This window comes from Taudactylus pleione, unplaced genomic scaffold, assembly GCF_031769625.1.
Source record: "Taudactylus pleione unplaced genomic scaffold, aTauple2 ptg000627l, whole genome shotgun sequence".
In the NCBI taxonomy this organism is placed as follows: Eukaryota; Metazoa; Chordata; class Amphibia; order Anura; family Myobatrachidae; genus Taudactylus; species Taudactylus pleione.
In genome coordinates this window covers 4,587,621-4,731,799 of record NW_028285029.1, presented here as the reverse complement: position 1 = coordinate 4,731,799, position 144,179 = coordinate 4,587,621, and the positions used below count along the sequence as shown (strand labels likewise).

At 38.7% G+C, this 144,179-nt stretch overlaps 1 protein-coding gene across 1 annotated transcript; it reads left to right on the top strand.

Moving 5' to 3' along the window:
• Window positions 1–27,434: 27,434 nt before the first annotated feature.
• LOC148479275 (vomeronasal type-2 receptor 26-like) lies at window positions 27,435–142,451 on the top strand. Its single transcript, XM_088454691.1, has 4 exons — window positions 27,435–27,724; window positions 41,223–41,514; window positions 139,314–139,437; window positions 141,535–142,451. The coding sequence occupies exons 1-4, from the start codon at window positions 27,435–27,437 to the stop codon at window positions 142,449–142,451; spliced, it is 1,623 nt and encodes a 540-aa protein (XP_088310817.1).
• Window positions 142,452–144,179: the final 1,728 nt, after the last annotated feature.

Sequence of the window (144,179 nt, the reverse complement as noted above, 5' to 3'; positions counted from 1 at the left end):
TGGGTGTTAAACTCAACACAAGATCACTGACATCACAAAGACCACCTAATACAAATTTACCCAGCATATATAAATATGCTATGACCAGAAATCTGTGCCAGAGTGTTACCCTCTAACATATGATTGGAGATAAGTGGGTCTGGTTCTCAAAGAATTGGACCCACCCAAACTTCACAATCTGGGCTCGGATCTGAGTCTTGCTCAAGGTTTTCTTGCATGACCCGGATCCTAAAATGAGGCAAAATGTGTCATACTCCAGCTGTTGTATTCTTGTGGGTTTTGGATTCTATAAAGGTCCCAGTGATCAGAGCATTTTTCACTCCAGCTGTAGACAGTGTGCAAAACAGATATGCTCTGTCTGTGCTGCTGTTGTGCAAGGGTGCAGTGTTGTTGAGCTGGGGGGGTCTCTGCTGCTGATGTTCAAGGGTGCAGTGTTGTAGGGCTGGGTGTCTGTGCTGCTGTTTTTCAAGATGCAGTGTTTTCATGCTGGGGATGCAGTAAATAAAGGGGTGCTGCTGTTTTGTCCCATCTATCAAGGGGCTGGGACTGCAGTACATAAAGTGGTGCTGTGCCATCCAGGGCTGCTCTTCCCCAGAGTTTAAAAACAAAAGTTAAATAAAATTATATTTCCAGAAAAAAAAGATCTGTTTTGAATTTTTTATGTGTGTGCTACTGTAGCTTGTAGCTAAGCTATTATTGTTCAGTGACACAGCCAGCTAGACCGCAGTTTATCATCCACATATTTGTGACTGCAGGTGGTCATTTCATACTCCACTGCCATGCAGGGGTGCTTTATTGTCCATAAAGGGATGCTGTGTTGTTCATCAAGGGGCTACTGCTTCATCCAGGGGTGATCTTTCTCAGTGTTTAAAAAAAATAAAATAAATAAAATTAACATTCCACAAAAAATATATATATGTTATTTTTTGTGTGTGCTACTGTAGCTAGTAGCTACAGTGGGCTGTTATTGTTCGATGACACCGCCGGCCAGAACACAGTTTATCATCCACGTATTTGTGACTCTGCAGGTGGTCCATTCATACTCTGCTGCTCCACAGGGGTGTTTTGTTGTCCATAAAGAGGTGCTGTGTTGTTAATCAAGGGACTGCTGCCTCATCTGGTGGTGCTCTTCCTCAGTGTAAATAAAGATTATTGTTTGGTGACACTGCCACTCAGACCACAGAGTACGTTTGTTAATATGGAGGACAATCAAATGAGAGGAGAGCAGGAAACACAAATTACTTGTTCTGCAGCTGCTTCCAGCAGTCATGGTGATGATACAAGGCCCTCAACATCATCTCAAAAGGCCAATGCCCAAGGGCTTAAGTCACGGCATGTAAAATAAAACAAGCAATGTTTTACAGTGTTAAAGAAAAAAAAATGAAAAGCTGAGTTAGCTGCAGATAAATAAAAAAAAACAATATGCCATTTACTACACAAAGTGGCCTTTGCCTTTGCTTATGACTGGTGTTTATGCATCTAATGATGATGAAATCCCTTTACCCTGAAGAAGTGTCAAAAAAATTAAAAGTGCTAGGGCACATGAACCAACTGTGTGCTCAGAAAAGTCACAGATCCCAGAGGAGAGTCCAAGTGTGTACCCTGTTGCTTTGTATGAGCCTGAACTTTCCAATATTGTACTTGAAGAGGATCCTCCTTCCACCAATTGTGTGCCCTCTGCAAATGTGGGGATGAGCAGCACAAGTCATTATGCTAATGTAGAAATTTAGGATGCTGCTGTGGAAATGCACCAGGAGGATGATGAGGATATTTCTGTATTTGGTGCTAATAAGGATGAAACGGATATTAATGATGAGGATGTTGATGCTAAGGATGTTGTTCTTGTAAATCAGGCAACAGTTGTTGCCCATGGGATGAAAAAGCCCACTTTCATGCCGAGGCAAAATACAAAAAAATCCACTTCTTATGTATGGAATTATTTCCAACCAAATCTGGATAACAATTGCCAAGCCATCTGTAGTGTTTGCAAAGCAAGAGTGAGTAGAGGTAAGGATATTAACCATCTAGGAACCTCCTCCCTTTTATGTCACTTGCAGCACATTCATCAAATTCAAAGTGTTTGCAAAATTCTGAAAATTTTGCTAAAAACATAACAATCTGTCCAGCATTACCTAGCTGCTCCTTTCTTTCTGTTAGATACAAGTGCCTGTAATCTCCACCTTCAACACCTACATCATTAACATCCTCAATCATGAATGGAAGTAGTCAAGCTGCATCTAATTTCATAAGCATGACTGACTCCACTCCTATCTGTGATTCCTTAGAAGCATCCATGAGTGCTACTCCTATTGATGCTGCTGCTATGAGCATATCTTCATCCTAGAAGGGGAATAGGAAGAACACTACTTTTAGCAAGTTTAACAAAACAATTGACTGTCAAACAATCCTTTGCAATGGGGAACAATTTTGACAGCAGTCAGCCAATTGCACAGCATATTACTGACACCATAACAGCTATGCTGGTATTAGATGTGCATCCAGTATCTGCCCTTAATGTAGTGGGTCTTAGAAAGTTAATTGAAGTCGATTTTCCCTGCTACCATGTCCCTTCTAGAATCCATTTCAATAGTACTGCAATTCCCAATCTGTACAAGGATATTGAAAAAAAGTAAAATTGTCCTCCAAAATGTGGTTGTAACCACTGTCCACTTAACCACAGATATGTGGACAAGTGGGACAGGGCATATTAAAGATTACAGTACTGTGACAGCCCACTGGATAGGTGTATTGCCTCCAACAGTGCAAAAAGCAACATGAGCAGCATCTAAAAATGCCAGCTCATTCAGAGGAAAGTTACTCTGTGTATCACCAATTTCACTAATAGGCATACCGCTGAGAACCTCTTAGAAAAACTCAGGGAAATCATTGCAAAATGTCTCACCCAACTTGGATCCTCCTCAGGATTTGTAATTTCTGACAATGCCACCAATATTGTGAGAGCATTACATCTGGGCAAATTCCAATACTCCCGTGTTTTGCTCACACAATTAATTTGGTGGTGCAAATTTTTTTTTAAATTACAGGGGCAAGCAGGAGATGCTCTTTGTGGCATGAAATTTTTTGGGACATTTTTGACAATCAGCAACTGCATGTTGAAGATTGCAGCAACAGCAAGTACTGTTGAAGTTTCCCTGCCATCAACTGAAGGTAGAGGTAGTAACTTGGTGGAATTCTACCCTCTGTATGCTTCAGTGGATGCAAGAGCAGCAAAAAACCAGCCAAGGCTACACAATGGCCTATGACATAGGGAAAGGAGCAGTAATGCACCTTAGTCAAGTGCAGTGTAGAATCATTTTTGTTTTTTGCAAGTTCTTGAACCCTTTGAACTTGCCACATGTGAAATTAGTTTAGACACTGCCAGCTTGAGTCAGGTCATTCCCCTAATCAAATATATAATTAGTCCACTGTGCTTGATAATATATATAAGAAAGGAGCATCATGAAATCATTCATACACTGCACAAATTGTCTGTAAACAGTTTTAATAACTAATAAAATAAATTATAATTCATTGACCAGTCAAATAAAGTCACAATAACAACATATAATACATACACAAATATATAGAGAAAGCAACATTACAAATTTTATATTATTAAATACATTTAGCTTAAATAGCAGCACTATATTTAAATAGAAATGATTCAAGGAGGTGGTTCATAAACCATCCAAAAAGATTTTTCATAGTCAAAAAAGTAAAAAAAACAAAAAGGGGGATAGTTTCAAATCATACACATCTGCAGTAGTTGTGATAATAAGTAATATCCAAGTGTATCTAAGTTACACCTCACAGTCACACTTTTACTTAATATAGATTGTAACAAGCTCCATAGAACTCTTTAAAAGTCCAGATAATGTCATTCTCAAGTCTTCAAATACTGCAGGTAGGTGTTAGAAGTATTCCAAGTGGGTCCAATGTTGTCCTCTAACCTGATTTGCTCCACACCATGGGGGCTTTCTCAAAGAGATAAAATAATCTGACTTTTGCAAAAGCAGCTGGATAAACTGAAGGAGGAGCTGAAATGGAGTGATTCCGCTTAGTATGTGTTAAGGCTCAGAGCAAACAGTGGGTGAAAAAGTCCTGCACAGCCTTGAGGGCTGGAGTATCTTGGCTAGATGCGGCTGTATAGTAGTGGTGCGGCCTTTGAGCCACTAGTAGCAACTGGGCTGGTTGAGGCCTGTGGGCCAGTGAGTGGTGATGCAGCCTTTGGGCCAGTCGCAGCCTCTGGGCTGGTTGAGTCCTGATGACCAATAAGATGTGGTGCAGCCTTTGGGCCAGTAAAAGCCCCGGGACTGTTGAAGCCTGTAGGCAAATGAGTTGAGGTGCGGCCTTTGGGCCGGTAGCAGCTCTGGGCTGGTTGAGGTCTGAGGGCAAGTAAGCAGTGGTACGGCCTTTGGGCCAGTAGCAGCCTCTGGGCTGGATGCTGCCTTGATGGAAGAATGACTTGGCCAGTGGGAGGATGCAGAGTTACGTACAGAGGACACTAAGGTGAACTTAGTGCCGCCAGAATGACACCAGTGGTTGTACACAGGGTGCATTCACAGGACACTGATGTGTGCTTAATGCCACTGAGATGACACCAGCAGTATACACCAGGTTGTGTACTCTGATGTGCAGCCTGTGTTGTCAGGTTGAAACAAGATGCTGGGTTGCACACTCAGAATGCTGAATGTGGGCTGTGCTGCATGGATGACACAAACAACAGGTGGAGCAAATGCAGACCATGCCACCTGGATGACACAAGTGACAGATGGAGCAAATGCACACCCTGCCGCCTGGATGACACAAACGACAGCTGGAGCAAATGCAGACAGTGCCACCTAGATAAAACAAATGGCAGGAACAGCAAAGCAGGCTGGGTGCTGGAAACTGAACTGTGAAACAGGAGACCAAAACAACAACCGGAAACACGTGAACACTTGTCCTGCATTCACCCCGAACAGCATTGGCAGCCCAGTAGCTTGTGACATTATGTTGGACTTGTAGATCAAGACTTTCATTTACTTCGCCAGGTTCCAAGGGTCATCAATCTCTTGATATCAGATCACTATATTTTGGTGACCATATTTGATCCTGGGTTTAAGTCATATTCTGTGTCTTTCTTTCCAATGGACACGAATCTAAAGACATTCAAAGAGCTGATGGTGAAACAATTGTCAGCTCAAGTGGCACATGATACAGCAGATTCTCCTCCTTCACTGATGTCCTGTCTACCATTGCAGTGCCTCTATATGCCATGTTAGAATCTGATCTGCCACATTTTAGAGCCCCCCACTACTGTCACTTAGCTTTATCAGCCAGCTAGCTGGATGCAACCTTTTTGCCTAAACTAGATTAAATCAATATTGTAGCTGTGAGGTGGTCAAAATTGACTGGAAATTACTTTAAATAAATGTTAGTGAGGTTAGTAATACAGTGTGAACAAAAACGGTCCAAATAATGTGATTTTAGCTGTTTTTATGACTTTGTACAAAAAAATAAGGATCCAAAACCAAAACAAGCAAATTATGTTTTTTCCAAAACCAAATCCAGATCCAACACACGAAGGAGATACAGATCCACAACTAAAACACTCCGATTGGTGCACATTCCAACATATGATCCATTATTCCTCAACATATGTGTTATGTTCCTGATTTTTTTTTGCTCTCAGACTGTTTCTAAAATAAATCTTTCACCCTCTTCAATTTTTACTTTGCTCATCCTCACATTTCTTCTTGAGATTTGTATTGGCTCTCCATAGTCTAATAGTGTAACAGCCTTGACCTTTTGACCAAAACATCATCAGCACATCACATCTGGAGCCATAGCAGAGGGCATCAACCTGCAAACCCATAGCAGCATAGCCCAAAACTATGTTTGTGTTCATTAGACTCCCTGCATTTTTCTAATTCCAGTGCAAATTCAGGTTAGCATGAGGCATTTTCAAAATTAATGTCACAAATAAGGGTCTTAGCATCCCATACAGATTGAAACACACCTCTGAGACATATACCTCAAATTGTCTGATGCACCTGTGCTGACCTGGTTAGCTAGGCCAATGATATTTTGCTGCACTCTTTTTTTATCCAGTCCCTGGTTTCAACCCAGTGTCTGAACAACGTGTTCCTTCCCAGAATTATTATATGCTTCAGGTCTCACTCCCTATTATCGGTTCTTCAGTGACTTTTATTTGATACTTTGTGGGCTACTCACTGTTCACCATCCTCAGATATCCAGTGCTAGTCTCTATGATCTGCTCCCTGCATTCTACCTGTCACTGTGTGTCACAGTCATCTGCCAGGGCTGCAGCTTCCACACTGCAAACAGAGCTGCTGCTCGATTACCTAGCCAGCATGTGCATCTGTGGCTTATCCCATCTGCTGCTGTGTATCACCACTTATACCATCTCCATGGATCCCACTCTACATCAATGCCACTGGTTGCTACCTTTGGGACAGTGCATGCAAGTTATCTGTACTCTGATAACTTCATGCTCTGTAGTTCACTTTATGTTAAATTGTTGTACTATTGTGCTGACCTTGTATTGTTTCCCTGTGCTGTGTGCTATTAAAATTGGGCTGGTTCTAAGTAGAGTACAGGTTCCAGGGCTAGAGTTTAGTGGGCAGTATAGGCTCTGTACACTGAGGGGTATACAATCGGGAAGCCAGCTGCCTTACTACCGGCTACCTGACTGTCATATCCCGGCGAGGGTGAAGTGCCGGGCATCTAGATGAAGACGCCTGACATTCCCCGATGCCAGGAGACCGGCACCAGGCATCCCGATTGAAGGGATGCCTGGTGCCGGGAACAGACAGCCACGGGGGGGAGGGTTAGGTTTAGGGCACCTGGCGGGACTTAGGGTTAGGCCCCCCCTGGTGGACTTAGATTTAGGCAGCGGGGAAGGGGGGGTTAGGGCTAGGCACTTGGAGGGGGATTAGGGTTAGGCACTTGGGGGGAAGTTAGGGTTAGGCACCTCTATGGAGGGTTAGGGTTAGGGAGTTAGGTTAGTCAATACTTCCCTATCGACGATCGGGATTTCCAGTGCTGTCGGGCTTCCGCTGCTGGGAGCTCTGCTTTGGTCAGCCAGGCGCTGCCAGGAATCGAACCGCTGGCCATTTCATACCGATTCTCAGTAAACTGTATGGTCTATCCTGACTCTCAGTGCCTGAGTTCCTCACTCGATTCCAGTACCAGGTGTGTCAGATCAGTATCAGGGTTTTAGCTTCCTCAAGCTCTATCCTGATTTCATAAGACTCCAGGTCCTGGCCTGAGTTCTCAGTTGCACTCTGATGGTAATACATTGTTTTACATTCAGGAGGTTACCCTTGTCCCTGGGGTGTGTCCTTGGACTTGCTGGCATTCACAGGTCACTAAGCTAGTGGCCACCCAGACTATCTGGACTGTTCACTCAGGTTCCAGTTCTTTATCCATGCACATCACCAGTCAATGGTTCCTACATACAGTAGATACTAGCGTGCCTATTTTCCGGTGTTGACTCATGAGTCAGAGTATCATCAAGCCTCCACATTTCCTTTGCACTTCAGGCCTACCCAAACGTCCCTGGCTTGATCTACAGAATACTAAAACCATAACAATTAGTCTGAATTCTGAAATATTCGTATATATAAATAGGTAATAAGAACATATTTTATTTGCCTTGTGAATTGTATTTTTAACTTTGTCCTTTTACTGTACTCTCATCCTCAAGGTTTGTGTTCATAAGCTGTGTTTAGTATCTTAAATGAATCTTCATTATAATTTTTTTTATAATTTGTACACTGTTTAGGACCATTTTCCTGCTTGCTTATTGGTTGGCTGGCATTATTTTATGCAAGGCACAATATAATATGCTGTTAATACACATAAATGTGTTAATTGGACAGTGTGATACAGTAGTTTACCCCAGTATGTTATCATGTATAGACAGTAATTTAGAGTAGAGCAATAGTAGAAGGAGGATTGAGACTCAGCTTATTCAAACAGTTTTGGGGATTGGATCTATCCTTTTTGGCCTTACATTAGCTTTAACCTGTTAGAACCTAATAAAACATATTGTTTACATCCAGGCTGTAAGTGGCCAATACCATTATTATTAAATTAAATGAAACAAAAAAATAATGCTATATTGTATTTTATGTTTGAAATCAGTTTACTTTGGAACTGTTATATACCCTTCCTGAGTTCAAGTCTTTTAGATTTTGATTATAATGTACTATAAAAATCATGTAATAACTTCTATGTATAGTGGCCCCTTGTGTTGCCTGTGATTGCTTTTTTTGTTATTTTTTACAGTTCTATTTACACTGTTCTATTATTTTCATTCACGACAATGAGTAATTTACACTGCATATAAAGCTCCCACTATCTCTTCAATTACCTACACTCTGAATATTCCATAACACTCCTGTGCAGCTGTCAGTGCTGAGCTTGGACAGAGAGGACAAACACTTTCAAATGCACCTGATTTTCTGTAACAATGGGACTAATTTTTTATTTATTTTCTTTTGGATGTTGGTCCTACGTGTGACACTTTGCAGATCTGCTATACAGAATTCCAGACCTGGAAGTCACCCTGAAACAAATGAATATACATTTAAGCCTAAATACTCTGAGGAAGAAAATATCATTATTGAAGAAATATTTATTCTACATTCAAGGACATGTTTAAGGCGGTATGGAGGGAATATATTCATCTGCATAATGTAAGTATAGTAGACGCTACATAAAATTTACGGGGACATTTAAACAAACAGAGATGGTTTATCACTATTTTGGGCATTTCTCAATATAATAACTGGCAATATTACTCTGTCATGTTACTACAGAATGTCATTGTTTCTTTTTTGTGGTTTTTCACTTGCACAGGGTCCATTTCGATATTTCATATAAATATTAGCTATAAAATATGCATATTTCCAATTTACAGTGATTCTCACAATCGTTAATACTGTGATCAATTCTCATATTTATTAATACTCTGATATATCCTCATATTCATTACTGCTGTGATCTATTTTAATATGTATTAATGCTGTGATATTTTCCTTTCCAGAAAATCTGTTGTTAAAAGATTTCTATTTCACTATAAAATTTCATGCAGATCAGAATAACAATATTTATTTTTATTTAAAGCAAACAATAGAAATATAACATTTTCTGAATAAATGAAACTATTTAGTAAATAATAATCAAATGCAAAAAAGTCATGCTTACATTAATCGGTTACCAATAATCTGATAGTTTTCACAGTGATTAGTGTTGCTGGCTCTTAGTGCTGGATAACCCCTATGACAACTGATCAGGTCACAATCTGTGTGTGGTATAGTTACCCCACTCCCCCGCCCCCGACTCTGAATTTTCTGTTCTATGACCATGATCCTCTGGTTAGGAAATTAGATTTGTAGCAGAAAACAGTAAATGCATCAAATATATCCAATATTGTGAGTGTTCAACAGTCACATTGCTAAACTTGTGTTCTAGGAAACAAAAAGAACCCTTACTCTTTAATACACAGCAGATTAAATGTAATAAAATAAATTAAGGTAAAGTGGGGAGAAATAAGATGTTTAAATGAGTATGTGTGTTTTGATTTTTTATAACTGCTTAATATTATGTTCACTTTAGTTTCCTGCTTTGTCATATGTTCCTGTATAGGTAACGATCACGAACGCCACCTTTTAACTTAATAATTGTACATAATAATATGTCTTAGGGGAAATTACATGTTAAAGCATGTATTATAATCAGGAATCCCACTAACATTTTTTTTCTGATCACTTGTTATTCTATTTTAGGGCTTAGTATAGAGGTGCACGGAAACTGCACACAATTCCGATGTCCACACAGTTGAGTGATTATTGCTATTTTGCGTGGAAAAACAACATCAGCCATAATCATGTGGACTTATATTGGGCAATTGTATGACCCAAATTGGATATAGTTATCAGTTTTGGGGATGGGTTTGTGGTGCGGTGCCCCCCCGGGGTTGGTCTGGCTGGGCTACTCTGGGGTGGCACACTCTAACACTTTATTTAGCAAATTAACACCTTCAAATTATATATTGTTTATCTTAGTATATATATATGCACATGATTTTATATATTATTCTTCTCTTAGCATTTTTATTACACCTTTCTCCTGTATCACATATTTTTTTCTTATTAACACATATTAACACTTTAGTCTTTCAATGGTGTGCTTCCCTGGGATGGCTGGCCTTCACTGGCTTTTTGGGGTTCTGAACCACAGACCAAGTGATAGGGACCTCCAGTATTAGAGACACCATGATATGACCTTGAGGCTTAGCCATATTTTTGCAAAAATATGCAACTGAGATCTCAGAATTATCTACCACTATGTAGTTTTTCAAATCTTATTGTTGATTTCATTCCGAGTGCTAGGGCATTACTTGTTGTTGTTTCAGTGAACACAGCTGTGTTAACAGACTCATAGACTCTTCCACATACTGTAGGCCATGTTCAGAAAGAGAAACTGCACCTACCAATGGGCTGGTGCATGTGTCAATGGTGAACTTGATGTGCACCAATTGTGGATTGTCTAGAACCACTGGTGGTGTTACTGCTTGCATGGGCACTGAGATTGGATGTCTCATGTCTTGAACATTCAAGCACCTGCTAGTAGGGGCATCAAGAGCCACGCTGTGCCTGGGTAAATGGGGCTTTGCCATGTCCCCTTAGCCCCTCAGCCTAACACAAAGGCATAGAGGGGCACAATAAGTGTGATCTCTCTCCTCCACAGGCATCGTATACTGCTGCAGCTGCTAACAGTCACCTTTTGCAACCTAGTACATAGCAGCATGTGCTTGGCTGCTATGAGATAAGAGGATGAGAGGTGGTGCCAGAGCTGGGCACCTGCTGGGCCCCTGCCAGGCCCTTCTAGCAAGCTCAGGCCTGGGTAAATAGTACCCACTCCCCCCCTTCTGGGCACCTTTGCATGCTAGTACACATAGTATTGCACCCACGACTTTGGCAAAAGACACTATACCAGATGGAGCATGATGTGGCCCATAATGAGCAGCAAGAAAGAGTATGTGAGGCTGTTGTATATCCTGCTGAAACATGAGTAAATGATCAATTTACTTCTATCAGTAACAGTAAAGGGGCCTATCCATTAGCAGATGTTTTTCTGAACGATGAAAGACAAAATATATCTATTGTAAATTCCGGTGGCTGTTCTGAAAGATATCTGTCATGTACATGACAGATTTTTGCAAAAGATGAACGATGAACGATATCGCATGACATCATTCAGGGAGTGGATTTTTATCTCTCCAGTGCTTTGTAGCTGCTGTAAATATCGTTCATCATTCGTCGTTCGTCATTTACCGCATATAAAATCTGCCAGATATTTCTAATATCTAGCAGTGATATGTGATAATTGACCAACATGCTGGAGAGACGAAAGATAAAATTTATTGGCCGTGCGAGTGCGCATCTGTCATCGTTCAGGGCCTATCCATTAGCAGATAAATTGAATGACTGAAGGATATATTGTACAGTCATTCAATTTATCTGATAATAGATAGGCCCCTTAACAGGGAATGCCATCATCTCATGAATTACATTAATATTGCACTTTTCTATCTATGTTGTTTTATTTCTCTGGTTCTAATGCTGGGTACACACTTATCGATGTGTACCCAGCACAATGTCATATGCATCGGGTCCTGGTAGGGTTAACAGCATTGGCTAATCCATACACAATATGCACTAGTCAATGCTGGCAGTGGCAGAACAACAGCAGAATGCATCATGGCCCCCACTGAAGATATCGCCCATCAGACCAGCATGCGTGAGTTTACATCATCAGTGACATAACAGGTACACACTGCCATATGTGGGCATATTGCCTAGTGTGTACCCAGCTTTAGAAACAAGTCACATTGACTAAACTTTAATAAAAGTCAGGTGTTATATTTATCTCCTTATTGCATCACTTTAACCCTACAACTTTTTCCTCTATATTGTATGACAAAAACATCAATTGTTAGCTTCACTGATTCTGGACATAATGTGAATGTTTATACATAGAGCATTATATTAATGGGGATGTTGGCGGCATTCCAGCAGTCGGGATGCTAGAAGTCAGAATCCCATGAGCAGTCTGAATTCTGGCTACACAATCCCAACCATTGACATCCCAATGTTAAGTAGTTGGCTTGGGGTTAGGGTAGGAGTTAGGCTGTGGGGAAGATGTTAGGGTTAAACTGTGGGGGACAGAGATTTAGGGATAGGCTGCATGAGTGGAGGGTTAGGGTTACATTGTAGAATAGTTGGGTTAGGGGAAGGTTTAGGGTACTTACATGCTGCTGTTAGTATTCTGACTGCCAGCATTCCAATTGCCAAGATCCTGTACCTAACCCTATTAGTGCTAGAAGAACAGAGAATAATTATTTCTGGCTGATTCTTTTTTTACTGTATGTCAATGTAAGATGAACTTTTAATTTTCTGTATTATGTTTTAAGTGTATTAGTATTATATTAGTATTCTATTTATTATTGTTTTCCAACTAGACTGCCATGTTTTCAAGCAACAGAGAGTGTTGTCCCTGAGTTTTGGTTTTGGTTCTAATTCATTGTCGTTTGGTTTTGGCAAAAACCACCCTCATGTGTTTTGGGTTTGGATCTGTATTTTTTCTAAATATTGATAAAAACTGGCTAAAATCAGGTAATTCTGGCCTTTTTTTCTACAGTAATATTAACCTCACTAACATTAATTTCCTGTCATTTCCAATCAGTCTTGAGTGACCACCTCACAGCTCACAATTTTATTCACCAATAAAGGCTGGCTAAGCTAAGCAACAGAGCAGCAGCACAAACACATGGCAACTGTCCATACTACCCCTTCTCCCTCCTTCCTAATTGGATAAAATGCACCTGTAATATATTTATGAGGTGCACCATAGAGTCACAGTATGATGCAAACTAGCTCAGAGGCCTGCCAAAAGTACAGGTATATGTATAGAAAGTGGTAGGCAGGTAAAAAATAATAATCAATTGATTAATTTAAAAAACTTCTGGCTTTCTATCTTCTTGTTTATATTATCAAGAAATACAAAATGTGGTCCGTAATTCTGTTAATTATTTTGTATTTTGAGAGGCACCACATTATTTCTGGTTACAATTAGTTGCATATTAGAAATATTTTAGAGCAATAACCATTAAAAATGTTTGTCTATGCAAAAAAGGCCAACAACAATGCCCTAAAATAGCCCATAATGAAAAGAAAAGTGGTCCAGTGGCATAGCAACCCTTGGGGCATGGGGTGCAACAGCTATGTGGCCTGACCGCACCACCGGGCCAGCATCAACTGAATCAAAGTGCTTAATTTCTATAATAAAGCAGGGTTTCCAGGATGCTTGTAGAGACTGTCAAGTCACAACTCCCAGCAGCCCTTCACCAGGCCATCACCCCCTGCATTCAGTGTCTCCCCTTCTGAAAGATATACCAATCTGCTAGGAGGGGTGAAGACATCATGCCACCTCCAAGGATCTTCATGCCAAGAAATTTATGCCTGCATTCAGAGATAAACACAATGAGTGAGAGTTATGCCAGCCTGCTGGAAGGGGTGATGATGTCATGCCTCCTGTCAACATTGCCACACCCAGCTGTCTCTCCCTGCATTCAGTGCCACCTGCATATTGTTCTTTCAGCCTACTGGGAGGGGTGATGATGGCTTGCCTTTTCCAAGCAACGACACCCACACTCATCTATCCCTGCATCTACAGCTATCCCACATACTGTATCTGTGCTCAGTAAGTTGGGTGCTAAGTCTGCCTGGCAGGGAGGGAAGAGGTCCTAGGTTTTCCCTGTAAGGTAGGGGTGCAAAGTGTGCCCAGTAAATGAGGGGGTACTTAGTGTGCTCAGTAAGGCGGGGTGCTAAGTGTGCCCAATTAGGGAGATGGGCCTTTATAATTTTAAGTGGCCCACACATTTCTTACTACACTGCAGATTGGCAGAGATCATGAGTTTTTCCAAATTTTGCTGAAGTTACCTCCTTTGCTGAAAACTCACATGGTTCCCTGGATCTGATAACCACTCTGAGTACACACTGGAGGGTGGGCAGCTTAAGTACACCAAAGATATTTTGTACAAGGGTCTTGCTTTTTTTTCCTCACAGTAATCAAAAGGACTGTGCGACATGCTAATTTGTACTTTGTCACTAAAATATTCCTCCACCATTTATTGATGCTCAGTGTGTAAGATTGAATAAAGGTAGAGGTGTCAATAGTTGTGGGAAATTCTTTTAAGCTTGACCAAATTTCAAAATGGTGCTTCACTTTGGTGTAATGAGTTGATTCATCATCCACATCCACACTCATCATTCACACCACAAATGGGTCTATATGAAAAGGTCAGGTCTTTCCTGGCAACAACAATTCATAATTAACTGAAGCAGGAGACATTGTTTTGTCATGTGTCATTTGAACTGATAACTTGCTGGCAACAAGCTCTTTGTATCTATTAAGATCTGTGTCAGTTGGAAAGAAAGATGGCTTAATCTAAGGATTGAGCATGGTTGCCAAAATAGGGTTTGGTACATGATTCCGGCACACCCAAAACCGGCGGTCAGAGTTCTGGTGTCAGAATCTCAATGGTAGAAATCCTGATGCACACAGGTAAGTAATTTAACCATTTATCTAACACTAACCCACCTTTCCAGCAGACTAAACCTAACTCGCCCTTCCTGCAGCTCAACCATAACCACTTACCCTAAACCTTACCCTAACTATTATGCTTAGCATTAGGACTGCAGCCTCTGGGATTCTGTAGCTGGGATTTTGACTCCTGCCAGGATTCTGGCACCAGGATTCCAAGTCCCAGAATTCTGTCTGTTGAGATGCTGATTACATTCAGCCAAAATGATGTCATAGCAAATGGAAAATTTTGACAACCTTTTGGTTGTGGTGAAACACATAAAGAATTTAATCCACAAGTCCAACATAGTAAGCAGAATCACTTCATTCCATTTCCAGTTGCTTTTCAGGTAGGTTTAATAGGGAAAGAGCTGACTCAAGCTTGAAGAGACTGAACTCACTACTTCAAATAGTTTCAATAGTTTCCATAAAACATAGAGTAGTTTCCACTGTGCTGGACTAAGGTTCATACCCCCTCCTTATGTCATGGCTCATTGTGTAGGTTTGGATGGCTTGTTGCTATACCTCCATACACTGAAGCATCTACAGGATGGAATTCCACTTGGTCACTACCTTTTGCATCAGTTGGTAGCATGGTAAATTGAACTGCTCTTGCAGCCACTGCAATATTCTACATGCAGTTTCTGATTGACAAAAATGTCCATAAATTTTTATGGCAAAAGAAAAAATCTCCTGCATATCTCTATAATTTTTTTAAACATTATTTGAACCACCCATTTTATTGTTAGGGCAAAATTAGATGTGCTCAAATTCAACTAAGGACCTCATTCAGAGCCACTCGCAAAAAGCGAGCACTTGCTCTGAATGAGGGCGGGCGCTTTTTTTTTTTAGCCGGCCTCCTGGTTGCTTACTAAGAAACAGATTTGCGAGCGGCCAGGTGATGGTCACGATGGTTGTGACCATCATGACCATAGGGCTTGTGACGAGACTGTTGTGGTAGGGTCTTGCTGCTGCAAGCCCCAGTGAGCTTCCTGCTCTAATAGAGCAGGAAGCTCACTACTGACATCACGAGTGATGTCAGTATAGCCGCCCACAAACAGGAGGCATTCCATCAGGAAATACTCCATTTGTCCAGCCACCCCCCCACTCCACCTACAAAACGGGGCGAGCTGTTGATCAACATCGACAACCGCCCCGTTTGTAGTGAGCACCAGAGCAAGTGAATTTCTCTCTTGCTCTGGGGCTTGCACACACGTGCAGCACGTGTGCAGTGCCCCACCATTGACCTGCTTGTGAGAATAGCTCTTTCAAGCGGGTCTGATTGACGGCCTTTGTTACAATCATTATTTAAAATTACAAATCATGAGGAAAGTCCTTGGTGGGGTTAGTCATTTTGCTATGAAATCTCTAAGTTTTTCTAACAGGTTGAAATTGGTATGCCTCTTAATGAAGCTGGTAATATAGAAAGTAGACTGCCTATGAGTGAGTTGGCATTGTGTTAGATTTTGATGCTGCTAAAGGAGATACACCCACCCAGTTGGCTGTCATATTCATGTAATCTTTTGTTTGATTAGTATTGCTTGTCCACATATCTGTGGTTAAGTGGATAGTGGGTGCAATGGCAGTTTCTAGGTGCAAAAGTGATGCACCAGGTGCTCACTAAAAAGGGGAGTTAAGTGTGGACGTAGGCCACAAGACCAAAAATACAAGTTGGAAGCTGCTCAATCGCTTCAGTAATATCACTCATGTGCATGTAAGGGAGGGGTTAGTCTATACAAGAAACAACAAAAAGTATTCCCCCAGCACTCAGAATGAAATCAGCAATAAGATTTGAAAAACTACATGGTGGTAGATAATTCAGAGATCTCAGTTGCATATATTTGCAAAGATATGGCTAAGCCTCCGGGCCGTGTCACGGCATCTCTGATACCAGAGGTCCCTATCACTTGGTCAGAATCTGGGGTGCAGAACCCCAAAAAAGCCAGCGATAGCCAGCCACCCCCGCGAAGCACACCAGTGAGAGACTAAAGTGTTAGTATAGGATTAAAGGGAAAACTATGTGTTAATAAGTGAAGGTGTAATTAAAAAGCTAAGAAAAATATATATACACACAATTATTACCCAAATTGGATATAGTTATCAGTTTTGGGGATTAGTTTGGGGTGCGGTGCCCCTTGGGGTTCGTGTGGCTGGGCTGCTCTGGTGAGGCACACATTAACACTTTATATAGCACTTTTACACTTTCCAATATATTTTGTGTGTATATATATTTTTCTTAGCTTTTTAATTACACCTTCACTTATTAACACATAGTTTTCCCTTTAATCCTATACTAACAGTCTCTCACTGGTGTGCTTCGCGGGGGTGGCTGGCTATCGCCGGCTTTTTTGGGGTTCTGCACCCCAGATTCTGACCAAGTGATAGGGACCTCCGGTATCAGAGACGCCGTGACGCGGCCCGGAGGCTTAGCCATATCTTTGCAAATATATGCAACTGAGATCTCTGAATTATCTACCACCATGTAGTTTTTCAAATCTTATTGCTGATTTCATTCTGAGTGCTGGGGGAATACTTTTTGTTGTTTCTTGTATAGACTAACCCCTCCCTTACATGCACCTGAGTGATATTACTGAAGCGATTGAGCAGCTTCCAACTTGTATTTCTGTATTGAGAGGCATAGATGGGACCAGCGTTAGGAGGGCGTGCTGGTTCTTGTAGTGCAATTAGGAGGACTTAGGGGTGTCTCCAAGGTAAGCTAGCTCTCAAATCTGGTATATTTGTATGTGCCATTATCATGTGGCCTTATATTGGGCAATTATTACCTAAATTGGATATAGTTATCAGTTTTGGGATGAGTTTGGGGTGCGGTGCCCCTTGGGGTTGGGGTGGCTGGGCTGCTCTGGTGAGGCACACATTAACACTTTATTTAGCACTTTTACACTTTCCATTATAATTTGTGTGTATATATATTTTTCTTAGCTTTTTAATTACACCTTCACTTATTAACACATAGTTTTCCCTTTAATCCTATACTAACACTTTAGTCTCTCACTGGTGTGCTTCACGGGGGTGGCTGGCTATCGCCGGCTTTTTTTGGGTTCTGCTCCCCAGATTCTGACCAAGTGATAGGGACCTCCGGTATTAGAGATGCCGTGATGCGGCCCGGAGGCTTAGCCATATCTTTGCAAATATATGCAACTGAGATCTCTGAATTATCTACCACCATGTAGTTTTTCAAATCTTATTGCTGATTTCATTCAGAGTGCTAGTGGAATACTTTTTGTTGTTTCTTCACAAGACCAAAAAGAAGACATTCCTTATTCTTCTGATACTGAGATAAAGAAATGGAATATGTGGACATATGCTTATGATATGCACACGACAGTCCCTTTTTGTTGGTGATGGTTGTGTATATCCATAAATGAATTTTTTATACAGTGAATATATGTAATACATATACCATGTAAAACTGTGCCTGTATATGGTGATAAGGGTAAGTGAGGATACTAATGATATGGTGTGTTAAACTGGTCCATTTGATATTCTATATGAAATAAGAGGGCTGACACATTGTATAATTAAAATCCAAATACCTTTTTTGGAGTCATAATGCTCCAGGAAATGGATTATGTTAGAATGTAAATAGATTAGGTTTTTTTTTTAAGAGGTATTAGGTAGGGACTGGATAGTGGATTTGCTAAAATATTTAGTATTCCTCAATGCAAGGGGTGAAATTGGTAAGAGTGGAGTACCAGCCTGGGAGTAGGAATCCCTTGCCCTCAATTATAAAGTCAAGTATAGGTCTATAAGAGTCACTATATTAAACTAATGTCTTGGTGAGGCCTCACATTTATGTTCATCCAGTCTTCTTTTCTTCTCTTTCGGTCAGTCAATCCAGACCTTATTCTGGTGTGTACCAACAGCATGCACACCAGCCTGGTCCCCGCTGTGTAAGATGGGACTTGAGTTACTTCCAGCACCGGGATAGAAGGGGTCATGGGGCAGACTGGGTGCTCTACTCCCCCAGGAGTATGGTCCTAAAGAATGCCAGATGGCCTACATGTGTAGGAGTAACTTCACTACACATTATACCCTAACAGGAATTTAAGTCTCCTCTCCATCAGGTTAGTAGAGCATAAAGTCTGACCCAGGACCCCGTCTATCCCAGCATGCGGCATCTTATGATACTGCAACACTGGAACTAACTCAAGTCCCCACTTACACAGTGGAGAATAGGCCAGTGTGCATACTATTGGTGCACACCAGAATAAGGTCCAGATCAACTGACCAAAGGATAAGAAAAGAAGACATTAGTTTAATAAAGTGACTCTTATAGACTATGATTGACTTTTTTATTGGGGACAAGGGACACCTAACCCCAGGCTGGTACTCCACTCTTACCCACTTCACTCCTTGCATTGAGGATTACTAAACATTTTAGCAAATCCAATATTATGTCCCTTTATTATACCTCTTTAATTAAACCCCTATTCTATTTACATTCTCACATAATCTCCTTCCTGGAGCATTGTGACTCCAAAAAAGGTATTTGTATTTTAATTATACAATGTGTCAGCTCTCTTATTTCATATAGAATATCAAATGGACCAGTTTAACACACCGTATCTTTAGTGTCCTCACTTACCCTTATCACCATATACAGGCACAGTTCTACATGGTATATGTCTTACATATAATGACTGTATATAAAAAAAGTAAATTTACTGTTTTACACAACCATCACCAACAAATAGGGACAGTCAGACACAGACCATAAGCATATGTTCACATACGCCATTCCTTTATGCCAAGAACTAGTTTCTTTTTTCTTTCTCTAATGTGTCGCTAATGTCTCAGTACAGGCAAGGAATTGCTGTTCTAGTAAAATATTATTGAGATGGAATTTGGACACAGAACCTCAATTAGCTGTCTAAAAGCACATGCATTTATGGTGGATATTGGATGCAAGTAAAATGCTTGCATAGCCCTGATGGGCAACTGGATGGCTTCTTTCATGTTTGATTCCTCTTGAAAAGGATTGTTTCACTGTCTTCTAGGTCCACTTCTGGGATGAAGAGTCACCCCTGGCAGCGGCATCAACCTCCACAATTCTTCTGGGGAATCCAGGATAGGGGAAGAGTCAGTTTGCTTTTGCAAATTTGATGCAAGGGGACTACCTCCAATTAATAATAAGGAGATGGATAATGAAGGTGTTGGCAGTTGAAATTGCATCTGCTAGGATCTAGCAAAAAGCTAGGAGCTAGCTGATGCTGGACTTATTGTTATTATTTACCAGATGTTTCTAAAACTTGTCATTAGCTTGCTGCAAATGATGTAACAGGGATTAGGTACCTATAGTGTTAACATCCCCATCTGTACTTACTGTGGCTTCACAAATGGTATAGATGGCTTGACAAATGTTGTCAGATTTTGGTACAAATAATTCCACACAAAAAAGAGGGCTTTTTTGGTATTTTGCCAGGCATGAGAATTGCATTATTTTTATCATGGGCAATAACTACTGCCACTGATAACTGACTTACTTTGACACAATAGAATACAAAAGAACAGGTCTTTCCACAAAAAGTAATGTAGGGTATTATATGTAATATTAACAAGTAGGAGAATTTTGTACCTAAAATATGTCAGAATAGGGATATTTTAGTCTATGGATATAGGCAATAAAGTAGTGGTGCTACCTAATGATTTGAGATATATATATATATATATATATATATATATTCAGAAACACAAAAAGGGGAAAGAGAAATCAGTAATAGTGGTGAAGTCATTCTCCAAAAGGTTTATAGCATATAAAATCTTTCTTTATTAGATATGATTAAAATATGAAACTGGTAACAATAAATTGGATAATAAAGTTTCTTATACATATAGTACTTTATCAAAACACAAATGGGTTAATAGCGAGCAAAGTATAAGATAAATGTAAAGAGATTTTTTTTATTGCATAAGAAATGAAATAAAGTGATTAAAACTACTGAACACTGCTGTCTAATGTCTCTAATCTTTATAGATATACTATGTTTATATACAGTAGGTAATCAGATATTAATCACATATAAATAAATGGATTCAGTGATGTGAGTGTAAATGAAATTCCACCACTATTGTTTGGATATAATATAGTGCCAGTAATTATTTCTTAAATATATAGAATATCATATATTACATTCAGGGATTATGGCCCTGATTCAGAGCCGCTCATAAGAGGCCACTTGTTTGTTCCGAGCGATGTTCGCACATCTGCGCATGCGTACAGTTTGTAATACGCATGCGTGAACCAGTCAGTGTGGTCGAAATTCATGTTCTCTCAAAATAGCGAATGCCTGCTAATTTGAGTGACAGGATGAGGCGTTTGTGGGTGGTAACAGGGGAAGGTGATTGAAAACGGGGAGTGGTGATCCGAATGCAGGCATGCCAAGCGGTCTAAATGGGCATTTAATGGGAGTGTATAATTAACAAAGCAGCGTCATCCACCACGTCACTTGGTTGTCTTTTAGCCAGAACTGCTCACATGATGGCGGTAGGAAAATGCTACCACAAGAATAGCGAACAGTTCATACGCCTTTCTCAAAATAGCGGCCGCAGGTTTTGTTTGCTCATTCAGACTTAGAGGCGTCAACAGACCGCAAAGAGCGAGCACTTCATTTAAATAGCCAGCCCCTTTTTCAGAATGACCATCCGCAAATTGCTTTCGGCTCTGAATCAGGCCCTATAATCCTAATGGGATCAATAAAGGTAATATTGCAACTTGTTATAAAATGAATGCTTCCTATGAATATGTCAGTTTGATAGTATTATCGAGAAGTTAGATTGACTTCAATAATTAATCATATGGCAACAAGTTATTAATTAAATACAATTAGAGTGTATGTGCAAAGTTATTCATAAACAACAAGGCTCCTCAATATTATGGGAATAATGATGCCAGATCGCCGATAGGCATTGTTTATGGTCGGAACTGCGATGGTATATGATCGTCTTCAAACCTCTGACATTCATTCTTGATTAATGAAAACATTCTTGGTAAATGCTTTTGCATTTGTTGTTACCAGATTCATGTTTTAAAGTATACCTAATAAAGAAAGATTTTATATGCTATAAACCATTTGTGCACCACTATAACTGATTTATTTTTCACCTTTTTTTGTTTTGTTTCTGATTACTTTGATATATAAATATTGCTTTAATACTTCTGTAGTAGCATCCTCAAATGTTATGTTATCATCTTTTCTTTTCTTATGAAGCTTAAACCCACATTTTCAAAGGTGCAGATATGTTGGAAGAAAACTCTTCTAGAATTAATAGTATCAGAAATGCCAGACTCACACATAACACTATAATCTAAGGTCTCCTTAAAACTCAACCAACTCAACCAAGTAGTCAAAAGCAGATGTGGATGATTTAATAGAAGAGGTGATATCTTCCATAAACATATAATTATTTACTCTCTTGAACCACTGAGAGATAGGAGAGTAGGTTGAGGACCACCAGTAATATGGCACAGTTGCCCTCACCCCATTCATCACATATCAGATCAATAACTTTTTTATGTTAAAATGGATATGACCTATAAATTAAGCAGACAAAACTCAGGCATATAATGAAAGGGGAGACCAATGATCCACATTGGTTGCCACTGACGTGTCCAAAAGAAGTCAGCCAGTACTGGACAGCGCCACCAAATATGGAGAGAAAAACCCAAGACATGGCCACATCTCCAGAATAAAGCAGGTAAATTTGGGAACATCTGACAATTGTGTATATGAAACCTACACTACATAATTACTGTAGAATCTTATATTTAGTGGTACATTTACTAATACTTTGGTCAAGATTGCATACTCAGGTGACTTTGGCCATTTTTTAAAAATCAAAAATTGACTAAAGGGAAACATACTGTAGGTGTGAAATCTTGATTCTCTCTGCAAAACAAGGGTGAAAATACAAATATAAATAAATACACCATTGACCAAACTCACAACTACTTTCCATAGATTGGAAGATAACACATGAATTTACAAAGAATCATGATAACAGGTGTGAAATAAAGAAACTCGGTCTAAAAATAGAAGTTTTAAATAGACCCCTTCCTGAGCAGCATGTTTATTAGAAACATACACAGATTATTGTGATCTGTGTTTGTATTTGCCTGTAAAAAAAAGCATAGAAAACATTAAAGGTAAAAAAAACAGAGTAGGACATCTCCTCAAAAGCATAACCAGCCCGATGTTCTATGAGCCAGTCCTGGTTAAAAAAATATGGGGGACAAAATGTTTAGGGTTCCCCCAACTTTAATGAATCACCACTGGGCTCTGTGAGCAGGTTCTCAATATAAAAATTTGGGAAATTTGCATGTGGCTCCCTGTTTTTTTAAAAGCAACACTGGGCCTCCCTAGCTGGGGTGTAATACTACAGTCATGGGACTCTGGCCAAAGCTTTAACACCCAAACTATACAGCTTAGGCCAGGGATCCCAGGGGAGATATGGTCCCCTAATAAAATACCCCCCCCTCTCCTGAGCACCCGAGGCCTGGGCTGAAGCACAGGGCACTCTTCTGCACTCCTGGATGGTGGGTGCAGGTGTAATTGTCATCATAAATATCTACTATGTTTTTTGCACAGTGGGACTGCAGGTCCCAGCATGCCTACCCTTAGAAATTTGTAGAATTATTAGTGCCATCAGGCAGTTGGCACCTGTACATCCACTGTAAAAAAATAGTATAATAATCACAGGAGACACACACCTTAGAAAGTTGAAGTTTATTACACAACAACACACACACACTAAACTCATCTTGTCCCCGGTGTTCAGTCCCCTTGTCCAGTAGAAATCCAAGATTATCTCTAAAACATGCATAACCTACCTCTTGGCCCTGGTTGTTCCTCTTCTCCTGTAGAGATACCAGCTATACAAAAACAAGTAAACTGAACTATTTTGGGTTGCAACCAAAATACAGGGGACCCCTACACATTTTGTCCCCTTTTTTTTAGAACCTTTGGGTTCAGAGGAAAGAGTTATAATATTCATAATGTAGTATTGTTTTTTGCAGTGGGTCTACAAGCTCTAGCGTGCCTGCCTTTTTGCACTTGTAGAACTTCAAGTGACAGCAGGTGGCTGGCACCATTACCCCCACTGTAATATAATATTAAAAATAAGACAGGACACAAACACGCCATAGAAAGTAAAAGATTATGACATACACTCACACTATACTCACCTTGTCCCCAAAGTCTGGACCTCTTCTCTAGTATCATCCCATTGTATGGATAAAAAAAGTACTCACCTACCACTTGGTGCAGGTTGGTCTTCTACTCCAGTAGTGTCCCAGGCCATATAAAAATGCATTGTCTGGAATAATTACGGACTGAAGAGCTATATGTGTTTACACAAACAGCTCTTCAGTGGCAAGGGAAAGGACCCTCAAGATTTCCTGCAGTTGCCTGGCCACCAATCAGCAGATACTACTATAGTAAGATGCTGCTGATTGGCTGTGAGTGGCCTGGCTGTCAATCAACAGCCAGGCTGTAAAATGGCAAATAAGACACTTGTTTACATCAATATGATGTAAATTCTGTCCAGTGTGTCTGAGGCTCAATGGAAAAGGGAGGATTAAGAACCATACACTATATCAATGCAAGCCGGCTCATTTTTCTTGCAAAGATAAAAAAAGAATGGACACTCATAATGATACTCAGAGTGTAAATTTGAGCCTGATTCAGACTTAGAAATAGAGTAAGATATAGCAAGTAATTGATTATCTTGGTAAAACCATGTTGCATTGCTGGTGGGGCAGATTTAAAATGTGCTGAGAGGTTTAGATTTGCTAGGAGTGTGTCCAAACTGAAATCTAAATAGCAGTGTAAAAATTAAGTTGTCCAGCATTTGTGGGCTACCTGTATAAGCAAACACTATTTACCCTATGTGCAAATAAAATATATGTATTTGCACTCCTTCAACTGCAACATGGTTTGTCCACATGCATAGGTACTTGCTATATCTTGCTCTATTCCCTATTTTGAATTAGGCCTTCAGAGTGGAAATCTTTGTGAGAGATTAAACTCAAAAACTCAAGTTATTAGCAATAAGTATTACCATTAAATGGTAATACTTATGAAACAGTATTTGTAAGCCATACCTTCTTAGCGGGTTGGTATTCAAAACTTAAAGTAGCATAATATTCAGTGTGAAGCATGCTGGCTTTACACTCAATGTTAGCACTGCTTTAAATATTCATCTCCAACCCACCTAGAAGTGGCGGCTTTAAAAACATTGCTTTGTAAAATATAGCACAAGAGATCAAATTGGCCAATGTGATGAAGAACAGAGACAATTCATATATGGGGCTAAGGTTTGTTAAGACAAAAAATAAAACACATTTTGCTCACTCCACCGCTCCTCTCCTTCTATTTCTTTCTCCTCTCCTCTGCTGCACTCAATTTCCATCATTTACTCTCCCCATCAGCAGGAGAGCAGTCCATTTTATTATAATTATTTGGGGGTAATTGTTTAAACAAGTGCAAATGTAGGTACTAAAATGGGGGTTTGTGGGGTATTAGTGAAATGTTGGTGTATTAATATTATGTTGTACTGGTGAGGTATATTAATGTAATGTGGGGTTGGGTACTTTTATTAGGACAATTGTAGGTCTCCATAGGACTAAAAACTTAATGTGATGGCCCATTGTGTGAATTTTTACATTTCTAAACATGATATTTGTTGTAGTTATGTGAATGTTTTTCATTTAATGTTTGGGTTGGTAGGTGGAAATATGCCTGTTTATTTAATGGTGATGCTATTAATTGCTTACCAGGACATTTGAAGGAAAGGGGGTCTAACCATAAAAAAGCAAAGCAATTGCCTAGAAGTAATAAATACTTTTAACTAGAGATGTGTGGTTCGGTTCTACAGAAATCCAAATCCACCCAAATTTTTAAATAACGACAGATCTGAGTCACGGTTCTGATCTTCCCGCTGTTCGGAATTTTAAAGATTTTGGATTGAAATTAAATGATGTTAATTTGTTAATGATGTTAATTTGTTAAATTATGTTAGCTGTTTTTAAAAATGTAAAAAAAAATTCAGGTCCAAATGTAAAACTAAAACATTTCAAGGTTATTTTGCAAAACAAAACACGTAGATGACTCTATATCCATATCCCAAACCAAAGTTAAAAAACAGGGGTAAGCACTTGTCTACTTTTAACTCTAAATACAAATTCATTATTTACAAATGTGCATCATAAGGGTATTTTATGTAGGATTGTTCTACAACAGTAAATGAGGTCATAACGTGCATTTACTAATATTTATCTCACTGTTCTTTTCCTGTGTCTTAAATATATTATTAGAACTATGATTCTGTCTGTGAGGAGATATAAAGAAGAGCACAAATTCAAAAATAGTTTTCAAGCTTTTGAAAATATATTTAATATTATCCACCAAATAATGTGGCTGTGCATTCTGAGCATTGCACTCTGTAGATCGGAAACACAGAAAACAGAGCCTGGATGTCATTTAACCCAAAATCGTCAATTTATATTTGAATATAAATATTCCCAAGAAGGAGATTTTATTATAGGTGGAATATTCACAGTTAATGGCTTTGTTGTACCAAATATATATACATTTGGAAACCAAATACTACTTTGTGCAAGGTAAGTAATATGCTAAAAATGTACATTGTATTTATCAGTCACAGATTGGGATCAAGATCATTGGCCATTACAAGAAGGCTGACAGAAGGATATTTGTCATAACAGGGGTTAAACTTTAAGGCAGTGAGGGGTATCAAAGAGTCAAACAGTGGGCTCTTGCTTTAGACCAGTTATCCAATGGGACAGCAGGTAAGGGGAGAGTATTTCTATAGGGATTGTATATTAGTGACTGTGTCACTTGACTTCATCAAGCCAGATATTGGAAATATGGAATGCAGATTAGGCAGACTACAGCCTTCTGGGTAAGGCTAAGCTGTCTCAGACATAGCTGATTGCTAGACACACAGAGGGCTCTCCTACAGTGAGCACAAATTCAGTGGCTAATTTATGTATATGCAGAAAACAGTATTTAAATGGTCCAACATGCATGCATTTTTCTGACCATCCCCATTACCTCCCCCAAATGCTGACTACCTGTTACTCATTTTGTGAATGAATCCTCTGTGTGAGCGTAATGACAGTACAGTAGCTGCTCATGCCCAGTGCTACTTACACACATCACTCAATCTGCATAAATATCTGTATTGCTTCCACATCTGAATCATGCCCATTGTGTGGAATATGCACCCACAATGTTTTGCAATCCATATTCGCAAAAATGAGATATGTTCCTGTTTTTACAGAATCAGGACCAAAGTGAGATTAGCAGTTTATTCAAACCTACTTTAAAAATATATCACAATAGTCAAACATTCATTGTTACAACAGTAATGAAAGTGGTGGATATTTGTCTACAGTAAGTCAGGTATAAAATATAACAGGAATGACTATTTTGTTTAGACCAAAGTCTACCTGAATGTAACTGGTCAAATTCTTTATCTAATTTCAATTGCTCCTCTATTTTACTTACAGTAAGGAATGTTCCTAAACATAATTATAAAATACTAGCAGTGCCTATCCGTCATTGCTGAGTGATTATTAATTTTATTCAACGACAAGGAGACAGCACCCCAGGTACTCCTGATTGCTCTCCTTGTTTCTGCTTCTCTGTGCACTGTCTGATGTTCCAAGCAAAGTTTTCTGGGTAAGTTTTGGATACAGAAGTCACCCTGGAAAAGCTGGGCAAGTAGATTCCAGAATGGGCAGTGTGCTTGGTTATCAGAACGGCTCATCCCTCCTACCAACAGGTGGGGAATCAGCAGCATCAGTGACCCTGGGAACTCATACTTGGAGGACGGGAAAGATGATGCACACAGGTGGTGGCTGGGTGGATGCAACAGTGGTCCATAAACATCCAGATGGAAGAGGTTGCATGGCTGGTGCCAGGACACAAACAGGCAGAAGATACACTATAAAAGAGGTGAGTTCCAGTCTGCCCCTCCTCTGCCTTCCACGTCACAGAGCACCAGAGCCAGGCAGCACAAACCAGTAATTCAAACTTTTTCCAGAACCTCATGCATCTGGCACCATACAGGTTGTTCAGTGTGATGGGGCTTGTGTTCTGGGCCTTTGCAGAGACTGTCAGCTGGAAGTAGCTAAGCCATATCCTCCACTCATGGGACACTAACTTCTCTCAGGCCATCCTTGTCTGTCCACAGCTGGTCACATTAACATGCAGTTTCACACACCTCCAGCTAGCCATAGCCTGGTCCTGCCCTGAACATGCTAGGCTATGTGTGTTACAGCCAATTGCCTTACCACTGTACCCATGTGGTGTTATGATGTTGCAAGAAGAATCAATTGTTACCCTCCCCTTGTTGTTCTAGGGGAAGCCTTCCACCTAGGCTGCTCAGTGTTACAGCCAGCCAATGAGGAGGTGGGATGGATGGGACCATCTGGCAGCAGAGAGGGGAGGGCAGGAGGCAAATCAATAGCTAACTGGCTGCTGTCTCTCAAAGTAATGTGGGGCCAAGAGGCTCCGTCCCCTAGTTTACACGAGGAGCTGCTGCTGGAAGAAGCCCAGTTAGTAGTTCTGTAATAGCTAGGATTGATGTAGTTGTGTGTGTGTGCATAGTCTATGTTATTTTAAGGATCACAAAGAACATTTCAGTGAAAACACAATAAAAATTTGGTAGTTCTCAAGCTTATCCTGAAAATACATTCAAATGAATGATTTTAGATATACATACTGTATATTTAAAGGGCCTGGTCTTGAACTTATATTAACACTATATAAAAAAGTGGAATCCTCCCATAGGGGAAAATCAGAGCTGGCCCTAGCCATTTGGTGCCCTAGGCATAATTTTGACTGGTGCCCCCTAACAACTTCCCATACCAAGTTGAACTGCCCCTCAGGAAAAAAACAGGTGGCCCTCCTCAGTAGGTGCTGTCGACATTTTACGACCAATCTGTCTTTGCATCAGGACATGTCCTGATGAAAAAACCAATGGGCCATGAAACATCAGCATCAACTATGTGATTTGTGACAATATATCACCTTGTTGCAACTACTGAGGAGTGCCAGCCTGAGGGGCTGTTCAGCTCAGTATAGGAATTTGTTTATTATGCTAGGAGGGCACCCTCGAGATTACCAGTAAATGTATCCAGAGTCCCGGGCTGAATGTATATATACACACATATATATGTATATATACACACATACATATATATATATATATATATATTATACATACACATATTCACACATGTATATGTATATACTCACTCACCCATATTATATACATACTGATGTGCCCATCTATAACGTGGCATCACAGCGCTATCTCTCACGCCACGCATGGCGCACCACACACCACGCCATGAGTCGCGCCACAAAGAAAGTTTATTAGTGAAAAAAGTCATTACATGTAATACAACATTTTTCCCACCAGGTGTCACTTTTCCTAAACTACATAGCGCATGTGTGTGATTTCATTAAGTGTAATATAACATTTTGCAAACCAGGTGTCACTTTCCAATGTACAGTACGGTATGTTCTGTATCACCGGCCGATGATTGTTTGACAGAAGCTTAGACATTAGACTTTACAAACTACAGAACTCTAGTAATGGGTGAAGCGTGTGGCCTAGCGGTCTAATGCCTAGTCTCACTGCTTCTCCCCTCTTCTTGTTCCGTGGGTTCGAGACCTTGAAAATACAGTATTTTTTTTTAATTTATTTTTAAAATCTTCACTTAAAATATTCAGTATTCAATATAGTACATGTGGAGTGCATGTCTACCCAGTGCTTCGGGAGTCAAACAGCGAAACTAGGATTTTTATTATTGTACATACAGTACTGTACCTTAGAACGCAAACTTGCATCAATGCCGGCGCTGACATGAACGTGGACATTATAGTGATTTATTATGACCATCAAGTGGCAATGGGCCCTGTTAAAGAGACTGGTTTGTGTATATCAAACTGACTGCGCGTTTAAACCGCAAAATTGCGTCAATGTCTGCGCATGCCCAGTGGTCGGATTTTAATAACAATGGAATGTGTGCCCCATGTCCAGTGGAGCCAAGCCATACATTAAGTAGTGCTATTTTATGGCGCATGCCCAGTTGTCTGTATTGCTAACAGTACTGTTGAATTTTCACACTAGTGCCATTCTGCACTGTCCGAGACTTACAGTACCGCACAGTATACACAATAGTAAATTCATTACTACATAAGGTGCTACAGTAGTGGACTAACAGCAGTTTGTAGGGCAGATGCAGAGCGCAAACTTGCGTCAATGAAAATGCTGTCCTAGACTTGGAAACATTAGTAATTTAATATGTTTAGTTACTGATAGTTGACTGTGTATAAGAGAGGGGTCTTTATAGTATAAACTGACTCGGCGTTTAAACCGCAAAATTGCGTCAATGTCAGCACAGTTTACGTTGTGGTAACTTATAGCCAGCTCTGATGGGTTACGGTACAAATAGGATCTCTGGTGCGTGCCCAGTGGCGGGGTTGCAATGCTTTGCCAGTGGTGCTGCGCCATATCCATACCCTTGTAGCACTATGGCTATGTACTGTACGCCATGGCGTACAGTATGGAATATCATACTGTACAGTACCGGGTCATGATTCACACACAGTGAAAATGTTTTATTATTATTACACTGACTGTGTAATAATAATATTAAAAATAAAAAGTGTAACCTTGACTGTCTAATAATAATGAAAAGCTTCATTATTAAGCTTCCTGGTTTCGAACCCGGGTTGTACAGACATCTGCAATGTAGAAGTTCGATTTCTTACCTCTATGCTTCAGACGCCTGAGTACTGTACTACATCGTATGGTACTGTAGATGTCACATAAAGTACTGTAGAGGACTAGGAGAGACTTGTGAGCAAGGGCTTAGGTGATCCGTCTTGCTTACACTTCTCTCCTTATGTTCGAGACCTTTATAATTTAATTTATTTTTTTAATGTTCACTATAGTACTGTAGTTCAGTCTTGTTATCCAACCCTTACAAAAATCAAACTATTGTACTGTAGATGTGCCAAGCTAAAGTACTGTAGTTTGTTGCTGTGGCATATTGAGTCTCATAGCACTGCGCATGCACAGTTGTCTGTATTATACGGTACTTACAGTACAACTGTAGTTGTAAGTACAATACGGTAGACATTGTAGTGATTCCCTGACTCTAGGAACTACAGTACAGTAGATGCAGTAGTCTAGGTGGCTAATGCCTAGTCCTACTGCATCTACCATTTTCTTGTCCCGCTGGTTCGAGACCTTTAAAGTACATACTGTATACGGTAATTTTATTTTGTTTTAAATCTTCACTAATACATTATCCAGAAATTCTGGTATTTCTATGCCACAGTACTTTGACCAAAAAGTCTAACCTTGTTAATAAAAAATAAAAAGTGTAACCTTTCAAGCTGGTTTGATAATTTACCATTACACTACAGCCGCCTGCAATACCAAGTTTGCACCTGGCTTGAGTGTTTCCTACAATACTGTACGTCATCGTATCTCTGGCGCATGCCCAGATCTACTGTATACCCATTTAGCGCTTTTTTTTTTTTTTTTACTAAACTCAGTACATTTTATATATTAGGGGGTAAATGTACTAAGATGGTAGTGCTATTAAGTGATGTTGCCCATAGCAACCAATCTGATTCCAGGTACTACTGTTCAGTATCTTCTAGAAGGTGCAACTGTAGATAAATGCTAAGTACAGTAGAATCTGATTGGATGCTATAGGCAACATACAGTACAGTAACCTCTTAAATAGAACTCCCATCTTAGTAAATTTACCCCTACAAGTTTCACTTTTTCCCCCCAATTTTTTTTCTTCTGCCCCCCAAAATGAAAGTGAATTTTTAGTGTGTTCTGACTTTTTTTTAAAAAAATGTTACGCAGTTTACAGTACCTTTAGGGGACATTGAAGGCTTCCCGCAACATTGCACCCCAATTCACCAAATTTTTCCGCCTGCTATTCATACAGTAGGTAAAACTATTTAACATACTGTCTTACTGTACATTGCATTGACTTCTCGCCTACAGTAGGCAGAAAAGCTTTCAAATTGAATACAGCGATAATTACGCATGGCAAAATGACGTAATCTCCGAAACTTTTTTTAGCCAATCCCGTGTTTTTGCTCCAATGGGTGAAAAAGTGCCAACCAATGTTCTCCCAACTGTCATCTCACAGGCTGTGTTTGAAAAATGACAGTTGGGAGCTGATTGACTGACACCTTATCACTTTTTTATCACTTCTCACTGTCTAACACTGCTTAGTACAGTAAATAGACCCCCTTGGAGTGAAAATACCAGATCGCCTAAAAAAAGTAAATAGACTACCCCTAAATTGAAAACGTCCCTCAGTGTATACAGTACTGTATGTCTACTGTACTGTATTCTACTGTAAGTGCCGGGCAGCTGTGAAATCACTGTGATGGGCAACAGGGATACTGTACAGTATATGACTGTGGGCGTCAACCCCCATCGGCCGGCGCGCCCCTGGTGAGTGAAATCCTGGCAAATAATGATGATACACCCCTGCATCTGTGTGTTATTGACTTTTTGTACAGTACCTTTTTAATGACAGATGCACGTGTTGGGTCTCAGGCGCACTTAAAGACTGAATTACATACAGTACAAACACCAATTGTATAAATTATTGACAATTTTTATTTAAGCTACAGTAACATGCTTTACAGAGGGGGGGGGAGCTTGTTTAGCTTTCCACTCCTGTAGTCCTCTACTGTCCCCGGCTTCTTTCTTCTGCCGCTGGCATGTCCTGGAGTTCCAAGCTGGACATGGACATGACTACTGTACAGTACCTACAGTAGGAGGAAAGAGATGACGTGAGAACAGTCCTTCCTCAATGCCGACCAATACGCCCTACTGGACCGAGGACTACACAAAAAGAGTTGGCTTTTAAGTTAAAATCATCACTGTCACTTTTGGCCTCAGATTCAGAGTTTCACCTACAGTATACCAAGTGCAGACTCTACCGTACATCAGAGTGCAAGGTCCACTGTATGCCCTGAAGAAAGGAGGATAGGCAGAGACAAACAGACAGTAAAAGACAGACACACAGGTTCTCACCGGAGATGCTCTTGTTCTTCATCCTGCTTGATCCCACACACCCTGTACTGTAGGAGAGAGAATCCGCTGTGCAGGGCCCTTCCCTGCTCTAACAGTGTCACAGTAATCCACTTCTCCACATTAATATATGCCCTAACTAACCAGACTAACAATTTTATTAATAACTACAGTAATTTGTATTATACTGTAATTAAGCCTGGTGGTGAAATACAGTAAGCAGTGCCCCTATGCCCACAGCCCATAATATAACGATAAAAAAAAAAACACATGAAACAAGACAGTATTTGGGTGCCCCAGATGGAGGTGAACACCAGCTGTCTGAATACAATAACAGAGCACTAACATTACCAAAAATCTTACCTTATCCTGATGTCAAAGGGACCGCCGCTCCAACCATACAGTAGATGTACAGTAGAAGCCTGTCTCTCAATTCACGGTGCACCCACTACTGTACAGTACTGTATGTCTGCAACTATGGATGTGGATGTTGAAGCAGCCACTACTACTGTACTGTATATGAACTAGAGGAACCTGAAAACTTGAAACATCTGCATTACAAATGGCAACATCAAGCGCAGTAGCAGAAAGTGGCAGCTGCAGCACAATCTGTGACAATGTGAATGTGTGTCTTGGAACAGGGGTCAATGTACAGTAAAAGTAGGTGTAAGGAAAAGAGGAAAAGTATGAAGTACAGTACATAAGCTACAGTAAGGGAAAGTTATTGTAGACAAAGAGCTTATAAAATAAATTAGGAGAATACTGTATAATGTAGGGACAGAAAGCACAACCACAATACTGTACATACTGTATGGACACAGTGTACAGTACTTAGCAGTCCCGATCACAAACTGAAAAGAGGAAGTTAAACCCCTCCTCCACATTACAAATTATATACAGTACAGTATAAGCTACATAGCAGTTGCTTGACCGTTTCTTTCGATGACAACTGGTAAGACTCTCTGGAGATGATCAATATAATTGTTACACTGGGCACGTGTCAATACTGTTCTCCAAAACTTCATTATCCCATGCAAAAGTTCCTGTTTAGTTGTTGGTTTCACATCAGACCTGATGAACCTCTTCAACTGGGCCCAGACCATTTCAATGGGATTCATGTCCGGTGACCTACAGGTAAGTAAAAAAAAAATATTCAGTCACAGTACTGTACTTTAGTAAAAAGTGTACTAGAATAATTACTGCTTGGTACTGTACATACTTTTTGGTACAATAAACAGTTAATCCAGTACTATAGGACAATACTCACTCTGGTGGTGTGCGTTCCCACTTTATCCCTCTCTCTTCCATGAATTTTGCTGAAGCCGAATGTTTGGGATCATTATCCTGGAATAATCGATGTCCTGATGGGAAGCATTTTCTCACAAATGGCACCATACAGCAATCTACTATTTTTTTCTTGGAAGAAGGTCTTATCCATGATGCCTAAAGAGATGAGAAATTGTCAGTAACAAGCGTACACTGTACAGGACTGTAAATAATTTTTAGAACAAACATTACTGTACTGCACCTTCAAAAATATAGATTGGTCCTGCACCCGAACGAGATATACCTCCCCATACATGGACTTTTAACAGATGCTTCGGATGTGGTTTAAGTGAGAGATGTGCACGGTGTTGGAAGGACAGTCTTGAGAACCTCTCGAGAGAAACTGAAGTTTCATCTGTGAAAATGACGTCATTAAAATTCTCTCCACTATCTATCCACCGTCGTGCTTGTTCAACTCTCTTTACTTTATTAACATTCCTTATCATGGGATTTATCCTGTGGAATAAAAGCAAGTTTTAGTTTACTGTCATGTAAAATCAGTGCATTATTAATATACAGTATACAGTATATATATTTTACAGTATGTACAGTACCTTGTAGGGCCAAAAGTCCATCCCAGTTCCTTACGCATCCGTTTCATGCTGGAACAGGAGATGTCCAGGTCACATTCTGCTTTTAGAATATGGTTGATTTGTAAAGCTGTACGCTCATCATCCTCACAAGTCAATTTGTGCACAATCTTTTTGACTCTCCTACGCTAGAACACATACAGAGCATATTGCAATTATTGGACAGTTAGTGTTGAAATTGGAACACAATACAGTACCAATCTAGCAACATACAGTATACTGTAATAAAAAAAAGTTGATGTAAAGTACCTACCATGTGCATTTAGAAGGAAATCTATATCTGGTCCGCGTTCTCTCAAATGCATGATAGCGCACAGTCTGTAAACTAACAAGAACACCACACTCTTTCAGCCAGGCATGGATCTGTCGAGTTGTTTTGTGTTCTTTTTTCATGCTTGCAATTATCTTGCTGATGGCTTTGGTGATTTTTGACATGTTTGACGACAAAATCTGTGTAAAGAACAAGAGAAATACGTTACAGTACTATTGCTGAGTATACAGACTGAGTACAGTATACAGTACATAATTTAATGTTCAGTATCTTAAACACAGGGGGGTATTACATTCTTACTGTACATCAGCCGTAACATGTGTACACCGGTATATACTGTACTGTACAGTATAACCAGCTAGTAAATTTCATTTTGCCGGCTCTGTTTAATAAATTATAGTTTTGAGCTAATTAGTGATATATATTTCCCAATTTAATCTCACATCAAGCTTTCATACAGTATGCCCCTAAATACGCAAATATGCATCTACCGTATGAAGGAGACAAACAGGACAATAAACACAGCAATATTGCGACTGAAACTAAAATGGCCGCCGAGCAAAACAAGATGGCGACGGTCACTCTCGGGAGACTATGAGGGGCAGCGGGAGGCTAGGGAACAATCGTTGTGTGTGTGATAGTTACTCCATACACAAATAAGCCTCTACGGGGATGTGTGAAGGACAGGGCATACCGAGGCAGCAGCACGATAAACACAGCAATATTGCCACTGAAACTAAAATGGCCACTGAGCAAAACAAAACGGTACCGTATATGCATTGAAAACTTGCTGCGCAAATCAGCGTCTAACACAGCAAACTGCAAAATGACAGTGAACCTAGCAAGCTCCCATACTTACAGTACCAGCGGGTTGATACTGTAGGAAACACCTGTAGAAGCTCAGGGTACAGCAATGAGCAGCAACAACAGCGACTTACAGTAGAAGTCAGGCAGCATTGCAGGTAGTAGTAGTAGTAGTAGTAGTAGTAGTAGTAGTAGTAGTAGTAGTAGTAGCTCAAGGGTTCGTATTGTTGATACGTGCCGATGAGACTGTCCAAGCAGCAAGTCCGTACAGTTAAGTAGCAGATTCACAGTGTGGATAGCTAGTGCGGTCTGAGACGCTCTTTTATGCTGACTGCTTACAGTAAATGGATTAACGAAGCTTCCTTTATTATGGTAATGTGAGGATCTTTGGTTGCTTTGGGGGAAGGGACCTGATGCACTGTGTATAACTCTCGGCCCACTGGGCATGCGCCAGAAATCCCATTGCAACCCTCCTACTGGGCATGCACCCGCCAGAGATGGAAATGCAACAGCACAGAGTACAATACTGTAGCGACTGCAGGAATACAGCCAACTACGCATGCTCAGTGATAGCATAGCTCTTCATGGCTTATGGCTTGGTGCCACAGATCCCATTGTACCCCATTCCATTTCGAATCCATCGCAGATGGCTGACAGCGACCATAGCGCCAACCGTGTAATACAGAGAGCTCTCTCTCATACAGAAACCACTACTACCGTACTAAGTGTGCAAGGTTGGAGCAGCATCACCAAGGCTGAGACCGCATATGCGTTGTCACATGTTTGCATTTTGCGATTTTAGTCGCACAGTTTGTGATGCAGAGCCCTGTCTCACAATCTAGACAGTAGTTTCACTTGCAGTTTCTGCAGTTATGAAATCACTATTCTGTGGTGCTAAATTGTATGGCACCGTCAGTTTTGAATATTCAGTACAGGCACATTGATAGCGGCAAACTAATTGTCCTAGCAGACGGGGGATGGTGTCCTTGGCAATGGTGACAATTCGTAGCATTTTTCAGGACACTAGGTCAGAGCTGACTGCTTAGTAAATGGATTAACAAAGCTTCCTTTATTATGGTAATGTGAGGCTCTTTGCTTGCTTTGGGGGAAGGGACCTGATGCACTGTGTATGACTCTCGGCCCACTGGGCATGCGCCAGAAATCCCATTGCAACCCTCCTACTGGGCATGCGCCCACCAGAGATGGAAATGCAACAGCATAGAGTACAATACTGTACCAACTGCAGGAATACAGCCAACTGCGCATGCTCAGTGACTGCATAGCGCTACATGGTGTATGGCTTGGCGCCACCGATCCCATTGTACCGCCCTCCATTTCTAATCCATCGCAGAGGGCTGACAGCGACCATAGGGCCAACCGTGTAATACAGAGAGCTCTCTCTCATACAGATCCCACTACTACCGTACTTAGTGTGCAAGGTTGGAGCAGCATCACCAATGTCATAAGTTTGCGATGCAACGCTATTTTGCACTTCAAACGCACAGTCTGCTTTGAACACAGAGCACTCTCTCACAGACGGAAACCACTCTCAGACACAGACCAAGGGACGTAGCCATAGTGAACACGGCTGAGACCACATATGCGTTGTCGCATATTTGCATTTTGCGGTTTTGGTCATACAGTTTGTGATGCAGAGCCCTGTCTCACATTCTAGACAGTAGATTCACTAGCAGTTTCTGCAGTTATGAAATCACTATTCTGTGATGCTAAATTTTACCGCACCGTCAGTTTTGAATATTCAGTACAGGCACATTCATAGCGGCACACTAGTTGTCCTAGCAGACGGGGGACAGTGTCCTTGGCAATGGTGACAATTCGTAGCATTTTTCAGGACACTAGGGCAGAGCTGACTGCTTACAGTAAATGGATTAACAAAGCTTCCTTTATTATGGTAATGTGAGGCTCTTTGCTTGCTTTGGGGGAAGGGACCTGATGCACTGTGTATGACTCTCGGCCCACTGAGCATGAGCCAGAAATCCCATCGCAACCCTCCTACTGGGCATGCGCCCACCAGAGATGGAAATGCAACAGCATAGAGTACAATACTGTACCGACTGCAGGAATACAGCCAACTGCGCATGCTCAATGATAACATAGCGCTGCATGGCGTATGGCTTGGTGCCACCGATCCCATTGTACCCCCCTCCATTTCGAATCCATCGCAGATGGCTGACAGCGACCATAGCGCCAACCGTGCAATACAGAGAGCTCTCTCTCATACAGATCCCACTACTACCGTACTTATTGTGCAAGGTTGGAGCAGCATCACCAATGTCATAAGTTTGCGATGCAATGCTATTTTGCGCTTCAAATGCACAGTCAGCTTTGAACACAGAGCTCTCTCTCACAGATGGAAACCACTCTCAGACACAGTCCACGGAACGTAGCCATAGTGAACTCGGCTGAGACCGCATATGCGTTGTCGCATGTTTGCGTTTTGCGGTTTTGGTTGCACAGTTTGTGATGCAGAGCCCTGTCTCACATTCTAGACAGTAGATTCACTAGCAGTTTCTGCAGTTATGTACATACTGTACGCCATACAGTAGTTTCACTATAGTGTCAATGACAGTGACAAAAAAAAATACGGTACGGTATATTCTTTTCCAGGGATCGAACCCGGGACCATAATTCTACCAAAGTGATCACCTAACCACTCGCCCACACGACAGCTACAGTGAACCACAGAGAGTGGCCTCATCCTTGTGCACTTCTCCTGCTGCTGTTTTTAAATAAAAATTAAAAAAAAATTGTCATATTTTAATGCATCCCATATCAGTGAAAGCTGTGCATGCATCTCATTAATCTACAGTATCGGTTATACCGTGACAACAACCCTGGCAACTTCTCTACTATTCAGTTACAGCTCCATACCATATGTATAATACAGTATGTGCAGTGATTTGCATCCTGTTATAAGATGTTACATATGGTACAGTACTACAGTGTATACTGTATATATATATTATGCGACATTAAAAATACAAGTATGGGTTGTGCGTACATGAAAATGCTGTGAATGTGATATCCACCCAATTTACTTTAAGTTTAACATTATGGCATTCTATACAAGGCATTCAGTACAGTGGAGCACTCGCCACCCAGCGGTTAAGCACTATATTACATGCAATTACAAAAGTGGAGCACTCGCCACCGAGCTGTTAAGCACTGTATTACATGCCGTAGCCACGGTATTCCACAAGTCCATGGCATGACACAGAGGCCTGAACGCCATGCCACAAGTCCATGGCACAACTCACGCCATGCCATGAGCAAAAAAATAGCTGGGCAGATCTGTATGTGTGTGTATGTATATACAGTGTGTATATATATGTATATATATATATATATATATATATATATATATCTCCCAGCAGTGCCCCTAGTAATTGTCCCCCCAACAGGGCCCCCCAAGCAGTCCCTCCTAGTAGTAGTCATCCCTCCAGTAGTGCCCATAGTAGTAGTGGTCCCCCATTCCAGCAATGCCCCTAGTCGTAGTAGTCCACCCCTCCAGCAAAGCCACTAGTTGCCACCCTTTCAAGCAGTGCCCAACAGACACACACATGGGAAAAAAAAAGCCACCTACCTTATTCCCTGCTCCTATGTACACTCCTACGTCCAGCATCCTCCTGCGCCAGCCCACTCTGCATGATGGGAGAGATGTCATGAAGTCTCTCCCATCAGCCACTGTGGGAGCCAGAAGCCTGGCTCAGGCAGTGGTTGCAGCAGCTGATGAGAGTCTTGTCTGACTCTCATCGGCTGCTTAAACAAACACACAGCTGCCGGCGCCGGCGGCTGTGTGTTTGTTCCAGGCAGTGTAGTGCTGCGGACTGCAGTTATGTGCAGTCCACACTACCGCTATGCACCTGGTCCAATGGAAGCAGCTGGGTTGCTAAAATGGAGGCAGAGGCAGAGCCATGTCAGTCACGGCTCTGCTCCGCAATGGCCCATGTGAGCAGTGTATGTGGCTGGGCATGAGCAGCATGCCGTCCCGTGGCCAGCTTGTTTCGTCCTGTAGCCAGAATGAGCATCTGGACAGAAGCTCATTCTGACATGGGCGGCTCAACTGGCCACTGCGCTGCCCGATTGGAGCTGAGCTCCGATCGCGGAAGCAGCAGGGTAGCTTCCTGCTGAATTTTGTTCATTTCCTGCTAAGCCCTGGTCGCTTCTTGCTGAGCTGCCGAAGCTTGGAACAAGGCTTTAACAATGTCCTCCTTTTTGTTCTGGGGTTTAGGTTGGAAGCAGAATCTGGCTTCCCTAATCATATGCAGATGCCACCTCTATGGACTTCAAAAGGACACAACTTTATATCCACACTGTTGAATTGGTGTCTGTCCCTTTAAATTTTACTCAAAAAATGTTGCAATTTCAGTGTGTGATTGTCCACATTCTCCACCAAATGTGACACAATCAGGATAGGGGTCCTTCTCCTGGGGTAGATGGACTCCTTATTTACACACACACAGCAGCCGTAGAAACAAGATACAAGTCAGGGGTTCTCATACAAACTGGTCAGCACCAGTCTTTATTGTGCCAAATGAATATAAACATAAACATAAGTCCTAGCCTAGCTGGGCACTAGCTACATATCAGATTCCCTATCTATATCAATGGTAGGGCCTATTGCCCTCACCATCGACAAATCACGAGCACAGTACTTACAAGGATTATCACCAAGTGTCTCTGAACAGGCTAGTCTGCCTGCTCTCCCAGGTGTGAGACCTGGGAGAGCAGGCAGATGAAAATCTGGTAACGTTGGAAAGCAAATGAAAATCAGCAATTTGCTCCCAAATACTCCCAAATACCAGAAATGGACAAAAACTGTTGTTTGAACACATTGTTTAGATCAAACATTTAACAAACTTGTCTGATGACCATTTTCATCTATTTTCTGGCATTTTGGAGAAAATTGCTGAACATCATTTACTCCCATATGTTACCAGATTTTCATTCCAACCAATCAACTAGTTGGATGGTTCGACAGAAAATCTTTATGTGTATATGCTGCATAACACTGTGCATAGATTGGTATTATTAGTATATTATAGTGTATTGCATTCTATTGCAGAACTCTAAGACAGACACAACCATACAGCACTTTACGCAAGTCAGTGCTCACATCTGACATATGGTTGCTAAGATGAAGTTAGGGGATTCCATGTGGTATATATCAATGAAATCCAGCCAATATACTCAGACTGGCAAAAAGTATTCTATTAAATATCATATGCATGTGCTGATCCGGACAGATATATTTCTGACCTCATGTGATATTACACAGGAGTGTATAGTTATAATTTATATTTTTAATCATTTAAATGTGAAAATTAATTTGGGAGAAATGCGTTACCTTTTTTACTGGAGGAAATAATACTGAACCTTGAAAAATGTTACACTTTACAAAAAAGGTTTTTTTTATTAAACAGTGTACATCGTAGAGAATACAGACATATTAGAGCTTTTATCTTTGCAATTAATCAGATTAACCAGAACCCAGACATCCTGCCCAATATTACTCTGGGTTATCATCTGTATGATTCTTGTGCAAATGAGAATAAAGCTGTGGAAGATGTATTAAAGATATTGTCTGGACACAAAAAGATGGTGCCCAATTATATGTGTATGGAGCATGGTAAGGTAGTTGGGTTTATTGGAGACCTCAGCTCTCACACCACCCTTACAATGGCATGGCTGCTGAATTTATATGGCTATACACAGGTAAGTACTATCAGATCTATTTAAATTATTTATATTACTAAAGACTTTAATGTTTTTGTAATTGTTGCTGCTTCAAGGAACATTTTTGGACCAGACTGATAAATTAATGTAACAACATGAATGAAATGATAACAATATACAATATTATGTAAACACTCTCAGGAGCACTCTAGTACCTCACTGCCTCAGATTGTGCACACCAAGTGCCACCACAATTAAACATACCTGTAGTAAATTATTAAAAAATAATGGTGCAATCATAAAGCCTCAGTACTTCAGGGATAGATGTCATTCAGAATGTATGTGTCTAGAAAAGAAACATAAGACTATTTAAATGTACGTATAGTCTTAGGAGTTTCAACATGCTCAGCAACACATGGACATGGGAGTGTATTGTCTGCTGAAACCCATATTTACCAAAAATTGTGTTTTCCTGAATCCCAAACATAACATGCACTCAGGTTTTTCAGCTGGATCTATTTCAGGGAATACAGGGGACAAAAAGTGGGGGGTCCCCCGTACTTCAGTGAACAAGTACTGTGCTCCTGAACCGTTCCTCGTTGAGGAAATGCAACTTAAAAAATGCATAGGCTTCCCCCATATTGCCATCAAACAGCACAGGGCTCTTACTAGCAAGGTTGTAATGCCAAAGCCATGGGACATGCTTCACGGGGACCCCCACATAACGCATTCATCCCCCACACAAGTCCCCACAGTCTGGGGAACCCTGCAGAGTAGGCAATACCCTCAATAAAGGGTACACTATACAGGGGATAATGCCTGGGATATTCCCCCATCTCTGGCAGGTGGAAGTGAGATTGACAGTCTTATAAAAGAGGTAACAACTAATATTGTCTTTAACATGGGGACTATAGGTCCTTGCGAGCCTCTTCCACATGCTGGTACTTATAGAACTACATATACCAGCATGTGGGGCACTATGGACTCAATGTAACCTCTTTTCCCACTGTATAAATAATATTAAAACTAATGACATCACACAAATAATGTAGATTGTATTATTTGATCATACATACACTCACATCCGCACTTACACTAAATACTTACCTTGTCCCTTGCACTGGTCTGTGCCCTTGTCCAGTAGCATCCCTGATTGCTGTAAAAAAACATACTCACAAACCCCTATGTTCAGGTCTTCTTCAGTCCATGTAGGCTTCAAAGGTGTGAACCAGGGGGTTATTCAAGATCTAGAGCTGTCCCCAAATTCTAATATTGGGTCCTAAATTTATAAAAATCCAAAAATATTATATTTTTAGAGCTTGACTGCAGGAGCATTTTCAAATGGCTTTTTCTTTCGCACCCTAGCAGTGAAAGGGAATGAGGAGACAGCTTATTTTCATATCAGCTATCTCTGCAACAGAGCAAAGTTGAATTACTCTAGTGAATATGTATCCACTGCTGCTACTTGCCCACAAGTTTAATACTTAATTATTGGGGGCAGCCCATCCCCAGAAAATTAAAATGATGCATGGACCCCAGAGTGAACACTGATAAAATGGATGAGAACCAAGTGTCAGGAACTGTCCTTACCCTTAGGGTTATGATGCTCTGTCTAGGTAGTGTACCTTGCCTGGGGGCTCTCAGAGTGCACTGTTGATTGGTTCGCAGCATGATGGAGGTCTCAGGGGCCTGGAGTTCTGGTGGTGTTCTAGAAAGCTTCCTTACATTGGGCACTGCCATAGTGGTCCCAGCCAGCCAAGTGCATTGCTGAGAGGCTCCTAGCACGGTTCTGGTCTCAAGGGCCTCAGAGCTCCAGCTTCATTTCCACCAGCTCCAGAAACTGGGTGCTGCCATATTGGTTCTGCGGAGCTAACTGCTAATCTCCTGTAACAGCCAGACTTGTGCTGAATTGACTGCATCAGCCAATTCCTGTGAGACACAGGGTATAAGTTAATTTCCCAGACAGCTTTCAGTCAATGATAGATGTGCTAAGCTGTAGTTCCCTGGCTAGTTGTCTTATACTCATTGATGATTCCCGCTCTGGCTCCAGTCTGTGCTCCAAGTCCTGTCCCACTCAAACTCCAGTCTATGCTCCAAGTCCGGACCCACTCTGGCTCCAGTGTGTGCTCCAAGTCTGGTTCCACTCTGGCTCCAGTCTGTGATCCAAGTCCCATTCCAATCTGGTCCTTGTCTGTGCTATATTCCGATGCCATTTGGTCCCAGTTTGTGCTCTTAGTCTGATCCCAATCTGGTCATATGTTTTTTTTCAGTCTGGTCCCACTTCAGCTCCAGTGTGTGCTCCAATTCCAGTCCTTCTCTGGCTCCAGTCAGTGGCAGCACTATGGGTGACAATGGAGTCATTTGCTGCCAGGCACCAGTCCTGAAGGGGGCACCTCCACTCCTCCAATGTCCCCCATTCCATGTCCTCCTGCTGCAGTGCTATAACAGAGGTGAGTACCGATCATGAATCTGCTAGGCCAGTTGTCACTGCCTGTCAGCCCAGGCAGATTCATGTGTCTGCAGTACATGGGCCGGCTGCTATGCTTCCAAAATTTGCTGGGGAATGCAAACTGGAAACTCCCGGCTCATGTCTCCCCTCCCACAGCTTTCACTGCCTGTCCATTTCCACCACACCCCAAGGGACGTCTACTCTCCTTCCTGTTATGTCTGCCGGCGCCGCCTGTGCACCAGCAATCAAGACAGGACGCCAGCCCCTTCAGAGCAGCACTAGGTGGTGTCAGCAGCCAGTCACCAGTGGCCAGTGCAGTCTCCCTGCTGCTGAACTGGACTCTGTACAGTGCATTAACCCCTCATGCTCAGAAGTCAGTAGACAAGTCAGGACACGGGAGCTGCATAGAGGACTTCTTCTTGGTGAGTTCCTTCTCAATACTCCTACTATCCTGACCCCTGTTCCCACTACAACTCCTATCTTGCCCTCTGCTTCCCACTACTCCTCTCATCCTGCCCCCTGCTATCCACTACTCCTCCTATCTTGCCCCCTGCTTCTCACTTCTCCTCCCTTCCTGCCCCCTGCTTCCTACTACTTCTACTTTCGTGACCCCTGCTTCCCACTACTCCTTCTATCCTGTCCCCTGCTTCCCACTACTCCTTCTATTCTGTCCCATGCTTCCCACTACTCCTCCTATCCTGCCCCATGCTTATCACTACTACTCCTATCTTGACCCCTGCTTCCCAATACTCCTCCTATCCTGCCCCCTGTTTCCCACTACTACTCCCATTCTCCCCCCTGCTTCCCACTACTTCTCCTAACCTGACCCCCTGCTTCCCACTACTACTCCCATCCTGTCCCCTTTTCTTCATGTCTATTACTCCCTTCCTGCTCCCTGTTTCCTGATTCTGCTACTCCCATTCTGCCCACAGTGGCCTTGGAGTGAATGGAACTTGTGCTCCAAGAGCTAATCATGTTGGGTGTAATAGGTTAACTGATCCTACTCGCTGGCTCACCCAAACCACTACCCCCAAATACAGAACATGCCTGTAACCTGTCCTACCCCCCCTGGCCCCCCAGCTGAGAGATATACACTACTGGCCCCCCTCAATAGCCCCGAGATGTACACTGACATCCACACACCCCAGCCCAAGTTACATGCACTATCCACCCTATGACACCCCCATAGCTAGGGGCATACACTTACTACCCTACCTCCCCCAGCCACCTAGACACAACACCCCCAACCCAGGGACATACAATTTCCAAACTATTCAGGCCAATTTGCCTGTTTTTTTTCATGTGAGGGCCAATGTCTTTTTTATTTTCCTGTGTAGGCTAAAGTGCTTTTTTATTTCCTGTTGGGGTAAAAAAAAATTCCTGTTTGGCCAACGTGTTTTACTTTTTTCTTGTGGGGGCTAGTGTGTTTTTTTCCTAAGGAGGCCAATGTGTGTCATTATTTTATGTGGGTGCTAAGGTGAATTTTTTTCTTTGTGGGCCAATGTAATTATGTTTTCCTATGGGGGCCAATGTGTTTATTTATTTCTTGTACAATGTTTTTCATCTGTGAATATGGCTAAATTACACTGTGTGTGCTTCGTACAGCTCTGCAGTACAGATTCAGGCACATACAGTATATTAAAAATGTGTTTTTGGCATTCCTAGGTGGCTACAGGGTGTTGGCTAAGCAAACACAGATGTAATGTAGTATGGGTGTCTTGATGACATTGCATGTGTACAGTGTAGAGATGCAAAAATGCTCACATTAGAGGCCATTCTCAGACAGGTGATAATGCACCTTGCATAGGGCTGGTGAAAGTTTTAATGGTTGTGTCTAAAGACTACACAGCATGATTGCAGCTTCAGTAGACACAGGAAGTAGGCATCTCAATCTATGCATATTTGGATGTACTATACACCAGGGAAGGGCATCGTAGTGGCATTGGCCTAAAGTCTTAGATGCAACTTCAAGGCCAGGAAAAGTTGCAGATGCAAGATGCAAGGTAAGCTGAAACTGAATCCAACTCAAAATCATACCCAATGAGGAGGGATCCTGCACCCTCGACAGACCCCCACAACTTCTACAGTCCCAACATCCATTTGGGCTGCTCCCATAAAATCCCTGGGCTGTTTTTATACCCCAATGTTGATCAACATCAGTGGCGCTCTTCCTCAGTGACCTAGACTCTGTGCTCTGGTTGTAAACATCACATAACCACGACCCTGGGCCTCCTCGGCCAAGTGTACACACAGAGTACTGTGCGGCGGCTGTCACTGTGGGCAGTGGATGGTAGTTGGGAGAGCACTCAGTCAAGATAAAGTCTTGGTAAATTTAAAGAGCAAGATAGTATCGAAATAGTGTATTAATAAGTAGGAGCAGATACACCTCCAGTGCTACACTATATATATATATATATATATATATATATTTTAAAAAAATTCCAGATAGCACTTTTTCATTTTGGTGGTGAAAGGGGGGGGCACCAACATTTATCTTGCCTCCAGGCAGCTGTGCTCCAGATCAGTTCCCACTCCAACCCCAGTGTCTATTCTAGTATGGTCCTGATCTGGCTCCAGTGTTTACTCAGTACTAGTCCCAGACCCAGTGTTTACTCCTATTGAACCTTCTTTCCAATACTATCCTGCTGCATAAGCATATATTGCAGTACATCTATGAGGAGGAGTTACATCCATTTTTACGATAAACCTCGCAAACCACCAGTGAGATGGTATCTGTCCCTCCTAGGCATTCCAGAGTCCATAGCCATGACACCAAGAAAGATGTGCCAAAATCTCTTTAAATTTCAACATTCTGACATAAAGTGTATATATATATATACATATATATATATATATATATTTATGTTGTCATCACTTGATGAGACGGAAACACTCTCTGGACTTAATTAGCAGTTGCAGTATTAATCAGTTTTATTAGGCATACCAAATTAATTTAATTTGGTATGCCTAATAAAACTGATTAATATTGCAACTGCTAATTAAGTCTGGAGAGTGTTTCCGTCTCATCAAGTGATGACAACATAACTATATACATGGGAAGCTGAAAAGGCCGCCCTGCAAAGCACCCCAGCAATAAGCATACAACTGATTGCGAGTGCCGGACTACTATCTATCTATATATATATCTATATATATATATATATATATATTTATATATATTTTATAAGAAACAGGAGAGGGGAAGGTGGGAACTGAGATTCTGCACAGAGAAACAAAATGTAAATATTATAAATATGATTATGAAAATAAATAGATAGATAAACCAACCATAATGATATGTGCTTTGGAAGAAATCCTTAGCAGTGATAATGGTGTTGGTGATGCACCCAATAGTCAGAAACAACATATTGCCTGACACAATAGTCTCTTTGGCCTGCCTGTGCAGGAATTTTTTTCAATATATTTATTTTAAACAGGTACCCATATCTGCAAAAGCCATGTGTTTGTGTTATGCTGGGAATATATAGCCCCTAAGTAAAGTAAGTATATGATATTCCAAGTAAGTAGGCTGACTGTTTACATCTCAGGATAGTATTGTAATGGTTGACTAAGTCAGATAGTGAGTTTAAGATGGGGATATCTCACTGCCATGTTTTAAATAAAGTATCTTATTGGGATCTAAAATAGTCATTTGTTAAACATAGATATAAATATCTAGACTTGGAAGGAAGTCCACTACTGACATCAGTAGTGATGTCAGTTAGACCTCCCTACAAATGCCAGGCATTCATAAGGGAACACCTTTGTTTGTACAGCCACCCCCCCTTCCCACCCACAAAACAGGGCGAGCTGTCACTCACTATCGACAGCTGCCGCATCTTGTTGTAAGCCCGGTAGTGACTGAACTTCAGTCGCTCGGCGGGGCTCATGCATGCCGGACGCGGCACATGTGCAGTACAGAAACATCGGGCCACTTGCGAGCACCCAGCGCTTGCGAGTGGCTCTTAATCAGGCCCTCATTGTGGATAACTATATATGTCATTTTAGAGGAGACATGCTGGAAAGGTTGTATATCTGGGATAGATCTAAGGAAAGCAGCTGAACCCACTGAAAGGAATAATTGTGGATTTGTTAACAGTAACTCTATATCCTAAGAAGGTTCCAAATGATAAAATGAGTTCCATTAACACAGGAAAAGCAGAATATCATGTGCAAATAGTGCAACATGAGCCACATTGCTATCTAGGATTCCCCTAATGAGAGGAGAAGCATGTAAAGCCACAGCAGTGATTCAATAGCTATGGCAAAAATAAGGAGAAAAAGAAGACAACACTGCCTGATCCCTCTTTGGATACTGAATGGTTTCTGAGGATTTGTATATAGGGTTTTAAGAATGTCAACAAATGGATGAGGGAACTCAAATTTATGTATTGTGTCAAAAAGTTGTTGCCAAGTAACAAGGCAGAGATTCCAAGGGGTAAATTTACTAAGATTAGAGTTTGGTCGAGTATTTAAGTTTTTAAACTCACTTTGCTTCACCAAAACTCAGGTGAGTTTTTCCTTATCAAACTTGCAAATTTACTAAGAAGTGAGTTTAGCTGAAAGTGAGTTTTTCGATGGTGAAGCAATTCGAGGTTTTTCTTCCAAATAGCAAGTTTAGAGGATTGTTTAGGGATAAGTTTAAGGAGAGGTTAGGTGAGATTACTCACCCGAGATTGCAGTGTTTTCTCTCTTTCTAGCAGCCTGCACATATCAGTGAGATATGTGTAAGCTCTTTGTGTGTTAAGACCTGTAAGAAAAGGGTTACATAATAAAAAAAATGACATAAGGTCCCCCCCTAAAGCTTAACCAGCCCCAGACTTGCCAGCCTGCCCTGGTACATAAAATTACAGGGAACAAAATGAGTATGGTTCCACCATAAATTAGGTACCAGCACCAGGCTGCAGGGCCAGTCCTGGTTTTAATTATAGGGGTAAAAAATTTGCATAGGGGTACCCATAAAATTAAAACCAGCAGTGGACCTTTTCTAGTGGGGTGCTGATGCCACAGCCAGGGGTGACCTGTCACCGGGCCCCCCAGCTGCAGCATCAGCCCTGAACACTAGTCAGCCAAGGCCAGGGATCCCTGGGGATCCCCTAGTAGAACTGCTGGGACCTGCAGTTCTACTGTAAAGACAATGTTGTTAATTAAATTTTTAACACCACACTTACACTCAACCTGCCATTCACCACCCAGGGGTGGAGGGGATAGCCCCAGGCTCTCATCCAAGGGCAGGGGTGCTGTGGAGAGGGGGTCCCCTTTACTGGAGGGGTCCCCAACTCCCCAGGGATCCCTGGCCTGGGCTGACTAATGGTCAGGGCTGATGCTGCATCTGGGGGGCTCGGTGAAAGGGCCCACTTGGTTGTGGCATCAGCCCCCGCTAGAATGGGTCCAGTGCTCATTTTAGTTTTATGTGTACCCCTATGCAAACTTTTTACCCCTATAATTAAAACCAGGACTGTCCCTTCAGCTTATTGCTGGTACCTAATTTACAGTGGAACCCTACTTGTTTTGTTCCCCATAATTTTAGGTACCAGGACAGGCTGGCAAGTCTGGTGCTGGTTAATCTTTTTTTTGGGAGGGGGCTCACATCATTTTCTTAATAATTAACCCTACTTAAACAAGTTTAAAAAAACATACACAATACACAATGATTTGTGTATGTTTCACCCAAACTCGCAGCTCAGGAGTTGAGTGTTTAAAACTTCTATTTCATAGTGAGTTTACCACAATCTCACATGAGATTGGAAACTCGAATCTTAGTAAATTTGCAAGTTGCATCTTTTCATCTAAAGTACTTCCTATTTTGGCCAATGGTGAGTTTTATCGAGTTTGCAAACTCACATGAGTTTTAACAGCGAAAAAAGAGAACTCACTTCAAACTCACTTGAGTTTGTCTTTAGTAAATTTGTGAGATGAAAAAAATGACAAAACTCACATGAGTTTGCAAACTCACACAAACTCGACCCTTAGTAAATTAACCTATACTTGCCTACTTTTGAAAAACAGTTTCAGGGAGATTTCAGGTGGCAGTAGAATGCACTGAGGGTGTGTGGTCCACTCTGCCCAAAGGGCATGTCTAACTCAACCTATGGGCATATATATTCCTAATAGTTGAGACCTACATGACTGTAGGACACAAAATACATGACTGAGGACAAGACTATAGCACTTTACAGACATTACTTTGCTATAGCACAGCACAGACTTGACTATATGACATGGACAGTCACAGTACATTTTTCTTTAATTTTCCACTATGCTGTGGAACACACCCACTTACAACTGAACACACCCTCATCAATCCAGCTAGCAGTTGTCCCCCAACTACCCACCCATATACTGACAGCCAAGGCAGCCAATGAGAGCAGAGCCAGCTGTCACATAATGCACCCTGCTTTCATAGATCCCGCAGACTGTGGAGTAAGCATCACCCACCTGCTGGAAGTGCCACCATTCCAACCGAGCGACATCACCCACCTGCTGGAAGTGCAGCCATTCCAACTGAGTGGCATCACCCACCTGCTGGAAGTGCAGCCATCTTAACCAAGTGGAGAGTCATCTGCTGTGGGTGGAGGAAGAGAGGGGTTTGAAATGGTGCTGCATACCTTGCTGGGAGTCCCCGTCTGCCTTCCCCCATTGTCTGGCTGCCGCTGCTGTGTAACTGGGGGAGAAGGCACCTGAGCAAACTGCTGGGGAGGAGCCATCCGGGCTGCATCTGCCTGTAAGGTCAGATTTACAGATGCAGCCTTGGGGGTTGATGGGAGATATAGTCCCCTGGCCACTTTCTGTCATCCAGACACTGTCCCCTTCACCTTGCACAAGTGCAGTCTGGTTTCCCAACAGGGCAATTGGGGAATCCAGGAGTTTTATTCAATTTTCCAGGGTAGCGGGAGACTCTATATTAAACCGGGAGTCTCCCACTGGAATCGGGAGGGTAGGCATCTATGGTGTAAGCTATTTTTAAGAAGAAGTTGACAGCATAGAGAAAATCAAACCCCACCCAAGTCTGAGGTCATGTTTACCAATAACTTTTCATAGTCCTGTATCTGCCTCAGCAAAAACATTTTTGACTGTAATGCATCTATCATGGAACATACATCAATGGCCTACTGTGATATATCCAGATTCCAGTCACAGGCATTAACTGCACTCTGAAAGGGCACTCACTGACAGCCATCCATTTATTGGCTGTCAGTGAGTGCCATTTCAATGTGCAGTTAATGCCTGTGACACTCAGTCTCAGCACCCACACTCAACACCCAGCCCATATCAGTGTATATATATATGACGCAGATCAGATGATCATGACAGAGGTCTCATTGGCCATTTATGATTTTATTGTAGACCACACACCTGTCTCTAGTCTGCACACACAGTGCAGTGCTTCTGGCTCCGCTCCACCCGTTGCCACCGCCATGCCAAGCCCCAAGCACACTCCGTGTGCTCATACTTTCCTGACTAGCCTGACTTTAAGTATCATGGCATCATGCATCATGACATCATGACTTCCCCTCTGCAGACTCCACCCCCGACTGTCTGGATTGCACATGCACAGTCCAAAGGGGGTTAAAGAAATTGGGGGTTTAGGTAGTGTTTGTGGGGGCGTGGGAGGGTTAATTAAAAAATGGGAGGCTCCCGCTAAAATTGGGAGGGTAAGCAACCCTGAATTAACCCCCATGACTTTCAAATTTAAACTGAAGTGTGTAAGTGCTCAATAACAGACAGAACTCTGCATACATTGACAACTTAGTATCTGCCATATAAACCCCTGCTGATTGATGTATATTATGGGTGGCAAGATACATTTTTGTCCCTCTACAAAAAATTTTGGTTAGTAATTTATAATCAAGATTAGGCAAAGATATATGTCTGTATGAATTCTGGGAGAGATGGGTCTCAACCTGTATCACAGCAAAATTAAGCTAAAGTGGAATTGTCATATTTGATAATATGAAATTAAAAAAGACACTAGAGTATCTCCATATCTGGGTGATATGATTTTACAAAAATCACTAGTCAGACTGTTGAGACCAAGGGTTTTAGAAGGCTTTATTAGCTGGATATTGTTGGTAACTTCATCTACAGTGATCAGAGCAGTGTGAGCATGTGCTAAGTCTGCCAGGACTTGTAGTTAGCATAAGTTTTTCCACATATGGTATCAAAAGTGGATAAGATTCACACACCAGGGGATCAAAAGACAAAGAGTTCAAAGGTGCAGCCATAGAAGATAGAGAAGAGTGAGCTATGGGGGTCACTTCTATATTGGAATATACTGTAGGGAATCATAGAAGGTCTTCATGATATCTGTTACCTGGCTACTGAGAGAACCATTAGGAGTTCTAAGCAGATGCATTACTATCAGTGATTAAGGGACATGTAATAAATTTTTTAGCAGTATCCTTATTTTTTGCCAAATTTATGAAATTAATAATTGAGAAAGAAAAATGTTAAATAATTATTAACAATTTCGGGATAAACCCCTAATTGTCTCAAATTCCCTAATACATATTTATTTTGGGGTAGGGGTTGCTGTCACAGACTAAATATGACACACTAGAAAAAGAAAATGTTATTTAGTGCACCCTTAGCAAACCATTTCCTGTCCTCCATTTTCTAGTGAGAAAACGAAGAAATTGATTCATGACTATAAATAGGTTTGAAGGAGTTACTAAAAGTATATTTTAGCAGTTTGGTATAAGAGTTTGGAGGAGGGAATTAAATGAGATTTACAATGTGTTGATATACAGTAAGATGACACATGAAATAGCCCCATGGAGAATGGATTTAGCAGAGGGGGGGTTTGTCTCTGCATGGGAAATTTGATTAAGTTTGTATCCTTCCCAGGCTGTTTCAAGCCAATTATAGAATAGGAGAGAGTGAGATTGAGGCAGAAACTTCCAGATATAATATGTACCTTTATCTGGACCTTAATAATGGCGCGTACAAGAACATGATCTGAGGGGGATTGGTTATACTGTATGTGGTTTTCAGAAACTTTTGGAAAAAGGGAGTGAGATAAGATAATGTTGTCAATTCCCAAGAGGGTGTTATAGATGATTCACAATACAGTACATCTATCCCCCGTGTGTCTTTTTGTGCAACTTTTACCTTAAAATGCATCTGATTTTGCCAACTGGTGCCAATAGGTTGCACAAGCAGCTTCTGCTGAATAAAATGATATGCAGCACGCCTATATTCTGTGAGTGACTGTGGTTATATCAGCATGGGAAATGCTATGTTAAAGTGTCAGAGGCTATGACATTATAATGTAGAATTTTGCATGCAGATACAACTGCAGTCACACACAGAATATAGGCAAGCGGCATATCATTTTCATCAGCAGAAGCTGCTTGTGTGTCTCTTTTGCAATGAATAAGGTGTATTTTAAGGGATTGATTTCCACAAAAAAAGCTTGGTGCTAATTGTAAGAATAATACCAAATCAATATGCATTTTGGTACATTAGAATTTTATGCCTCTTGGCAGGGGAGTTTATCCCACAGTCCATGTTCCAAGTTTAGGAGCAGCGATGCAATAGCGGGAATATAATGTATTACCTGTATAACAAAGAGTGTTGCAAAGGAGAGGGGAAGGGTGATGGGAGAGGAAACATCAAAAAGAGAGAGACACCAACCTACAAGGGGAGGGAGGAGGTATACAAACAGATTACACTAATAGTAGGTGCAAATAAAATGGAAAAGAATGAAATCAGGTCAATATAGATTATGCATGTAACTACTAATAATGACATGTCTGCCAGGACAGAGATCTAAACTGTGTCCCTGCTAGTAGATAGAGAACCCTTTTTCGTCACACTGTATTTGACAGGTACCATGCCCACAGCCCCTCCCATATTCCCTCCCCATGTCACTCCCACTTTTCCTCCCCTTTTGATATCATTTTGTATGAATTTTATATGGCTCAATATTAAATCCATATGCAATTATATATATTTTTTATAGGGTTTTGATATAAAAATCATGTGTATATAATTGCAGTAGGGCTTGATATAAAATGGGTGCAATGTTTAATCAGACAGTATTGTTGTTAACCCTTCGTGATAGCTAATAAAGTAAATACATCTTTATCTTGCAAGCCGCTATGCCTACGAACAAAAGAAACGGCGCGTCATGCTGCGCCACTAATCTAAAAAAGTGGATAAAAAAGGTGTATTACACGGTATTGAACCCCGGCAGTTACAGTGGCATTGATAAATATTATAAAGCCAATAAAAATGCGTTTAAAAGAAAGGAAATAGCTGCAAAAACAAGATGCGTATACGTTGCATAAACCGGCTAGGAAAATCTATAAAAGGAACATGATCTGCGTAATGCATTGTTTGTTTTTAAGATGATGTACGGGGAATACTTTAAAACTAATAAAATACAGCCTCGATTAGCCGTCGGTGAGTACATACGCATCTCCAAATATAAGGATATATTTCAGAAAGGCTATGAACAGAATTATTGAAAGTAAATATTCGTCAAACAGGCTGTGAACACTGAAGGACTTAGACCACATTATACGTTGGCGGATTTGTACAGCGAAGTTATAACAGGCAATTTTTACCCGAAGCACTTCAATGCTTTCCCAAAAACTATAATAGAACATACAAAGTGGAAAAGATTTTAAAAAATAAGACGGTCGGAGGTCGGAAATATGCGTTGGTCAAGTGGCGCGGTTATCCCGCAAAATTAACAGCTGGGTCGAAGTGTCTGAGATAAAAGATATATAGAGCGCATCATGCTCTAAACAAGGTGAGAGATGGATGACAAGTCATTCTACATAACATTGCCCAGTAATGCGTCAGCGGACACATTCCCACAAAATCAGATTTCTAACTATACAACAAAATTTGCAAACTTAAGCAGTGAATGGGATATAGCTCTTACAGAAATACAATACCCACACACATGGAATACAATCGATATACGTGTGTTGAAAATAACAAGGTTTAAACCCAATTTTTATGAAACAATCGAGGCACTAGTCGATGCATTCAACTCTTAAATTGATCGTCATAATCTGGATGGAGGGTAAAACTATGGTATGACCCCCTGGAACGCGCCGTATCCTTTGACATTAAGCTGATGTACCAGATCACAGCCAGTGTTAAGCTGGAAAGAGTACTGGGTTTACAACCTAAAATTAGGTTTTTAAAGCCATGCGCCAACATCAACAGGGGACAATACATGTTGTACGTGTACACAGACATTATCGAACACCAGAGGGTTGGTGATAGTTATGTACCGTTGCAACGGACTGTTGAAATTAAGGGGCAAAACAACAAAATGGTCACAATTCGATATGAGAAGCTAGATTATGTACCTTTGTGCAAAGCGCATTTTGACATGATTACCGTTGAGATAAAGAATGACCAGAATGAGAACATAGCATTCAAGTTTCGGAAAGCGATCATAAAACTACACTTTAGATGTCGCAAAAATGATATTTATTAACCGGGCAGAATGGTCGCTGTTAAAAATTATGGCGATCCGACGCTGTACGCACAATATTATAAAGTGCAAGCCGGAAACGGATTACCCTGGTTTTCACGGCAGCGCTTACATGTATGACTGCAGTTTAGGCGGTATTTTTCGAAGTCTTTTCAGAAAAGCAGTACCTATTTTCCAGAGAGGTCTAGAGTTAGCTAAACCACGGCACGCAATATTGTGAAAGATGTTATTGGACACACCTCAACAGCGGTGGTGAATAAAATGCACGAGGCAAACCAATCCAAATTAGATGGTTCAGAAATAATATATACAAGAAAAGGTGTGTTTGAAAGAAATCGGAAGCGCACAATAGTGTTTCTGCCTTGGGGCATCCCCTTTTTAAATAAAATCCAGAGATGCTGCAGCTTAAAGAAGAAGAGAGAACCAAAGCACGGAGCTGGTGATATTTTTTGAACATGTCTTTCATACACTCCGAGTCCGTCAAATGCGCAAAATCAGAGCTGGATATTTTTGACATGCCCCCGACACAAACTAGCATAGAGAAAAGTCTATACGTCGAAGTTCAGCCTTTAGCGGTGTTATCCATCACAGCACCGCTTGAGTTTTATACAGCGGCCAGCGGTGAACACTACTTTTATCTGAACAACACTCTGCTGTATGTGACGTGCAAGATCGTATGAACCGATAACACAGCGATAGCCCAAGGGGCTCGGATTGCCCTTATTAACTACCCCATAGTGACTTTATTCAGCCAGGTGGATGTCCATTTGGGCGACAGGCTCATATCAAAATCCAACAATCTTTATGCCTACTACACATACATTAAGACTATATTGAATTATAGCTCCGACGCTTTGTCAACATAGCACACCACAGGATTATTTTACAAAGATATGGCAGGAGAACATAACAACAGGGTGCTGGATGGACCTAACACTGGTTTCAGAAAATGAGCAGGATTGACAGCGCAGAGTCGCAAGGTTGAATTGATAGGACCGCTTCACTGCGACCTTTTCCAGCAGCATAAACTAATTTTAAATGCCATTGAGCTGAAGATTAAACTCACCAGAAACAAAGACTCATTCTGCTTAATGGCTGTTGAAGCGGATGCCTTTAAACTACAGATCGTCGCAGTGTCCCTATTTGTGAAAAGAGTGCAGGTCTCACTGTCTGTGCGCACTGGTCATGTGCAGGTCCTGCTAAACAGCAATGCAAAATATGCAATTTACCGCGTCGGAATGAAAATCTACAGCATACCACAGGCAGAAGAGTGTTTAATCTAGAAAATCTATTTTTAGGTCAAGTGCCAAAAATGGTCATAGTCGGGTTTGTTGACAACGAAGCATTTTCAAGAGCCCTTGATCAGAACCCCCTTTGTTTTGAAAATAAAAATGTGAACTTCGCATCCCTTTACCTGGATGGACCGCCGCACCATGCAAAACCATTTCAACCTTACTTTGAAAACTGTAATGCTGTAAGAGAGCATATGTCACTCATACAGATCACAAATAAGCAGAAATCTGACACCAGAATACTGGTCGACCGCGAAGAGTACCTCAATAGCTACACGCTTTTTGCTTTTGATCTGTCGCTGGAGCAGGAGTGCGGAGAGCACCTTTCCCTGATAAGGATGGGCAATCTACGAGCCGAATTCCGCTTCACGGAAGCGTTAGATCGTACAGTCAATGTGATCATTTACGCTCTATTTGATATCATTGAGATTAATCAAAGGTATGATGTGCTGTATGATTACCTATAAGTGAAAGAAACTATTTCAATATGTTATCGAATCTTTTAACGAATATCATTACGTGGTAAAAAGAGAAAATTAACACACTACAGATAAATTGTATTCTCTACACAGAACCAAGCACGCACTGTAATTTTAAAGGAACCTATGCATGCGATATGTTGCCTACCGATAAACTGGTGCATTACCCTTGCGCGTTTGTAATCAACATGCATAGTAGCGGTCAGCCCGGCGAACACTTGTTGGCCATTTATTTTAAAGAACCGGGGATTTGGTATTTCTTTGATTCTTGTGGACTCACGCCGGACAGCATTATTTTCCCAAAGAATATCATAAAGTTTTTACATTTTAATTCAAAAAGCATTTGTCACCAAAGCTGCCGGTTACAAGGCTTTTCAAGCACTGTATGCGGACAATATTGTATTTACTTTATATTTTTAATGTGTAAAAACTACAAATATGAGGAAATTCTGGCCCGATTTAGTAATGATACAAAACGTAATGACCATTTAGTTGCAATGTTTGTAAGGCGGTGGCCGGAAAGGCATTGTTTGAGCCGCTATACGGATAAATGTATACAGAAATGCGTAACTTGTAACCAACCCTGCGTTTGAAATATTTTATGTACAATGCTTCATAACTATAATAAATAATGGTTTTAAACATTATGTTGTTGTGTGCTTCTTCAATAAACACTGATTAGAAACAAAGAGCATTCTAAATCATAAACATATTTTATTGTAACATAAAAGTATATTTACAGATACATCGTCGTTTTTAATATCATAGCAGTTGTAATCAGAGTGATGTTTGAAGCAATTATGTATAATGATTCATTGTTATAATAAACAAACAATTTTTAAACTTTATTACTATACATGCGTTTAAAAACAATATACAATACAAACAGATTATAGACTCAATCAGTTTAAACTTTATTAGAATACATATGCTTAAAAACAATATACAATTCAATACAAATAGGTGATAGACTCAGCCACGGGGTATCCTGGAACATTTCTACAGTTCTTTTTCTATGCAGTAAGTAACCGTGTGTCGTTGTTAACCCGGGGATGCTTAAAACATTTAAGCGTCTTTTCTTATGCACTTGTAGCAACAGTGGGGTTGGTAAATATCCATCACCAATGGTATATGTTTCTGCCTTTTAACAATCTAGGTGCAGCCTATTAGATGCGTTGCCGACCACGGTGGACGGTATATTTAATTCTGCCATGGCCTGCATAGTCCTGGCCCAACCGAACAGTCGGTTGACCTGCAAAACACCCTACACACAGGGCATCTTAGCGCTACATTTCCTGTATCAACACAGGCCTGTCTGAGACAGGCCTTCCAAAATAAGAGACAATTGTGATTATTTTTGAGGTGGTACGCTGTGTGGCAAAACTTTCAGAAGAATCTAGCACCCACAAACACTTTTATGTCTAATATACCGTAGTAATGGTCATCGTGCCATAAGATAAATAGTATGTTGTCTTTGTATCGATTGTCTGTACAATAATAATGCCAATCCCCTCAACTGTAATAAAGTATCTTAATTGTTGCTTTTAAGTGATTTTCAAAACAAGCAATGTTGCTAAAGCTGATCAAGGGGCAGATTCAAAGCTTTATGAAGCTCAAGAACACGATCATGTATAATGAGGTCCATGACATTTTCATTTTTCAGAAGTTTGCAGAGACTAGCCACCATACACAAATTGTTACCGCTGTTATTGAAATCATATAACAAATGCCTGTGTTTCTCAATAATAACACTGTGTGGTATTCTCCGCAGGCGTCGGCCCATCAGGGCGCCGCCTATATGATTCTTGAAAACAGAGATCACAAATTTCAACTCTGAATCAATTAAAACCACAGAATTACTTTGCAGCGTGTGTGTTATCTGATTAAAAAAACTGACAGTGTCTAATGTATTGTGCAGCCTGCAATGTGAATAAATTGCATTGTGTAAGTTTCCTCCCTCAAACCTTAACTGCACACGGTCATTAGGGTCAACATTAACCATGCAGCTGTCGAGCATGGTCTGTATTGCGTCGTGTATTGCCCTCATAGCATCTACAAATGATGTAACCCTATCCAAATTGACAAAACAGAAATTGTGGTGGATTTCAGATGCCCTGAAATTGGGGTGGTTTCGTTTGCATTTGTCGATGGATTCTAAAAAAACAGGGTGTGTCTCCTCATTATTACCAGGACCGACAGGTATGGGTGATGCTACGGCATGGTCCGCCTGTGATGGTCGCCTGTCTACATTCTGGCCACTAAATCTAAACATGCCATCCTAGTCAAAGCTGTTTCTGTCTTACGTTTATTAAAGCCTGAATAGCTCATTTTATTTTTAAACATCTGTATTTATTTTTACAGCGTTGCACTCTATGCGCTGCATGGTGGTTCAATCCACGGCCTTTCATAATCAGTCATTTCTTTTTTTTACCGAATGCATGGGCATGTATGAATGCATCTGTTTCCCTACCTTGCCTGCCCTGTTCTGTTACACCGCCCATATAACGGTTAATAAAATCATAAAGAACGCGCTGGTTGCATTTTTCCGCTGTGCATTATTTCAGCGTGTCACATTAACAGCCCCTCTGCTATGTGTTTCATGCATGTGAGCTCTCTGAAAATTATGCCTAACAAAGTGTGATATTTTAATTTTGATAGTTTACTCACGCCTTCTGCCCTCGCTGGTGTACATGTAGTGGTTTGTTGACCAACACCCACATCTGTCATTCCTACAACCGATGGCCCTGCAACAGCTTCATCCAGTGTGTTCTGCCGCACTGGATGACGTCTACCACCGACACCAGATGTCCCTGCGACAACATCATCAAGCGCCACAGAAGGCAGCTCATTCACAGACACTGACCCTGATGCTCAGGGTGCCTGAAACACCACCTTCCTCATGCATGTCTCTCGATTCTACATCTGATGCCCAGAACACCTGGGCATCTTGAATCAGATCATCATCCGGTATCAAAATGGGTTCTATCTGTATGTCTGGGATGATAATTGTTTCAGATTGAGTGTTCTGATATTATAATAGGGCTGTCCCGTGCAGATGGCAATATTATAGCTTTATGATTTTTTGTATTCCTGATCTTTCTTTTTGAGGTGATATTGTTGACCTCTGTGGTAGTGTTAATGCTGGTGCACGACACTTGTTCATCACGCCTGTTGACCCTCTTAACCTTTGCGCAATCTGCACTGGCATTAACAGTAAGACATGGTGCTTGCTCATCATCATCATCCTGACCTGGCAACCTGTTGTATTTCTTACCACCACCATTACTACATTCTGGTACATTTTGCAATGGCATCAATCACCTTATTTTAGGGGCTGATTCATCAGTATAACTCAGTCTCATCTTTAGTCATATTTGATTAAATGGCTTTTTCACCCAATGCGTTGTGTGTGGCATACCTCTCACTTGTCTGTTTGGCTTGATTTTATTGTATAGCTGGTTCATTATCAACAGTGTAGAACCGGATAGACGGAGGAGCCGGTGTGCATTGGTTCTCTTTGTCAGCTTCGGGCACTTGCGGCATTGTTATTACATCCGCAGTTGGTAAGGATTCTGGTACCTCTACCACTTCATCATCCATTGTTGCGCAGCAATAATCCACGCGCTCCATATTAAATAGTGCATCTACATCATAAGCTAAAAAAAAACAAAACAGTTAGATGTGCAGTAGTGTTATACACTTTTCTCTGTAGAAAAATTATTGTTTTAGATGAGTATAATGAGCGTATAGTGACGTTTAATTAACTTACTTTCCATAGAATACTCTTGGGGCATTTCTGATTCCGGCGATGGCTGTGGACACGCGGGCACGCCGCGTATAAGATTTTCAACAGCTGATTGGCCACACGGTATGTTAGGACTGTCTATGGAATACAGATGCATAATTTAAAAACATATCACACGATTTACTTACAGGCAATTTGTGTGCTTGGTAAACTGGTTCATGAGTACTAACAACTGGTTTGTGATCTCGGCGACAAAGCATACCCCATGTAAGTATTCTGGAACATTTTGATATCATCCCCAAATGTGCATTCTGCGCCGTATGGGTCGGCACATCCCAGGTCTTGACCGGCTGGTCCTGCATAAGATTAATTCTGTTTTATGCATGAATAAACATTTGTAAATAAATTTAAATCATGTGGCAGCCGTTGAAGGCATATTCACAAGCTTTAACTTTTTATATAAATAAATAACTTTATGTAGGCATTGTTAAACAATATATGATCACACAGGTTAGAGGCCGATATACATGATCTTCTTCATCTTGCAAAAGGCACGTGATCATATTGTCATCAGAAATCTCAAAGACATTCTGATTTGTTGACTGTTAAAAGAATATATTATATTAAAATGCATATCATTCAAATTTTTTACCATTAACGCATATTTTTACATGATAAAACTATGTTGTACATACCTCCATTATTTTTTCTAAGGTTGGGCATTGGAATAAACATAATGCTAAAAGACATATTAAAACTATGTATTTTATTACACACTGTTAATCCACAGGTGCTAATCATCATATTTAAACAACGCTTATGAATCACAAAAATTATTGTCAATTTAATTTTAATTACGCTAAATCACACCAACCTGTAATTGTGATAACCTGTTTAAAATAATGCCATAAACATTAAATTGCTAGCATCGCTGTTAGCAAAATAAATCCTTAGCTAATTAAGTGTGCTGTATAATTATAATAATGCCATTATATATATATTATTTAATTATAGAGACAGCTAACGCACATGCTAATGGCTGCAATACCAAAAAAGGCCACTAGATGCTGCTCAAGTCATTCGTGATACAGTGCATCTTTAATAGTATGCCACGCAAGTCATTTGTAATACAGTATACCAAAAAAGGCCACTAGATGCCGCCCAAGTCATGTATAATACATTCAAACATTGAAATGCCAAAACCAGCTACTAGATGCTGCTCAAGCCAAGTGTCATACATTCCTTTACATCTCATTAACACTTATTGATTTATCTTTACACACCTATCCTTTAACACTTCACTATCACCTTTTTTCCCCTTTTCGTGTGATGCCCTGGGGATGGTCCTTGACTGGAATTTTTTGGGGTGCCTTGCTTCTCAGACGTGAACCACTTAATTTTAGTGATGCTGGTATAGAGGAGCCTTGACGATGGCCCAGCGCTTATTCACAAATTTGCAAATGTATATAAACCAATACCTCTGAATTTCTATTATCATGTAGGATTCAAGTATTTTTGATTTATCTGCAGTGTGCTGGGGGGCAATTTTCTTTTTTCTGTGTCAAGTGCAATACATTGTCTATCTGAAAATTTCAAATGGTATCCCAAAAGTTGACTGTGTAACCTACGTGGCGCATTTGATTCACAAATGATATTCCAAAGTATCACCAACATATCCATATATATATATATATATATATATAACCATATATATATATATATATATATAATTAAATATATATGGTTATATATGTAATAAAAACACAATTAAAAAGAAGGTAGTATTTGTATAAATTAAAAAAAATAAAAAATAAAATAAAATGCGCTTTAACTTCTATAAACAGCACATCCGCAATGCTCCACAATTATTTTAATTACACATGGTCAACTTGAATCACATGCATATTAACATTTGATAACACATGCATTACCAAGAGATACTGTTAGATTTATATATATATATATATATATATATATATATATATATATATAACAACTTTTAAGAACAATTTAAACATTTTATGAAACACAAAAATATGCAAATTTTCTACACAAAATATAAAAATAACATTTAAAAATATATATATACTTACATATGCCTGTATAAGCTTGCTCTATCTCAGTCTTCAAAACAGTTGTGAATATCAGCAGTCAAACAGCCCCCCTTTTAAAAGGTAGAATGTATGAAGCACCTCCTCTATGGGCATGGTCATCTTGGTCAAAGGGGTATGTTTACTAATGACAGTTCAATTTTTAAGTGATTTATTAATAAACCACATAATTTTTCACAGGGTAACGATATAATACATTTTTTTAGGTCTTAATAATGAATGGAGAATTACCTACCATTCAAGACTAAACAAGTCATAGTTTTACAAGTTTGGCGCAAATTATGGTTAAATGTTTAATCACCCGCTTGCTGATATATTAATTGATTTAAATGTACTATATTAGACATAGATATGTCTACAGTTTAAAAACACGCGTGCGATATTTTACCAATCTGAATTATTTTATTTTATATATATATTTGGATGATGCAATTGAGATTAAAGGCAGCCTAACAACGCGCCATTTCAATTTAATCATACCTGAAGCATGATTCCTGCATTCAACAGCGGTCTGATTTAAACTTATATTTATCATGTCTGGACATGTCTGATTTAGTGTTCACAGCCTGTATGATGAATATTTCCTCAGAATAATTCTGTTCATAGTCTTTCTGAAATATAGCCTTATATTTGGAGACGCGTACGTGTTTTTAATTTTTAAATGTACACTCCAAACCAGATTCCCATTTCTCACAATGCAATAACATTTTTGGGAAAGCTTCCCTTATATAGACATTCCCATGACCTTTTTTACAATCACCCATCTGACCTTAGGCAGATGATACTCCTAATCGATACAATGCTATGTGTGAGAATTTTAATTTTTTAAATGTATACTCCAAAGCAGATTCCCATTCCTCACAATGCAATAACATTTGTGGGAAAGATTCCATTCTATAGACATTCCCATTACCTTTTTGACAATCACCCATCTGACCTTAGGCAGATGCTACTCCTAATCGATACAATGCTATATGTGAGAATTTAAATGAGAGAACCAGATACCTATTTCTCACAATGCAATGCCATCTGTGAGAGTTTACAACCCCCAAGCACAGGCGAAATAGAACAAGCATTTTAACTTTATTTCAATAAACACATAAATTATATGTATTAATAGTGTTCAGATAATTACTTATCATTTTGAATCTAATCACGAATATACGCACAATGCATTTATCATTTTCTTTCTAATTTATACAATCTGGTTTCATAAAATACAGCTTTACATGGTGTGTTATAAATCACTTAGAGGTATTGCTTCTGCACCATCTAAGGGTTAACAGCAATACACTGGAGTATATAAACTCATATAAAATGTTACATGGCGTGTTATTAATCATTTAGAGGTGCTACTTCTGTACCGTCTAAGGGTTAACAGCAATACACTGGAGTATATAAACTCATATAAAATGTAATTATCAAAAGGGGAGGAAAAGTGGGTTTTATAAATGCACACAACAAACCCTGTCTATCATTGCATTATTCCAAGGACTGCAGAATCTTGCTGCTGCAACTTATGTTACCTTGCATCATAAAAAATAAAACGCTATTAATTATTCCAAGGGATGCAGCATATTGCTGATGCAACATCTAACATTATACACTGTCTTTTGTTCATAGGCATAGCAGTCTGCTAGATAAAGATGTATTTACTTTTATAATCCCTATCACGAAGGGTTAACAACAATACTGTCTGATTAAACATTGAACCCATTTTATATCAAGCCCTACCGCAATTATATACACATGATTTTGATTTTTATATCAAAACCGTATCACAAAAGATATAATTTTATATGGATTGAATATTGAGCCATATAAAATTCATATAAAACAATATCAAAAGGGGAGGTAAAGTGGGAGTGCCAGGGGGAGGGAATATGGGAGGGGCTGTGGGCATGGTACCTGTGAAATTAAGTTTGACAAAAAATGGTTCTCTATCTACTCCTGCTAATCAAAGGACTTGGAACCCTGCACAACCACATTTTTATAGGCATTAAAAATCAGAGAACATAGTTTACAATTCCACACATTAAATGCCTGTGAAAGAGAGAAATAAGGGAGCAAATGGTTAACACAGTATGAAGTATAACTAATAAAGCTAACACTCATCAGAGCAGACAATAATATATTGTAATGGAAATGTCTTATGGTAGCAAAGACATATCCAATAAGCAGCAGTATAATGAAGTACATGGTTTCAATATATCCTTAACAATGTCCCATAGCAATCCATATTCATGGACGGGATGCAGCAGAGTCTGTGATTTCACAATCTGCAGCACCACGTTCCTGCAATGATACTCAGATGCTTTCTTCCCAAAAAGTCCTGTTTATGGTGGTAATTGAGGCAATGGAATAGGGTCACTCTCATCAGGTATCAGATGTGGGGGGATTGACCCACTCTGTGAACCCTTTCCATTACCATGTAATTACATTTTAATTCAGTACCAAAAAAAGTTGGTAATAAGTTGCACACAAAATGAGCTTAATACATAGTTGGAGGGGCCCTAGATTGCACAACCTAAGCAATGTGAGGTGCTACCTGCTAAGACTTGCAGTGCTGCGAGCATAAAGAGACAAATGCAAGTGCACACTCTAACCATGCTGAACATAATAATATAAATGCTGAATAGCATCAAATAGGTTCTTTGCATAATAATGGCCATAATTATGGGCCTGCCCACTGTGACCAGGTGACCTCTATCAGGCTGGTGCCTAACACTCCTATGCAACAAATATAGGGCACAGGACCCCCCAAGCCAACCCAGCAGAACCGTCCCATCACACTACTGTGAGATTTTTTATGCTATTTAGTAGTTATATTATTATGCTTAGCAAGGTTAGAGTGTACACTTGTATTTGTCACAAAATGATCTTAGCCTGGACCTCTAACAGATTCAGGAATTCCAGCTATCCTGATTTTTTCTATCAAGACCTGTTTTGAAGTCATCCACTTTATTCCATAGTTGATAGTTGTCCTGCTCCAGCTTATAAACAGTGCATTTCAACAGAGAAGCATCCTAAAAAACTAGCTTCTAGTTTATGTTCAGTGTCTGCCACCCACTGTGTGAGCTGCTGTAGATGTGCTGTGGTATAAGAACAACCTAATTCAGGAGAGGACTCATAGTGAATTTGATTGCTTCAACAATATCTCCAAAAGGATTGGGGACATCAGAAGCATAATACATCGGTAAAGGGAAGCATTCTTCTGCTGGGCAACTGCAGCTTTCTTGACTGCTGGAGATACTATCTTAGTCTAAGTGTCTGCCACTATGTTGGGATCCACCCAGAGTATCTCCTGGTGGTGGGACTGCAACATCAATGGTGCCTTGACAGAATGGAGTCTATCTGTATGGGATCGGGCAGATTGGCAGAGGATTGTGGCACTATTAAAAAGGCTATTATATAGCCTTTAAAATGGTTATAGCCAAGGATCAAGCCGGAGTTCAATGTAGGAGCCAGTCACTCCAAAAAAATTGAAATGGAAGTGCAACTAATAAAAATGTATTGCTATTAGCATTATAAATCCAGTAGTCACTGCTAATTGGTTGTTTCAAAAACACACTCTTTATCAAATAAACATCTTGATACATTATTTTCAATTTACAATATGCAAGATGTTATGTGTAAGATTGCAGCCTAGGATCGGCCATTACTCACCTCAGTGCTGGTTTCCCCTGACCTCTTGAGCGGTTAGATGCCAGGTGCAGCGGTGATTGATGTGCTAAGGATTATGCCTGGAGTCTGCTAGGATATCCATGTGCTCATTCTGTTATTTGCTTTCTGTGGTTACTATCATGGATGCATCCATGACAGTCTACATCACCTGATCAGCCCTTTACCCAACAGTAGCATTGGTTGCTGTCAGCTGACACTTTCCTCCAATGGACTGCTACCATAGGGTATTTAGCCAGCCTCTGGACAACAGGAAATTACCTGTACAATGTAATTACTTCCAGTGTATACTTGCTGTTGCAGCATTCCAGGTTCCATGCTATTTTTCCTAGTGATATATTCCTAGTGTTTACTCATGGTGTGAGTTTGTGCACTCAGTATGTCATCCCAGTTCTACTGTATCTTTGAAGAGTCATTCTACTGTGTCAGTTCTGTATCTGGAAACTACAGTGTGTGCACTTACTATGCCAACTTTGTGCCAGTTATGCATCTGGAAACAACAGTGTGTGCACTCAGTATGTCATCTGAGTACTATCTCCTAAGTGTCATTCTCCTGTGATAGTTATGCATCTGGAAACCACAGTGTGTGTACTTAGTACATCATCCAAGTACAATTTCCTAGTGCTATTCTTTTGTGTCTGCTCTGCTTCTGGTTCTACAGATGTGTATCAGTCACCCAAGTACAAAACTTCCAGTATCATTCTCCTGTGCTTTGCCTGCAAATGTGTTCTTCCATTTCCCACGTGTGCCCCATACCTGACTAAAGGGCTGTTATCTGCTTGCTGGGTGCAGCATAAACCCAAATTCTGCTTGGAGGGGTCACTGGAGAACACCTCCCAGTAAGTAAGACTCAGTGCCTTTGGTCAGGTCTAACCAACATTCGGTACTTGTGGATGAGGAAGGCATATATCATTGACCCTCATCTCCGGTTTCTTTCCCAACCTGGGTCCCTGTCTTCCAACACCTCTACAGAAGATCACCAAAGCCTAAATGTGACAGTATGTTGTCATTATGTCAACCTTCAAGTTTTTGATGATGACAATATCAACATGGTCTGAATGTCAATAGTAATAATGTTGAGAGTCACAATGTTGACATAAACATAGTGTTGACATGTACATTATGTTGACATTGTGAATGTTGACAGTACATTTCAGTATTAAATTTAGGGTTAGATGTAAGGTTAGGTTTGGTGTCAGGGTTAAAATAAGCATTAGTGCTTATATATTGTAAAAAACACTATGGTGACATGTACAATGTTGACATTAAGACAATGTTGACATTCTGTTGTTGACAATTTGAATGTTGACATTACATTCCACACCTTTCAACCCATCACAAGTGATGCACAGGTTCCAAGTTTATAGGAAGCAAACAAAGATTACTAAAGAATGGAATGGGATTAAAATACCAGCAGCTGGTTAGCAACTAGTTGAAATTCCGACAGCTGCTGCCCAATTGGAGGAGATCCTAACAGAGGCAGGTAAGTATGCTAACCTCCCCTGTCACCCCCTAATTCTAACCCTCCCTTAGTGGTGCCTAACCCTAACCCCTCCCCCTAGTGCCTAACCCTAAACTCCCCCCAGGGATGCCTAACCCCCCCTTTTTGCTGCCTAAACCTTACCGTCCCTGGGGGGTGCCTAACCCTTACCTCTCCATGGAGGTGCCTAACCCTCCCCCCTAGGGGTGCCTAACCCTAACCTCCCCCCAAAAAAACCTAACTACTGACCATGTTAACAGCCCTAAACCTAACTCTCGTCCCATGGCTAACAGGACACGCGGCCCATACTTACTTCATTCGGGTATGCATTATCTGGAGTTCCGCTGTCGGAATTATGATAGTCATCAATATTTTGATGCCTATCATCAATTCCTAGCTGCCATTGTGCTGTTGGGATTGTGACTGGTGGTCACATAACTACATCCCCTGAAGAATGGTGTAATATTTTTACATATTGGGTTAGTAACCAGGTAGTTTCACTTTGCAATATAAAATTTGTAAGAGGTAAATGTGTCATTCCTCTGGCATAAAAAAGGCTGGGGAATTTGGATGTGAGAATGAAACAATATTGTTTCTTTTATATATGACAAGTTACATTACTAAGATTTAAATAGATGTTTAAACATTAATATGAAATAAATGTATTTGATCATTTAGGTGAATTAACTCCTTTTATAAATGGCCAATATTGTTTTACTCTATACTAGCTGAAGTATCTGGCATTGCCCGAGTTTAAATCTTTAAATTATTTTGTTTTATTATGTAATGTCATCCAAATCCACTTAGTGGAAAGCCCAGAATAGGCTCTCTGTGTCAAATATCTTACCGGCGCTCTCTGCTGTGAGGTCCAACCGGGACCCAATCACTCCTTTAGGTATCGCAGACCAATTGTCACCCTATGTGAAGCTTTTATCCAAATACATCCAGTGGAAAGCCCAGAACAGGCTCCCTGGGTCAAAGTTCTGACCAGCTTACACCAATGGGAGGTCCAACCAGAACCCTAACCCCCCTAAAACCTGGCCAGGATCCTATTGGACCACATCACATTGATTTCCTCCCAGTCGGTTCAGGGCTGTCTGAATGCATAAACTTTTTTTTTTTTAAATTGCACTTATAATTTCCATTAATGTGTCTCTATGATTTCCTACATACTACTTGTATTCTGAACAAAGAACACCATTTTTTAAAATGATCTTAAACAGAACAAGTCAATAAAGCACTAAATAACCTATACAATGGAATAAAAGACATAAATTCTCAGAATACACTTCAACAAAGTACAAATAATCTTTTGTTTTCAGTACATAGGGAAGATTTTTGAAATTCACAATAACATTATTCGCTACTCTGAATTTATACTTTATCTTTTAGAATGTCCATGTGAGCTCTAATATGTGGGAGGAAGCACTGGCAGGCTTGAATAACGTATTTGCCCATTGGGTTTTTCAAATATTTAAATCTTATCAAAAATCCATTTTTTATAAAAATTTTAATTAAAATGCAATTTACCAGTAAACCAACATGTATTATCGATACTTTGATATGCATATTCTGTAGGCAAAATTATTATGATAATATGTGCTCTCAAGGTTTATTTTAAGGACTAATGAATCAGCTATATATTATTGTAGGATTATTATTACAGTGGCTATAAAAGGTATTTACCCTCCTTGAGCTATTATAAGTAGATTTTTCGGTTTTGCTGAATTTGCAAACAAAGAGTGTTCTAGAGTTTCCAGAGATGAGTTCACTAGCACCAGCAGTGTTGGAAAGGAGCATGAAGGGCCCACCAGGGGAATGCAGTGGTAGGAGCCCATGCTTAATGGTGTGGTCAGCCACCACAGTTGTTTGGTTAACTGATTGACAAATCTTGGTGTAGCATCTATAAAAAGCTACCAGGCACCCAGGTTCAGTGTTACTACTCCACCTGGTAACTGACCATCTAATAGCTTAACAATGTATGATTTATGGTCTGGAACCTGACACCTAGGAGTGGGTGGGCACCCAGGCAGTGGGGCCCCCCAGGGATTTCCCTTGTACCCCTGTGGGCCAGTCCAACCCTGAACACCAGTTCACAACAAAAAGGCAAGCCTTGGTCAGGCTCACAGTTACAGGTTATATGATCAAATAACTTGCTGTGAATGGTACACAGAAATCAGTCCACTCTCAATATATTAATGTGGAACAATGTCCACTCCATTATTTTAGAAAGAGGACTTCTAGTGGATGTTGCTGCCACTGAGAGATAAAGGAGATACCAGAATGATCTTTGGATATGTAGAAGATGAAGGGTGAACTGTTGGGCACAGGGTTCACTAGCAATCTGTGATGTCCACATATTAATAGTCCAAAATAGATTAAGTATGAAAGATCTTTATATTTATAGTATTCTTTAAATAGGGCTTTTATGTCCAAATTATAAAAGAGAGACTCTCCAGCAAAGGATGCTTTATTTCATACGCATTATTGTCTAAACCATATAAAAAGTTTGTATGTCACTGCCTTCTATCAAGTACATTGATTTGATGTGTTTGCACTTAGTATTATAACTATATTTATAATCTACTCCAGGTAATGTGTGACTGTCCCCTTCACAGTGCCCTATTGATGAAAGGAAAACAAATCAGGTGATTTAACAGATGTATCTTTATAACCAAGATCAGCAGATAGCCAAGGGGGTGTGCAAGTTCCTCATAATCAGATAGAAAAATGGAAAAAGATATATACATCACCACGTGTACAGGTCAAACTAAGTATAAATTGTATTATTTTAAAAATCAATAAACAAGTAATGCAAATGACCAGTAAGTTATAGGGGGCAATTCAATTAACTGCAATTACCCATTTTCACATGTAAAAGTGAAATTTGGGTGTTAATTTTTTTGTCCTATTGAATTAGCCACCTAGTTAATGTGGACTAAGTCTGCATAGGAGTTGACGTCACTTTTTTTGGGACCTCCAAATAAGTTGAAAAGTTAAAGAATGTTAAAGTAAAAATGTCATGACTTGGTTCAAAACCACTGGGCCACCCTTCCAAACAAATAATTAGGCACTTAGAAGTTTTAACTATCTTAGGACCTCATTCAGAGCCGTACGCTCTGAGCAGAGCGAACGCTCTGAATGAGGGCCGCCCTCCATAAAAATGGAGTGTCCTCCTGCATGCTCGTATAGCTGTGGGTCACCACCCACAGCCTATACGAGCGTGCAGTTTGATGGCCGCAATGGTCGTGACCATCGCGACCATCGAAACTGTGAGCCGGAGCCTGCGGTTGAGGTTTTCAACCGCAAGCCCCGGAGTGATTTTGGCTCAATCCGAGCCAAAATCACTCCCACTGACATCACTAGTGATGTCAGTGGGCCGGCTTCTGATGGGAGGCGTTCCCATGGGAACGCCCCCATCAGGGAGGCACGCCCCCGGCACGCCCACCAAATGTGGCGTGCTGTCAATCAACATCGACAGCACGCCCCCTTTGATCAGACACAACGAGCGAAGGACTTTCCTTCGCTCGTCGCGTCTGGCGCATGCGCACGACGGAGCTCCCTCCATTGTGCGCATGCTCAGTGCAGACCATCGACCCACTTGCGAGCGGACAGCCGCTTGCGAGTGGGTCTGAATCAGGGCCTTAATTTGGTCAGTAATGACATGTAATTTTTGGGGCTAAATGTAATAGGATGCAAGTTCTAAAAAGGTGCAAACTTAGCGCAAATCTCATATTTTTTTAAATTTTGCACATGTATTAGGTTGCGAGTAAATACAAACTCGCATAATTCTCAAATTATCACTACTCCCATGGTACAAAGTCAAATCCAGATGTTTTCCCATAGAAAACATACAACGTACCCAATGTAATAGGGTGTGAGTTGTAAAATCGCACATAATTCGTTAAAAAACACCTGCTAAATAATAGACCTGCTTCAGGGTAGTGAGGTTAGTTTTAGCAGCAGTGTCTATAGCAGAAGCTTACACAGATGACATAGGGTCCCCCAAAAAAGCACCACTAGCAATAGGCTCTGTGACCTGGTCCTGGTTGTGGAAATAGAGGTGACAAAATGACTATTAGTCCTCTGGGGATGTAGTCAGGAAGCCAATTATCTAAATGCAAACCGCCAGTTTCCCGACTGTCTAATCCCAGCAGGGTACTAATGACTGGTGTCGAAAACCCAAAGCCTGTTATTACACCTACGCCGGGAGCCTGACAACCAGCATACCGATTGAAGGTAAGCCGGGTGCCAGTTGTGGACAGCCGTGGGGGGGAGGGTTAGGTTTTAGGGCTCCGGGGGGGACTTAGGGTTAGGCACCCCCCAGGTGGGTTAGGTTTAGGCTAGGGGAAGGGGGAGTTAGGCACCCCCAGGGTTAGGGTTAGGGTTAGGCACCCCCCAAGGAGACTTAGCTTTAGGCTGCAAGGAAGAGGGGTTTGGTTTAGGCACTTAGAGGGGGTTAGAGTTAGGCACTAGAGGGGAGGTTAGGGTTAGTCACCCCTAAAGGAGGGTTAGGGTAGGGAATTAGTTAAACCATACCTACCTTAATTAGCCATCAGGATCTTAACCCCTGCCTTCCACTGTCGGAATTTGAACTGCCTGCCATGCGGCCGAATTAAATACCTACTACACCTGTCCACTGTACTATCTGCAACCAGCACATTGCTCTAACTGGAGGGGTGTAATGCTGTAACCATGGAACATATTTCAAGGTGTCCCCCAGCCAAAAAATTATTATTCACCCCACATTAGTCAGCCCAGTCTATGGGTGAACCACTCATTGGCTAAGAGGCAGAGGCAGCCATGGGACATATTTCAAGGTCTCCCCCAGCCATAATATTATTCATCCCACACTAGTCATTGAAGTCAATGGGGGAACCACTCATTGGCTGAGAGCTAGAGGGTCTTCTCTCTAAACCAATGAATATTCAGCCAATGCAATTCTAGAGGATGGTACTCTGTCCGGTGGGCTCCACATTTGCTTTGTTTATTTTGCCAAGTCAAAGGATGTATACATAGAATGAAGTGGACCAGGACCAAGGTGTGAGTATGGATATTTTTTTATAGATACAAGTGACAAGATACAAGGTAAGTATGTATTGAGTTTATATGTGAGAGCTAGTGTATGTATGTATGTATGTATGTATGTATGTATGCGTAATAACAAATTACACCCTTCGGTGTTTGTCTTGTAATTTTGTAAATATTTATTTTGCAGGTAAACTGGAAACCAGCAGTACCTTGATGCCCCACATGCTTGTACTTGTGGTTCTCCAAGTACTCCCATTAAGGGGAGGCTTTCTGGGATCTGTAGTCCTTCTGTAAAAACAATATTATATTAATCTATTTTTATACAATTAACCCTACATCCACCAGCCAGGGACATAGTGGATAGCCTGGGAAACTCTGGAGAGGAGAAACCCTTTATTGGGGAGTCCCCACCTTCCTATGGATCACCAGCCTGGGCTGACTAGTGTGGGGTGATTAATGAATTGGTTGAGGAACCCCAAGAATTATTTCCCCCAGCTGCAGCATTACAACCATACTAGTTAGAGCCTGGTGCATGTTGCCAATAATATTGGGGACCACTACTCATTTTTTCACCCATTTTTCCACAACCAGGGTTGGCTCACAGGGCCTGGTACTAGTTGTGCTTTTTGGAGGGACTGCACATGTTTTTTTTGTTTTAACATTTTAATTGGTTTTTACACACAGACGCCTACATTGAACTCTCTGATCTCTGATCTTTGCTGTAGACACTGCAGCTGAACTTGCCAGCTTGAATCAGGTCTATTATTTTGCAAGTCTTTTCTAACTAATTCTATGCCTACTTTAATGTGCGAGTTGTATGTCTTCCTTGGGAAGACATATCAATGTGTGTTTGCAGTATGTGAGTATTAAAAATGTGAGAAACATGCCAGTTTGCATGGTCTCACACCCTATTACATGTGTAAGTTCTGAAAATGAGTGAGTATAGTGCTAAACTAACTAAAATGTGTTTAAATATGTGAGATTAATGCTAAACTCACATCTTTCAGAATTTGTACACTATTCCATTTAAAGGTTTATGTATTGTGTCAAGCATTGAAAAGCCTGGAGCAGTGGAAATGTTTTCCAAAGCAACCAATTAGCTCTTCCTACCTATTATTTTATAGACTGTACTTGATAAATGCTACCTCAAAGCTGAATAATTGCTTTGGGAAACTTCTCCACTAGTTCACTTCTCCATGCTTTTTACTGCTTGATACATGAAAACCTTAGCCCTTTGTCTCTTAGGGGTAAATTTACTGAAGTGAGAGTTTTTAGAAGTGAGTTTTAAAAGATATGTTGCCCATAGCAACCAATTAGATTCTAGCTATTATCTTCTAGAAGGTGCTAGTTAAATGTTAAGTAGAATCTAATTGACTGCTATGGGCAACATCTCTTTTAAAACTCACTTCTAAAAACTCTAACTTTAATAAATTTACCTCTAGTCTTCATTTTATACTATATACTGTTTATTTATACTACATATTTCCTAAATTTATAATATACCATTGTTTTGTATTTTATTAAAGTTCTTTAAGATATAAATTTAACAATACTGATTTTAGTGATTACTCTTAAAGTATTTATTGGCAGACAAAGCCACAAATTTAATAAACAAGGATAATCCCACAACAGTGTGTTTAGTAGTTTGGTATTTATTATCATACTATATAATTGGTCTCATTTCATGCCATTTCATTCATGTTTTTAAGATAACAATTTCTTAGGTACTTGTAAATGTGTGATGAGTTCTTACCACTAACTCTACAATAAATTCACAAACAACAGCAAGAAAACAAAGGAGTGGTGATGTGATGAACTATGAGACCTTATGGTATTTTGTCTTGTAAAATACATTAGTCTTTATTAATATATGTTAAAATCTTTTACATTGGAAATCTCATATTATGACAAAATCTAAAACAAAGAATTTGCAATAGTGTAAAAATAGTGTGAAATAAAGTTAGTTAAAAAAACTCTGCACCAAATGTGTTTATTGTCTATTAAATATTACAAGAGGATCTCACCTCTGGGTTCTCAAACTTTCCATCATATACATATCATGGGATTTAGTAAGAATTTATATTATAACTTATTAGTTTAAGATTATAAATCCATGTCCCTTTATAGTTAATAGATAAGTGTGCCAACCCCAGTGTTTTGGTTTGGGAATTTGGATCCACATTCATCTTAATTAGAGATGTGCGCCTACCCACGTGTTTTGGTTTTGGTTTTGGTTTTGTATATGGATCTCCCCTGGTTTTGGAGCTGAATCTAGTTTTGGATTTTTTTCCTCCGTGTTTTGTTTTTGTGTTTTGGTTTTGGATCTGGATTTTTTGCAAAAAATCATAAAAACAGCTAAAACCACATAATTTGGGCCTGTTTTTGTTCCTACAGTATTATTAACCTTAATAACAATTATTTTTCAGGCATTTCTAGGATTGTTTAACCACCTCACAGCTCACAATATTGATTTCACTATTTTTCATCAATATAGGCCAAAGGCTGCAGTGAGCTGGCAGGATAAAGTAAGCAACAGAGCAGCGGCACAAACGCACGGCAGTTTAAAAAAATATCAGACATCTATGAAACATTGCCATACAGTAATGGCAGACAGGATAGCAGTTTAATAAACTATAATGATGTCTGTCAGTAATGCCCCAAATTCTGCCAAATGTAAAGGAAAGAGGTGCAAGATGGAATTGTACCTCCCACCCAGTCTTATGTGGGATATTAAAAAGGACATGCACAGTTTAACAAACCAAGCACTTTAGCCAATAGGACTGACACTTTTGTGGTGGTCCCCACAAAACATTTTTTGGAAGGACTACCTTCAGGAGGAGGTTGATGATGAGGGTGTTGGTGGTGGAGATTGCATGTTATGGTCCAAACTGCTGGTAGCTGATACTGGACTACTTGTTATTAGTTTAGAAATTATCATTTCGTTAAACAAATTGCATGAACTCGCTGCAAATGACGTAACAGGGAGGAGGTGCCTAGATGGTTAATGTTCCTTCCTCTGCTAACTTTGGTTTTACAAATGGAACAGATACCTTCACAACTGTTGTCAGAATTTAGATTAAAATATTTCCACACCCAAGACATTGATTTTCTGGCTTTATTTTTATCATTAGCAAGAACTGCTGCCACTGGTGGCTGATTTACGGAAACCACATACTTATCATCAACATCCACAATAGCATCAGATAGGACACAAATTTCCCCCTCATCCTCCTTTTGCACTTCCTCCACACTATCAGCCTCATTTTTTATTATTTCACCATCTAATACTAGCACAGGCATCATGGCGTCAGTGATCCACTGTGAAACTGGGTGACAGCTGTTATACTTACTTTCTCTATAAAAGGACTGTTTAATAGTGAATTGTTTTTTTTAAATTACTTCCGATCATGAATGAGGATGTAGATGATGATGAAGGTGTTGGTTTTGGAGATCAAAGGTGCTTGGATCTCACAGAGAGGGAGCAGGTAGGTGACACTGGACTTGTTACGTTTTGAGTTTTGGAACTTGGCGACATACACTTTGATGCTTGATGAATGCACTCCAAGTGACGTAACAAGGATTTTCCTAGGTGGTTTAGATCCCTCCCTCTACTCACTCTTGCATGGCAATGGGCACATATGGTTTGACAACTGTCGTACAGATTGGGATGGAAATAATTCCACACGTGAGAAGTAGATTTTTTTGTCTTTTGCCCCAGCATGAAAACAATGGGCTTTGGCTTTTTCAAACCATGGGCAACAGCTGTTGCCTTACTTACACAAAGGACATCCTTGGCATCAACATCCTCATCACCAACACCAACATCCTCATCATCCTTAGTGCCTTTATCCACCAAAATATCCTCCTCCTCCATGTGCAATTCCACAGAAGCATCCACAATGACTACATGTGCAAGATGTTGACTGCCCTTCCCCACATTTACAGAGGGCACACAAATGTTGGAACTTGGAGGATCCTCCAGTACACCAGTATTTAGGTTGGGCTCACACAAGGCAACCACGGACACACTTGCACTCTCCTTGGTGATTTGTGATTTCAATTTCTCAGGGCACACATTTGGTTTTTCCAGAGCTGTATTAACAACTTTCACATTTTTAATTGGACAACCACCACTACCACTACAAGCAGAAGGCCTATAAGAATCAGCAGTCTTCTACATAAAGTAAGAAGGAAAAAGGCCTTATCCTTTCCTTGCCACTTCGTGTAGTGAATGGCATATTGCAAATTTTTTGTTTATCTAAAGTAAAATATCCTTTCAATTTTTTTTTATTAATTTCAGTAAAACCTGCTTTGCTATTACTACCATTTTGATGGGGTGACTTAAGCCCTGGGGCATGGGCCTTCCTAGAGGTCGAGGAAGTTGATGGCCTTGCACTGTTGCCGGCAGCTACAACATGTGGTTCTTGGCCTTGCTCTCCTGTCATGTGACAGCCCTCCATATTTTTTCTGCCATCTAGAAGCTGTGTCTCAATCACTAATAGTGTAGCCAAGGTGCGGTTACAAAATTAACATACGTGCACTCGTGCGCACACACAAAAATATTAGAAAAAATGACAAATCATGATTTATATTTTTTGTCAGCTCCAGAAGAACTTGGTCCCAGAGTAACGATTGATCACAACTGGAGTCTGTCAGCACAAGGTTGCCACTTGTGTTGCTGGCTGGATTTTGTCCACTAATGGGGATAAGCCAAACACCCACCCACACAAACAAGAAAAAAATATTACACTTTAGTTGTATTTTTTTTAAGAACGATTGGAGTCTGCCAGCACAAGGTTGCAACTTGCATTACTTTCTGGATCTTGTCCACTACTACGGTTAATCCAAAAACCCACCCACACTAACAAGAAAAAAATATGACACATCAATTGTTTTTTTTTATTGAACATGACTGTACTGTAGTCGCTGGATCTTGTGCGCTAATGTGGTTAAGCCTAACAACCATGCACACACAGAAGAAAAAAATATATAAGACAGTGACACTTGTGTTGTTTTTTTTTTATGGAACACGACTGTACTGTAGTCGCTGGATCTTGTGCGCTAATGTGGTTAAGCCTAACACCCACGCACACACAGCAGAAAAAAATATATAAGACAATGACACTTGTATTGTTTTATATTTTAAGATCGACTGGAGTCGGGCAGTACAAGGTTTCCAGTGCAATGTGCATTGCTGGCTGGCTCTTGTGCGCTACTGTGGTTAAGCCTGGCTAACACGCATGCACACACAGACAAATATAAAAAATTTAATAGACACTTTTATTTTTTTACTTTTTTTTTGGAGTCCAGAACTTGGGCCCAGAGATGGACACAGCACAAGCCCAGGACACAGCATACAGCACAGATGGATCACCAGACAGCCCCATGACCAGAGACCAGAATGGATCAGCACAAACAGCATAGTGATAGTGACAGCACCGTGACCAGAGACCAGAATGGATTAGCAGACAGCACAATGAAAGTGACAGCACCATGACCATAATGGATAAGCAGTCACCAGCCCAGGACACAGCAGATAGCACCAGTACTCTTCAAGCCCTACACTACCCAGCCTCCCTGTTCACTTTACACAGCTGGAGTGGATATGGCATCTGTCGCGTGGTCCCTTATATACTATATTGATCATAGAGACAAAAGCTCACGAACCACAAGATTTCTGTCTCTATGGTTTTGCCTCGGTTTCGAGAACCGAGTAAGGCGGGAACCTACAAGCCTGCTTGGATTCGACTCGGTTATGCTAAATTCGGATGGCCTCGGTTCTCTGAGAACCGAACCCACTCATCTCTAATTTTAATGTTTTGGTTTTGCAAAACCACCCTCACATGTATTGGTTTTGGATCTGTATTTTTTATTTTTTTAATTAAACATTAAAAAAAGCTAAAGTTATGTAATTTTGACCTGTTTACCTGCAATCCAAAACCCAATTTGTTTTTTAAATCCAAGCTCTGAACCACAGGAAGACCCAAACTGGGACTTGGTTCAAGTCGGTCCCCCAAAGTGATTCCAAACTCGGACTCAGTTTCACTCAGAACCCCTAAATTTGGTCGCTGTCAGGTCCATGAGAACAAAACCAGCACCTCTCTAATAGTTAATAGTGTTATATATTGGGGAAAATATTTCAGCCAGATTACATTTAGGATCCTATGATGATTCACATGGGGAGTAGGTATCGACAAATAATTGTTAGGCTATAATGCTTAACAGGACTTCATATATCTCCCTCTGTTTTCAAATAACAAGTCTTAGGCTGTCACAAGGATATATGCAATCCTCTCTATATGTATTTAAATATCTTAATCTCCTATGCACAGTTAGCATAATTTATCAGAGGCTAGAAATCAATATTACCTCTCTGATGATAGCATTACAATTTTTTTTGGATACCAATTTGTCATGTGATTTATATTAATAGCAAAATGTAATCTTCTAGAGCTGTATTGTTTCCCTAGGTTTAGTAACACCTCACACTACTAACTATATATTGACAAGGAATTATATGAATAAACTGACAAATTAAATTAATATATATTTTTATCAAATCCCATGATATGTATATGATGGAAACATTGAGAATCAAGGGTTGATAACCTCTTAGTATATACATTAGACAATAAAAACAGTGGCTGCAAGTTTTTTTTATTGTTTTTAATGTAGGTTTTTAAAATTAGTTGTTTTTTTTCACATGATTTAAACTCTTTTTCACATTCTTTGTTTTATATTTTACCATAATATGAGATTTCCAATTTAAAATATAATATTGTATATCAATAAAGACTAGTGCATTCTAAAAGGTCTTAGAGGGTGCCACACCATCATCCCCTCTTTTTTCTTGCTATTGATTGTGAAAGCCACAAGTAAATTGGATAAAAAAAATTATATAATCCTTTAGCTGAAAAAAAGCCATTTTGCAACTTTTCATACATGTGTTGGCAAAAAATACTATGTTTTATTTTGTTTGTCTGACCTAACCATAAATTAATGTAAATTATAGATCAGTTATGGTGCAGGAGACCCTGTGCTGAGTGATAGAATGCTATATCCACATTTCTTTCGAACAATTCAGAATGACAAGATGCAGTTTTTGGCAACTATAAAGTTATTGAAACATTTTGGATGGAACTGGGTTGGGCTCATTTCACCAAGTGGTGAAAATGGAGAGTGGGAGCTCCAACAACTGACCAGTGATTTAACTTCCCATGGAATATGTATTGATTTCAAAATGATATATATTTTTGAAGATACATTTTCATATTATGATAATATTATTAAGAATTCTACTGTGGAGATTATAATAATTTGTGGCACAATTTCTTATTACTCTATAAATTGTATCCGTAGACTAGCACAGGTTACTGCTAATAGGACATTCATTTTTCCTACTTCATGGTCAAGTGTAGAAGAACTTGCAAAACCTAATATGTGGGGAAATCGAATTAACTGCACTCTTGTGTTTACATTTTCTGTATATATGATCCTAGGAATGCAGGAATTTCTAGATGATGTTAATCCACCAAATAACTCTTTTGACCCATTATTGGAGGATATCTGGATAACTGAATTTTTGTGCAAGTCTAAAAATAATGTAAAAAATGTATTTATTCCATACATAACTAAAGTACCCCTTAAAAACTGCTCTGGCATAAAAAGTCTTCAAGATCATTATAATTTTACTTTAGATGCACATCCGTACCATGTATATCATGCTGCCTTTACTATGGCTCAAGCTTTGCATGACATGTATTTATTTTTAAACAATCATGGAACCAGGAATAACCATAAAATGAATGAGTTCAAAGTAAGTTAAAATATTTTTTATTGTTATCACCAAACTTTATAGTTTGCATAATTACCATAAGAAAAGAATATGACCATACCACCCCATTCATTGTATACAGGGTTTTATTGTTCCAATTGATAAATGCCTGTTGCTGACTCCTCCTACTGCATCATAAGAGCTTGGAACAGCTTACTCCTTGATGTATGTGTGGCAATACTGCTTCAACACCTCCTGGGTAGTAATGGGTAATTACCACTGACTGCTTACTACTGAATATATAAGTGATTACTTAAAATCAGTGTTAGAGTGGAGCATGTAGAGCCAACTGAGGGAATACAGTGATAGGGCCCATGCTTAAAGAGTGTGGCTAGCCACCAGAGGGGTTGTTGTCAGCCACCACAGAGGTTTAGCTAAGCTTTAATGAGTGCATGGTCAGGCCCCTGTATACATTAATATATAGTAAATACTGATAGAACATGCACAATAATGTACCAGATTGATAAAAGCAATTCACTTTATTGAATACACTATAGCCATTAAATGCAGTATAGTGTAACATATATATATATATATATATATATATATATATATATATAATTAAGCAAATGAATATGATCCTTTCTATACAGTGTATACCACTATTGTGCAGTGTACATGTGAATGGGGATCCCAATACTGATCAGCCAGTGTCTAAAAACTCAATGAAATTGAATTATTTCTAGTAAAAAGGAGATTTGTGCCATTGGTAAAGAAAAAAATTAAATATCTGAGATCTTACCACTGGGATGACTTAATTTTAGGATAGTGAATGAATGCAGAGCTTCAATAGTTTTCCCATTACTGGCAGGAATTGTGTTCATTATGTTAAAATCCACAGCCAGGACCACATGTGTGAAATGACTGCCCACTTTGATTAAAAGGAGGTTTCCCTACATTATAGGATCCCCTGTACCCATGTGGGCCAGTACAACTTTGCTTCCTAGTGAGAAAAGGGTGAGTTTGGAGATATTGAATTTAACTTACAACAGCTGGAGAATGGATAAACATTTTTGCTTTTACCGTAGTTACAATAAAATGACCTAACTTGACAGAACTGTAAGATATAAGTATTAGCAGTACTCAAACAACAGACATATGTTCTTTAGAAGTTAGGTGATATATGCACTGCAATATGTTCAAGATGATGCAGTCAATTCATGGGCTACATACTGGCAATGGGTAATCCAGACTCTGGATTATATTTGTCAAAGTTTGATTTTTAATTCAATTATATGTTTGATTTAGCTTACCTGAAATCAAATCAAATATAGAAATTCCAGTCTATATCCCACTTTTACTAAAATTCGATTTGGGAAGATTTTTCTAACTGAAATTATATTTTGTTCAATTTTGAATAGTGATTTTTAGTTCAATTTTGCATGTTTATGTCAAACACAAAATCAAACACAAAACTTAACTTCCAATTCATACTTCAAATCCTCAAAATAATAGACCTGCTTAATGCTGGAATTTTTTAACATGAGCAAGTGTGATCTACACAGATTCATGTACAGATCAGGGAGATCCATTCACGCTTCTTTGTGGAAAAAGTTTCTAAAGTTTTAAAATGGAAAAACAATGGCATGGGGCCCTCCAAAAAAACACAAACAGCACCAGGCTTTTCTGAGACAGTCATGTTTGTGAAAATATGGGGGACCTACAATCACTATACATGTCCTCTTCTCCATGTATGCATCCATGTATTCCTAAAATAAAAAAAAAACTGAAGTCGTGACTCACAGAGATAAGTACCATTCTCTAAGAATGGTACTTCCCAAATGACAGCTCACTGAGCTCAGCTGCAGCATTTTATTTCTAAAATGCATGGGCTGGGAGTTCATTGCAAGCCTCCAGCCAATGACCGGTTCTCACTATTGACTTCAATGGTGAGAACCACTTGATAACATTTAGTAACCTAGTGGTTCTCATGATTGAAGTCAATCCATTCATTTGCTGAGAGAGGCTTGCCTCTCTCAGCCAATGAACGTTCAGCTTGTGCATTTCTAATGAAATGTTGCAGTTGAGCTCAATGAGCTGTCATTCAGAGAGTACTGTCCGTAGAGGATGGTACTTGTCTGTGGGTCAGAAATTTGTATTTTTTTGCATTGTAGGAAGATGTGGATTCCTATATGGAGAAGACATGTACAGGGTTTGTTGGAGAGTATATGGGAGTGGGAGTGTAGTAAAGTTTTTCTTTCAGAATGTGTGTGTCTTGTGTTTGTTTTAATATTTCTTTTGCAGATGAACTAGATGTACCAGCGGCCTTTACTGCCCAGCATACTGGTACTTATGATTCTTCAAGTACCAGCATGAAGAGGAGGCTTGCAGAAACCTGTAGTTATCCAGCAAAGACAATATAATTACATTTATTTTTTACACTTAACTTTAACAAAATCAACATGGCACCCACCAGCCAGAGGTGCCGGGGATAGCTCCAGGCTATCAGTCTAGGCCTGGATTGCCCCAGATAAGTGGAACTCCTTTTTTGGTTGTTCTCAACTCCCCAAGGATCCCTGGCCTGGGCTGACTAGCAGTCATGTCTTTATGTTTTGGCTGCAGAACCCGGTGAAGGTATTCTCCAGCTGTGGTACTACAGTAATACACCCACTAGAAAGAGTCTGTTGCTGGTTTTGGAAAATACAGAGGACCTTTACATCTTTTGTCCCCCATATTTCCAATTCCAGTAACAGCTCACTGAGCCCAAGGCTGGTTGTGCAAAATACTGGCTCGTTAAAGCAGGTTATGCAAAACGTACATCGGCTCTCCTAGCCAAAGTGGCTATCATGTCTTTATAACTTCAAAAATCTGATTTTTGTTATGATAGATGAAGTATAGTTAGGATCACATTTTCTCCCCTCTCTGCCGCAGACTTAGTCCGAATTTACTGTCAATGAGCTACACAATTCCCCTATGTATATTAAAATAGGGACAAAGCGAGATTATCATTAACAACTGTACAGCCATAGCAGCACAATATACATGTAATAGGGAAAAATGTTTTGGAAGTGTCTGTTGAGCATTGACAGTAGCAATAAATCATGTATGCATAATAAATTACTAATATGGTATCACTACAGTTATTATAATTTAATGTAATACATCAAAATCTCAGTTGATACCTATCTATTAAGAGTACATTTACAGCCTACCTCTATTCATCTAAATAAAGTGAAAGACACATGATCTATGCTATACTAATTATCTAAGAATATACTGATTATCTAACAATAATATGAGCTGATATAATATCATCCCCATATGATTTAACAAGTATTATGTCTGTATGATATCCTATGAAGTGTCATTCTACATTCAATATATGGTACCTGATCCTTCAAGACTGCATTACTATCCTATCATCACAAAATTCTAGGAACTGCAATCAAATGTATATTGTATAGAAAATAATTGATATGCTATTGATGTAGATGATTGTATAAATCATTACCTTACACACAGAAAATTTAAAATACAGACTTCACACATTCATTATACTATTATCAAACATTTTATTGAGTAAAGAGTGGGGTGATATAGAGTCAAATGTATCTCTTTTTGTGACTAAATTATAATTGTATCTAACACAGACAGTGAAGCACTGTTTCAATATAAGAGACACACAGAGTTACCTAAAATATAGGCAACATTTTCAACTAGCTGGAGTCAATCTGAGATATGCTCTGAGAATAGCAGCTATAAATGTGTATGATCTTATCAGTATATAGAATTAAATTACAATATAACCAGACATAAATACTAAGATAGAGATTTAACTCTTTGTTGAAAGACATGAAAATAAGACACTTGACTATTTAAAATAATTTTTCTTTTATTTTAATCACAAAAATTAGTTTCATACTGTAAACATTTTCTCTATCTTTTTAAACAAATATTTTGCTTTGCTTTGCTATTATTTGCATAATTTTAAATAACATAATATAGGCTATATTTCAGTTCTGTATACCATATACATATTCCCTTTCTTCTTTAATAAATGTAGCTTCTGGATTTGTAGTAGCACCCTCCAATAGAATTGAGATTGAGAATTGTTATTACTAGGCCCATATTCTGCACATTCTGACAACAATCTTCTGTGCAACAAACCCCTTCTCTGTTATATCAAAAAAGGAACAAGCAGCAGTCCAGTGTAAGCTAGCTCCCTTCTCCCTGCTAGATCGAAGCACCCGCCATCTTCACCATCAACACCTTCATCAACAATATCCTCAATTATGAAGTGATTGGTTTGTTTGGGCCCCCACAAAACAAGCTAGCAATGGGCAGCTAACATTGCTGGCAATGATCTCTACATGCACAAACTGGATTTACAGAGGCAAAATGTTGTCACCATCATCATAATCTGATTACTCACCTTCATAAGTATATACAACATTTTCACACAATATTAATTTGTCCCCACTGGAATCCACCATTAAAGGTGCCTCTGTATTTTTTTCATTTAATTGATGGTAAAGATCTATCTTGTAGAATTTTTAGTTAATTTTGATGGACATCATCTTTTCCACATTTTGGGGAAGTAGCTTCATAGGCTGATCACTAACAAATTTCCAGGCTGTGCTGAAAACTCTTTCCGAGTACCCACTGGAGGGTGGGTAGCTCAAGTAAAGAAAAGCCAGTTTGTGCAATAGCCTCCAAATTGCCTTTTTTTTCCTGCCAGTAGCAAAATGGACTGTATGACATGCCTATATGGTTTATATCATTAAAATGTCCTCAGCCATTCTTTGAATGGTGACCATATCAGATGGAGTCATGGTAGTGGTCTCATTAGTTGTTGGCAATTGTTTTAGACCCGACCAGATATGAGAACTTGTTTGTGTTGACTCATCTGCATCACCCCTGTATCTTTTTTTGGGAAAGTTCAGTTTTTTTATGGCAGCCGCACTTGCTGGAGAAACTGAAGAAGGAGCAATCGCTGCAACATGTGCCATTTGAGCTGTCTATTTCCTTACCAACAGATCTTTGCATCTCTTCAGATCTGTGTCTGCTTGGAAGAAAGACACAATGTATGACTTAAACCTAGGATCCAGTATGGTTGCCAAAGTGTATTGATCCCATTTTAGGATCCTAACAACCCTTGGATCCTGGCAAAGTGAATAAAGGACTTGATCTACAAATGCAACATACTTAGCAGAATCACTTCTTCAGTATCTTAAGCTGCTTTTCCAAAATTCTAATTAGGGGATTTCCCTGGTTCAATCAGGCAGTGTCTGAACTCTCTTCACAGGTGACTATACCAAAGGGTTTCAGCACTTTGCACAAACAGAAAGTATTTTACACTGAGCTTAAGTAAGGTACATTCCTCCTCCTCTTCCTATGTCATAATTCATTGTGTAGCTTTGGATGGCTTTTTCTTGTTCATCCATCCGCTGAAGCATATAAAAGGTAAGGTTTCAACTTGTAACCATCTTTTTCTTCAGCTGGTGATAGGGCAAATTCAACATTTCTTTTAGGTGCTGCAATCTTCTATATGCACCTGCTGAATGGAGAAAATGTCCAAACATTTTGCAGGCCACAGAGTGCATCTCCTGCAAGGCCCTGTCATTTTAATGAAAATTTTGCACCACCAAGTTGATTGTGTAAGCAAAACATGGTACTTTTTGGAATTTATCCTGCTGTAATGCTCTCACAATATTGGTGGCATTGTAAGAAATCACAAATCCCAAGGAGAGTCTTAGTGGGGTAAGCCATTTTGCAAAGAATTCCCTGAGTTTTTCTAAAAGGCTGTCAGTGGTACGCCTCTTAGTGAAACTGGCAATACACAGAGTAGACTGCATTTGAATGAGATGCTGTTTCTTAGATGCTGCTGCTGTTGGTGTCACTTAGGGCAATACATCACCCAGTGGGCTGTTATAATCATGTAGAGTTGCATTTGCCATTTTCCAATTGTCCACATATGGACAGTGGGTACAACAGCATTTTGCAGGGCATTAATTAAAGTTTTTTTTAGTCCCTATAAAGTCTGGGAATTGCTATTCTAGAGATGTGGAATCTAGATGGGATTTGGTAGCGGGAAAACAGGACCTTTATTAACTGTCTAAAATCCACTGCACTAATGGCAGATATCAGATGCACATCTAATGCCAGCATAGATTTTATTGTTTCAGTGATCCACTGTGCAACTGGGAAACTGCTGTCATACTTGCTGCCCCTTGCAAATCATTGTTTAACAGTCAATTGTTTTTTTTAACTACAACCAGTAGTCTTCCTGGTTCCCTTCTGGGATGAAGATCCACTCCCAGCAGCAGCAGGTGTAGCACTCAAGGATTCTTCTAAGTAATCCAGGGTTAGGGAGGACTGAGTTAGCTTTATCAAATTGGAGGCAAAACTACTCCTGATCATGATTGAGAATATTGTTGATGAATGTGTTGACGCTGAAAATGCCAGGTGATTGGATCTAGTAGAGAGAAGGGAGCTAGCTGATGCTGGACTGCTTGTTGTTACTTTTTTAGCTAAAGTTTCTGAGTTTTGCAAACAAGTTTGATGGATGTACTGCAGACGATGTAACATGGAGGAGGTTCCTATATGGTTAAGGTCCCTACATCTACTTACTCTGGCCTAAGAATGTGTGCAGATGGCTTGACAATTGTTGTCCGGATTTGTGTGGAAATGATTCCATACATAAGAAGTGGATTTTTTGTTTTATGCCCATGCATGACAATGGACTTTTCCTTATCATGGGCAATAACTGTTTCCACTGGGGTCTGATTTACACAAACAACATCCTCATCAGAGTCCTCATCATCAACATCCTTTTTAGCATCAGCTACACAAATGTCCTCTTCATTCTAGTGCATATCCACAGAAGGATCCTCAATTTCTATTTCAGCATGTTGACTTTTGCTGCTCATACCCACAATTGCAGAAGATGAACAAGTGGAGGAAGGAGGCTCCTTTAAAACTACAGTTTTGCAAAGGTCAGGCTCACACATGGCACCCACAGACACATTTAAACTCTCCTCAGGGATTTGTGACATTTCTGAGCACATAGTTGATTCCTGTGCCTTAGCAATTTTTTAATATTTTGAAATGTCTACAGAGAGAATGTCTTACATAATCATAAAAAGCAGAACCACCAGTCAAAAAAGGCCAAGGCCTTAGCCTTTCCTTGCTACTGTGCAGTGAAAGGCATATTGCCAATTTTATGTCTTTCTGCAGCTAGCTTTCCTTTGATGTTTTTTCTTTACCACTGTAAAAGACTGGTTCTTTGATTTTAGATGTCTTGATTTAAGCCATGTATTCCCTTGGGTGTCTGCTTTAGTAGGTGATGTAGACAAACTAGTATCATCATGAATGGTGGTGCTGACAGCAGCTCCTGCACTAGTATGTGGTTCCTACTCTGCTCTCAACTGATCATTCTCCATATCAACAAACATTAACAAAGTGGAGTACAGCACACATGTAAATTTGTACCAGTTTAAAATATTACACTGCGGTATCAATGACCTACAGTGTCACAATTTTTTTATTAATAATACACTGTGCTACCATATAGAATGGCACAATATTTTTTATGAATAATACACAGCACTACCACTTACAGAGTCACAATATTTTTTATGAATAATACACTGAGCTACCAATTAAAGTCTCACAATATTTTTTTTTATAAATAATACACTGCAATACCACTTAGTGTCACAATATTTTTATGAATTATGTACTGCACTACCACTTACAGTGTGACAATATATTTATGAATTTTAATTTGCACAACCACTTACATTGTCCTAATATGTGTTGCATATTACACTCAGCTACCACTTACAGTGTCACACTTTTTTAATGAATATTACACTGTGGTTCCATTGAAAGTGTCACCATTTTTTTTATAAATATTACACTGTGGTATCAATGACCTATAGTGTTACAATATTTTTTATGAATAATACTCTGTACTACCACATACAGTCTCATAATATTTTTATGAATAATATACTATGCTACCAGTTACAATGTAACAATATTTTTTATGAATGTTACACTGCACAACCTCTTACAGTGTAACAATATGTTTATGAATATTACACTGCACTACCACTTATAGTGCCACAATATTTGTGGAATATTACACTGAGCTACCACTTACAGTGTCACAATATTTTTTAGGAATATAATACTGCTGTTCTTTATGAATATTTATGAATATTACACTTCGGTATCAATGACCTACAGTGTCACAATATTGATTATGAATTATACACTGTGCTACCTAATACAGTGTCAAAATATTTTTTATGAATAATACAATGCACTACCAATGACAGTGTCACAACATGTGTTGAATATTACACTAAGCTACCACTTTCAGTGTCACAATTTTTTTAGGATTATTACACTGCATTATCAATGATCTACAGTGTCACAATATTATTATGAATAATACACTGCGCTACCACATAAAGTGTCATAATATGTGTTGAATATAACACTAAGCTAACAATTACAGTGGCAATTTTTTTAATGATTATTACAATGTGCTACCATTTACACTGTTACAATACTTTTATTAATATATTACACAGCAGTATTGCTGACCAACAGTATCATTCACAGTACTTTACGAATTATACACTGCAGTATGCTGAACCTACAGCATCATTCACATGGATACACTTGTATGGCAAACAGCATCACACTGTGGGGTACAGCTCAAAAAATATTTTTAACTTTTCTTAACTTATTTTTTTTATTTTATTTTTAGTCACTTCTTTTTTTACAGCCTGTGAACAGACAGCACAGTGGTTTAACAGCACAACCCTGTACAACATACCCCTTTGGACAGCACAGCACACCCCTGCTTTAGCAATAATATGAATGTCAGATTTCTGGGGGAAAATGGGGTTGAAATATGACATGTGTAGACATATGATGAAAAGTGACAGTCAAAACTGATATATAGTAAATATAGTTTTTTTGACTGATATCCACCATTGATCCTTGAAAACAAAGTGAGTGTTTTTAGAATTGGACATGTTGCCCATAGCAATAATCAGATTTTAGCTATCATCTTCTAGAAGGTACTAGGTTAAGTAGAATCTGATTGGTTGCTATGGGCAGCAACTCCACTTCTAAAAACCCATACTTTAGTGAATATACCCCAACTATTGTAAATTTACACCCATGCATGAGATAAGGGAATTGAGAGATTCTTGAAATCCATCAAACTTTTTGGATAAGTCCATTAGCTAGAGCAGAAGCATATTTAGCAGCAGCCACAAAAGAGTGAGAATCCTGGGATGACATAATTTGGGAGGAACCAGTTTCTTCTACATCAGAGCCAAGAGTCATGAGAGAGACCTAGTATGGCTGGTGTGTTGTGGCATATTCAGCATGGTGTGGCCTCATTTTGATGTGATTAGCAATGAAAAGCAGCACCACCCTCAAAACTAACAGTGTGTGATGATCACATATATAACAGCAATCCAAACAGGTCACATCATCCAGAAAGGCATTGCAAGTGATGAATGCATGGAGGGAATGTCATATATGGACCAGAACACTCACCAAACAAACCACCCACATGCAAACTGCAGGGACGATGGCAATAAACAATATAAAGCACAGTCGGTGTGTCATACATTATATAAAATATCCATACAATATCTTGGCATGAATAAAAAAAATATATCACTAGGTAGAGGATCACCCATAAATGGAATGCTTTACAGGTTAGGGCATTCTTGAGAGGACTAGATCCAAATTAGAGTCTAAAAGTCCAGTAAGTAGCAAGTTTGCTAACTTATCAGCTCCAAACGATTAAAATAATAAAACCCTGTGTCGTAATATGATGAGGTAAGATGGTAAATAATCTGTGTCGTATTGTGAGGAAGTAAGTAGTTACAATTGTGGGAGCTCAGTAGTGCAGTGGATTGCCTGCACACTGTCTGTCTCTGCACCCAAACTGGTTAAGAGCAGGCTGCAGCAACAAGAACATAGGACTGATTCAGTGGGACCATGGCAGGGCATAGTCTTAATGGTTTTGCAGATGATGTGAAACAGGCTGCCATTAGAAGAGGGGAAGGAGAATCCTAGGGGCATATTCAATTAGCTGCGGGGTTTACCCCATGACTAATTGTCGCACTGGACGGGAATCAATTAGCGGGGATTCCACGTGCGGGTGTCCCTGAGACCCCGCGTGCGAGTCCCTGCTGTTTGATTTTACCTCGCACCTCATGTAGGTGCGATGTAAAATCACTGTGAGGTCGCCGTATTTGGTCTCGCGCAAGAGGTTAATACACACTGATTCCACAGTTCTCACGGAATCAGTGTGTTCTCGCACAGGAGTCCCAGTCTAATGACGCGGGGAATTAGCTATTTAGTTGAATAGCTAAACCCCACTTCGCGGGACTTTTGCCATTCAATTAGCCGCAGGTGAAACCCCACGGCTAATTGTATATGCCCCCATATCTTCTCAAATTCTGTGAGGTTATGGTAAAAATATCACATGTGGGAAGTTGTTGCCCAAAAGTTTTGGCCCATGCAGGGTTTTGCTGGCCAGCACATCCACCAAGGAAGACTGCAGCATCCTAGGTCAGCAGAATGTCCAATCTGGGCAAAAATGAGGATAGTAGGACACAGACATCATCCTCGGATGGCAAACTGGTCAAAGGGAGGTGGAAGCTGCAGAAACCTATGTCCATGCATAAAGGTCCATCCACCCTAAGTCTTGTCTTATGATTTTGAAAATGTGTAATTCTCCTCTGCACTTTTAAACAGAGTACCTATTCTGTGACAGTGGCATATATCAAAATGACATCCAAGTATGTTACCAGATTAGATAATGGTGTGTTAACAGGCAGTCATAGTCTCATCTCATATAATTTCCATGTCTCTATATTGTGTATTTTGGACACAGGGGTGGTTTGATACAATTTTAAAGTTAGGGTCAGCTGGCTGGTTGTAGACAATTGCTACCAGCATCACATGCCCGATGGCTGGGAGACAGACAGAAGATGCTCATGGGAACGCCTTCTGTCTGGGACCGGCCAAACTGACTTCACTAGTGATGTCAGTCGGAGTGATTTTGGCTCTGATAGAGCCAAAATCACTCCAGGGCTTGTGGCAGATGAGACCCTACTGCAAGGGTCTCGTCGCAAGCCCGATGGTCGTGATGGTCTTGACCATCGCCACCATCATCATGGATGCTCGCATAAGCTGTGGGTGGTAACCCACAGCTATGCGAGCGTCCAAAAGGCCACTTCGCTATTAAAAAAAACATGCCCTGATTCAGAGAAGATGCTCATTCAGAGTGTCCGGCTCTGAATCAGGCCCTCTGTCTCCCGACCACCTGTCACATTTCGTGATGCAGCTGCAGCATCCGTCTGTGCTTGACTTGGTAAAATACTGATTGGTGGATGGCTCTAGTCCAATCCACCAATCATGATGGTGGGATGTCTCCCCACACTGATTGGAGGTTGGATGGAGCTATCCACCAATCAGAATTCAGAATTATGCAGGAAGAGATGAGACACAGGGACTGATTGCAGCAGGCAGGGTAAGTATATTCTATTTATAGTTGGGTTGCCTCATAGATCTCATGTCTCTGGGCACTATTTGCAATGAGGGAGGGAGGAGAATACATTGGATTCATACGTTTTAATAAATAGGTGAGGCATATTTTGGGTTAGATGTTTAATGAGAGCGTATCTGTGACATTATTTTTAATAATGGATTTGTGTGTGGTTTTAATCTAGTGCAGTATATTGGTAATAAGGGAAGTGTGTGTGCATATGAGGGAGCAAATCTGTGGTTTTGATATTTCATGAGCGGGAAGGGGTGTTATCATATTTGAGGTATTGCATTTAATCAGGAGTGTGAGGCAGTCATATCTGTAGTAGGAATTTTAATATTGGAGGTTTGAATTTTTATAAATCTGGGGTCTCTTTAAAAAGGGGGGCAGATTTTTAATGAGCAAGGAGAGGTGGTCAGATGGTGGATTTAGCTTTATTTCTAATTATTCTCTAGAGGTAACTGTTTTGGTCTCTGTATGGTAGACAAGACACTAGTATAGTGTCTGTATTATCAGAAGGGGCTGGTAGGTAATGTATTTGTTTATAGATCTCTGAAGTAACAAGTAATTTCTATGGCTATATACCACACCTATATTAGATACACCACGCCTCAGACCACACCCACATTAGATACACCACACCTCTAAGAAATGTATTAAGCTATTGTTTCCATTGCAGTTATTTGGTAAAAAATCGAGGGCCACATGATTGTGTTTGCCCCTCAAGCTTAAAGGTGCCATCCAGCCCCTGCTTGGACGTCTATTTGCTTTTCTTATGTTTTGCTATTTTATTATGGTATGGTACTTTAGTTTTCATGTGTTTCATAGCAAACATATGTATACAGTAGGAGGAGGAAAATGTATGAGACCAGATGTGGATGTTGTAACTTAGTTTTGCACAGTCTCCCCCCAAGTTTCCCTACCAGTTTTCCTGCTCAGTCCCCCACCCTCCCTCTGCCCCAATCTCCACCAGTCTATGATCCAGCCTTTAACCACACCTCCAGCCTTGTACCACTTCAATTACCAGTGTACTGTCAGCCCTGCACCCCTTGGCTCTAGTCTTGTCTTCTGTTGGCCATGATCCTACTGTGTATGTGGCAGCAGGTAAATAATAAGTTTGTAATTTTCACTTCTTCTGTGCTACATGGTATTAATGTTATAAATCCAGTAAAGTTAAAAATGTTCTCCTAAAGTTAGTAAATATTGTCCAAGGGTACAAGGGTAGACATTTTCTTTTTACATATACAATAATTTATCAGTGTGGATATGCAATCTCCCACCACCCACATATTAATAGTTATCCCTGTTTCTATTGTACCAGTCTACAGTATATCAGGTATGTACTAGGTCATACCATGAAGTCTGTATATATTTTAGGTTTATTCATATTCCAAATAAATTCAAAACATTTTTGGTAAGTTTATAATGTGTTATGTTGCTTTATTATAATCCTTTATACATCCTTAAGTGAAATACATGTAGAATAATGTCAAATAAATATAAGAAAATTAAGGGACATATATGGAACATTGTAAGGCATAGAATGTACAATAATCAAAGAACATGCTGTTGTGTGTTTGGCTACACTATGAGACTGCTTGCAGCAGCTGTAGAAATCTCCAATGCATGTGGGGGGACTGATCATTTCCCCCACTGGCTATGCACCAGGCAGAGGGGGCTCACAGTGCACAACATTTGCACAGTGCGGATTCATGGCACTGCAAATATGTTTTTTTTTTCCTGAATTGGGTTTGGACATGGCTCCTGTGAATAGGCCATGCCCCCTTCATCCAGACCCAGCATGCCTGGATGTCCTCTCACTATATAGTCCAGCTCATAAAATCCACCTTAGTTTATCAATCTTCGAACAAGGTTCTGCTTGTGAAGCCACAGCTCCACTTAATTTAAAAAAATCTTGGAATCCTTCAGGCACATGGGAATTTTTTAATATAGGATTAGAAGGGTGCGCTCCATAGTGCATAAAAATCTTTACTAGAATTCACATATAGTAAAACACCGGAATACACTCATGGAGTGAACTCATATCAGTAATGTAGCTGATTTGGCTGGTTACCACTTGGCTTTGGTAACTGCAAACCCAGGCAATCTCCAACCTCCAGTTCTTGACCTTTGGGTGTAATCCACGAACTGCCAGCTGCCAGTGGAGACACAGCCCATGTTTAGGAAGGTTTCCAGGGATACTGGATCACACTAGAAAAGCCTCACCAGGTAATGTCCTAACATGTTTTGTATTCAAACTTCATCAGAGGGCTGGTCTGGTTGATGCTGATGGATATTCTTATCAAAGCTTTTAATCAATTAGCTCAATTGTAGGAGTTGCATGAATATTCATAAGCCTTTACTTATAACAATGAAGATCTCATTAGATATCATCACCAGGGACATTCAAATAGATGCATTTAGTATTGTGTTTCATATATTTAGAAGTTTTAGCTATCACCTGCTTCCTGCATAATATAATAAAAATATTAGGGTTAAAGGGTCATTTCAATTGCAATATACATGGAAAAAGTAAATGAATACTAAAAATAAGAGTCCTCAAACACTTACGTAACATAAAAAATGGTGTTACAAATCATACTGTTCTGAGCACTTTAAAAAATATCATAAAGGGAACCCTGAAGGTTTAAAGTTCAAGAGTATATATTGAAAATTTGTTACTTAGAAGAAAAACCTACTGGATTCTAACCCTGAATAAATTAGTCCCAAAAGGCCTAAATGAAGACTATGAAATAACTCCATTTATTGAAAACTAGTAAGTGGAAAGATATGTAAGAATCCTGAGTAAGGATGGTATCCCCTGGGATTAATTAGAAAGGCAATCTGTAGGTTTGTATTTTTTTAGGTTTATACCTTAAGTATTAAGTGATGTTTCTGTCTAAAAGAATGTTAACGCCAAAGTAAGAATCACCGATATTTGCACCATTGATGGTGAATACTCACCTAGCACCTGCATAGCTGTCTAATACATAAACCTTTGCTAGAATAGTAATAAATCAGACCCTTCTTAGTTTATGACCTAGTAGATTAGTGTTAGATATCTAACACTAAATTAGAAAAACACAAACTTTCACTACTTGATGTAAATCGTAAGGTTTCTCAAAATGTTATGGGATAAATGTCTCTATTTTAGTATACAGTAAGTGGCACTATTATGCAAGATTAGAAAGAAGTAATTAAATAGTTAGGTGAGAATCGCTTCTGGATGAATCAATGTTGGTAATTACATCAATGTTTCATATTGTATTGAAGGTGATGTTTTAATCTGAAGGTAACTTTTTTAAGTTTGGAAAACTAAATATGTTATTATCATTAAAAGGGGATTTGAGCGCTTGGAAAATACACAATGCATAATACACAAACAAACATAAAAATAGTTAATGTTTATGGTCTTAATAGACTAAGTGTAGGAGTGGAGGTATAGCAGTGAACTCACAATGTAATAGTCCGTTAGTGCGGTAACTGATCTGTCCCTACTAAACCTACAGATGGCGGATGTATAGTGGGCTATTATGCACTATGGAGCAGCCCATTCTCATTCTACCTTATATATATATACGGGGGTTTATGTACCTGCCCCATCAACCCATGATTATAGAACCTTATTATAAAATAACTTCACTTTCCCCATTGGCAATGGATCCCCCAGTGGGCATAAATCCTAATATCAGTAACCCCCACACCCCCTTGGTAGTAAAAAAAAATCCTGTTTATAAACCAAACCAACCCTGTAAAAAAACATAACCCCAAGGGGTATACAACCCCCGGCCCCACATTTAGTGCACAGCAGAGTGTGTGAGGGGAGACTGATGATCACCCCATACCCTGCTTCAGTTGATCTCTGCAAAATGTAAAGATCAGCATATTAGTGCTTGGAGAAGAACTCACACTTTGATCCCCGGCACTTGTGCTCTAGAATGCCATTAAAATACCAAAAACTCCAGGGCCAGAAGAGATCCAATCTGCACTTGTGTACAATGTGTCTCCTCTTCTAAAGCAGAGTGACAGAGAAGGATGGCACGGTCGCATGTGATGCGACATTGCCATCTGAAGCAGTTCTGGGTGCTGTTGCATCACAAACAACATTGCCTGGTAAGTGGTTAAGTAATAGGAACTGTCCCACCAAAAGTGGGATTGTTGGAATGTAAGTGTTAGAAGATAGAGTAATATTGTCTCCAAAAATGGTTAAAACAACATGCAGTAGCTTATTTAATTTGTTTTAAATTATACTACAGTATCTGATGAGTAATAAAACACTTTTCAGCCTGAATAAGATGTAAATATGGCTGCCCCAACACTGATGCATCTGTGTCCATGGCTGTTTTATGTTATTCAGCCTAACTATGAGTATGTACCTATATCCACACATTCATTTCTGTACACATATAATGCTTGCAGTTGCCTGCTTAAATAAACATGTCTGTGTGTCACATGGCCAGGTAAGTATGACAATAAGCCACATTTATATTCATTTTTGACACGTAGAAGATGCATACATTTTTCTTCTGCAACTCTGAATTAGTTGGAGGCTGAACCAATCTAGCATGATGTGCACTCTAAAGATGGCTATACACTTTACCAAAGATCATCCAACCATCCAAATAGTTGGCTGGTTCTAATGAAAATCTGGTAATGTATGGGAGCAAATGATCATCTGAAATTTGCTACCAAACACTAGAAAACAGACAATATTGCTCATGCAGACAAGTTGGTTAAATGTTTGATTTAAATAATTTGTTTAAACAACAGATTTTTCGCATTTTCGAGGGATTGGAGGTAAAAAGTGTATTATAATTTGCTTCCATACCTTACCAGATCTTCATTCCAACCAACCAACTTGTTGGATGTTTGGATGTAAGTTGGTCTTTTGTATGGCCAGGTTTGGACAATGTCTCACTGTTAGTTACCTGCACTGAAACTGGTAAATGGCTCTGATTGACAATAATTTAGTTATATCTGCAAACTTCCTTCATTTTCCCCTGCATTATAATGCTTTATTTTAATTAAATTTACCTAAATATTTCAGTAGTTCAAATTCATGTCATGTGTCCAGAAGAGTAAATATCTGATGAACCTGAATTAAAGTGTAATCTTTATGCTAATATGAATTTACTGTTTGTCTGTAGACTCGTGTACATGATTTGTTTTAAATCTACATAACTATATTGTATAATTTCATTACAAATGTAAAATATATACTACACGTGCTGATAATTTGACATAATCTCACCAAATTCATTATTATTGTCTCTCTTGCACTTTTATTTTCTTGTAAAGCTTCACAGATACATAAGAAATGTTATTTTTAAAGATAATTATGGTACAGAAATATTATTTGATGAAAAAGGAGAATCCCCTTCTCCATTACACATTCTAAATTGGATATATAAGGATGTAGGAGAAATTAATGTTTTTCAGTATGACCATGTGGGAACATTTGATGGATCAGTTCCAGGGGATGGACAGCTGTACATTCAGCTAATGAAAATACATTGGCAAAATGGAAGGGTATGTTATTAACTTATGCTGATTTCTATCTATCTATCTATTTATCTATCTGTCTATCTATATATCTATATTTCTATCTACAATGTAACATACATTACTTTTAACCTTTACCATTTTGGTTGTATTGACACCAGAAAGGTATATACTGTAGTCAGGCAATGCATGATACCTGATATGGTTTATGTGTAGTATCTCCCACTGCATTGTTTGTGTGGCCATGAACTCAGGAAAATATACAATATTCCTCTTGCGCTAAGTGTTCTAATCAACGAGAACAGAGGTTTCAAAACTTGGTCTCAAGGCACCTTAACAGTCCAAAAAGAGATTGTAGCCACAGGCACTGAAACTTAGGATATCTATTATACACAAGTGTAAGGACAAGGACAAGGGGTAATGTTCCATGCTGCTGTTTAAAGGTTGCAAACCAAGAGTGAAAACAAAAGAAAAAATAACAGCTCTGTGGACAAACCAAATCAGTAATTATGCATTATCGTAATGGTATAAATAACCATTTGCCAAAAACAATATATGGAAAATAATAATAAATAATATATAATTATAATAATATCAATAATAATGAAAAATATAAATATATGTGTAAAAAATAGTTATGCCAAATGATAATCAATAATAAATATGTAAATTTATTAATTACAAATAATCAATTAATATACATATAAAAATAAAATATAATAACTCTGATGTGAAATTAATAAAGAGTGTTTGTATATTAAAACACCACAATTAATAAGAGATAGTTCTGACAGAATGATTGGTCCATATCCAAGTGTGCAAGATTGACAGAGATAATAATAAGCAATGTTACTTCTTCATTATAATTAGCTTTACAATTTAGATAAGCTAATTATAATGAAGAAGTAACATTGCTTATTATCTCTCTCAATCATGTACACTTGGATATGGACCAATCATTCTGTCAGAACTATTCTTATTAATTTTGTTTTTTAATATACAAACACTATTAATTTCACATCAGTTTTATTATTTTTTATGTTTATTAATTTTTATATATATTTTAATTGATTATATGTAATTAATAATTTCACATGATTATTATTGATTATCATATGGCATAACTGTTTTTACACATACACTACCATTCAAAAGTTTGGGGTCACTTAGAAAGTTCCTTATTTTTGAAAGAAAAGCAGTGTTTTTTTTCAATGAAGATAACATTAAATTGATTTAAAATACACTCAATACATTGTTAATGTGGTTAATCACTATACTAACTGCAAACATCTGGTTTTTATAGGAATATCTACATAGGTGTATAGAAACCCATTTCAGCAACTATCACTCCAGTGTTCTAATGGTACATTGTGTTTCCTAAGCAAGTTAGAAGACTAATGGATGATTAGAAAACCCTTAAAATCCCTTGTGCAATTATGTTAGCATAGCTGAAAATGAGTTTGCTCATTAGAGAAGCTATAAAACTGGCTTTCCTTTAGAGATAGTTGAATATCTGGACCATTACATTTGTGGGTGTGATTATACTTTCCAAATGACCAGAAAAAGAAAACTTTCATGTGAAACTCAACAGTCTAGTCTTGTTCTTAGAAATTAAGACTATTCCTTGCTAGAAATTGCCAATAAACGGAACATTTCCTACAGCAGTGTGTACTACTCCCTTCAGAGAACAGCACAAACAAGCTCTAACCAGAGTAGAAAGAGAAGTGGGAGGCCCCGGTGCACAACTGTGCAAGAAGACAAGTACAATAGAGTCTCTAGTTGGAGAAATAGATGCTCACAAGTTCTCGACTGGCAGCTTCAGTAAATGGTACCCACAAAACACCAGTGTCAACGTCTACAGTAAAGATGTGACTCCAGGATGCTGGCCTTCTAGGCAGAGTGGTAAAGAAAAAGCAATATCTGAGACTGGCCAATAAAAGGAAAATATTAATATGGGCAAAACAACACAGATATTGGACAGAAGAAGATTGGAAAAAAATGTTATGAACAGATGAATCGCAGTTTGAGGTGTTTGTGAATCACATAGAAGAACATTTTTGAGATGCAGAACAATTGAAAGGATGCTGGAAAAGTGCCTGATGCCATCTGTCAAGCATGGTGAAGGTAATGTGATGGTCTTGGGCTGCATTGGTGCTGGTAAAGTGAGAGATTTGTACAAGGTAAAAGGGATTTTTAATAAGGAATGTTATCACTCCATTTTGCAATGCCATGTCATACCCTGTGGACAGCGCTTGATTGGAGCCAATTTCCTCCTCCAACAGGACAATGACCCAAAGCACACCTCCAAATAATGCAATAATTATTTAGGGAAGAAACAGGCAGCTGGGATTCTGTCTGTAATGGAGTGGCCAGCGCAGTCACCAGATCTCAACCCCATTGAGCTGTTTTGGGAGCAGCTTGACCATATGGTATGCAAGAAGTGTCTATCAAGCCAATCCAACTTGTGGGAGGTGCTTCAGGAAGCGTGGGGGAAATTTCTTCAGATTAACTCATCAAATTAACAGATGGAATGCCAAAGGTCTGCAATGCTGTAATTACTACAAAAGGAGCATTCTTTTAATGAAATCAAAGTTTGAAGGACAAAATTATTATTTGAAATAAAAAACAATATTTCTAACCTTGCCAATGTATGGACTATATGTTCTATTCATTTTACAACTCATTTGATAAATAAAAGTCAGGTTTAATGTAAAACACGAAATTGTCTGTGTAAATCCAAACTTTTGAACGGTAGTGTATATTTATATTTTTTCATTTTTCATTATTATTAATATCATTATATATTATTTATTATTTTTTATTTTTTTCCATAAATAATTTTTAGCAAATGGTTATTTATACCATTATGATAATACATAATTATTGATTTGGGTTGTCCACAGTGCTGTTATTTTTTCTTTTGTTTTTCACCTTAACAGTCCAGGTTTAAATTATATTCATGTTTGATCACTTGTAACTTAACTAGACCCTCATTCAAATGATTTAACCACCTCTGCTCAAGCATGAATATCTACAATACCTGAACAGTTAGAGTCCTATTAGGGCCATGTTTATTATTATTGTATAATGGAACATTTCCGTATTACCCATTTATAAAGATGTTACTAAATTTAAAATAATACAACAAATCTGCATGAAAATTGACAAAATATATTGTTCTAAAATATGTTTGATAAATATACAGATGATACAGTACATCCAGCCAGGAGATATATCAATTCAAAAAATATATTTTTATGAAGTTGTATTTGGTCATTTTAAAACTTACAGAAATCTTATTAATGAATCATCATTTTGGCTTTAGTTTATCTAAGGTACTATTGTTTTTTTGTCTAAATGAAGTCTCCACTTTTAACAATTTATTAATAAAATTCATATACATAGAGTTTGCATACCAAACAGCTTAACATTTGTGTACTAACACAGTAAAAAGACTGAGAAGTCATCATGGGTTTGATAGAGCCTTTTTGCGATATTATATTCAAAAGAACAATACAAATTTTATACATCATGGGCAAATTAAGGATTTTATGGGGGGTTCCATATTGTATATATATATATATATATATATATATATATATATATATTCAAAGACACAAAAGCGTCACTCTGGAGACTCTCAGAAATGGGTGAAAGCAATGGTGTTTAATTCAACATTTCAGGGTTCTGTGATACCTTCTTTAGAAATACACACAATAACAAATACAAAAAAAAGTGACATTAAATACCTTACTCAATAGTGTCCAACGTACAGTCTCACCCTGCATTCCGCTGGTGCTCAGACTGCACACTTCCAGTTGTGGCATGGTTGCCAAGGAGACACTGTAAACATACAGAGAAAAAATAAATAAAATGTAAAAATATACACTTCATTAAAATAATGAAGAAACAGACATGTGATAATAAAAGCTAATGCCTTTACTAATCCCAAGCATGAACTACATATATAAAGTGCTTGCAAGTGATAAAATATGTAAACTTTATTTACTATGAAATATCGCCATCTAGTGGTAAAAAGAGAAAACTACACATAAGACCTGAGGACAAACCTCAGGGCCATATAAAAATGCACCAATGTTATATGTTAAAAAATGTTCAGTGTTAAAACATTTATCTAGGAACAAACATTTTTGTGGCAGTGAAAAACAGTGTAATTATTGGATGAATATATATATATATATATATATATATATTATATATAAAATATGGACAGTCTCAGCACTTTCTAGAGTACATAACATATAGCTTGCAACCTAAAATGATTACATACAAACTAAAAGTTCATCATATGTAAAAAAAGTTTATATAATAATCTGCAATCAGATTTAATTCAATATGATGCAAATTTACAGGCGATTCATTACAATCTTATATACTTTCACTCTCCTCGCTAGGGAATATACAGAACCCCTATTACAAGCCGTCTTCCCTAGTTTCAGCAAGAAATAGTTTAATTATTGCTGAAAGGGATTATGAAAACATCTGGCTGATGAAATTATCTATATCAGATTTATATATATATATATATATATATATATATATGTCAAAAACAATTCCGTGACATCTGGCCCACATAGTATAAGCCACATGGATACCAAATAATATACACAACAAAAGCTGACATACACGTTAACACATGACGAATGTGAAAGTACTTATCAAGATGAGGATGCTTAAATCTTCGAGCTGTCACCAAATAACTGCAAGTCATGCAGTTATAACAAGAATAACATCCAGGAGGTTTCACATAAACATTAGGGGGGAGGGAACTCCTCTACCTGTTATGTCTGTAATCATAACTCGGTCCTTAAGATTATGTCCTCTACGAAAGGCAGCCACCGGTCTCACATTCTTGAACACAGGTAGCTCAGGGTCAGAAGACACTATAGGCCAAAGTGCTTTAGTGGCATGCTTTTTGGATGATTTGATCCTGTGACTGCCGATCTCTCCCTTTGGATGCTATTTGTTATATCTGGATATGGCACCTGGATAAGCTGGACTATTTGTATTACTTTTGAGTGTCGGCAGTTTTGGACATAGAAATATTGTACTGCCATCTAGGTAGTATGGCACCTGAACTCAGAATTACTTACTATTGCTGTGATTATTATATAGACTTTTCTACTTGCTCTCTGATTTTATACCTTCATTTTTTTGGATACACACAGATCTGCCCAGCTATTTTGTTGCTCATGGCGTGGCGTGAGTCATGCCATGGACTTGTTGCATGGCGTGCATGCCTCTGAGCCATGTTCCTATTGTTGTATCTGAGTATTAACATCTGTGGTGTCAATACATTACGGATTTGGGAGCTGGGCCATCGAGTATACCTGAAATGGCAGGCTGTAATAATTTTAATGTGCCAGCAGGTGAATTGTTTAGCTATTTAACTGCTGAGAATGATGGAATTCTATTTAAAGAGACAGTCACATTGTCAGATCCTAAGCTCCAAGTGGATGATTTATACCTTCAACTGTTTAAATTGAGAAGAAGAGAAACTGATTATCTGCTGCATGGGGTGTCGCTCTCTGAGTTTGTACGAGAGAGGAAAATACCTTGCAGATTCATAGTGAAAAACGTTCTGACTATTGGACGTCATAATCCGGATTTCGTTAGAAAATGGATCGGCGTGTGCCCTAGATCTTATGTTACTGGTTGTGGACGAGGCAGGTCATGAATTGCATGTGACTAGAAATAAAATCAGTAGCCTGGAGAAAGAACATAAATCCACTCTGGATGATGAGTCCAATCAGTACATGATCACTAAATTACAACAACAATGTGATAAGTATAAAAACGATCTGATTAGAGTTAAAAAGAATAAGAAGTACACAGTGGACCAAGACTATGAAGAGAATCGTGTTTATAGGTGGTTGGCGGGAGGTAATGCGACTAATTTTTTTTGCACTTCTGTACGCAAAAGGCGTCTTTGGCAGTCTAGAAACCCTGATGGTCGTGAACAACATCACATTGACACCAGCAATAGTGACAGTGAGTTTCTGTTATCTGAAACCGATGCTGCTTCAGTACAAACAAGTGTCACTTTAGGACAAGTTCCAGCTGTAACCAATATATGCACGGAAGAACTGCCACCCGCAGGGGACGGCAGAATAAGAGGGGGCAAAAAAAATCCACCCAGCAACCCTCCCAGATGGAGACATTAATATTTAATCTCTCAAAACGAGTCCTGGATGATATGGAGTTACAGGTCCTGAATAAGGGACTTTTGTTTGTACCGACTAATTTTCATGATACCTTCAATTGGAAGAGTGACCATCACCGTTTCTCTCGTAATTTAAGACTTAAAGAGCACTTCCAACACAAAGTTCTGACCTTGGAAACTTCAGTGATTGATGATTTTTTGAAAAAAGCATCTAGATCTGTGTATGATCCGATTTCTACCAATTCTTCACTCAGAACGTTTAATAGACTACTAGATGATGCAGTTACTAGATTTATTGCTGCTCCTGGTAAAGTGTTGAAGAATCTATCTCAGGTAGAGGCTACTGCATTAAAAAATCTTGGATCATATCAAGATATTATTATAAGGCCCGCCGATAAAGGCAGAGCAATTGTGATGCAGGATATCCAAGATTATAGGGATGAGATTGTGAAACAACTTAATGATGTTGAGGTTTATAAAAAACATCGTTGTGACCCCACTAGGCAATATCAATTAGAATTCAAGACGATTTTGGATCAAGCGTTCTCTCAACATAAATTGTCACCAAAGTTGATGAAAGCAATTTTCAATGAATATCCCAAGGTTCTGTTGCTCTATACACTGCCTAAATTACACAAGGATAGCATCAAACCGCATGGTAGACCGATCATATCGGCCAGAGACTCACTGTTACAACCTGTGGTGAAAGTTTTGGATTTTTTACTTCAACCTCTATTACCTCTACAAGCCTCTTTTCTTAAAGATACCACTAGCTTTTTGAAGCTCTTGTTAGAGATTAAAGAAGTTCCTGTTGGTACTTTATTATGTTGTCTGGATATTTGTAGTCTTTACACCTCTATTCCACATGCAGAGGGCCTGGATGCCATAAAGAAATTTTTCACACAGTAGCTAGATCCTAACTTATTGTACATAGAGTTATTTATGTCCTTGCTTGAACTAATTCTGTTTAACAATTATTTTCTCTATGATGGCGACTATTATTAGCAATTGCGCGGATGCGCTATGGGGTCATCAGTGGCCCCCTCATATGTGAACATCTTCATGTTTCATCAGGAGAATAAGATGTTCTTGGATAGCCCGGAAGTGAAATTTTACACCCCTGTTTACACTAGATATATAGATGATGTGTTTTTATTGTGGACGGGTGGAGTTGCATGACTTGTTTCATTGCTTAATGAGATTAATGGCTTGGATTCCTCTATAAAGTTCACATATGTCTATAGTACTTATGTAGAATCTTTTCTAGATGTACAACTCAAGATTGTTAGCGGTACGATTATTACGGATGTTTTTTGTAAGGATGTCGATCGTAATACCTTTCTCATGGCCGGTAGTCACCATCCACCTGCTCTTAAGAAAGGCCTTCCACTCTCTCAAAAGATGAGAGTATCTAGGATTGTAAGTGATAGATCCAAGATTTCATCTAAATTAGATGAGTTGATTGCTAAATTTATAGTGAGGGGTTATGACTATGACACACTGCAAGAACAGAAAAAGAAGGTGTTATCTATCCCTAGAGAAGAACTGTTACAGCCTAAAATTAGGGATAGTGATAGGATTATTCCATGATCTAGTGACTTTTCTGTGGCTAGTCCGATTATCAGACATGCCACTAAAGCACTTTGGCCTATAATGTCTTCTGACCCTGAGCTATCTGTGTTCAAGATTGCGAGACCGGTGGCTGCCTTTCATAGAGGACGTAATCTTAAGGACCGACTTATGATTACAGACATAACAGGTAGAGGAGTTCCCTCCATTACAGACATAACAGGTAGAGGAGTTCCCTCCCCCCCTAATGTTTATGTGAATCCTCCTGGATGTTATTATTGTTATAAATGCACGTCTTGCAGGTATTTGGTTACAGCTCGAAGATTTAAGCATCCTCATCTTGATAAGTACTTTGACATTCGTTATGTGGTAACGTGTATGTCAGCTTTTGTATATTATTTGGTGTCCATGTGGCTTATACTATGTGGGCCAGATGTCACGGAAATTCTGTGACATTATGGCGCTACATAGATCAGCCATTAATCTGGCCATGACAGGAAGGGATATTGACCAGCCTGTAGCAAAACACTTTAAGAATTGTCATCATCCGTTGTCTGATCTCAAATATCAAATTATTGATCACATTCCTGAGTCATGTAGAGGGGGTGACAGAATAAAAAAACTTCTTATTTCAGAAGCTCGTTGGATCTTTCGGCTTGATACTGTGTAGCCCAGGGGGCTAAATTACAAAATTAATTGGAACAGTTTGATGTAATCTGTTGTTGATTTATAGTCGGATACTTCCTGCTAGGTATTGCTGGTAATTTTGGCTGTCTCTTGTTATTTTGGTTAAATTTTTTACTTTTTTTCTTAATTAAGTTTCTGTTTCTTTTCCATCTTTTGTATTGATGTATAACTTATATGTAATACGTGTGGGGATTGCTTTGTCCCATATATTTGCTCTGACTGGGGTGTCTGTCCGCGCCATGCTGATGTGGTGTGGGGGCATCTGTTGGCTGCCTCGATCTATCTGGGATGCAAGCCGTGTGGTTGCTAGGCAACTGAGGCTTGGAGATCCCGGAAGAAAGGCGACTGTAGACGCTGGTGCACCCGCGGCCGGAAGTGAGCAGCGTGAGCAGTCAGGCTGGAAGCGGGTATTTATGGTGGGTAAGTTTAGTCTGTGTTTGTCTGTCTTATTGCGAGTGGGTCCTGACGAAGGGGCTAAGGCCCTGAAACATGATGTAGACCACATGTATATGCAATAAACTTTGCTTTTTGGATGATTTGATCCCGTGAGTGCCGATCTCTCCCTTTGGACGCTATTTAAATATATATATATATATATATATATATATATGAGAGACACTTTAGAAAACATGAAAAAAAAATGCAGACCTAGGGATTTGTTCAGTCCTTGGTGTACAAAGGTATCTTAATGGTAAATCCACTTAGACTCCTGTTGCAGTAATTTCTTAGATCTGTTCCCTCCCCTAATGGAAACAGGAAGGGAAATCCAAATTTAAAAATAAATCAAATTTTTACCCCCTACAGTATAAAGGACCGTTAATTGATAGATTTTTAAAGCTACTATAGAACAGTTCAGAGTCATGTTTAGTAAGGCAGAAAAAGGTTTTATCAGAAATAATCTGGGGAAATCACAGAGGATTGCTCTCAAGTACCTCTGCAAGGACCCCAGTATAATCATCAAAAAAGGCAGATAAGGGGGAGGGATTATCATCTTAAATACTGAGGATTATCTAATTGAAGCCTACCACCAGTTGGATAACAAGGATTTCTATGTAAGGTTACAGTCGGACCTGACTGAACCCTACAAGAGAAAACTTAAAAACCTGCTTGATGATTCTCTGGCCAGGAGTGTGATTACCAAGGATGTTTTTCATTTTATATATTTACATTATCCAGTTGTCCTCACATTTTATTTTCTACCTAAAATACATAACTCATTGACCAACCCCCAGGAAGACATATTAACTCAGGGGTTGGGTCAATGACAAGTAATTTGTCAGCATATGTAGACGGTCATCTACAAAAATATGTAAAATATCTAAAATCATTTATAAAGGACACAACCCAATTTCTGAATATAGTAGAAAACATAGAGTGGAAACCAACATATTGTTTTACAACTTGCGACATTGAGGTGCTGTATACCAATATAGATCACTCAATGGGAAATAAGGATAGTGGATCAATATTTGACTCTTGATGATATGATTCCTGATGATACTATGAAGTTTATTTTAGCATCTATTCACTTCATATTGCATCATAATTATTTTCTGTTTAATTCACAATTTTTTTTACAGACACAAGGTACTGCGATGTGGACCCGGTTCACCCCAAGCTTCGACAATCTGTTCATGGGGTCCTTTGAGGTGGAGCATATTTGGTGGAACTGTGGGGTGAACCTGGTACTATATGGCAGATATATTGATGATTTATTTTTTATTTGGGATGGAGATCTTTAATATGCTAATCACTTTATTAATTCAATTGTAATAAGTATGGAATTAAATTCACTAGCACAGTGCACCCCTCTCATATCACATTTTTGGACATTGCACTTCTGGCTGTAGAGGATAAAATTATCACAAAGACCTTTATCAAAAAGGTAAATCAAAATAGGTACCTAAATTATACCAGCTATCACCATAGGAATTGGAAACAAAAAATTACGATGGGGCAGTTGCTATGGATAAGAAGGAACTGCTCATCCTTGGACATCTATAAGAGACAAGCTAAGATTTTATATGATTCCTTCCTAAATCAGGGTTATCCTGCTGAACTTCTGGAATAAGCACTTGAACAAGTAGGACAAATAGATAGGCCTTTCCTTCTTAAGAATAAGTCCATCTCTACCAATATCAAAAATAAGGACAGGTCAGTCAAGTTTATCTCAGAAGATCAAACCATTAAAAAGATCATTAGGAATAATTTTCATATTTTGGAGCTAGATGATCCATTAACAATGAACGGGTCACTTAGTGACAATGTGATTTTCAGGAAATCTGATAATCTATAACTAAAACTAGCCCCAAGTCTATTTAAAAAAAATAAATCAAAAAGTGAAACAAATGGTTCCACGTGGATCCCTGCTATACCAATAGGGTTTCATCACTGTGGCAAGACAGGATGTTTTTCATGTAAGAGTTCAAATAAGAAAACAGTTGAGTTTGACTCATATGTACCAAAGGAGAAATTTCTGATCAAGAATTTTCTCAACTGTAGATCAGATTATGTTAGCTATGTGATGGACTTTGGGTGCAGCCTACAATATGTGGGATGCACCATTAGGAAATTGCATTTTAGGTGTTTGGAACATAAAATACATATACTGATGAATTCCAGAACAAACTTTCTGTATAGACACATGATGGACTGTCACAAAGGTAATATAGTTCAAATTAAAATTAAAGCAATCGAACAGGTGAAAAGTACTATGAGAGGTGGTGATAGATACAACAGCAGAAGAGAGGCCTTCTGGATCTATAGTCTTAAAACTCTAGTCCAGGAGGTCTCAACGACTCAGTCAAACTAAACAATGTATAGATCACTATCTCTATATATATACCTTTCTATCTTTTTGGGAATCATGATTATCCTTACTTCCTCCTCTCTGCCCCCTCCTAATAGGTGTGATTTTCTGGGTTATAAAATATACCATCTTCTATATAGAATATGAACCCAATTTGTACATTTATGCTTATGTGTGTTATTCATCAGTAGCATTAATATTGGATCATAGCTGCTGGAATGCACAAATGTTACCAGCCAGACCTTAATAATGAAAAGGAGCAGATACTGTGCACTTATAAAGTAAAAATATGAGTAATAGCTGAGCAGATCGGCTGCTGGAATGCTTAATTGATCACATGTGGATCAAAGAAGTAGCATGAGGAGGAAAAAAAAAATATATATATATATATATATATATATATATACATACATATATATATATATATTTTTGTTTAAATGGCTACTGGAACACACAGGTGATGTCATGTGGAATGCAAAAAATGGAAGGGGTTGGGCTTAAGCCAGCGATTTACACAGTTGACACAGTATCCATTAAACTTATTGACACAAGCTAAAAAAAAGCCTTACGATGCAAAAGAGAGGATCTCTTACAGTGAGGGAAATTTAAGAGTATGGACAAGGTGGTACCATGTGTTAACCAATATAATTTGGCCAGTAATTGGACCACCAAGGTGGCAAAAAAACTATGGCCTGTAATATCATCAGATCCATATTTACCCCTATTGCATTCCTCTAGAATTATGCCAAGCTACCATATACAAGAAGTAGAAGCATTAGGGACTGGTTGGTTAAGACAGAAATTACAGGATTCACAACTAGAACAAAAGAATCCTCTAGTTTTTTGCAGTGCAAAAGGGCTGTTTTAAATGTCTGGGGAGTACCACCTGCAACTATTTAGTTGTGGGTGAGTATTTTACAACCATACATAGACAGGAAATGTAAAATTCAGTGGAATTTGACATGCACTTCAAAATTTGTTTTTTAATGTTCTGTCTTGCCCATGTGGGTTGCACTATGTGGGCAAGACAGAGCATCAATTCAAGGAAAGAATGGCCCAGAATAGGTTGGCCATTAGGGCAGCCTTTCTCAGTGGCCAAAGTGAGCAGCCAGTGGCATGCCACTTTGCTAAATTGAAGCACAGCATGTCGACATTGAGATATCGTATTGTGGACAATATCACTGTTTCCATTAGGGGAGGGAACTAATCTAAGAAATTACTACAATGGGTTTCTAAGTGGATTTACCATTTAGATACCTTGGTAACCCGAAGTCTGAATGAATCCCTAGGTCAGCATAATTTTTTTTACATTTTTTTATAAAGTGTCCCTCTCATATATATATATATATATATATATATATATAGATCTGATATAGATAATTTCATCAGACAGATGTTTTCAATAAAAACATCAAACTTACCAACCTAAGTCCCCTTGCAGACTGTCCATGGCATCGAGGGGCTGACCAGTCCCAGCAAGCATGGCAATGTAATCAGCAACACGGCATCACATAGGTCAAAACATGATATCTTAAGAGAGCAGGGATAGGACAAACAATTTGCTAATATACATGGACAATATAAACAGGAAATAAGACATTGTGCCAAGTCCATGTACACTGTCTGACTATTTTAAAGAAAAAAGAATCCCACATGGGTTCAAGATTAGAAACATCCCCAAGATCAGACATTTCAACATTCCATCTTGCAAAAAATGGGTGTCTATTTTAAACAAGTGCTTACATGATCTGATGCTCCTGGTCATAGAGGAGGTAAAAAGGGAGGTATCTGTGATCAAGAGCAGGATAGACACCTTTGAAACCTTGTATAAACCCATAATGGGAGCTGACTTAAATGGAATGAAAAACTCAACACTCAACTTGATAAATATCATAAGGATCTAATTGCCTACAAAAAGAAAAAACTTAATACAGTAAACCATGATTATGAATGTCATTTGGTTTACCCATGGCTGACTTGCATGTCACAACCCCAATGGGGTGAAAGAAGACGTCCTTTCAATAGATCCAATAGAAGGAACATTAATATGGATATATCTAGTGACGGCTCTTCTTCCACCAGTGATGTAGATTTCCGCAGTTATGTCCCTTTAGGGGTTTGTACCTGGGCACAGGGAACAGATCACGGGGGAAATACACCCAATGAGGGGGCCAAAATGAAAGGAAGTGGAAGCAAGAAGCCTCCATTGCCCAAATGGAAATAATATTCAATCTCTCTACAAGGCAGCTGTCACCCATGGAAACCAAGGTCTTATCAATACTCTTTTCAATGGAAAGTTGAGCAATTTAAACTCAGTCGACAGCTACAAGATAAAAAAAATGAAAAACTGGAAAATCTAGTTCCATTATGTATCAAGAAACGATCTAAATTTGATCCTGTATCCACCAATTAATTCATTAAAAATTTTACCAGGATGATTCACAACAACACCCAACAGGCTATCAAACAACCAAAAACAAGTTTTCAATCTAATTTTTCAAAAGCAGAGTGGCAAGCGCTACAGTGTCTTAGTGAAGATTCTTCTATCACCATTAGGCCAGAAGACAAAGGTGGTGACATTGTCATTCAAACTACAGTAAATTACATACTGGAGATCAATGGCCATTTAGTGGACTCAAGAGTTCACACAACATTGGATGGTGACCCAATTTGTGCATACAAACAAGAACTTGAAATGATTTTGGATGATGCAGTTAAAGAACAAGTACTTTCCAAAGCACTACAGGAAGCATTAACCAATGAGTTTCCGATCATCCCTGTATAATACACCTTACTGAAACTCCATTAGGATTGCCATCATCCACCCAAGAGACCGATAATATTGGCAAGGGGCTCCCACTATCAAACTGTCTCTAAATTTCTTGATTTGTTACTACAGCCATGTATACAAATGAGCATAAGTTATCTTAAAGACAAGTGATCTTCTGCAGAAACTTCAATGTATAGTACTTCCATCCAAATGCCTACTTTGTATTATTGATGTCAAAATTTTCTACACCTGTATCCCTCATTAGGAGGGATTAGGTGGTGTATGAAAGATGATCACCAACAATCCCATATTCACTGGATGTTACATAGCATGGTTTTTGAAACTACTCACTCTTACCCTTAAAAGCAATTACTTTGTGTTTAATGACACTTATTTTTACAAGTATCTGTCTCTGCCATGGGCTCAATTGTGGCTCCCTCATTTGCCAACAGCTATATGGTCGATATAGAGCAGGTGTTGTTTTATCAAAATGAACATGTAATGGAAAATGTGTTCTTCTATACATGGTTTATTGATGACTTCCTACTGCTATGGAAGGGTGAACGTAAAGATCTAATACAACTCCTTGAAACACACAATGCATCCTTGTCACCAGTACAACTTACGTACAATATTGACACAAAATGTGTCAACTTTCTGGATGTGTCAATCTCTGTCAATAAAGGACAAATATCCAAAGTTATCTTTCACAAGAGAAAACCTTTAATTGTAAAATGTATGTCGGCATGAGAGGCTTTGACCGCTCTCTCATACTCTATGTTGTGTCCTTAAAAGATTGTTGCACCACTTGCATCCGACTAAATAATGGATTGGAATGGCAAATAATAACCTGAGTATACAATTAATATATTAATTCAGTGGGAGCAGGATACATTAGAGAACTTTTATATATGCAGCAGATACACCCAACAGGGGGCGCTGCAATAAAAATAACTACTTGAACAATTCTTACAGAGCTTTTATTGATCTTTCATGCTGTATGTTGTGAATTAAAAAATAATGTTAAACCATTTGCACCTCACTAAATAATTGACTGGAATGGCAAACAGTAACCTGAGTGTATAATCTATATAAACTAATATAGTGGGAGACACTAGAGAATTTTATTTTGCACGTGCAGTAACTACACCCAAATGGGGGCGCTGCAATAAAAGTAACTGTCTGCACAAATTTTACAGATCAATATAAAAGTATCCAGTAGGTGGCGAGGCATGAACAGCTCTGACTGCTCTTGCATGCTTTATGTTGTGATCAAAGAAGATTGTTGAACCACTTGCATCCCACTAAAATAGTTGAATGGAATGGCAAATAACAACCTGAGTATACAATTAATATAAATTAATATAGTGGGAACTGGATACATTAGAGAATTTTACACGTGCAACAGATACATCCAATAGGGGGCACTGCAATTAAAAACAACTGACTGTACAAATCTTATAGAGCATTGAATGCTTTTTAATGCTCAATGATATGACTTAAAAAAGATTGTTGTACCACTTGCATCCCACTAAATAATTGATTGGAATGGCAAACAGCAGCCTGAGTATATAATCAATATTTATATCAATTATTAACTGATTCCTCCTTTCGGATAAATAGCTTATAAAATTATTACAGACCATACCCAATAGATGGCAGTATATCACTGAAGATTTGATATATATCAATGGACTCAAATGCACTCAATTTAAATTTAATAATCATATCAGATTGGTGCACTAAAAAATAAATATATATTATTTGTCTAATGATTATTAAGTGATACACCAATACTGTAAAATCAATTAGATGGTCAACTGAATATATAATAGGACATAGAGATATATGTATTGTTAATAATACAATATAAAATAACGATATTTACAATACATTTTTGTTTCAACAATTTATTTATTTTTTATGATCTTATATTTCACTAAAAAGGTAAAGTGATTTTTAAATAATATAATAAAAGTTAAATTTGACATATTATTTTTCTCTCTTCTTATGTGCGACAACAAAGAGACAATACTTTTCTTTCTCTTTCTGTATCTTTCACAAGAGCACAGATTGTAATAATCTTCTCTTTGCAACAAGCCACCACCCCACTCCTCTGAAACAAGGACTGCCATAATTGCAGATGCTGAGGGTCAGAAGGATAACGAGTGATGCATCCACACTACATAGCAAAATTCTCAATAAGGTGGATAAATTTGAAGCTCATGGGTACATTAGATCTCAACTGCTCTCCACCTTTGAACAGATTAAGAAGATATCATGAGAGGTGGCCATCAATGGATCGCGCAAACTAAGTAATACCGAGAAAAAAATTATTTTGGTCAATCAGTTTAATCAACATAGTTCCAGTCAGATCCAGCACTCTCAACATTACAAGGATGCAAGCTCATGACAGCTTAACAGAGAGGACATAACATTACAGATAATGTGGTCCACAGCAATATTACGAACAATAACCCACCTGAACTTGGCAATGCTATAACGAAAAACTTTTTGAACAGCAACAAACATGGCTGCTTTAAGTGCATCATCTTTCTATCATCCCTACACAGGGAAAAAGTTCTTTGTACGACACTGGCTTTCTTGCCATAGCAAGTTTGTGATATTATCAGCTGCCCTTGTGGGTGTAATTACATTGGGAAGCCTGAGTGAGCTTTAAAGAAAGGTTGGCCATTCATCTGTCCACTATTCACTTGGCCCTCTCTTCAGGATGGAGTGAACATCCCATAGTCAGACACATTGTGGAAGCTGGACATGGCCTTGATACCTTGCGATATTGTGTCATTGATCACATCCCGTACTCAAATGTGGAGGCAACCATTCACTGATGTTCCTACAGGCTGAGAGCAGATGGATTCACTGCTAAGAAACCCTGTCCCCCAAAGGCCTTAATGAGCATCTTGGATTATCTTGTTTTATTTGAATATGTATTGCTACCTTTCTCCTTTTTTATCTATTTTTTCCCCCTATTTTTTTTCTTTCCACCCTCCCCATTTTTTTTCTTTTTTCTTTTCTACCCCTGTTCTTTTTTTATTTCTACCTGTTTTTCCCTCTTGTATTATTTTTCCCATTTTTTCCTCTTTTTCTATTCTGTATATTTTTTTCTTTTAATTTAAATTCCTTTATGGGGATTTTACCTTTTTTCTACTCAGTTTCTTCTTTGCTTAAAGCATTGAGCCCACAACATACTTTTGTAGAATGGACTTATTCTTTAGTCCATGGATTCTCTGTGTGGCCATTTCCTTTTATATGTATTTATTTATGGTTGGTTGTAGTTGCACTACCCATCTAGAATCCTACGATTGTGTGTTCTCTTTTTATGGCAGTACCAGTATGTATTGTATTAGCTCTTTGATCATCCTAGTTTGTGCATGTATTTGTTTTTTCATTTGCTGTACATACGGAGGCTCTTGTACATGTACATGCGCAAATAGTCACAAAAATTTCAGAAATCCATCCCTGGCCCAAGCCACTCATGAACACTGTGTCTAGTCTATTCTTGAACATCATAGTAGGATCATTAGCCAGAGCTCTATAGGTGTTAGTATCAGATAACTAGTTCAAAATCTCCTCATTATAGGAGCAAGTGTCCTGGACCACCACGGCTCCCCCTTTGTCAGCAGGTCGTATAGTGATTAATTTATTCTCCCTCAATTGTCCTAAAGCTTCCCTTTCCAACCTGGTGAGATTATACCTAATCATCTTATTTTTCTGAATCGACTGCTTGACAGATTGCTCCATCAAGTGTGTAAACGTTCTAATGTTGGGATTTGTAGACACAGGGTCATAAGTGCTTCATTTCTTAAACATATTGTCTTGTTTATCTGATTTAGAGTCTTTATATTTTTCAATCAATCTAAGTTTACGGGCAGTACTGTAGTTTTCGATGTTCCACCTCAAACTATCAAATCTAACAGTGGGTATGAATGTTAACCCTTTTGAGAGTACTCTTTCTTGTTCTGAACTAAGGGTTATAGAAGAAATATTTATGATTTTATCCAAGGATTCTTGGGGGATTTTCTGACAATTTTTGGTATGGCCCCTTCTCGGATGGCGTCTCCTGTGTTTGTTTGTGATGTATCTATTTGTGACCTTGTTGTAACACAAGAAAAAGGTTGATACCTACCAACCTGTGTATCCGATATTTTCCTGTCTGAGGATGAGGCTGTTGAATATTGGTCATATTGACCAAGACCTCGTTTTTGCCGCAAATTCATATAGATATACATACACACATATACAGTATATATACACATGCATGAGTCACACATGCATTACACATACTTACTTTGTAGCAGTTGGGCTGTAGATCTGAAGGTGATGTGACCTGGCAGGCTAGCACTAGCCTGGCAGCAAAATGCCATGATTCATGGGTCAATTGGGGGGCAATGCCAAATTACTTTATTCTAAATAAATCTTGTTAAATTGTCTCCCCCTCCACTTTGTTGACATGCAAATCACTGCATTTTCTCACAAGTTGATGGATCTTAATAAAATGGTGCCTGCTGTTGAATCTGTCAGGGGGGGTTTCTGGGTACAAGGTAACAGTGGTTATCCTGCACAGGAGTGGTTGCATATCATATTGTGATACTAAAGATCATAAATTATAAAACCAACCATCAAATACGATAAACTGTAAAGACAATAGTCCCAAATAAAAATAAATATTGTTGGCGGTGCTCTTCATGGTAGACAACAAAATCATAGAATATTCATTTGAAACATTTCTACAGGAAAAACTAGAAAAGAAGAACCTGCAAGAATGTTGAACAAGGAAGAACCCTTTGTGTGGGTGCAACTTGTATACATATAATGGTAATTAGATTAAAACATAACTTTTAATATTAATGAAACAAAATAGATTTTTCAGGCTCATTAGGCATATATATTAGTATCAACTTTGTTTATAAATATTGGCTGATGTTACTATTCCAAAAATAAAAACACATAGTCTTATAGAAGGCTACTAGTAAATGAAATTGCCCACCTTGGTGAATATTGTCATTTTAATATATTCCAACATATTATATATGTGTAAGGTCAAGGCAGGATGAAACAATTGACCCTTTCATGGAGATAGAAGTTCCCAAGAATTACAAAAGTTATTTTCCAGAATCTCTGTTACTTTAAATTAATGCATTAATTTATTCTAATTGCTTATTGGGATAATCTTTCAGTCCTTATTGGCAGCGCATTGACAAAATAAATGAGTATTCTAAAAACAACACACATCCCAATAGTTATCAGTAAATAAAGGTCTGTGTATCTTGACTGCTCAAATCTCTGTTACTTGTAAATGCTTTGTTAGATAATCATTTAGTTCTTATTGGTAGCAAATTGACACATGGAATGAGTATTGTAAGATGACACACCCCTATTATTATAATAATAAGAAAAGGTCAGTATCCTGACTGCTCAAATACACTCGTTGGGGTAAATATATCATCCTTCATGAGCCAAAAAAAATAAGAGAGATATAATATTACCTGAATTGCTTGTTAGAAACAATCTAGTAATTGTCAGATTAGCAGGATAATCTAGCAGTTGTCAATTTATTAGGATGCAAATAACCTAGTAGTTAACTAATCAATTTATCAGTTAGTGCAAAGAGTTCAAATAGATGGCTGTGCATAAATGATAATTTATAACTCAACTCAAGGATATAAAAACATCAATGCAAGTGATAGAGATGCATAATGTCACCTGGATATCTTGTAAGAATAAAAATAACAAGTATCAAGTTAACTAGATAGAATTAACATATTAGTAAAATTGTCCAGAAAAAGTTAGTCGAAGATAAGAGAAATAGGTAGTTACATAAAGCAAAAGTATCTATAGTGTAGGCACATTTGAAAAAAGGGGAAAGGGTAGAAAACTGCCCAGCTCCCGGTGCTGATAAGAATTGATTCAAAAACTGTCAATAGTGATCAGCCGCAGATGCTTGGAGTTTGGTGTGAACTCCAATACAAATACATATAGAACAACACAGGCACTGTGCTGCAACCACATCTGACTATATAGAATGATCTTTCATATAATGGAACACACACTATGTGAATAAAAATAGATTTTACTTCTGAATGTTAATAAAAATTAACAATTTCTTATATAGCACAGCTTATTCTGTTTCAATTGTAATCATTAATAGAACAAAACTGGGTAATAACAGACAGATATATAGGTAGGAAGGCCCTGTTCGCATGCTTTCAATCTATAGGGAAATAGGCATTGATACACAAAGATAGGTGCTTTATATTGCATTTTGGTCCAGCCAGAATGCACAGTTTCTTGGTGGGCTGCATGATCCAGTCACACAGGAATGTCTGCCAAATGTCATGATGATGTGAGAGAAAGATGATGTGTGAGGTTGTGTGTGGACTGTGAAAGGGGATGTAATTAAATATGGAAGCTATGACCCAAATATGAAATACTGTGTTTGATAAATAGATATTATGTGACCAGACATCTCTGGATCACTAATAATACAAATAAGAGTCTAAATAGAAAAGAATAAAGGCATTGCACATTCGTGGTTAGAAGCTGGATGTGTGCCAAAACAATGAACTAGCAGCTCAGGGATATGTCAGATGGTGGTAGCAATGTGAGAGAAAGATAGGTCACCTCTGCTGTCTGTGTAGAAAGATACCCGACATGGTCCCTTATACAAAATATTGCAGGGTATCTACGCCTGACCGAATGAGAGGGTGACGAGCAAGGGGAGTACCTTGTATATGCTTATATGCTCGATTAGTGATAGCAGTGGGTTTCCGCCAAATGCCCAGAGATAGAATTTCCTGTCAGCGCCAGCGAGAACTAAAGCTGGACACAAGTTTCACCCTAAGACAGCAGAGCTTGTTCAACAGATATCAGCATAAACTGCTACTGTCAAGGTTCAGGCTGAATAGCAGTGCTTAGCACATTAGAATGAGTGGCATGTTTATTAGCTAATGGAGATATGTGCATATAACCCAATGGTATTCAGAATAGAAAAAGCTTGTTTAAAAATTAAAAAGAATTGGATGGTTTGTAATTAGGGACATGGTGTTTGAGGAAACAAGGGATTACACATAGCAAAGATAATAACAATTTGAATGGTGGGAAAAAAATGGGTAAAGCAGGTAAAAATTCAAAGTAAGTCCTATGATATATAAATACAAAAAAGTGGAAAATGAAGTGAAAAATAAATGCTGCTGGAAAAGTCCAAAATTTATTATATATACATAGCCATGTGATAAATGCCTCAGTACTGAAGATATTTATACTGTAGAATAGATGAAGTTAGTATCATATAAATATTGAATGTTGCAATTATGAAACATGAAATAAAAGAAACACTAAATTCATAAGATCACATATATGAGTTGATAATCTGTGATATAATTGGACAATCAAGGACATAATATGTGATAGAAAAGAGGGGGAAGCATAGCATTGTAGTTTTCATGGATAAAGGCACAAAGTCATAGAATCCTGAATATGATACAGAACATAAATAACAAAACAAGAGAAAAAAGGACATAAAAGGAAAGAAAAATAATAAAAATATAGAAATAAAGATTGAAATGAAAATTAAAAAAATGAAAACAAAAATAAATATAAACAAACATATAATAATAATAATAATAATAATAATAATAATAATAATAATAATAAAAAACATTAAGCATAAAGAATGATACTGATGACAAATAAAATACAAAGAAAATGTGAGCGGTGGTGATGCCATCTAAAAAGAGTCTGATGGATCATCCAAAATAGGGATTGAATAGGTGTGAAATAATAAAATAAAAGTGATGCGTGTGTAATTGATTTATATAATGTAAATACATAGTGAAGTATATTGCAAAAAAATATGTAAATGAATAAAGATAAGGATGTGTTGTATGAGAAAATATAGAAAAAAAGGTGAAATTATAACAAATGGGAAATGGTGTGAAAATGGGTGAGACAAAATGATGGCACTAGTAATGAGAAAAAACGTGATAACTAAAAAAGAGAATGGAAAAAAAGTAATGACTATTAAAGAGCAAAAACAAAAGGGGAAAGAAACACAAAAAAGAAATAGAAAAAAATATTTTGTGGTATGCTATGTTAGAGAATATGATAAATATAAATTATAATAAAGTAAAATAAAATAAAATATAAAATATAAATTCAGAAAAGGTAACGATGATGGGGACCAAAGATAGAAGAGCTAGGTAAATGTGAAAAGAGCACTAGGGACCAGGAGATGAAAATCTTGTAAAAATGGAGACAAATTTTAAGTGGGAAGAAAATCTCCAAAACGAATATATTCATTCAGCCCATGAGGGGATAATGCTCTCAGTTTGAAGGTCTACATGCTCTCCTTTTTAAAAAATGGAAATGTTTCACAATGATGGTAAGTTGTTTATTCTACTGAAGGTCTGAGGCAGCATTCTTAATGGAACCAATGCGTTCCAATACCTTTTACTTAAGCATCCGTGTTGCATCCTACATACATAATCTGACAGTCGCAAGTAATGCAGTAGACCAAATTCATTGCACAGCAGTTCATAAATTGTCTGATGTCAATGGTATTGCCTTATTTGTCTGTGACTGAGATTTTCTTAGTATATGCTCACAAATTTTGCATAAACCACAAGGAAAGGTGCCCATTTTGAGTGTGTTCTTGAAAAAGGTTCTCATGTAGTGACTGATCTAATTCATCTCTGAGAATAGGGGACCACCTCCAACTCATGGTTACTTTGTCCTTTAGGTGTTTGGCCAGGTCAGTGTTGGTTAGAAAGATGGGCCAATGTGTTTGAATAATCTCTTGTATAGTCTTCCACTCTTCACAGAAATCAAATACAAATCTGATAGTAATGTTATTATCTGCAGGTTGTTTCTTTTGTCTAAAGATTAAAGACTCTCTATCAGTATGATCTGTGAGAGCTTTATCTTTTTTAATTGATAGTCCACTATACCCTTATTCCTTAAGGTTATGGATAAGTTCTTGACTTAGTCTCATATATTCCTTCATCAGAGCAATTTATCCTAAGCCAGAGGAATTCTCTCTTTAGAATGGTATGCATAGTCAGGGAAAGTGTGAACTAGAATAGTGTAAGAGACTATTGGTAGCTGTTTCCATTTTGTAAAGGAATGTTTCAATTGTATTTGCATTACCCCTATATATGAAAAGGTCAAGGTATTATATCTGATCCTTATGGCTATCAAAGGTCAATTTCAAATTGACATCATTGTCATTGAGGGTCTTCACAAAGTCTTTGAAAGAGTCATCCTCTCCCTCCCATATCAGGAACACATCATCAATATATCTAAGCCAGGTTATGATGTCTCTTGTGTGGGGTTCATTCTGGTCACAGAAAGCATATTCCCTCTTCCACCCACCCAAAAACAGATTGGTGTATGTCTGTATACAGGTATTACTCATAGCTGTACCCTGACACTGTTCAAAAAATATTGTTAAAGGTAAAGTAGTTAAAGTGTAGCACACAGTGTAACAGCTCTAATAGTAACTCTTAAATTTAGTCAAAATTTTCCATTTCCAAAATTTTGGGTACTCAGAACCCACCCCTGCATGCAGTAGTGTACATGATCTTATATGCTGTTTAAGGCCTTGTGATTGTCTTGTTTCTATAAGGGTGTTAAAGTTTGGAAAGATTTGATGTACAAAGGAAAAAATCCAACAGAATAAAAACAGATTGAAAACATCCCTGTTACCAGTCATGGGAGCAGTGTTTTCCAAATTATGTATTCAAGGCAACCTAAGAGTCCAGGATTTCAGGATAGCCATACTTAAGCACAGGTGACTTAATTAGTACCTCAGTCAGTTTGATTATTCCATTTATGTATAAGCATGGATATCCAAACACCAGGACTGTTAGGGTGCCTAGGTGACCAAGTTTGGGAACCCGTGGACTAGGGAATATTTAAATATTGGGATGAAATGTATGTTGAAACAGTTTTATTAAAGAATCTGATAGATACAGTAGTAAATATTTTTGTTCATTTATTTTTATTGAGAGGAAACAGAACAGCTGCTGCATTCAGAATAATCTGTAGTGATAAAAATAAACACAGTAAGAACAGAATTGCAAAAGCCTATGTAGTGTAGCATAAGTATATGAATTTTAGTGATTCATTATTTGTGAGATACATATTTTGTAAATGTTTCTTTAAAGTATGTAGCAGATTTATTTATAGATTGAATGTGGGGAATTACTGTAAGTTTCTGATTTAGGTATGACACCTTGGCAGTGAGATTGAGCGGTAGTGTTATAGTCTTCTTGTTATATATTAATATTAGATTTTGTTGGCTAGATGGAATATCATTTGGTCATTTTTTCTTAAAGTTTGATATGCTGAGTGGAAATACAATAGGAGATGGCAGAAAAACATTTAATAATTCAAAGCATTAAAAATACAGTAGTTGGCAGATGGACTAGGACTGAGTTTTGTGGTTATCCAATGTATATACAGTATGAAGGGTAAAGGAGGTGGAAAAAGTTTAACTACAGTACCTTGTAAGATTTTCAGTATACAAGATAATTATTATTATTAGTCAAAAATACTTTGCAAGGTTGGGACCATAGTAAATAGGGGGTGAGAAACAAATGGGAAGTAACCATTGGAAGACTGTTAGTAGTACAACAGTTATGCCTGCAATCTCTAAACAGATAGTCAGTCGATAACAACAGACACAATATAGTTCTCAGGGAAAGATTAGTGCACTGGCAAGAAATGGAAATATAGAAGTGTCAGCAGCAAGGTACAGTCCTGGGGGAAGATTTACTAAAGCTGGGTACACACTGACAGATATATTGGAATCGGAATGATTTACTGCCGTCCGCATGGATGGCAGTTCAAATCCCGACAGTGGATGCCCGGCAGTGAAGATCCTGACAGATAAGTATATTTTCTACTAACTAACTAAACTTCCCATCCTAACCCTAATCCCCCTCTAAGTGCCTGAAACTAACCCCCTCTTCCCTGCAGCCAAACCCTAAGTCCCTCCCAGGAGCCCCTAATCTAACCCTCCCCCCTGTGGCTGTCTGTGCCCTGTGCCCAGCATACCATCGATCGGTAAGCCGAGTTTTGGGCTCCCAGCATAGGTTTAATGACAGGTGTTGGGATTTCGACACTTGTCATTAGACACTTGCTGGGATTAGACAGTCGGGAAGCCGGTGGTCAGGATTTCATCCATCGGCTTCCCACTGAATCCTGATATTTTGGCTAATCAATTGATTGGCCAATATATCTGTTGCCCGATGTCTGTGAACTGCATCATTCACAGACAAATTGCATTGGCTGTGCTGTACAGCCGATGGACAGATATGTCTGCAGATATTTCTAACCATCAGCAAATGTGTACAGGTGTGTCTGCAGAACACCCATACACAAACAGTGGCAGCCATAGGGAGGGGGGTGGTACATGCCCCTGACCAACCCCCAATGCACCGACTGGCTGCCAGGTACCGTCACCTGGCCACCAGGACCCAGGGAGCACAAGCAGTTGATGGCCTTTAAGTGTGTATGAATGACCATCATCTGCAGATATATCTGTCATGTGTGTACACATGACAGATATATCTGCAGATGATGGTCGTTCATACACACATATTTGGTTGATTTTGCATTTTTCAGTGATAAGGGTGCAATTTTGCAAATCAGGATCTAACAAATAGTCAAATCACATGGATATCGCATTTCTGTGTTGCTCCTGATTTCAAGGTGCTTATATGTGCAACCACAATCACATTATTCCTTTGCTGCTCTAATCATAATCTTGTGTTTTATAGGATAATTGCTATTATTATTATTGATAATTGGCACCAGGTTTTTTTGTTTAGTTGGTATGCTAATTTATGTAAACAAAAAAAACATCACTCTAAAGTGATGTATGTAACATTATCTGGGCCATACACTCCTTCAAGTAGGTGTCATTGTATTACCACAAAGTAATGTTCCCCTGTCCTATTTATCCCCTAACCCTCCTTTTTAGTAACCTAATGATAACCCTCCCTTCCCCGCACCGTAATCATCACAATAAGTGCCTAAACCTAACCCTCCCCCTTAGTGCCTACCCGTTGGTGTCAATACTTAACCCCCCCTTTCTAGAGCCTATCCCTAACCTTAACCATCCCACAGCCTAATTCTAACTCCCCCCGTGGCACCTGAACCTAACCCTCACCCTCGCAGCTGATACTTACCTTTCCTTGGGCTAATTACGATCGGGATGCCATCTGTTGGGATCCCCAGTCATGTTGGGATTCCATTGCTGGTGTTTTCCCGGTGGAATGTTATATTATAAAATGCAATGAGGGAAAAAAACTTGTTTTATTTTAAAAAAATGCTAACATGTGCAAGAACATTTGTACCAAACAACAAAAGAAATTCATTGTACATTGTCAAAAACATTAGCAGAGCATACAAGCAATTATACATATTATTGGCCTAATGTTTTGCTTTTTGCACATGTAAAAACAATTGTAATGTATTTATTAATGGCAAAAAAATAAACCTGCCTTTTTTATTCACTGCTAAAGTTCATGTTCAACAAAAAGATAATGGTTGGATTGACATGTATATTTGCTGACATCAATCATTCATATATCCAGATATGCACAACACAATGGACATTGGGCACGATTCAGCACAGATTGCAATTGCTATCACAACTGTGAAATCACACACAATGGAGCAGTAAAAATATGCTAATAAATGCGACAGCTCAGCCAGCATAAAGATGCCTACTTCTGCTTTCTCACATCCATCCACCTTTGCACTTCTGTGTAAACATTGGTACCATCGACGCAAAAGCTGTATATGCCATTGCAGTGGCTTATTTATTTACGCCCTTGCAACAGCGTTCAAACAGAAAAACACACCTGCATTTTTCCGACCACTTCCCCATCACCACCTCCCAAATGCTGATTGTCTCACTCATTCTGCAATGAACTCCACTCTGCATTTGTAATTGCAGTGATATCGCAGCACACATGCACTCCAACTCACATGCATGTACAGTGGATCACAATTGCTTGATCAGCTTACAGAGTTGCAATTGCAATCCGTGCTGAATCAGGCCCATTGTTTGCAAAGTACTATGGTGATAGCGATCAAATTCATTGAATAAAATGTCACAGTAAACACAAAGAATATGACAAAGGTAATCATTAAGATCTTACTCAGTCTATTTAGGTGGAACATCTGTGTCATGGACATGCAGAGCCTGAACTATTTCTGGAGTGATGATAGAGCGCAATGGCTCTTCATATTCCAACCAGTCCTGCTAGAAGTTGGAGCCACCAGCAGACTTCCTCTGGCGCTTGACCTGCTGCTTGATATTGTTGAATCACTTCTGGAAGACTTCTACCAGATCCATGGCTACTGGTCCTTGCACCCTGTGCAGGCCACACCCCCTATATGATGTCACACAGAGGGAGCATGGCCTGCACTCAGTGCTGGGAGCTGATGATTATAGCAATGCCCGGAGCATCCTCCGGAGATCTGGGCCACTGTGAGGGCAGCATTGTGACCATCTGGAGCATCCTAAGGATACTCCAGGTGGAACTGCTGCATAGTTTCTGGCAGCAGGGTGCCGTTACAGGCACCCTGCTAGCCAGATGCACCACTCTCACACCCCTAGTTACAGTCCTGATTTTTTTATAGTGCACTTCTGCATCTCTGAGCACTTGGTCTCCTCCAAAATCTTTTGCCAAATAACATATATTTGTGATCACATATCATTGAGGAGTAGCAGCCGAACAAATGATCATAATGCCTCATTACTCCTCTGACAAGGGCTACATTTTCCTCAAAGCTAAATTGCACATAGCAGCCACTCTTGGTCTTGCCCCTGACCACTAAGCAATCATCATCATCCTCCTCAAACTCTGACTCCAGCAAGGGCTGCTGTACAGAAATCTCCACTTTCACAGCCCTCCTGCTACCACTCTTAACCATAATAACACAAAACACTGAACACTTATAGATAATAGAATAAAACTCCCCAAACCACCTCACACACATACTTGGCATACACACACATACCACAAATAATTACAAAACAAAAACATAAATGACAGGACAAAAAAACAGACTTTAAAATCTGACAAGACTACAGAAGAAGACAAGACTACTTACACAAACAACCAAGAAACAATCGATTACAATCGCTTCGCAAAAATTTCCTCTCCAAACAATTTACACACTCCAATCAACACAAATGCCACCAATGCACATGTGGGAGCATTTCCTAACAACATGGTGATACCAGTGTAGTATGTGTAAATTCTGACCAATCGGAATATGTTTGCAAATGTCAATTATTTCTCAGATTTCACATGTGATTTTTGGTGACGTACAGTAAGACCAGTCTTATCCTCAATCTGCAATTCCAGCTTAGCTGATTCAGCATCCCCTTACACCACTATGGGGTTATGATTTATTTGGGTCTCCTTAAGATTTATATTTAATTTTATTTAATATACTTTTCACTGTGTGCCATGAATGAGTCATATATTAAAGAACTGTGTCTATCCACAAACTACAGTGAAAATACTGTAGCACAGGTTGCACTTATAGGGGTAAATTTACTAAAATTCGTGTTGGTCCAAGACTGCAATCTCGGGTGAGAGTATACATTTTTTGCTTATTCGGAATTACTATTATTAAACTCGGGTGATTTTTGATCTTTTTGGCTTTAAATCAGGTCTGTTAATGCCGCAATATCGGCCAATTTTATCGCTAGAAATGAATACACCATCGGCTCAAATCGGAAGTACTTTTCATTCACTTCAGCCTAATTCGGGAATTTACCATTATTCATTTTGCTCTACTCAGCCCTTTTTGCAGCCAAATCAGGGACTAAATAGAAGTTGCAAATGCACAACCTCCTGAGTTGTGAGATTCCATCAAACACAAATCAGTGTGATTTGTGCATGTCTAATAATGAAACTTTGGGCCTGATTCAGAGCCACTCGTAAGCGGCAGCTCGTTCGCTCCGTGCGATGTTTGCCCAACTGCGCATGCGTACGGATCATTATACGCATGCGCGAACCAGTCAGTGCGGCCGAAATTCATGTGCTCGCAAAATAGCGAATGCCTGCTAATTTGAGTGACAGGATGAGGCATATGTGGGTGGTAACAGGGGAGGATGCTTGAAAACGGGGAGTGGAGATCCGATCGCAGGCGTGCTTAAAGGTCAAAACGGGCATTTTATGGGTGTGCATATTTAAAACAGCAGCGTCATTGACCACGTCACTGTGTTTTTTTTAAGCCAGAACTGCTCGCAAATTTGTGGTAGCAAAAACTAACCACAAGAATAGCGAGCAGTTCATACCCTGTTCGATGTACTCGATTAATCTAATAAATAGCGGACATGACGTCGGATGCGAGCGGCCAGGGGGCATAGTTTCCCAAAAAACGACCGCAAGTTTTGTTCGCTCGTTCAGACCTAGAGGCGTGAACAGAGCAAAGAGCGAACGGTTCATTTGAATAGCCAATTGCGTCCGGCTCTGAATCAGGCCCTTTGTTTTAAGGTTTATTTTATTTTTTAAAATGATGTGGAGTTACTTCCCAAAAGTTCCTAAAAGTTCCTGGTTCCTAAAATTATGGGGAAAAAACATGTAGGGTTCCACAATATTTTAGGAACCAGCACCTGTCTGCAAGGCCAGTACTGGTTTTAAATATAGGGGGAAAATGCATAGGGGTCCCCCTTTAGTTAAAACCAGCACTGGACCCAAACTGACGAGGGTGTAATGCCATAAACAGGAGACCCTATCACCGGGTCTCCATTACCAAAGCATTATCACCCCAAGCCGGTCAGCCGTGTATCTCAGGGGAGTTGGGGACCCCCCAAGAAGGGGACCCCTATCCTTAAACCACAGGGTTAGGCTGAAGCCTGGGTCTCTTCCCCGCATCTTTGGGCTGTGGGTAATAATGTGTTAAATAGTTCCAATCTATTGTATTTTACAGTGTAATTACAGGTGCCAGCATGCTTTCCCTTTGGCATTTGTGCAACTACAAGTGCCAGCAGGAGGCCGGTACCGGTACTCGCACTGTAGAATAAATAGTTTAAAAAAGACAGTATACACACACCATATATAGCACAGCTTAATCACATACCTACCTATCCCATTCACACATACTTATATACTGCCAGCTGATCTGTACACTTCTCTCATGTAGAATCCAATGGGTGTACCTGGAATAAAGATCTGATACTAACCTCCATCCTCTCACTGCTCTCTGTAGCATGCCTGTACTTGGCAAAATAACAAACCGAGTGACCCAAAGCCATATGGGCAAGTATTGGTATGTGTAGTCACACATACCAATACTTAAAGTATGCCAGCTGATGGGTCTCTTTGGAGACTCCTATGGCATGCCAGCCAATCACAGGCCACTTTACATATAGTAGTCGCTCATTATCTGGTTACACGTGCATACCAGCCAATGAGCAGCCGCTATATGTAAAGCTGCCTTTGATTGGCTGGCTGGCCATGGGAATGTCCGAAGTGGCCCATCAGCTGGCATTCACAAAGTATGAGATCTTTATTCCAGGTACACACATTGGATTCTACATGGGGAAGGTTGACAGATTAGCTGGCAGTATGTAAATATGTGTGAATGGGATACGTAGTTATGTAATAAAGCTGTACTGTATACCAGTCCAGGGCTGGTTATGCTTTTGGAAGGGGACCCCACATATTTTTTTTTAATTAATCCGTAACATTAAAAAGACAAACAAGCAGCCTGCACATATTTCTCTGTTATGTTCAGGCTGCTTGCTTGTAGAGAAAGTAATGCAGGGAACTTGGGGCTTCAACATGGACAGGATTGATCAAATACACCATTAAACAGCTCAATTCTGTCAAAACCGGGAAATTGGTAAATTCACAATTATTTAAAGTGAAAAAAAATTGAATTTTTGATCAACGCTATCCGAGTTTAAAAACAGGACATATCAAGACCAACACAAATCTCAGTAAATTTACCCCATAGAGGCATAAAAAGAGTTTGATGCAATTAATGGAAAAAATTTAAGCAAACATGTTTCTTAATAAATACACATTATTTTCTATGTGCAGAGCGGTAGTTATATTTAGTTACTTGTGATCGTTTGTGTTATTTACAAAGCAATTCTTATATATTACACTTGTGGCATTTCTCTGTAATGTATAATATGCAAATGTGGCATATAACTTCAATGAACTACAGTTGCTATTTCCTATGGTATGTACAGTACTCACACCATGGGAATCATCTACTTTATAAATAGAATATAATAGTTGAGTAATCTCAAGCCGCCACCACCACCACCACCATCATCATCATTTTAATTGTGTGATGATTCTTTTCTTTTATTTTTGTTATTTTATACTACTTTTTAGCAGCCATTCTAAGGTGCATGCTTATTATTTTTATCAGAAGAATGGACCTTGAACAAGGGTTGAAACAGCCATAATATATAAGCTGACTAGAAGGCATTCAGTACACTATAAGTGACTTCTTTTAATACGTGACAGGTGAGATGTCTAACAAGCCCTAGTGTACTTGGGCTTCACTTGCTGACTCCTTCTTTTCCCTTTCTTATTCCTTTTCTCTAAATGTAGCCATGTGCAATATGCATATAACTCAATGTAAAAAGTGTAAGATTAAATCAATTTTACAGCATATGTGCAGTATGGAAACATACATTTTGTACTTCCATCTTGGAAGCAACAAACTAGGAGTAGAAGAAAACTAGCCAGATTTTGAGGATCTATAAGAATCCTGTTTGTTGATTGGCTTAGTCTGACAGCCCAGTTACTAGGCATTTTATGTGTAGGCTTTTAGGTATCAATCATTACTTAGGCCAGTAGAGGAGTGTGCCTTATAGATTGGTATATACAGTAATGAGGGCTCTTTGTGGGAACAGCCTCTTTGCAGTTGAGGCTGAGTATCCAGGCATATTGTGTGGCATTCTTTACTCTGTCCTTTCCTTGGACTATTTTTTCCCATTTTATGCTTTTTCACCTGCTTTACTTTTTTGGTTTCCTTTACTTATCTTTTTTCCTCCATTCACTTTTTCCCACCCCTTCAGAGTTTCCACTTCCCATCTTTGCAGATATGTATTACCAATCAACACCCTTCTGGATGGCTAATTTTTACATCCCCTGCAAAGCATGGCTGTGTGTGTACTGACACTGGTGCTTGCTTCTCTCTTTAGATGCTGTGTATCATTTTGCAACTTGGCAGTCATCAATAGCTGCTGACAGCTCTGCTTTCCTTTTAGTTTCCCCTACAGCACTTGCTGAAACTGCAGTGCATACTTTTACCATCTGTTCCAGCAGCCACTGTGTCTGTGGTCACACTGACCACTACACTGGGGTTCCATGGTGTGCTGATCCCTGTTTGTGCAGTGGGCTGATGGCCATTTCATATGTAGCTGCCACCTTTTGGCTCCCACTACTTCAGTGAGAGTCAGCAAGTTAAGCCAGGCTGCTGACTTTTCTAATGTTTTTCCTGTCCCTGCAGCCTACTACATTTACTTTGATGCTAAAGGGTAAATTTACTAAGGTTTGAGTCTGATCAATTTTTTTTTTAAACTCAATTTGCATAGCCGAAACTCGGGCAAATTTACTAAGAAGTAAGTTAAGCAGATTGATATTTCTCTCCCAATTAGCAAGTTTAGATGGGATTATTTACAAGAGATGCAGTGTTTTCTCTCTGCAAAACTCTCCTGAACAAGCAGCATGCCCATATCAGTGAGATATTTGAAAGCTGCTTGTGTAGTTTACCTGTTAAAAAATGTTCAAATATAAAAAAATTGATGTAGGGTCCCCCTCTAAAAGACATAACAAGCCCCAGACTGCTCAGTCAGTCCTGGTTCATAAAATTACAAGGAAAAAGCTGTAGAGTTCCCCCTTAATTTAGCAACCAGCATCTGGCAGCAGGACCAGTCCTGGTTTTAAATATAGGTAGGAAAAAATGCATAGGGTCCCCCTATATTTAAAAACAGCACTGGACCAAAACCAACCAGGCTGTAGAGCCACAGCCAGGAGACACTATCACCAGGTCTCCATGGCCAAAGCTTTAACATCCCAAGCTGAACAGCCAAAGGCTGGGATCTCAAGGGAGGTGGTGACCCCCCAAGAAGGGGACTTCCCTCTCCTGAAACCCCAGGCTCAGGCTAAAGCAAAGGGCTTTTCCCCACAACCCTGGGCTGTGGGTACATGGGTAATAATGTGGGAAATAGATCTAAACTATTGTATTTTACAGTGGAATTACAGTTGGTAGCATGCCTCCCCTTTGGCACTTGTGGAACTACAAGTGACTGCAGGTGGCCGGCAACCACACCCCCACTGTAAAATAAATAGTTAAATAACCACAACACTCACACACTTTAGTAAGTAAAACTTTATTACATACCTATCTACTACACTCACACACACTTACCTGCTGCCAGTTGGTCTGTCCCCTTGTCACGGGGAACCCTACTCATTTTTTCCCCATAATTTTAGGAACCAGGATTGGCTGAGCAGTCCAGGGCTTTTTATGTCTTTTGGGGGGGACCTACATAATTTGTTTTTTAACATTAACCATTACAATAGTATCTCAATGCAGAAGAATACACAAATCACACTGATCTGTGTATTTTTCTGCCAAACTCGCAGCTCAGAAGGGGGTCTATTTGAAACTTCTAATTAGCTGCAAGTTCACTACAATTACACCCAAGACTGTAATCTCATTTCTTTGTAAATTCCCGAGTTGTATCTTTTTCATGAAAAGTACTTTCTTGTTTTGCCGTTAGTGAGTTTAATCGAGTTTGCCTGCAGAGCATAAGATTATCTCCATATAAATGAATTTTGTCTATGAAATGTTTCAGTGGTTTAAGGGTTATGCTCTGGGGAAATACATTATGATGTTCAGTTTCAGTGGAGACATTATGAGTGTGTTGTTATCCCCTTGTAGGTGAAGGATGTTGGGGTCTGGATTAAATTTTCCCAGCAATGTAACCCCTGGTGAATACTCTGCAGTCATGTAAGATACAATGTCTTGGCCGGTTTAACTCAGGGGTGGTGAAGGGAAAATATTTTGCTTTCAGAAATTCTCATTGTCTTTGCAGCTATGGAGGGGATCAAGAACTATTGCTGTTGCTCTGCCCCCAGGGAAGGGCCTGCCAAGCAGGGGGACAGTGATCCACAACTTAGCCACCTCCTTGATTTGTGTTGTTTTGTTAGGAAAATGGTTTGGCTGGTATCCAATGGAAGGTGATGCTGTTTTCTTACTGCTGGGTTTTAAGTTTGTTTTTTGTTTACCTATTATTGGTTTGCCAACTGATTGGGTTCCCCACAATTTGAGATTGACCAGGGAGTTGTCGGGGCTTTATTAGACTTAAGGTGGATGTTGATGTGCTCTTGGCAAGGATGTGTTGTTATTACATTTGCGCTCCACTGACAGATTTATGTATTTCTCCTTTGGGAGTAGTCCCTAAAAAGGCAACTTAGAAATATTTGCTGAATCGTTATTTTGGTTTTTCAGTTAATGACATCATTCTTGAGTTGGCCTGTAATGTAGAGTTGTATAACAGGTCTTTGATGAAATTCTGGGACTGATTCACAGTTTTGGCCAGGGTACTTTCTTGTAATGCTACTGGAAATGTTGAATCAGTTTTCCAGGGATGATCTCTTTTCTGCTCAGGGTCTTTTTTTGGGGATAGTTGTGCTGGTTGCATATGACAAGATGGTGTGCACCACCTGTAATTGTCATATTTGAGTATTGAGGTTGATAATGGTAGCCATCTGCTATTGTCTGCTAGTTGACAAAATAGGAATGTTGTTGGGTAAGATTGTTCTTTGTTTTTAAGAGTTGTAAGGTTTAGTGGCACAAGGTGGAATCTTTATTAAATTCCTTGAATTTTGCATGTTGTATAAATTCCATACAGATGTTTTTTTGTAGGAAGCTGGAGAGGGCCATGACCAGAGCATCTCAGCCCCATTATCATATTTTTTTTGTCTGTAGAGACTAAGTATGACCTTTGGGCACTGGCTTTTGTTACATTTCAATGGCGAGAGGAATTGGCAATTGCCATCGGTGGCTAATACTAAAGTATAGTTTTTTTCTGATCTGGTTGGAGAATCTTGTTTCAGGGCCTACTTCAATGGGGTAATAGGGAATGAAAGCTAATACTAAATTGCAGCTCTTTACTGAACCAGCTGGAACATCTGTTTTCAGGGCCTACTTCAATGGGGAATGGTGCGAGGCCCCTTGTCTGGCCTCTGGTGGACCAGAGATCTTATTATTAAAATATACCTTAAGGAACTGTTTCCGATTATTCTAACAGTGGAGCATTGGTTGGCTAACTTGTCCTACCGGAATATCATTTTCTGGTGCAACAATTGACTGGCAGTTCATGCTGCTAATTATCAGTTGGCTTCTCCTCCTCAGGTTTTGTGCCTGTAGATATGTTTAGTTTTATGTTGTCTGCAAGTGAATATTCATTTTCAGGCTCATCATGTTCACAATAAGATAGTGGATAATTTGACTCATTTTAACTTTCCTTAATTTTGTTTGCTGGCTTCAGAGCCTTTGTGGTTAGTTTACCTTGCCCTTTACCTGTCTGGAAGATTATCAGACTGGCATAGAGAGCCTTGTTTGGCCTTAGTAACTTTGAGGACTTACACTGCAGCCTGGCATGATTGGAATTCTTTCCTCACATGTGTTAATTGGGAGGGTCTGTGTTATGACTTGTTGTTTTCTTTTGTTTGGGGGTATTATTAATGTGGTTGCTCTTAGGATATCATGTTTCTGGCACTGGTGGGGGATTTCCATCTTTTATAGGTTGCATGTTTGCCCAATCCTACTAAGTCTTTTGTTCTCTCAAGGGCTCTTAATGGCAGTTTGAAAGGGGTCTCATATTTTGCAAGTGTTGCTTGATTTTGTGGGTAATGTGATTTTAAACAGATTAGAACAACTTCAAAAACATTCACTCTTTTCAGTTCTGTATACAGGGATTTTACATTTAGAGAGTTAGTTGCTTCCAGTAAGGTGTCAGTATCTCCTGGTTTGCCCAGATGAGTTATTGTGGTTAGATATTCTGCTGTGTTTTGTAAAGTGCAGTCTTTCAAGATTAACCAATTGGGCCAGAGGCATTTGGTTATGCTTGCTGCACATGCTATTGATTTGGTGCGCCTTTATGTTGCCTACCCTAGTTTTCTTCCCCCTGGTGGTCAGCAATGGTTAGTCTATGACTTGGCCCACTTTTCTATGTTTCTGTTTGCTGCTATGCTTTAATGTGTTGCTTGGTGGTGTGAGGTTTGGACAGCAAAAGTTATGAAACTATTTTTTTCTTCAAATTGACATCTCCATCTTCTATCCAAGTTTTTGGAAGATGGAAGTCCTCTGCTTATAAGGATCATGTATGGTGTAATCAGTTGTAGATTCTGCAACCCGAATATGTTGATTACTTACCAGTAATTAAATTGCCTGCATTTAATAAGTTGTGGTGTGTAGGTATTTTTTTAATTTTCTCACTACATTTCAGTGGCCTTCTTTGGTAAAAGAAGGCATTGTGGTGCACTTACCCACTGTTATATGTTGGGTTTGCCATACCTTGTGCAGGTGGACCTGGGTGCACCTAGTGAGGAGGCATTCTGACTGTACCCATGAGGGAAGGTGTGCCTTGCACAGCACAAGTGTATCAGTTGGCGATGAACTTTAGTCAGCTCCTAAAACTGTGACTTCTGGAGAGGGTAAAATTGGCCACCTGGAGGGGGCTGCCAGAAAGTCGGTAATTACAGTATGGATATAGGGATAGCATAACCTAAGTACTGAATAAATCCATATAATTATAAAATTATTTTTTCAGAGGGTTTATTATTATTATTATTATTATTATTATTATTATTATTATTACTATTATTATTATTATTATTATTATTAAATTACCTAAATGACAGAATAACTGCTCACCTTGGTCCATTGGGAAATGGAATATACATATGTTATGGTAATACTGAAGACTTGAAATATATATATAGATCACTATCTTAATTTCCTTCTCCTTATATAATTTATTTGTTGGTTAATTTAATTAATTCTGACACCTTGCACTGTCAGAAATGGAATACACATATATTTTAAGCATTGAAACATAGATTAAATAATGAAGAGAAAGTGATCTATCTACTCTATCTAAAGGCTACATTTCATTAATTAATTATTTTACAAAAGGTCAATTAATAGTAATTATAAAACATGTAATTCTTAAGAACTTCATGACAATTTGGCTTTGTTTGAACTGTATATAATTTATGTCACAATGTGACATAACATTGGATAGGCTTGAACAATGTATTTTTTTGCCTTCATTGATCTATGATCTACAAAATTGGATAACATAACAATTAAAGCTGTGATTGTAAAACATAGGGCCTGATTCAGCAACAATCTCTAATGCAATCGCAGCTATGATTTAGCATGGAATGCAGCTGCAAACATATGCCAATGCCTGCCATTGCACAGCCAACAGAAAGATGCCAACTACTGTTTTCTCATATCCGTCCAACCTTCTGCATAAACATTGCTACCATCAACTGACATTGGTCAGTTATGCAGCATTTACACCAGGTCTCACATGCCGCAGAGGGCTCCTAAGCTGCATTTGCAATTGCTATGGCTAATATATACACGCCCAAGTAACGGCTTTCAAACAGAAAGGCACGTCTGCATTTCTTCAACCACTCCTCCTTCACCCCCCCAAATGCTCACATCATGTCACTTACTCTAAGATGGATTCTTCTGTGGATCCATAATCGTAGCGCGGTATCAGCGCATGCACAGTGCAGCTTATATGCATTTGCAATGGCAATCAATAGCTCAATCTGCGTACATAGTTGTATTTGTGATTCCTGCTGAATCAGGCCCAAAGTTGGCAACACCTGGGTGTAAATTTACTAAGGGTTGATGTTTATACCATTCTATTTTGTGGTGATTTTGAGGTTAATTTGGTTGTAATTTTGGTAATCAGGTATTTACTAAAGGTAAAACTGACTCAAAAAATCTTCAATATCCCAAGAAATTCAACTTCACACAAAATTTGAAATTAAAATAGAACATTGTTACTTCCCCATAGACAAGTAGAAAATGCTTATTTATAAACAGTTAATTTGAAAATCAACTTATAATTGACTCAAAATTGCCATTTTCAATAATACCATGAGAAAAAGATGTATTTGATTTTAAACAATGTAGAATTGTCTGAAAAATCAATATGATGGATACAAACATGGGAGAGAAGCATGTGGTGCACTTTAGCTGTATAAATAAGGCATTTTTTAAGGCATTGCAAATTAGCACTGGGATGAAGGTGTTTGTATGTAACACATGACATGTTTTGGCCAATAGCTATGCTTTTGTATGATTTTGGGTCGATTTTGGATTCTATTGAGGGTAAATAGAACACATTTAGAAATTCAAATACAACTTTAAATATAAATCATTGCACCATCAAATCAGAATAAAGCCCAAAATTTACTATTAGTAAATTATTTCAATTTTGGTCGAATTTAAATGGAACCAAAATATAATTACCCCATTAGTCAATATTTACATATGCTAATATACATGATGTAGTTGAATGTAAATATACAACCTCCCATCCCCCACCACAGATTTTATTGGATAAGATGAAACTATGACCAATATTCTAGGCAATGATTCTTTTTCTAATGAGGAATGATCTTTATTGGATGAATACAAAGTAGTGATTATTTAGCTACTGTATATTAAAACCCTTAATATAATAACTTAAGATTAGACTGCAATACATGACATCAATATGTTACTTAACATGATGTGGTTAGTTGTAAAAATATAAACCCTTGGTTCTTATTAGATAACATGATGTTTGGGTGAAAGGAAACATAGCTCCTAGTAATTGGTCAGCACAATGTAATATCAGATGTCATACTATTTCACTCTTCTTATAAAGAGTAATGACTCCAGTTGGACAATTAAAATATGTGACTGAATTGAGATGTATGATTGCCCCTAGATAACCAAATTATAATGCCCAATCATGTCAGTCAGGTTAGCACTGAAAAATCTATCCACAACAATACATGTGCTGGCAAAACAGCCACTGTGTATCATTATATTTATTAGATATTGATATTAATGTATGTGTCTGACTGGTGTAGAGTTATAATAGTTTGACTACCCATGAGCCGCAGAACAGAGAGTATGTGACTGCTATGATGCCAAATTATTTTATAGACATCAGAACTATGTCCTGATTCTTCAGCCAATGCAATGGAGATTATGGATGCATATTGAGCAATTGTTTGTCATTACACATGCATATAAGCCGCACTGTGCATGTGCAGTGATAACATTGTGATTACGGACACATAATTTGCCACTGCGACTGCATAAGCAACATGAGAGCTCTCTGTGTTCTAGGACACTCAGAGATCTATTTACTAAGCAGTGTTATGAGAAAAAGTGAAAGGAAATAAGGTACCAGCCAATCAGCTGTCAACTGTAATTTTTCAAACACAGCCTGTGACATGGCAGTTAGGAGCTGATTGGCTGGTACATTATCTCATTTCACTTTGTCTCCTAACAATGCTTAGTAAATAGACCCCTTACACTGTTTGCAACCGGTTGTAAATGCTGCATGACCGCCCGATATGTGTTGATGGTACCTTTGTTTACACAGAAGAGTGACATTGGATGGATATGAGAAGACAGCAGTGGGTGTCTTTATGTTGGCAGTGCTTTGGCAAGCATTAGCATATTATTTAAACTTCTATCTGTAGGTGATTACAGTTGTGATTGCTGAATCTGGTCCTATATGACTAAAATTTATTATTTTTTTCTAATATAGAACCCTGTTCTCTATATATCACTAACCATATAGAAATTTCTACTTTAAATTTATAAATAGACCAAATAACAAAAATTATGTAACTATTTTAGCAGCAATATATTCTCCAAGGCAACTTACATAATAAAATCAAGGGCAACTTTTTCTATTTGTCACTCTGTAATTATATTAAGAACTTTATTTTGTTTATGTGCCTCCTACACGTTGAACAGACTTTATTGTCTGACCACATTTTAAATAAGCATAGTTATGTTTGCACATAAATTACTAAATGAGAAAATCCATCCATCTCTTGGATCATAATCATGGACTGATTATGATCAGTAAAGGCACCATAAAACTATTAGTATCCTAACAGTATAGTGCTATTTCAGATCCGAAACTGTTAGGAACATCAACAAATATAAAATGTATTTTTGTGTTTAAAAACAATAAACAATATTTAACACTGTAACTTTTTGAAAAACTGTATATAAAGAAACGCTTAAGCTTGTATGTACAACTATCTGCTTATTTGTAATGGATATCACCACTAATCACATATGCTAAGCTATTGTGAAGGACTAAAATAAATATTTAGGAAACGTTAACAACAAATCTACTGTTATACTCTTTTAATAACCAAATCCATTTAGAACTATACATCCAAGATGGCCAACTTCAAGATGATCGCCATACTGGTGACATACCCCAAAATTTTTTTCCACACTACCATATCATATATGTAGACACTGGATTAATATTTCCTTACTAATTTGACCATAATTATATCAACCTAACAGAAAGAATACAGAAATACACATCTTTTCAGTTGTCATATGCAGCACTGCTGTAGTAATAAATAATTACTATTTAGAAGACATACATAATATAGGGTATTCTCATTTCCAATAACAGGATAGAATAAGTACAAAGGATCTACCTAATCCCCTCTCCCTTTTTCTAAAGCATAGAGCTCTACATAAACCTCATGTTCCTTGATAATAAATTGCTTATCTCAAATATGATTAGTTAGAAACATCAATTTACAGCACACACTGTCCAGCATAGCTGCCTATAACTCGTCTCATAGATGATTATTCTGCCTGGCTTTGGTTTTAAGTATTTAAGTTTCAAAGAAAATAGTTATGAAAAATGTCATCTATGTTTTGTGTTTTGTCTCAATATTCAGCTAAATACATTTTCCATAAATATAAATATTCACCTATGGAATATATACCTGATTGCAAATAATCCTGAAGAGTTTGTGTTTACAATTCCAAAGTTGTTGCTATTTTAAAATAAGGGGTTATAATGGAAGACTCAGTTACAGGAAACATCCATAGCCTTAACTGTTTTTTTTTAATAGATGCCACGAGGTCAATGTTCAGAAAAGTGTCTCAATGGATTCAGAAAAGCTACACGGGAAGGAACCAATGCATGTTGCTATGACTGTGTGCCGTGTTCAGAAGGGGAAATATCTAATAAAACTGGTATATTGGAGATAAAAGAAGAAACAATGTAGTGCTAGTAGAACAAATATACAAACAATTTAATAACAATGTTACAATCAATAAAAACAATATATGTGTAGCAATATATGAGTACACTGCAATTCCTCAGAAATGGAGATGAATAGCAGATGAGTATCTCTCTAAATGATGAATAAAGATAAAGTAAATGTCACTTAAAAAAAGTCCAATGTTAATATCCACTGATAAAATGAGAACTGATGAGTGTATATACACCATGCAACAGGCTAATGAGTAAATATCCAAAAACTGGTATATGTATAAATTTAATATTTACCATTTTAATTTGCTAATGAATTATAAAGTAATTCTTTTCACAGAAAACCTGATTTATGCATTAACATACAACAACATTTTATGATTTATTTTAAAGGGTTATGAAAAGTTTTAGCCAATAGACTATAGTGAGGATTCAACTTAATTTTACAACTTTCTCTAAAAGTTTTGGTGGATGAAATTAATAAAATTTGTAAATCAATACAAAAATCTTATTAAAAACATGCTCCATAATTAATTGCTTTGAATTGAAAAGTTGCAAAACAATACTTGTTTAGTTCCAGTTTACCCTACAAACTTCTGAAAGTAGTTAGGAAGAGAAACTGTATAGTAGAGATTTTTTTTAAAGAAGAATGCACAAGGTGGAAGTGGATTCTGAGATGGATTACCCATGTGTGGTGCTGCTCTCCAAAGTCTAATGGGGCACTGTGCTACTATATTAACCAATTTATTTTGTAATAGACCAGTCAATATTAGGTAGCAACCATTATTATCTTCAATTTCAGAATGGAGGACAAAAGACGAGACAAGTGTATTTATAGTCCTTAAAAATTGGAGGGCCCAGTAAGTAAAAACAGGTGTCTTGCAAGGCCATTAAATCAGGACATGTCAACCATATTATCTCAAGATGCATCCAAAGCATGACAGTTATTATTATCATAAATCATGTAATTATGGGGTTTATTCTGAGCTGCACACAAGAGCATACACAGTTTTGTCTCTTGTCAGCGGCCCATCTGTGAGTTTAGGCAAATGTCACTATAAAATCCTGCCCTTGTGTACAAGGACATAGATGCTCAGTTTTGGTGTTTGTTCATGCAGTAGTACTGATTGGTGCACTCTTATCACCAGATCACAGGTGGCTAGAGAAAATGCCTCAGACAAAATGCTGATATAATAATTTAACCTATAATGACTATTTCACCTCATTATCTAGATTAATACCTTTTGATGAAAAAGTATTAAGGGTTTCATCCATTAAAACTCTCCTTGTTAATTTCTCTGTTAAAGTCTACCCCTCTCCAATTCCTACTGACTAAGTGTATTCCTGTAAAGTGAAGACCATTAGGATCTTAGTCATGATAGTGTGAGAGTTTAGAAAATTTGAGAGTTTAGCAGTAAACTCTCACACTACTACCATACATTAATCAAGCTGTATATTCAAAATGGATAAACATTTGGATAAGAGTTTATATCTTGAGAGTTGCTGTACTTGAGTTTGAAAAACATGTGTGTTTACATGTTCATGCACTCTATTACATTGGCAGAGTTAAAAAATGTGAGAGACTACTTTAGATTTAGGTATAAAGTTATCATTATGGTCCCAGTAAGAATTACACAACATTTTAGCAATATCAACATTGTATCCATGTTGACACACCAAATGTTGACTTGGTTGATGTCAACATTATGACATGTCAACATGATCAATGCAAGAATTAGACCCATGTCGACATTCTCATTTCAACCAAATGCCTGATGACATTTAATATACCACATACCCATAGACACAACTGTATTGGTAATACCAATATCTACATATAAGAAAATGAATTAGCATTATTTAGAAATGAACAAAGCAGGGTTCAAACAAGTTTTTAACTAAAATGTAGACAAAGGTAATGAGAGATCGAGAGTAAATGATCAACAAAATGTAAAAGAGAAAGTGAATGAAGAAAGGATAGAGCAGTAACATGAGAGAGTCAAAAGACATAAAAGGTACTAAGGTAGAAGGCACCATTACTGATGAACTATTTTTTTTGTTGCATTTTTATTCCATAGACAATGAACATTGTGTGAAATGCAGCGACACCGAATGGCCAAATGATGCAAAAAACCAATGTATTGCCAAAGCTCAAGAATTTCTTTCTTATGAAATGGACACTATAACTTCAGTTTTTTCTGTCACATCCATATTATTTTCTGCTATAATTGTTTTCATAATTGTAATATTTATTATTTTCCGAAACAGCCAAATTGTCAGAGCGAATAATCAGAACCTCAGCTTTATTCTACTTGTGTCTCTAAAGTTGGGTTTACTTTGTGTATTTCTTTTCTTGGGACGTCCAGAGCATATAACCTGCATGTTGCGCCAAATCTGCTTTGGAATCATATTTACTATTGTTGTGTCTTCTGTCTTGGCCAAGACTATTACAGTTTGCATCGCTTTTAAGGCCACAAGACCCGGAAGCTACTGGAGAAAATGGATGGGAGTCAAACTACCAAATTTTTTACTGATGATCTGCTCATCTGTCCAGGTCCTGAATGGTGTAATTTGGTTGTCAGTTTCTCCTCCATTTCAAGACTTTAACATGAACACTACTCCAGGGACTATCATCATCCAATGTAATGAGGGATCTGAGTTGGCCTTTTATTTCATGTTGGGTTACATGGGATTCCTGGCAGCTGTGAGCTATGCTCTTGCTTTCATGGTGAGGACATTACCTGATATATATAATGAGGCCAAATACATCACATTCAGCATGCTGTTGTTCTGCAGTGTTTGGGTCTGTGCCATCCCAGCTTATCTGAGCAGTAAAGGGAAAAACACTGTAATTGTAGAGGTGTTTGCTATATTAGCTTCATGTGTTGGAATATTAGGCTGTATATTCTTCCCTAAATGCTACTTTATACTGATGAGACCTGAAATAAACAAAAAATCACTTGGTTTCCATGGAAAAAAAAAAAATCCCTCTTAATATGGTGTGATTTCCTGTAACAAAATAGAAAAAATATTAAAACAATGGTCCTGATTCTTAGTTGTTCACAATAATAAAGGAATTTATGCTTAAAGAAGCACATGCAAAAGTAACATAGTTTGTTTCTTCCATGTACATATTGAGTTGTATACAATATGTTCCACATCCACAAATGAGTTAGAATTTATGATCAGATTCAGAGCTGGAAATATGTTTATGTTTCTGCAATAGATGCATATGGCTAAAATACATCAGCTGTGTACACCTCCAGCCCAGGACTGAAAAGTGCCCACATTATAAATTATGCTCATTAGAGAATACACACTACTCACAATTTTAATTAATTCATATGAATGCATTCTAGAGTTCATTTATATTCTCTTTTTTTGCACTGCCTAATTTACTTTATTGTGGGGCCTATTCAATAAGTTAATTATCAGGGGCTGGGTGACCCCAATAATAAAGAAACCAACTCACTGTGAGTAGCAGTGGTGGATATAAAATTAATGGAGTAATTCAACCGTGCCAAGACTGCTGATCCAAAAATCAGCAGTCTTCTATAGCAGTGAAACTTAGCATTACCAACTCTGACTTTGCAGTGCCTGGAGTTCACAAAGCTGCACAAAGCCCCACCAACCAACATAAGCACATAAGTTATTGTCTATAACACATCACATGTGCACTATGTCATATAACCAGGATATATTAGCTTGATATGTATGGTCCAGTACTATGTAAGCTCTATGCTCAAGGAACAATGCATAAGAATAATTTGGAGAAAAATTATAGTGATGGTATTTGTCAATATAACTTCATATTAAAATGTAAATATTTGCAAAGGCCTTATTTATTTATAGTCTCTCTATGGGCAAAATGTAATAGGGTGAGATTTTAGAAACTGTGAGAGTAAACTCTCAGACTTATGCTGTGAACAGGCAAACTTGCATGTTTTTTCAGATTCAAAAAACTCTTGCTATTTAAGCTCTCATCCAGATGTTTTACCATTTTGAAAATACAGCTCTACCATTACAGGTTGAGTCTCCCATATCCAAATATTCCGAAATACAGAATATTCTGAAAAACTGAATAATTTTGGCATGATTGAAATAATGAAATCTTTGATTTTTGATGGTTCAATGTACACAAACTTTGTCTAAGGCACAAATTATTTAAAATATTGTATACAAATTACCTTCAGGCTGTGTGTATAAGGCGATTACGAAACATACAGGAATTTTATTTCTGTACACAAACTTAGCTTGAGCCACAAAATTATTGAAAATATAGTATAAAATTACTTGCAGGCTGTATGTATAAGGTGTATATAACACATAAATGCATTCTGGGTGTATATTGGGTCCCATTCACAAGATATTTCATTATGATATGCAAATATTCCAAAATACGGAATATTCTGCTATCCAAAATACTCCTGGTCCCAAGCATTTTGGATATGGGAGACTCAACCTATATAATAATGTGAGAGCTTACTGCTAAACTCTCATATTTTCTATACTCTCATCTTTTTATATTTGCCCCAAATCTATTACCGATTGTCTATAATATGTTTTTTTCCCATTGTCAAAAAAATACTTTCAAACCTTCACTATTAGCACCTTATTAACCACATGTAGGTGCTTTGAAGTTCAATGGGAAACTTTATAAATGGATGATCAATGGACTTTTACAATTTTATACTTTAGTGATTTCTTCTCCTATTTTATGGCA

What these genes read in the sequence shown, in the direction of transcription:
- LOC148479275 (XM_088454691.1), top strand. Translation starts at nt 27,435, where the DNA reads ATGGGCAGTGTGCTTGGTTATCAGAACGGCTCATCCCTCCTACCAACA. An exon ending in ATTTATATGGCTATACACAG is followed by an intron (nt 41,515 to 139,313) that starts GTAAGTACTATC and finishes TTTTTTTAATAG; the next exon opens with ATGCCACGAGGTCAATGTTC. An exon ending in GGAAATATCTAATAAAACTG is followed by an intron (nt 139,438 to 141,534) that starts GTATATTGGAGA and finishes TTTATTCCATAG; the next exon opens with ACAATGAACATTGTGTGAAA.